The sequence below is a fragment of the Bufo gargarizans genome, chromosome 6 (genome assembly GCF_014858855.1).
Source record: "Bufo gargarizans isolate SCDJY-AF-19 chromosome 6, ASM1485885v1, whole genome shotgun sequence".
In the NCBI taxonomy this organism is placed as follows: domain Eukaryota; kingdom Metazoa; phylum Chordata; class Amphibia; order Anura; family Bufonidae; genus Bufo; species Bufo gargarizans.
Genome location: NC_058085.1, coordinates 32,215,266 through 32,359,444, shown reverse-complemented (window position 1 = coordinate 32,359,444; position 144,179 = coordinate 32,215,266). Strand labels below are relative to the sequence as shown.

General features: G+C 45.1%; 3 protein-coding genes and 1 long non-coding RNA gene across 6 annotated transcripts in view; all 4 read left to right on the top strand.

Annotated features, from left to right (window-relative positions):
- LOC122941667 (oocyte zinc finger protein XlCOF7.1-like) overlaps positions 1-1,558 on the top strand; it is a 6,573-nt gene extending 5,015 nt beyond the window's left edge. Inside the window, exon 7 of the mRNA XM_044299079.1 lies at positions 562-1,558. Within this exon, the coding sequence (XP_044155014.1) occupies positions 562-1,535 (974 nt within the window). The 3' untranslated portion in view covers positions 1,536-1,558. The remainder of the gene's footprint in view (positions 1-561) is intronic.
- Positions 1,559-38,745: 37,187 nt separating this feature from the next.
- Positions 38,746-126,855, top strand: LOC122941684 (oocyte zinc finger protein XlCOF19-like). Its single transcript, XM_044299107.1, has 4 exons — positions 38,746-38,794; positions 39,009-39,134; positions 40,658-40,760; positions 125,227-126,855. Exons 2-4 carry the CDS (start codon positions 39,048-39,050, stop codon positions 125,979-125,981), a joined length of 945 nt encoding a protein of 314 aa, XP_044155042.1. The 5' UTR covers positions 38,746-38,794; positions 39,009-39,047; the 3' UTR covers positions 125,982-126,855.
- LOC122941692 lies at positions 55,163-58,570 on the top strand. 3 transcript variants are annotated; one of them, XR_006390480.1, is made up of 3 exons: positions 55,163-55,304; positions 56,767-56,929; positions 57,837-58,570. XR_006390480.1 is itself a non-coding variant. In XM_044299117.1 (2 exons), exons 1-2 carry the CDS (start codon positions 56,922-56,924, stop codon positions 58,510-58,512), a joined length of 684 nt encoding a protein of 227 aa, XP_044155052.1. In that variant the 5' UTR covers positions 56,774-56,921; the 3' UTR covers positions 58,513-58,570. The 3 variants fall into 3 exon arrangements, 1 of the variants encoding a protein (XP_044155052.1); XR_006390479.1 differs by lacking the exon at positions 56,767-56,929; XM_044299117.1 differs by lacking the exon at positions 55,163-55,304 and having other exon boundaries at positions 56,774-56,929.
- Positions 73,152-75,326, top strand: LOC122941699. Its single transcript, XR_006390489.1, has 3 exons — positions 73,152-74,876; positions 75,004-75,183; positions 75,266-75,326. It is a non-coding gene; the product is annotated as an uncharacterized LOC122941699 (long non-coding RNA).
- Positions 126,856-144,179: the final 17,324 nt, after the last annotated feature.

Sequence of the window (144,179 nt, the reverse complement as noted above, 5' to 3'; positions counted from 1 at the left end):
ATCTAATCCTTAACTGAATACATTTAAAGAGGTTTTCTCCTCTATAGAAGAAGTGGAATAAACTGTGAATAAAATATAACTTTTATTAATAACTATTAAAACAAAGTGGTGACCACTGCATGGAGACTAAAGTACCACTGGATAAATCAAATAAATATGGCACTCGTATGTCGCATTGGCAGATTGGTCCTCATCTAGTCTGGGAGTGACCAAACCAAAAATACAGTAGGGTATTTAATGGTCTCTTACTTGAGCATCACAGACTCTTCAAACAGCTGATTGGAGGGTGTATTACTGTAGTGCAGCGGCGACATGAAGCGCACGGCGTCATAGCAACCAATGACGCAGTGCGCTCCTGCTCTGAACAGGAATCCAGCCCGACATACCACGGACCGCCCTCGGCCACGGAACACAGCCATGTGCATTCGGCCTTAGTGAAGAATTTAATTTTGCTACATTGCTTGCAATTTATTTTTAATTGTTGAGATAGAAATGTTATAACATATTAATATTATTTAAAGTTATATTATTTGAAAAATAATACAAATGTATTCTTGGCAGATGACTGCACCAGGAGCTCAGAGGGACATGGGATATCTTCACAACACACTCAAGATGTATATGAACAGCATGTGATTATCCCAGATGCATCCTCAGACTTTCACAGCAAAGCTCCATCATCTGATTCTTTTCAATGGATCCGATCTTCTGATTTATCACAGACTGTTAAGCAAAACAAAGAACACAGAAGGGGTGAGCATCAAAGACCAGAGAAGCAATTTTCATGTTCAGAATGTGGGAAATGTTTTCAACGGAAATCAAATCTTGTTAGACATCTGAGAACTCACACAGGAGAAAAGCCATTTTCATGCTCAGAATGCGAGAAATGTTTTAATGCTAAATCAGATCTTGTTAAACATCAAAGAATTCACACAGGGGAGAAGCCATTTTCATGTTCAGAATGCGGGAAATATTTTACCCAGAAGCATGAGGTTGTTTTACATCAGAGAACTCACACAGGGGAGAAGCCATTTTCATGCTCAGAATGTGGGAAATGTTTTTATCATAAAGCAAATCTTGTTAGACATCTGAGAACTCACACAGGGGAGAAGCTATTTTCATGCTCAGAATGTGAGAAATGTTTTAATGCTAAATCAGATCTTGTTAAACATCAAAGAATACACACAGGGGAGAAGCCATTTTCATGTTCAGAATGCGGGAAATATTTTACCCAGAAGCATGAGGTTGTTTTACATCAGATAACTCACACAGGGGAGAAGCCATTTTCATGCTCAGAATGTGGGAAATGTTTTTCTCAGAAAACATATCTTGTTAAACATCAGAGAACTCACACAGGGGAGAAGCCATTTTCATGCTCAGAATGCGGGAAATGTTTTTCTCAGAAAACACATCTTGTTAAACATCAGAGAACTCACACAGGGGAGAAGCCATTTTCATGCTCAGAATGTGGGAAATGTTTTTCTCGGAAAACAAATCTTGTTAAGCATCAGCTAATTCACACAGGGGAGAAGTAAATGGACTGATCCCTTATTGGGGATCAAAGGGAATAAAACTTAACATTTAATGGTAATAAGATTAGAATAAATGGCACAAAAAAGGATGCAAAAATTAGACAAGCCCGGATGGGCCAAAAGACAAATGCACGACAATACACCAGTGTAAAGAATGGAACGTTCTCACCCGGATAGTTGATAGACGGACAGGTCTATATGGACGGAGCCTGGTAGGTGATGCCTCAGGGGAGAAGTCCGGTTCTTGGAGGGTGGTGATCACTGGAGAGCGTGCATTAATGATGGTACCGAAATTTGCTAGATGGTAGGTAAGGTCGGGAGAAATTCGTCCCTAGTGTGTCCCTAATAGAAGGGGGAGGGGGCTAGTAGACCCTACCTACCTATACGGAGTACTTGCTCCGCAAGGAGCGACCCCGTCCGGATACCTAACCCTGGTACGGGCCGTTGTCCCTAATATGCCCTATAAGTGTCCTGACGTGTCACGTTTCAGTTGGGAAAACTCATCAGGGGACGTAAAAAATACAGGGTGACAGGCAAAGTAGCGCCTGAAAAAGGAGCAATACTAATAGCCAGACGGGCTAGAAAGGCTGGATACAAGTATAGGAGCTAAGTCATTAAGCCAAAACAATGGCTAATAGACACTAAAGAATGGTCCAGTGGGGCCTATTCGAGCTCAGGGTACGGTCGGCCGACAGCCCCTGACTCTATACCCCTTGACTTGGGCCCTACAGCGACCGCACTACGCTTTAGGCCTATTGCACACGGCCGTTTTTTTTTCCCGTTTACTGGCCGTTTTTTGCATTCCGTATACGGTCCGTATTCGGAACCATTCATTTCAATGGTTCCGCAAAAAAAACGGAATGTACTCCGTATGCATTCCGTTTCCGTATTTCCGTTTTTCCGTTCCGTTTTAACATAGAACATGTCCTATTATTGCCCGCAAATCACAGTCCGTGGCTCCATTCAAGTCAATGGATCCGCAAAAAAAACGGAACACATACGGAAATGCATCCGTATGTCTTCCGTTTCCGTTCCGTTTTTTCCTGAACCATCTATTGAAAATGTTATGCCCAGCCCAATTTTATCTATGTAATTACTGTATACTGTATATGCCATACGGAAAAACGGAACAGAAACGGAAACACAACGGAAACAAAAAACGGAACAACGGATCCATGAAAAACTAACCGCAAAACACTGAAAAAGCCATACGGTCGTGTGCAATAGGCCTTACAGCGCTTTTTCTATGTGCCCAGACAGCCCACTGGCTTGCCAGCACTTGCGGTCCTGCTGTTAGGATTTTTTGTTGTCCGGTCCCACTGGCCTGGCCACCGTACCCTGAGCTCGAATAGGCCCCACTGGACCATTCTTTAGTGTCTATTAGCCATTGTTTTGGCTTAATGACTTAGCTCTTATACTTGTAGCCAGCCTTTCTAGCCCGTCTGGCTATTAGTATTGCTCATTTTTCAGGCGCTACTTTGCCTGTCACCCTGTATTTTTTACGTCCCCTGATGAGTTTTCCCAACTGAAACGTGACACGTCGGGACACCTATAGGGCATATTAGGGACACCGGCCCGTACCAGGGTTAGGTATCCGGACGGGGTCGCTCCTTGCGGAGCAAGTACTCCGTGTAGGTAGGTAGGGTCTACTAGCCCCCTCCCCCTTCTATTAGGGACACACTAGGGACTAATTTCTCCTGACCTTACCTACCATCTAGCAAATTTCGGTACCATCCTTAACGCACGCTCTCCAGTGATCACCACCCTCCAAGAACCGGACTTCTCCCTTGAGGCATCACCTACCAGGCTCCGTCCATATAGACCTGTCCGTCTATTAACTATCCGGGTGAGAGCGTTCCATTCTTTACACTGGTGTATTGTCGTGCATTTGTCTTTTGGCCCACCCGGGCTTGTCTAATTTTTGTATCCTTTTTTGTGCCATTTATTCTAATCTTATTACCATTAAATGTTAAGTTTTATTCCCTTTGATCCCCAATAAGGGATCAGTCCATTTACTCCATACATTTTGGGATTATCTTTGGTCAAGGCTCTAAGCTAGACCTGTGCACTTTTTTGTACACAGGGGAGAAGCCATTTTCATGCTCGGAATGCGGGAAATGGAAATGTCTTGGTTACCATCAGAAAACTCATACAGGGGAAAAGCCAAAGCTTTCAAGCAAGGGAAATTAATTTAAAGCACTAAATGATTATTGAGAAATTTCAGTATTTACCAATAAATGTCTTATTCAAAAGCATATAGAAACTTATTACTTTGCTTTTAAGATGGTGCAGAAAACAACATTAAGAGCACAATATAAACACTATGAATTGTAGGTTTTGCTGTGGAATTTTTGTGTATTTTAACAACTCAGTCATAGTCCATGGTAAAACCTCAATACAGGAATCGTGGATCCGCACAAATAATTGACTTGCTGTGAATTTTTAAAGCCACACCACAGGTCAATTTCCATGCGTACAAAATACACACAGTGGTATATGAGATTTGGTAGGTCTCATTGATTTCGTGGGTGCTGTATTACGCTGTAACCTGCAGCATGTGCAGTAGTATAAAAAAAAAGTTGTAAGTAGAGATGAATGAATAAAATAAATAAATCGATTCGCCGGTTCTCCAACTTTATTGGTAAAAGTTCGGTTTGATCCAAATATATTCACGTCGAATCGCATTAAAAAACTGATATTTCCTGGCTGCAGAGAGCCTTTATAGTGGTGTAGAACACACTATAGGGAGTGGTGCAGTAACACACATAGGGAGTCTGCTGTGGTAGTGAAATAATACTGTGAGTCCGCATGACATGCAGATGACAGGCGTCGCTCTTAGAATCTTATTTGGGCAGTTACAGGGCCAAAACTGGCCAAATAACTCAAGTATGACCCAAGCCTTACAGGTCGATGTTAGCGCCAAGGAGAAGCGCACTCCTTTTACACTGCCGTCAGCGGATTCCACATAGATGTCTACAGAACCTGTTCTACTAAACACTTATACAAGTAGAGCCGCCCTTCCTCTGATCCGTCAGAAAAATAACCCACAAAAAACGGATCCTGTCTGTTGAGCATCCGCCTTCACTCGGTCAGCATTTGGTCAGTAATCCATCAGTATTGTTAATGCAAAAAAAAAACTGGAGTGGATCCAAAACAGAGATGACACGTGAATGGAATACTTGCATGTCTTCTGTGTTTTGTACCCACTCCTGCTTTTGGCTACCAAATCACAAGCCAATTCTGATGGGGCCAGATAAAAAACTCCAAAATAGGATCTGGTCCAACAATTAACTTCCAAAATCACATAATTAGTTGAATAAAAGCCCCCTGTATGCCATCAAAATATCACAGGATGTGAGTATGAATGCTCCTGTTCTGAAAGGCCCCTAAATATGCAACACTACAAAGCAAGCAACATGAAGACCAAGAAGCTCTCCAAACAGGTCATAGACAAAGTTGTGGAGTAGCATGAATCGGGGTTGGGGGTATAAATGAGTAATACACTCACTGATAATCTGGTTACTGCATTACGACATGCAGTACTTTTAGTCTGGCTGCCTCTTGCCATGCGCTACTGCCGTAACTCCGCCCCACCCCCTTATAATAGGGACAGAGCGGCAGTCCGGGGGCACACGTGAACTAGCGGCAATACGGATCCGACAGGCTGTTCACCCGCCAGAACAGCCTGCTGGACTCCCCTTCCGCTAATGTAATACTACCCTAATACTCATTTCCCCAGTCGTCTCCAGGACAAAGTGATAACAACTCATAGAGGGACTACAGCACCTAGGACTTTGAGTTTAATGGCCACATCCTCATTGGCAAAAAATAAAAAAACAAGCCTATAATGTTTAGTAAAAGTATGGACCCTCTTCCAAGTGGCCACCCTGTAAATCTGTTCTAAGGGCTGTTTCACACGAGCGGATGCCGTGCGTGACATCCCCTCCGTGAATGACAGCCAAGTCCCGATGCGGACTGCAGAAGCACGGAGCAGTAACATGACTCATAATGCTCCGTGCCTCTCTGTGATCTCTTTACTACGAAATCACAGTGAGATAAAGTTGTCACTGTGATTTCGTAGTAAAGAGGTCACAGAGAGGCACGGAGCATTATCAATCATGATACTGCTCTGTGCTTCTGCAGTCTGCATCGGGTCTTGGCTGTCATTCACGCAGCGGATGTCACGCACGGCATCCGCTCGTGTGAAACAGCCCTAAGGAGACAGAGGCCCTTTCAGCCCAGGAGGTAGACACTGCTCTTGCTGAATGGGCTCTGATAGAAGGCAGAGGCTCTTTACCAGAGGCTCAATATGCTTCTGTAATAGCACGCCTTTTTCAACGGGATATTGAGCTCTTAGCTGCTTTCCTGCCTCTATTAGGGCCAAAAAACTACACAAATAGATTTTTGTCTAACCTCCATTCTCTGGTAGCATCTATATAGCGAAAAACAGCCCTTCTTACATCTAAGTTATGGAATTTTGCTTCCTGCTCATTCCTGGGGTTGGCACAGAATGAGGGAATAACAATATCTTGGGACCTGTGAAAGGTGGATACTACCTACCGTTGGGAGGAAATTGGGGTCCAACTTAAATATTAGCTTATCCTCTAAGACCCTAAGGAAGGGCTCCTGGATGAATAGGGCCTCACAAACTCTCCTAGCAGAGGATATTGGTACCAGGAAAACAGTCTTAAGGGTAAAGCCACCTGATAGACAGAGACTTTATAGGCTCAAACGGGGAATCTGACAAGCCTAAAAGAACTGTATTCAGGTTACACAGAGCTGCCATATTCTTAATTCTAGGCTTTAGCCTATCCGCAGCTTTTAAAAACCTAGAAACCCAGGGGACATCATAAAGACTAGTGTTATAGAGGGCAACACCAGGATACCACACCACTACTAAGTATTAAACAACGTCTTTATTTCAAATACATATATTTAAATTGCAATACATAATATAATTAATAAATAAAAATGGATACCAATGACCAATGTGGCAGTAGGTGGCGGAAAAGCAGCAATTCGGTCACATGATCAAACAAAAAGGAGATAAAAAGAATTCATGTACATGCAAATACGCAATACATTCAATACCTCCCTTAAGCCTCACAACTCCACTATATAAGCCGGCAGATCGCACAAACGGCAATAAGATAACATGATCAGACAGGGGGGGGTTGTAAAAAAGGAATACGCATAAATACAAATACGCAATACGTAGGGAAGTGGTGGTGGTCCAGCAAGCGCTGCGGTCTGTATTCTATTTAATTGTTTAAGCTCTCTGTCGCCTCTCTGCTTTGATTTGTGTATGATCTCTATATATTTGCCATTGACTTACCACACTGTGGGGCCTTACACTGGATTGATTTATGCTTACTCCCTAACCAGAGATAAGGGTGAGGGGTGTAACCTTAAAAAAAATCCCCTATCACACTTGCTATTTGCTGATTGTGACGGCCTACACAGTGGTATGTGTGAGGTTGCAGGGGGGGTTTCTACGTATTGCGTATTTGTATTTATGCGTATTGATTTTTTTACAACCCCCCTCCCTGTCTGATCATGTTATGTCATTTCCGTTTGTGCATTCTGCCGGCTTATATAGTGGAGTTGAGAGGCTTCAGGGAGGTATTGAATGTATTGCATATTTGCTTGTACATGAATTCTCTTTATCTCCTTTTTGTTTGATCATGTGACCGAATTGCTGCTGGTTCGCCGCCTACTGCCACATTGGTATCCATTTTTATTCATTAATTATATTATGTATTGCAATTTTAATATATGTATTTGAAATAAAGACGTTGTTTAATACTTAATAGTGGTGTGGTATCGTGGTGTTCTATTTGATTGGGGCCACACACTGATTGTGTTACTTTAATAGTTTGGTGTACTGTTGTAGAGGGCACCCAGGGCAGACACCGGTACCATTAGAGTGTTCGGGGAGAGAACCATATCCAACCCATCCTGAAGGAAATTGAGAAGGAGAGGGATATTGGGAGTGGACTAGTTAAATCTGTCCCCTCCCCATGAGGCGAATTTCTTCCACACCTTAAGATGTGCCCTAGAGGTATTGGTCTTCCTGATGAGCAATAGGGTACCCACCACCTTCTGAGATAGACCCAGACCATGGAGGATGGACTTTTTTTTTTTAACTTCTCTTTATTGAAAAGCAAAGGTAAAAACAGCGATCGGGTAGAGCAGACACACATCTCAATGCAGATTATGATGACACGCATGACAAGTACATAACAATTTCCATCCATTTGATGATAGCCTCATACATGTCAACAGTTATCTTTTTCCACCAGACCTTTTCTTCTCATTTTTATTTTTAATTTCTTTATTTATACTAATAACTCCCTCAACTTTCTCCCCCCCCATCCCTCCCTCCCTCATCTCAGATACTTATTCTACGCATATCTCCTTAACCCCTTAGTGACCACCCATACGTGTTTTTACGGCGGTCACTAAGGGGCCTTAGGCTGGGCCGCCGTGTTTTTACGGCGGCCTGGTCTAAGCGCTGCACGGCTCCCCCGTGCAGCGGGGAGCGCGGACCCGGCTCTCACATGAGAGCCGGGGCCCTGCTCTAACAGCCTGGACTGGCAGAAGTGCCGATCCGGGCTGTTTAACCCTTTACATGCCGGGCGCAATGGCGCCCGCTGCATGTAAAGTGGTGACAGAGGGAGCGGACTCCCTCTGTCTCCCATCGGCACCCCGAAAATGCGATCGCGGGGTGCTGATGTGTTGGGAAGCTTACCTTGCTTCCGTTCAGGGCCCCAAACCTGTCTGTAGTTCTCTCCAGCAGGCTGTGCCTCTCTGGCGCAGCCTGCTGGTCAATGTTTGAAATGCATTGCTATTGAAATGTAATGCTTTATAGAGATAATGCATTACATTTTAAAAGCAATCAAAATACTGTATATTATAGTCCCCTTGTGGGACTTTTAAGTAGTAAAAAAAATAGAAAAAAAATACACATTTATTAAATTAAAAAAATTCCATAAAATAAAAAAATGCTTTTTTTTCCATTGAAAATACGCTTTTCAATGAAAAAAATTGCAAAAAGAAAATATCCCCCATATGTTTGGTATTGCCACGTCCGTAACGACCCGGACTACATAAATATTACATAAATTATCCCCTATGGTGAACGCCGTAAAAAAAAAAAAAAAAAAAAGGACAGAATTTCTAATTTATTCTTAGTTTCCACCGAAAAAAAGGTAATAACAAGCGATCAAAAAGCGCCATTTACTCCAAAATGATACCAATGAAAAATACAAGTTGTCCCTCAAAAATCAAGTTATGGGTCTTGTGAAGTGGCAATGCAAAATAATTTTTGGGGTTAATAAAAGGGGCTTTATTGGGAAAAAAAAGTAGTAAAACGTAAAAAAATTTATAAGTATTTAGTATCACTGTAATCGTACTGACCCAGAGAATAAAGATATTATATTATTTGTACCAAAAAATGAACGCCGTAAAATTTATAATGTAAAAACGCAGTGGCAGTATTGCTATTTTTCCCATCTCCCTCCCAGAAAGAGTTAATAAAAGTTAATCAGAAAGTTATGTGTACCCCAAAATGGTGCCATTAAAAACTACAACTTGTCCCGTAAAAAACAAGCCTTCATAAAGCTATATAGACGAAAAAATAAAAAAGTTATAGCTCTTGGAAGAAGACCATGAAAAAAGGAAGAAAAACGCTTGGTCATAAAGGCCCAAACAGGCTTGGTCACTAAGGGGTTAAATATGTATACATGTATCTCACATATGTGACATGAAATTGAGGTCTAGATACACTGGTTATAAATATCTTTCCAATCTTAACACTTACGATGGATGTCTTGTATGAATTTGATACCATTTATTTGAGGTTCCCAATTTCAAGTACCACTCTGTATATATAAACGGAGAAATATGTGTAACCATTTATTTTTCTAAGAATAAAGCTTCCATTTACTGTCTCCATTTTTTAAAGAAGGGTTCCGTAAGATTCGTTTAGGATTTTTCTGCCTCTATCCTTTCCAGTGTCATACAATTGGTAGTCTGCTGCAGCACTTCTGTCAAACTCGGTACGTTAGGTACCAGCCAGTGATTCATTAGACACCTTTTAGAGGCTAAAAGTAGAACATGGAAAGCTGAAGGAATTCTCGGGAGCATCTCATCCCTCCCAACATGAAATAATAAGACTTCTGGATTCATCTTGACTTTCAAGCCACATTTCGAATTTAACATGTCAAGAAGCGCTTTCCAAAAAGTCTGCAACCGAAGCACATTCCCACAACCCATGCGTTACGTCAGTATCCGGTGTATTACACTTTGGGCAATGTGTGGAATCTTTTTAGCAGATTTCGGCAAGTGGAAGCCATAGATTGCTCTATGTATAATTTTAAAGTACCTCTCCCTCCATACCTCACTACCCACCATTTTTCTTATAAGGTTCCACCCATCCAGAAGTTGATCTGGTAGCATCAGATTAGGAAAGAACTTGAGCCAAGATTTAAAGAGTGAGCTATCATCCAAATTAGAATCTAGATCCCTCAGATAACCATATATGGTCGACAGATCCTTCTTTGGTTCTTTAGATAGCAAGAGAGAATCAAATGCATTAGAGGAGAACTCACGTGACAAATCTCTAACCCTAGAGGACAGAAATGACATCAATTGATGATATGCCAAGAAATGAGACACCGGCAATTGGTATTTCAGTCTCAGATCCTGAAAAGAGCAATATTTATTACTCTCCCTATTCCAGATCTGTTCCACATTACATATCCCCTTATCTCTCCATTGGGCAAACTGAGCATTTATGTTTAAAGCCATAAATTCTGGATGTCCCCAGAGGGGCATACGTTTGGAGACTAGGAAGGGAAGTTAAAACATCTTTCTCACCGCTTTCCACGTGGCTATTGTGTCTTTAAATAAGACACTATGTTTTATACTATGTGGTATTTGTGCATATTTGGTATGTAGAAGTGCACTTAAGCACCAGAGTTTCGCCATTTCCCTTTCCACCTGCAATACCGAGTAGTGCGATGTATTGTGGATCCAGTCTAAGCTATGTCTCAGCAAACTAGCTAGGTTGTATTTTCGAACATCAGGAAATACCACCCCACCTCTATCCTTCTGCCTGATCAAAGTCCTCATAGCAATCCTACTCTTCTTAGATTTCCATATAAATTCCCTAAAAACCCTTAGCAGGTTCTGGATGTCCTTATGCTTCAGGAGAATAGGCAGTGTCTGCATGGGGTACAGTAGTTTGCTAAAACTCATCATCTTGATCAATGAGCATCTACCTAACATTGATATGGGCAAGTTAGACCAAGTGTTAAGTTCCGCAATAATTCTTTTCAATAAAGGGGGATAGTTAAGGGAATATAAGGAATCTGGTGTTTTACCGAGTTTTATGCCCAGATATTTAATGTATGTGCTAGCAACCACTACTGGTACATCCTGTAATGTGCCAGATTTCATATCATGGGAAGGGGACAAGTTCAGTAGCTCACATTTAGATCTATTGACTTTGAATCCCGATAATTGGTCAAAATCTTCGAGAAGTTTAAATAAGCTAGGGATATCAGTTTGGGGCTGCGACAAAAACAACAAAAGATCATCCGCAAATAACGCATGCTTAAGAGTCTGTGATCCAATATTAATAACCTTAATAGATTGATCTTGAATAATTGCTTTAGATAAAGGTTCCAAAGCAATATTGAATAGTAGGGGCGAAAGTGGAAACCCCTGCCTAGTTCCCTTTTGGAGAACAAACTGTTCCGACAGAAACCCCGGAATGGATATCCTAGCTATTGGTGAGCTATATAGTTTATCAATGTATGTTCTAAAAGCGCCACTAAATCCCATCACATCCAATACCTCGTTCAACCATCTCCAGCTTACATTATCAAATGCTTTGGCGAGTAAAGCTGGAGATGGATGAAGATTCGGATTAGTTTTGATGTCATCTAAAACCGCCAAAACCTTGTGTATGTTGTAAACCGCTGATCTGCCCTGAACAAAGCCCACTTGATGCTGTGAAATCTAGGCAAAAACGTGGCTAACCTGCATGTTTTTTAAATCGTTATTGATCAGGGATATTGGGCGGTAAGATGAAGGCAAAGTACAATCCTTGCCTTCCTTCGGTAGGACTTTTATGTAGGCAGTATTTATGTCTTGAGGAATCTCTTGCCCCTGTAAGATTTTATTATATAAGTCTGCAAGGACCGGGGCAATCTGAAGGTTCAATGACTTGTAGAATTCATTAGTGAATCCATCAGGCCCCGGCGCCTTCCCATTACTAGACTTTCCAATAACCTTCTGAACTTCCTCTGCCGTAATTGGGCTATTCAAAATCTCTAACTCCTCCTGAGACACCACCGGCAAAGACAGGTTAGCCAGCCATGACTTCCCCTGGGTTTCTGGGCTCATAGTGGAAGTGTAGAGATCAGAGTAGAATTTTTTAAAAGGTGTCAACTATCTGTTTGGGTTTCGTAAGCAGAAAACCTTCTTTATCCCTCATTGCCGCTATTTGGGTAGATGGTTTCAAACCTTTCGCTAGGTTCGCTAGGAGTCTCCCCGCTTTGTTGCCATATTTATAGTACTTTGCTTCCTTTCTTTTCCTCTCTAGTTCTTCTCTTTGCCTAAGCCAATTATCATGGGCCTCTTTAGCTTCTAACCAAAGTGTCTTGGCTGATGTAGAGGGATTTAACAGGTGCTGCGTGTAAGATTTCCTAAGTGCCTCTGTAAGCTCTCTCAATTTTCCTAACACCTTTCTTTTCCAATTGGCAACATACGCTATTATCTTACCCCTTACTACCGCTTTCTCTGCTCTCCAAACCAACTGAGCGTCACTGGTGGGGGAGTTTTCACTCCAGTATTCCATCCACCAGTGATTCAGCATCTCCACAAAATTCTCATTCGAAGCTAGATCTGAGGGAAACCTCCAAAGAAAATCACTGCCTCTAGGAATGGAATCCATGATTTCCATGCTCACTGGAGAATGATCTGAAATGACTAGATCCCCTATTTCCGTCAGCGTTACTCGTTGTAGAAGTGGCTCTGTAACCAAGAAGTAGTCAATACGTGGCCAAGAGTTGTGAGGTTGGGAGAAATGGGTAAACTCCCTATCCTCAGGATGTGTGGTTCTCCAAGCATCATAAACCCGCAAATCCGCTGCGACTTTACTTAAAATCCGGTCTCTATGTCTAGGCTTAAGATGACCACAGGTGATACTACGTCTATCCTCTGAAAAGGACATAACTGTGTTCATATCTCCCGCTATCATGCACAGAGGTGTCGTGCCTTGTATAACCATATTGCGCAAAGCATCAAAAAAGTTGGTGTTGTTCTCATTTGGTCCATAGACATTATAGATACTTAATGTTTCTGCTGCTAATTGAAGACGGGCATGCAGAAGTCTGCCCTCACTATCTTCTTTGCTATCTATGATTTTGCACTGTAAACGTCTGTGTATCAAAAGCAACACCCCACCCCTTGAACCATCTGCCGGCGAACCAATGACCTGTCCTACCCACAGACGTTGCATCCGGTGAAAGTCAGCTTTCAACAGGTGAGTTTCCTGGAGTAAAGCAACGTCTGTGCGTAGTCTTTTTAGGTGTCTTAAGACCATTATCCTTTTGTGCGGTGACTTTAGCCCCTTCACATTCCAGGTTACTATCGTAATCATTTTTGTGATTTAAAGTTGATACTAATTATACCAATTATCACCTTTTTTTGGAGTGTTGAACCCTGCATCTGAGATGAAAATACCAAAAACCCATGCCCTAATATGAGAACCCCCCTCCCCCCCAATAACAAACCCCATGTTATCACATTTAGACTTCACCTCTTCCCAACACAACATTACCACCAATTATTATCCCTCTGGAATAATATGTTAAAGTACCATTCCCCCTTCAGCCCTATAGCAAAGGTATAAATAGAACAAAAGGACACTTGTAGAAGGTCACGCTCAGTGCGACCAGATTAACATATAGTCCCGCAATAAAACAATGAACATGTCAACAAGAGAGGATAATCCATTAACGGGTGATATCCAAGCAGATCAGTTCCCGATTGTGTCTTGACCTATTTTGAACACACATTAACGGGTATACCCCCCCGACAGTACCCGTGTCACTGTTCATGACAAAGTCAGAGAAGACAGTTTATTTTCCTTTTCCAGCTCTGAACTGACCTGGGATTCACTGGAGTGGGCGTCCTCTATTGCTGGTACCTCTTGGCGAGCGCTCACCCTCAGGTCTAAAAATATGTTGTAAGGCTCTTCTAGCCTCCTGTGGCTCTTGATAAGTCTCGATAGATCCTTCAGCATCGTGAACCCTTAAAATCGCAGGATAGATCAGGGTGAACTTTACTTGCGCTTTATACAAATCCGAGCAAAGTGAAGAAAACTCCCGATGCTTTCTGGATACCTCCGCTGAAAAGTCCTCAAACAAAAGGGCTCTGGAATCCCGCAACATCAGGGGTGCTCTATTATTTTTGTAGGCCCTAAGTATGGCCGCTTTTTCGGAGTAATCGAGATAGCGTACAATTACTTGCCTCGGTCTTTGGTTCAGAGCCGATGACGATGCCGATTCACGACTTTGTCTCCCTGCTGATAGCGGAGCTTGGCCTATTCTATGAGCCCTCTCCACTTTATAATTTGCTTGTATGTTCAACGCCTGAGGCAGTTCCTGCTCACACAACTTCACCAGCTCATGCAGTGGGACTGTTTCTGGTATGCCCACTAACCTCAGGTTATTTCTTTGTGAACGGTTCTCTAGGTCATCCAACTTCAGTAAGATTCTTTTATTCCCCTGTTGGAGCCTGGAATAATCAGGGCGATAGTGGTTTTGGTCGTCTTCCATCGCTGCAATCCTCCCTTCTGCCTCAGTAAGATGACGGCCATGTTCAGCCAGATCTTGATGAATCTGCGACAGGCATGCTGATACTATGGTAGCCAGAGATTCTTGTAGATCTGGGAGGATACGTGCCGCTACCTCTAGAGCCAACTGCTTGTAGTCCACTGTGAATTCATCACCATGATCTTACTCCCCTGCAGCTTCCTCCTCCGGTTGTGACTGCGGCATCTCTGTGAGAGCTTCATGAGCGGCAAAATCCGCCATGTTTCGCGCCACTGATTGGGATCTGGTGACCTTCATCGGTCCCTTCTGTTTGTTCCTGCTCCCCATCGTAATCAGAAACTGGTCCATATGAAACCGGGAGCGCTCTACGTGCGGTAGGCCCAGACTTTGATCAGTGCCAAGTCCGGTATGTCGGGGAATCAGGCTTGCAAATTGAGGGCTATAGCGGAGCTTCACTCAGCGCGACTTGCCATGTTGGCGCCGGAACCGGAAGTACTCGAGGATGGACTTTTCAGTAACCAGGCTGATAGTTTGACAAGCCTGGGGTTAAGATGGTTGAATGGTCCCTGCGTTAGGAGGTCCTCCACCGGGGCAAACAGGATTGGATCCTCCTGGCTGAGAGATCTCAAACCAGCCCCTTCTGGGCCAAATGGGGACCACCAGGATTAGGGTACATTTCTCAGTCTGGAATTTCTTCAGGACCTTCGGAATCATCAGTATTGGCGGAAAGGCATAGACAAGATCCGACATCCAATCCTGAGTCAAGTCATCTACCGCCACACAGGGATCCCTTGGGTTGAGGGAGAAGTAATGAGGAACCTTGTAGTTCTTATTTGAGGCAAAAAGATCCAGACTCGGACTGCCCAACAGAACCTAGATCCTCCTAAAGGCTGTCTGAGAAAGAGACCATTCGCCTGGATTTAGTCTTTGCCAACTGAGAAAATCTGCCCTTATATTGAGGGAGCCCTTTAGGTGCTCCGCTACAAGAGATTTTAAAATTCTTCTCTGCCCATGAGAATATCTGTCTTGAGAGATTCCGAAGATGACCGTGTCTTGTTCATCCCTGATGAAGAATGAAAGCCACTGCTGTGGAGTTGTCCTAGTGGACCAATGCATGATGGTTTCTTGACTGGGTCTGAGTTGCTTTTAGACCCTCCCATATTGCCCGAAGTCCCCTGGAATTAACAGAAAGGGAGAGGGGTGACCCTAGGGGCATCGGACAACAAGGGGGACAGAAAAGTCCGGGGGGGCCTGTGCTCCCCCAATGATATACCCAAGATGCTACCCCCAAAGAAATGACTCGGCCAAAGCTCCCGAGCATAAATCAGATTAAAGAAGGAATGGAGCTCAAAAAGCCAAAGTAATAAATGTTGTGAATACTTTATTATATCATGAAAAAGACTCAAAAAATCAATAATTACATACACACAGATGCAGTGGTCCCCTGGAATTAACTTCCGGCTGTAAGGGCGCCCCAGCCCCAGGAGCTGGCGTCCGTTGTCAAAGAGAAAACATCTTCCTGATTCCAGAAGACCCCTGTCTGTAGATTCTTGTCTCTGAGCCACCACTGTAAAGATATTTTTACTTCCCTGGTTAGAGATATCCTCTGGTCCGGGGTTTGCTGTGACATCTTCCATTTTCTGAGAATCAGATCCTGCAGGGGTCTCATGTGGTATTGGGCCCAGGCAGACGCTGGAATGCAGGAGGAGAGACAACCCAGCATTTTCATGCCTTCTCTGACCGAGCATCCAGGATTTCCCAGGAATTGTTGGATTCTGATCTTTAGATCCTGGACCTTCAGAGAAGGTAGGAAAGATTTCTGGAGGACGGAATCTAGAAGGATGCCCAAAAATACTCTTCGACTGGCTGGACGGAGATTGGACTTCTCCCAATTGACTATACAGCCGAGATCCTGGAGATGAGAAAGGACCACCTGAAGATGTGAATGAAGAAGATCCATATTTTCTGCTACAACTAGAAGATCATCCAGAAATGGAACTATTCACATTCTCTTCTGGTTTAAGGAGACTACTACCTCTGCCATGACTTTGGAGAAGATGCGAGGGGCAGAAGATATTCCGAAAGGAAGGCAGTTGAACTGATAACGATGGACTCTTCCTTTCAGTTGTATGGCAAATCTTAAATATTTCCTGGATTAAGGATGGATCAGGATGTGGAAGTAAGCATCCTTGAGGTCTATTGTGGCCATTATAGCCCCCCTTCTTGATGAGTTTCACTGCAGACCTCACTGTTTCCATTTTAAACCTGCGATTGGTGATATGTATGTTCGGTGGCTTCAAATTTATTATAGTCCTGTACTTGCTGCTAGGTTTTCGAACTAAAAACAAAGGGGAATAGTGACCCCTTCCTACTTTCCTGCTGGGAACACATTCTACTGCCCCTAGGCATAATAGCTCTCTTGTACCGTGAGACAGAAAAGACATTTAAGATAAGGGGAGCCGGGTCAAGGTAAATTTTTGTAGAGGAAGAGATTCCAACTCCATAGCATAACACTTTCTTATAATGTTGATAATAAAGGGGTCTGCGATGACTTGCTTCCAGGTGTCTATGAAGGAGCTGAGTCTTCCCCCAACCCAGATGGCAGCATTGTTTGGAGGAGGAGGAAGGATCCCCTTTATTGGGATTGAAAAGGATCTTTCTTCACCCCCCTCCTTTTTGAATAGCTCCACCTTCCTGATTTCCCTTTATCTGTTTTGGAATCTTGATACTTTGGTCTATTCAGAAAAAAACTGCCTCTTATTTTTAAATCTGTCTTTGGTAAACCCTTTTTTGAGGTTGTTGCGTTTTCCAGGATCATATCCAAGTCGGGACCGAAGACATATTGGCCATGGAACGGAAGAGACCTCAGCTTATTTTTGGATGTCATGTCCCCCGACCAGGCCTTCAGCCAAAGGACTCTTCTACGGGCAGATAATCTTACGGACTCCGCTTAAGCGTCTGCTAAGAAGCTAGTGCCCATCTTTAGTAGAGGAAGGCTATCCAAGATTTGTTTCCTCTGGGTTTTATTAACTAAATGGAGCTCTAACTGGGATAAAGTGAAGGGGAAGCTGGGAAGCCCGCGCGACTAGTTTGCGCGGTGCCACAGCAGCCAATCTGTTCTAGAAACAAATGCCTGAAGAGGGCCACACTTGTGTAGAAATTGTCCACATAAAGATGGTACCCCTTGCCGAATAAGGGTGACACCAAGTCCCAGACTGTGTTCCCACTGCTCCCCAGGTAGTCAGGGAAACCGACCGGCTCCAGGGTCTGATCTTTTCCCTCATAGACACGAAATTTGTGGGTATAGCCTGTGGCCCTTTCACAGAGCTTATACAATTTGACCCCATACCGGGCGCGCTTGCTTGAGATGTATTGTTTGAAGCCAAGGCGCCCGGTAAAATGTATTAGGGACTCGTCTATGCAGATGTTTTGCTCTGGGGTATACAAATCTGCAAATTTCTGGCTGAAATGGTCTATGAGGGGCCGAATTTTGTGGAGCTGGTCAAAAGCTGGGTGGCCTCTGGGACGGGAGGTGGTGTTGTCACTAAAGTGCAGGAAACGCAGGATGGTCTCAAATCGTGTCCTGGACATAGCAGCAGAGAACATGGGCATGTGATGAATTGGGTTCGTGGACCAATATGACCGCAATTCATGCTTTTTAGTTAGACCCATGTTGAGGAGAAGGCCCAGAAAAATTTTAATTTCGGAAACTTGGACTGGTTTCCACCGGAAAGGCTGGGCATAAAAGCTTCCCGGGTTGGCGGTTATAAATTGTGTGGCATACCGATTTGTTTCTGCCACAACTAAGTCTAAGAGCTCCGCAGTCAAGAACAGCTAAAAAAATCCCAGGGCCGAACCGATCTGAGAAGTCTCAACCCGAACTCCAGACTGGGCAGTGAAAGGGGGAACTACAAGTGCGGCTGAAGTTGGGGACTGCCAATCAGGGTTTCTAGGGGCTCTACGGGCCTGTCTGTGCGGTGGCTGCGACGGGGTAACTACTGCACGTGCCACCGTACCAGCTTCAACTGCCCTTCTGGTGCTCGCCACTTCACCATGTTGTACAGCAGTGCTGGTACTAGGTCCAGGATGGGCTGCGCTGCTGGTGTATGCCTCACCACGTAATCCGACAGCGCCAGCCCCACTCTGATGCCCTTGAAGCGGATCCTGCGCAACCTGTGGTCTGGCGACACGGGGCCGGGTACGCCTGGTGCTATCAGGGACCTCAGCCTCCTCGTCCGAACTTTGGGTCAGAGTGCCACTGCTTTTACAGGTTCATATTCTGACCCGCTAGATTCATTAGATGAGGGTTCCCATTCCTCATCCGACTGGGTCAGAAGCCTGTAGGCCTCTTCAGAAGAATACCCCCTGTTTGACATTTGGGCAACAAAATTTAGGGGTATTCCCTGAGACTACCCAAGAAAAAATGCAAGCCTGTCTTACAAATGGGAGGCTAGCGAAGTACTGGAGGCCTCTGCGGTTGATAAAAAATATCAAAACTGATTTTTTTTATCGCCGAAGCGCATATAAAGTGATTGCGCAGTGATAAAAAAAAAAAAATAATTGTCACTGCGGTGGGGCGGGCGTGGGCGAACGCACGTGGCCTGATCGGGCAAACACTGCGTTTTGGGTGGAGGGTGACACTAATACTATTATAGATCTGACTGTGATCAGTTTTGATCACTTACAGATACTATAAAAGTACAAATGCTGATTAGCGATGCGCTAATCAGCGAATCAGTGACTGCGGTGCGATGGGCTGGGCGCTAAACTACCTAACCAAGGGACCTAAACTATCCTAAACCTAACAGTCAATACCAGTGGGAAAAAAAAGTGACAGTTTACACTGATCACTTTTTTCCCTTTCACTAGTGATTGACAGGGGGCGATCAAGGGGTTAATTGGGGTGATGGGGGTGATCTGGGGGCTAAGTGAAGTGTTGGTGGGTACTCACAGTGATGCCTGCTCCTCTGCTGAGACCAACCGACGAAAAGGACCAGCAGAGGAGCAGGGCAGCCATTTAACACATCATATTTACTAATATGATGTGTTAGCTGGCTTCTGATTTGATTTTTTTTTTAAATCATCAGCTTGCCAGCCACGATCATTGGCTGGCAGGTTGCTGACGAAATACTCCTTGAACTTTTGCCGGCCCGCGATACGCATTATATTAAAGGGTAAAAATTAAATGACTTTTTTATCTGCAAGGTGCTGTGCCACCCTATATGAGTGGTGTGCACACAGTACTGTCTGTGGGCCTGTGGCCTCTCACACACGGGCAGGCAACTGCAATATATATATAGAAAAAAATAAATAAAAGCAGACTGATGTACCAGTCCTGAAAAAAGGGCTTTTTGGGGTGCTGTCAGGACGCTGTCCTTACAGCAGATGAGTCTTTGAGGACTGGAGTGGACACAGAACACTGGCCTAGCTAACGATTTCCCTATTAATTCAGCAGCAGCAGCACTCTCCCTGCTCTAACTAACACTGCAGCTTCAGAATGAATCTAAGGGTACTTTCACACTAGCGTTCGGGTGTCCGCTTGTGAGCTCCGTTTGAAGGGGCTCACAAGCGGACCCGAACGCTTCCGTCCAGCACTAATGCATTCTGAGTGGACGCGGATCCGCTCAGAATGCATCAGTCTGGCAGCGTTCAGCCTCCGCTCAGCAGGCGGACACTTGAACGCTGCTTGCAGCGTTCGGATGTCCGCCTGGCCGTGCGGAGGCGTGCGGATCCGTCCAGACTTACAATGTAAGTCAATGAGGACGGATCCGTTTGAAGATGACACACTATGGCTCAATCTTCAAACGGATCCGTCACCCATTGACTTTACATTGAAAGTCTGGACGGATCCGTCTGAGGCTATTTTCACACTTAGAAATATTTTAACAATATAATGCAGACGGATCCGTTCTGAACGGAGCCACGGTCTGTATTATATGAGCGGATCCGTCTCAGACGGATCCGCTCTGAACGCTAGTGTGAAAGTAGCCTAAGATGGATGCTGTCCTTGTTTTTTGATAGGAGGTGGGAGGGAGGGTATGCTGCTGATTGGCTGGTATGTGTCTGCTGACTGTGAGGTACAGGGTCAAAGTTTGCTCAATGATGACGTATAGACGGCGGACTGAACATTGCATATGTTCGCCCGCCACGGCGAATGCGAACAAGCGATATTCGCCGGGAACTGTTCGCTGGCGAATAGTTCGGGACAGCTCTAATTAAGACTAGAACCACACCAAACATATCTAATTGGCTGTCATTCAAAGGTTTCCACAGGTGTGGCAAGTGCAACAACTGTAAGACAACCTCTTTTCCCAAAAAAAGCAACAGATATAACATCCTCACTAAATTCATACACATTCCAAATCAAAGACGGTCTAACTTGTGACTCGACAGACGTCATCTACCTCTTAGAATGCCCCTGCAACAAACAGTACGTTGGACACACTAAACGCACCCTTAAGAAAAGAGTCTCTGAACACATGAATGACGAATATAAAAAAGGGGTTCGAAACACTATAAAGATCACCACAATAGCAACCCCAACAGTAGTCTCATTGTAAAGCATGATTAATAGTCTGGCTAATGGCTACTTACCTGTGCCGCTGCAGGTAAAAGGAGATGCTGGTAAGTGCAGTGATGGGAGCCTATGGCGCCCACCACGCCACTGCATGCCGGTCTTATGGCTCCTTTAAAAGAGCAAAGACCGGCCTGGCATTTATGCACGTATGTACATCCCAGCGGCCATAGGCTCCCATCACTGCACCTACCAGAAAATGAAGATACAAATTATTATTTTTTTAAATACTTGATTAATGTAAAACTGAAACAAACAAACAAATAAAGTAGACATATTTGATATTGTCATGTCCATAAAAACCTGCTCTATAAAAATAGCACATGATCCAACCTGTCAGATGGACATTGTAAAAAACAAAAAATAAAAACGGTGTCAAAACAGCCATTTTATGGTTACCTTACCTCACAAAAAACGTAATATAGAGCAATCAAAATTCATATGTACCCCAAAATAGTATTACTGAAACTGTCACGTTATCCTGTAGTTTCCAAAATGAGGTAACTTTTTGGGAGTTCCTACTGTAGGGTGCATCAGAGGGTCTTCAAATGGGACATGGTATCTAAAAACAAGTCCAACTAAATCTGCCTTCCAAAACCATGCAGCGCTCCTTTTATTCTGCGCCCAACCGTGTGCCCATACAACAGTTTACGACCCCATATGGGGTGTTTCTGTACACTGCAGAATCAGGGCAATAGATATTGAGTTTCGTTTGGCTGTTAACCCTTCATGTGTTACAGAAAAAAAAAATATGAATTAAAATGGAAAATCTGCCAAAAAAGTTAAATTTTATCTCCATTTTCCTTTCCTTTAACACCTAAAGGGTTAACAAAGTTTGTAAAATCAGTTTTGAATAACTTGGGGTGTAGTTTCTAAAATGGGGTCATTTATGGGTGGTTTCTCCTATGTAAGAGCCCACAAAGTGACTTCATAACTGAACCGGTCCTTAAAAAGTGGGTTTTGGAAATTTTCTTACAATTTTTAAGAATTGCTTCTAAAATTCTAATCCATCTAACATTCTAAAAAATAAAATTACATTTTCAAAATGATGGCAACATAAAGTTGAAAAACAGAACTGGATCGCACATTCACATGCTATGCTTTGATCTAATTAAACTCGCTTCTCAGCGCATTGTCAGATAGCAGGGTTGTTGTTTGACTCCTGGGTCCCGCTACGTGCTGGGGCAGTGCCGTGTTGTCACCGCACCGTGCCGCGCCGAGTTTAGAGTAGGTTCCACTCAGAGGCAACCTTGACATGGTGAGTGAGTTTATGCCTTTTGATCAAAATGTACACTAATGCCTCGTGTATAGCATGTAGTATAGGGGGCTGTACACTAAATATTGTGCTGAGAAGCGAGTTTAATTAGATCAAAGCATAGCATGTGGATGTGCGATCCAGTTCTGTTTCTCTCCTTTTGGTATAAAGTAGACATATGGGGAATGTTAAGTAATAACTATTTTATAAGGTATGACTTTCTATTTTGAAAGCAGAGAAACTGAAATTGTGTAAATTTAAGATTTTTTTCATAAATAAAAGGTGAAATATATTGATTCAAATTTATTCCTATCGTGAAATACAATGTCACAAGAAAACACTCTCAGAATGGCTTGGTTAACCCCTTAAGGACATAGGACGTACTGGTACGCCCTATTTCCCGAGTCCTTAAGGACCGAGGACGTACCGGTACGTCCTGACTTAAAATCGTAATTACGGCGCCGCGGGGGTTAATCGGAACAGGATTTCGGCTGAAATCATTCAGCCGGCATCCCGTAACAACGCAGGGGGGGGGTCATTTGACCCCCCCGTATCGGCGATCGCAGAAAACCGCAGGTCAATTCAGACCTGCGGTTTTCTGCGTTTCTGGTCCATTCGGGTGTCCTGTGACCCGATGAACCGGAAAAAGACTGCGATCGGTGGTGTAATTATACACCACCAATCGCAGTCCGAGGATTTGGAGAGGCGGTGCAGGCCCTGGTGCTGATGCCTGCTGTCCAGGGTGCTGATTGGTGCAGGGGAGAGAGGCGCGAGATTCAAACTTCCTGCGCTCCTCTCTCCCCTCCTCTTCCTGTCCAGCACCCTGACCGTGCAGCATCGTCCAGCACCAGCTCCTGTGTCCCGCTAATCGGCATCCATCACCCTCCTGCACCCATCGCCACCCAGGTAGGTTAGGGTCAGTGAGGGAGAGGCACCGTTAGGCAGGGAAAGAAGGGAAAAGTAAGTTAGGAAAAGAAAAAAAAAAAAAAAAGTACTTTTATTCCAAACTTCCATCTATCCATCTAACCCTAACCCAGACCCCCCCCCTGCCACTTGCCCCTCCCCCCTGCCAAGCTCAGTTTTGGCTAGACCCGGTGGCTGGACGCCGGTCAGTGCAGCCGAAATGAGGACATTTTGGGGCCTCGTGCTGCATATGGGTCTAGTCCAAAAACCCAGTGTCAGGCAATACTGGAGTGGGGACGTCCTGTACCAGACCCCACTGTACAGTATGGTCATGACACGTCACCGGTTTAAGGACATCCGGAAATGTCTGCATTATTCCGATAATGCAGCATGTCCACCCCGAGGTGATCCTGCCTATGACCGGCTGTATAAGATACGGCCGGTCATCGATCACTTTGGGGCCACATTTCAGCAGGCCTACGTACCTGGAAGGGAGGTCGCGGTTGATGAGTCTCTCGTCGCGTTCAAGGGGAGACTCAGTTTCCGCCAATATATTCCCACAAAGCGGGCGAGGTATGGCGTGAAGCTATACAAAATTTGTGAGAGTACCTCAGGGTACACTTACAAATTTTGTGTGTACGAGGGGCGAGATTCCCGTATTCAACCCCCAGAATGTCCCCCCACTCTGGGTGTTAGTGGGAAACTCGTGTGGGACCTTATGTACCCACTGCTGGATAGTGGTTACCACTTGTACGTGGATAACTTTTAAACCAGCATTCCCTTGTTCAGGTCACTTGCCGCCAGATCCACGTTCGCTTGTAGGACCGTGCGGAAAAATCAACGCGGCCTCCCTGCCTACCCCCTCCAGGTACCTATCCCCAGGGGTGAGACCCGTGCACTTACAAGTGGAAACCTGTTGCTGGTCAGTTATAAGGACAAGAGGGATGTCCTTATGCTGTCCACAATCCACGGTAACAGCACCACCCCAGTCCCTGTGCGAGGTACCGCGGCAACGGTCCTCAAGCCCGATTGTATCGTCGACTACAATCGGTATATGGGAGGAGTTGATCTCTCTGATCAATTCCTCACGCCATATAACGCCATGCGCAAAACCCGGGCATGGTACAAAAAAGTTGCGGTCTACTTGGTACAGGTTGCCATGTACAACTCTTTTGTACTATCCCGAAGCGCTGGCAGCACAGGGACATTCCTCCAATTCTATGAGGCAGTCCTCAAGGCCCTGATCTTTTCGGACCGGGAAAGAGCAGGCCGGAGTACCTCGGGAACTGGGGAGGCGCCCGGATCGTCCCTGGCCAACACTTTCCAGGTGTGGTCCCCCTTACTGGAAAGAAGGGACGAACCCAAAAAAAGTGCAGAGTGTGTCACAAGAGGGGGATACGGAAAGACACCACTACTCAATGTGACACGTGCCCCAATCATCCGGGCCTCTGCATTATCGATTGCTTCAGGGAGTATCACACTTCCATGGAGTACAAAATTTTTATAATCCCCAACAGTTCACTAGAGAACATAAAACACTATGGCTCTCAGACTTTGGAGACACGAAAAAAAAATTCTTTCCCCCAAAAATATTAGTTTTAGTGCAGGCATTCCTCAAACTGCGGCCCTCCAGATGTTGTAAAACTATAACTCCCAGCATGCTCAGACAACCTACAGCCATCATCAGGGCATGGTGGGAATTGTAGTTTTACAACATCTGGAGGGCCGCAGTTTTAGGATGCCTGCTTAGTGTCTCCAAAGTCTGAGAGCCATACATATTGGGCATCGTCGTGTGCGTAAAAGTCGTCGCTATAAAAATAACTTTTGACCAAACGCCTCGGATGAACGGTGTTAAAAATATAAAATAAAAACGGTGCCAAAAATTTCAATTTGAATCCATTTTGCCGGTAATAAAGCAAGGGTTAACAGCCAAACAAAACTAAATATTTATTGCCCCGATTCTGTAGTTTGCAGAAACACCCCATATGTGGTCGTAAATGGCTATATAGCCGCACGGCAGGGCATAGAACGAAGGGAACTCCATACGGTTTCTGGAAGGCAGATTTTGATGGACAGTTTTTTTTTGGACACCATGTCCCATTAGAAGCCCCCCCTGATGTAGCCTAGACTAGAAACTCCAAAAAAGTGACCCCATCTAAGAAACGACACCCCTCAAGGTATTCAAAAGTTACTTCACAAACTATGTTAACCATTTAGGTGTTCCACAAAACTAAATAGCGAATGTAGAAACAATTTTAGAATTAATTTTTTTGTTACATTGCCTCAAAAAAAAGAGTAATATAGAGCAACCAAAAATCATTTTGAGTGTTGTTTGACAGTTAACCCTTGTTTTACTCCTGGAAAAAATTGATTATATTGGAAAATTTTCCAAAAAATTGAAATTTCTAAATTGTTTCTCCATCTGCCATTAACTCTTGTGGAACACCTAAAGGGTTAACAAAGTTTGTAAACCCAGTTTTGAATACCTTGAGGGGTGTACTTTCTTAGATGGAGTCACTTTTTTGAAATTTCTATTCTAGGGGTGCAACAGGGGGCTTCAAATGGGACATGGTATAAACAAAACCAGTCCTGCAAAATCTGCCTTCCAAAACCCATATGGTGTTCCCCTCCTTCTATGTGCTACCGTTCGGCCAAACAGTAGTTTACGACCACATATGGGGTGTTTCTGCAAACTACAGAATCAGGGCAACCCATTTTGAGTGTTGTTTGGCACTTAACCCTTGTTTTACTCCTGGAAAAAATTGATTATATTGGAAAATTTTCAAAAAAATAGAAATTTCAAAATTGTTTCTCCATCTGCCATTAACTCTTGTGGAAGACCTAAAGGGTTAATAAAGTTTGAAAACACTGTTTTGAATACCTTGATGGGTGTAGTTTCTAGAATGGGGTCATTTTTGGGAGGTTTCTATTATCTAAGCCTTACAATATGACTTCAAACCTGAACTGGTCCATAAAAAGTGGGATTTTGAAGATTTCTCAAAAATTTCAAAATTTGCTTCTAAACTTCTAAGCCTTGTAACATCCCCAAAAAATAAAATATCATTCCCAAAATGCTACAAACATGAAGTAGACATATGGGGAATGTAAAGTCATCACCATTATTATTACTATGTATTACAGAAGTAGAGAAACTGAAACTTTGAAATTTGCAAATTTTTCTAGATTTTTGGTAAAAAATGTATTTTTTTATGCAAAAAATTTAACCTTTTTGACCCAATTTTAGCAGTGTCATGAAGTACAATATGTGACGAAAAAACAATCTCAGAACGGCCTGGGTAAGTCAAAGCGTTTTAAAGTTATGAGCACTTAAAGTGACACTGGTCCGATTTGCAAAAAATGGCCTGGTCCTTAAGGTGAAAATGAGCCTGGTCCTTAAGGGGTTAAGTAAAAGTGTTCCAAAGTTATTTCCATATAAAGTCACCATGTCAGATTTGCAAAAATTGGCCTGGGCAGGAGGGCGAACACTGGCCATGTGTTGCATCACGTGTAGATCACACATACAAATAACAGCTCTGCTACATACCCATCACACAGAGACAGCTCCTCTACATACACATCACACAGAGACAGCTCCGCTACATACCCATCACACAGAGACTGCTCTGCTACATACACATCACACAGAGACAGCTCCGCTACATACCCATCACACAGAGACTGCTCTGCTACATACACATCACAGAGAGACAACTCCGCTTCATACATATCACACAGAGACAGCTCTGCTACATACACATCACACAGAGACAGCTCCACTACATACACATCATTCAGAGGCAGCTCTGCTACATACACGTTAAACTCTTAGTGACCACCAATACGCCTTTTTACAGCGGCCCAGTCTAAGCAATCAAAATATTGCCTGTTATATTCCCCTTGTGGGACTATTAAGTGGTGGTAAAAAAGAAATGAAATAAAAAAATTCAAATAAAAATAAATACGCTTTTTTTCCATTGAAAAAAAACTTTTCGGCTTCCAGTTCTGGCGTGCACATGTAAGGTCGGGTAAAGAAAGAGCTCCGTATCTCTTGGCTCATATCCTGGGGAGTAAGCCGCAGATCGGGATAAATATCCCCAAGTCTATAAGCCGCGACCTGGTGGGCCTGAAGCTCCACTCCCGCAACGAGAGAACGCCGCTCAGCAAGGCAAGATGGCAGACAAGAGACAGAGACCCTCGCTTTCCTCGTCCCAACCCCCTCAGCTGCCGGAATAGAGCGAGTGCAAATCCAACAAGGGTAATAACTTACCACTGCCTCAGGGCCTGGTCTTGTAAAGAAATGGCGATAGAGGTGGCTACTCTGTTGGCACCTGATATTAAAGCATCACTAGAAACTACAGTGGCTTCCTTCCTGAAGCAGATCCAGGGGGAGGTGGCTCAGCACTCGCTCCAAATTCAAGAGCTGGAGCAGAGAGTAGGTTTATTAGAGTATGAGCTACAAAAAGTACAAACTCAAGTCAGAGGAACCTTTAAGACAAATCAAGCCCTAAACGATAAAGTCGACGATCTGGAGAATTGCTCTAGAAGGAGCAATTTAAGAATAGTGGGCCTCCTGGAAACAATACCCTCAAATCAGCTCACACAAATATGCGCAGTGGAACTACCTAACACCTTGGGGGTGCAAGGTCCTTTGACGGTGGAGAGAGCCCATAGAGTTGGCCCTATAAGAGGCACAAATAACAAAGGTTCTAAGCAGAGACCGAGGGCCATGATTGTGAAATACCTTAACTATGCTGAGAAAGAATCTCTTCTGACCAAATATAGACGAGCCTCCCATCCACTTCAGGTGTGAGGACACAGGATTTTACTTTTTGGTGATTACTCGGCGGATGTCGCTAGGAAGAGAAGAGCTTTCTGCGCTATTTGCACGCAATTGGTGCAGGAAAAAACAATGTTTGCATTGATTTATTCCACGGTTTTAAGAGTCTTTACACCAAACGGCACCATAGACACATACTTAACACCGAAAGATGCAATGGCAGCGATGAAGGAAAAAGAGCCCTCACAGTTTGCCCCCTAACTCTCCAAGAATGGACCCTAGTCAAGCATCGAATCCAGAATGGGACTGAAGAACTCTGATACCTGAGGACAATTGATGGATAGGGTTTCATACTCAGGAGAAGATCTGAAAGTCGAGAGAGACTTCAAAAGAGTAGTAAGCCGTTTGGAGGAAAGGAAAGGGGGTGGGGTGGAAGGAAAAGAGAGAAAAAAAAAACCCACTATATTCATGGTTTAGGGTTATTTTAAATGCGGCTCAGATAGATTTGTAAAAATAGAAAATTAGATTGTGTAAGTGGGCGGAGTGTAAGGGAAAAGCTTGAACACGTAGGAGCGATAGATAAGAGGAATACATAAAAAATTAGGTGTTATACTGGTTTTATAGATGTCAGCAAGTCTAGCCTGAAAAAAGGCTAGAAAATGTGTGAAAAAAGTGAAGCCTAGATTACAAAATTGCTGGTTTTCAGAACCTCCCCAGAGGAGGCAGATTGTTGGGTATCGGGAGGGGAGGGGGGAAGTTATTGGAAGTTTGGTTAAGCTCCATGGATGCCAGATTAATAAAATGAGATACGGTAGAAGCGACTGTAAGCTGTATATTATAATATCATGAAAATAGTGACATGGAATGTCAAGGGTCTGAGAGCCCCACAAAAGAGAATATCAATTCTCCGTCTTTGGCCAAGTGTTAGGCTCTCCCTCAGAGGGTAGAAAGGCAGGAGTGTTAACATTAATCCACAGACGTTTACGTCATAGGATTATTTCGGTCAACAAGGATGAGAAGGGAAGACTTGATAGTGAAACTAGGGGATCTGACAATATTTAATGTATACAGAAATAACTCCGACCCTAGTATCTATGTTTAACTCTTGCTGGCAAGGAGGGGATATAATGCCCACGGGAAATATGGCCCATATTAAGGTCATACCGAAACCAGGTAAAGACTTAACCTTGACTAGCTCATACAGACCAATTTCACAGATTAATCTATCAGTTAATCTAAATCGATGGCGAACAGACTGGCAGATCATATGCCAGATCTCATAGGCCCACTTCAAGTAGGATTTATAAAGGGGAGGGCAGCAGTAACAAACATAAGGACTGTATTTGCAGTGCAAGATCATATAATCCATAATAGAAACAGGAAAAATCACCCAGCCTTTCTGTTAATAGATGCAGAAAAGGCTTTTGACAACGTTAATTGGAAGTGGCTCGGGTGGGCCTTTTGGGATCAAGGCTCATTCAGATCTGCATTGGATAGTATGTACAGTAGACCAAAAGCAAGGGTAAGCTTCCCGGGTCTTTTATCTGACCCATTTGCCCTTACAAAGGGCACCAGGCAAGGCTGCCCACTTTCTCCCTTTCTCTTCAACTTAGCCCTAGTATCGTTAGTGCACATTTCAGGGGGTTGGGGTGGGAGGCAGAGAGGTCAAATTAATCTGCTTCGCAGATGACATCCTGATGTTTCTGAGCTCCCCAACCGTACACCTGAGAAGAATCATTGACACTATGCTATATTTTGGAGAAGACACGGGATATAGGATAAATGTGAGCAAAAGCCAGTTGTTACTCCTGCAGAGACAGACATTAGATTCCCCAAGTATTTGCGATGTAGAAGTAGTGTCAATTCATTTGACGTATCTAGGCATCAAAATAGGAAAACATCCAACTTCCTTATACACATTGAATTGTGTTCCCTTGTTTAAGAAAATTGACCAGGAGTTGGAGAGATGGTCAAACCTACCGCTCTCCTTATCCGGTAGAGCACAGCTGATAAAAATGATTCGTTTTTCAAGGTTTCTATACCCCATGCAGACAATTCCCCTATAAATAAGACATATGGATTTCAATAGGCGACAAAGGGTCTTTACACAGTTTTTATGTAAAAAGAAAAGGCCAAGAATAGCTTCTGATAAGTTACGGTATGTATGATAAAGTGGGGGTGGGGGAGGGGGGGTTACAGTTGCCTTATATTAGGAGATATCATTTGGCAGCTCTCACTAGACATATCAGAGACTGGGTCTGGAACACATCATATTTCTCTAATACATATCTAGAGAGGGAGCTGGCGGCCCCTTGGGACCTAGTGGCACTTTTGCATTCTAAAATAAGAGACACACCGTCCCCATTTAAAAGCTACACCTTAATAAGAGACATGACGGCGGCATGGAGGGAGATTAGGAAAATCTCTAAGCTACCCATGTATATTTCACATTACATGCCCTTGTGGACCCTCCCAGCTTTCTCTCCAGGGAGACAGTCCACGATGTATACTAAATGGAAAGATAAGGGTATTAGCAATTTAAACCAGATGTTGTCACCCTCAGGGACAGAGTTAATCTCTTACTGTGAATGCCGTAACAAAAGCAAAAAAAAAGTCAGAATTGCTCATTTATTATAAGTCACCACAGAAAAAAAAGTAATAACAAGGGATCAAAAAGAGGTATTTACCCCAAAATGATACTATTAAAAACTACAAGTCATCCAGGAAAATTCTAGTTTTCACAGAACTCTGTAGAAAGAAAAGTAAAAAAGTTATGGGTCTTGGGATGCGGCGATGCAAAAAGATTTTCTTCCTTTTAAAAAAATTGGTTTTATTGGACAAAAGTAGCAAAACTAAAAAGATATAACTACATGGATTTGGTATCTCTGCAATCATAATGACCCAGGGAATAAAGTTATTGTTATTTATACCAAAATATGATCTCCGTAAGAATTATAATATAAAAACTGAGTGGCAGTATTGGTGTTTTTTTCTCATTTCCCTCCCAGAAACAGTTAATAAAAGTTAATCAGAAAGTAACGTGTACCCCAAAATGATACTATTAATAACTACAACTTGTCCTGCAAAAAAACAAGCCCTCATTTAACTACATAGAGGGAAAAATAAAAAAAAGTTATAGCTCTTGGAAGGCGAAGATGAAAAAAGAAAAACGCTTGATCTGTAACGCCCAAAACAGGCTGGTTACTAAGGGGTTAAAGCTTCTGTTTATCCAGCACCATTCACTACCAGCACAGCAAGAGTCCTGAGCACCTGACTCCTCCCACATACAATCACATGGTGATGACATCATGAAAGGTCCTTTACCTCCTCATCCTAGAATCTGACTCCTCCCACACATAATCACATGGTGATGACATTGTGAAAGGTCCTTTACCTCCTCCAGCAGCACAGCCTGGAGACTGACTCCTCCCACACACAGTCACATGGTCATGACATAATGAAAGGTCCTTTAGCCCACTAGTCTCCCCCTCCCCCATACATCCAGTGTACAGCGGTGCAGCCGGAGGTATGTGTACATTTACTGCTGACAGAAGGGGTTGTTATTTTCCGGGCTGACTTGTATTTTTTTTTTTATGGAAACGTTACATTAAGTTATTCGGGGTGGAATGGTGAAATATGCAATTGCGCCATTGTTTTCTGGGTTCTATTTTTATATCTCTTATTATGCAGTAGGAATGATGTTATCTTTTTCTGCTGGTCACAATTTATTTTTTAGCCTTTTGTGCCATTTGTTTTTTTGCACTTGGGGAACTTTTTCATGGGTTGGCGGAGCCCAAAATCCACCAATTCTTGCACAACTCCTTTGAGGAGCCTGTGGGGTAATGGGCATTGACTGGAGCTCTCCTCTTGGAATGTGTAGCCCTCAAGAGTCCTGTTCTTTTCCTTTATCTCTTGAGAATCTGCAGTCGGAGGACTGAAGGGGGTTTAATCTAAACAGCGTACACTAACCCTTAACAAAGTGGACCTATTGCAATCTATGTGACTGTGTCACCAACCAATAATACAAAAAAAAAAGATAACACAGAGCCACATACTTGAAAGGAAAATATCCAGCACCTCGATTTTTCAAGCTTAACGATGTTTATTCCACAAAACCAAATGTACAGCGGTGAAAAATCCTCAAAACACAAGCCCCAATACGGTCTACGCGTTTCGAACCAGATGGTTCTTAATCATGACCTTCATAAAAAATTTCTGAGGAAGTATATATAGGAGTGAGCATAAAAAATCCCTCCCCCCTCAAACTAGCTGGGCGATGCAAGCCATCCCAGGTGTTACAATCAAAAGTGCTAGCAGAAATTTAAATGCATCAAACAAGTTTAAAATCTGACATGAGCCCCTATGAACAGACATTTTATGACATTAGACCCAGCAAAGAATGAGCAGTAACAGAGCATTGATAATAAATATATAAATAAGTGAATAAACATGATTATAAGTGAGCAGCAGAAAAAACGCTCCATGTGAACACTGCTCAATACTTGCTGGCTGCAATCTAACTCTGACCATTCAGGCTATACAATACATTTTTTATTTTCTTAAATTTCACATCCAGAAAATTCATTTTATAAGCATCATAGACTCCAACAAATCGCAATCCATATGGGTTGCTATTCAGATAGTCCAGAAAAGAGGGTATGGCAGATACATCGGCGGACCAGATGAACAACAGGTCATCGATGTATCTGCCATACCACTCTATACATTCACCAAAGGGATTATCAGTACCATAGATATAGCGCTCCTCCCAGTACGCCATGGTGACGTTTGCAAGTGACGGGGAAAATATTTCTCCCATACTCACACCCTGTATTTGCACATAAAATTTGTTATCAAAACTACAATAATTATGTGTGAGCAAAAATTCTGTTATTTTTAATACATAATCAATGAAAACGTCACACAGCGCCACAATTGTATATTACACAGAAATAATGTGCCCTTACTGATAGGTAACTAAATACACATAAAAAACGTAGTTAAAGAGGTAGATGTCCCTCACTCCCAGAACGGTGAATGCAGTGCAGTCAGGTACATAAACGTAGAGATGCAGGTTACCCCAAATATTAAAGGGTCTACAAGAGTCTGCAGTAAACACTCCCAGGGACCACCCTAGAGTATCAGAATATAAGGATTAGGACCCAGACAACTAATCAAGCATAACAAGTAAAATAGGCAAGCATGAGACCATCACAACCGCCACCTCCCGATAAGTATAGACCAGTACAACTGCCACTTCCCCCATAAGTATAGACCAGCACAACCGCCACCTCCCCCATAAGTATAGACCAGCACAACCGCCACCTCCCCAATAAGTATAGACCAGCACAACTGCCACTTCCCCCATAAGTATAGACCAGCACAACCGCCACCTCCCCCATAAGTATAGACCAGCACAACCGCCAACTCCCCCATAAGTATAGACCAGTACAACCGCCGCCTCTCCAATAAGTATCGACCAGCAAAACCGCCACCTCCCCAGTAAGTCTAGACCAGCACAACCGCCAACTCCCCAATAAGTATCAATAAGGAAAGCCACCAACTCCCCAATAAGTATCGACCAGCACAACCGCCACCTCTGAAATAAGTATCGACCAGCACAACCGCCACCTCTCCAATAAGTATCAACCAGCACAACCGCCACCTCCCCAATAAGTATAGACCAGCACAGCTGTCACCTCCCCAATAAGTATCGACCAGCACAACCGCCACCTCTCCAATAAGTATCGACCAGCACAACCGCCACCTCTCCAATAAGTATCGACCAGCACAACCGCCACCTCTCCAATAAGTATCAACCAGCACAACCGCCACCTCCCCAATAAGTATCTACCAGCACAACCTCCACCTCCCCAATAAGTATAGACCAGCACAACTGCCACCTCCACTACATATGGCTTCTTCCGGGACATGAGGTGTGGATGGTACGTAGTGTATTTTATTCACAGATAGAGAATGGCAGCTCACCTTTGAGCGGTGGAGAGCACGGACATGCTAAGGCTGCACTAAATAGATAACCAACGAAAAAAGCCAGTAATAGAAAGTATTTGTCAGACATCCCACATGTTCAAACACATTTCTCAAAGTTGATACCACCACGTGTTATACAAGGGATTCAGCGTGTCACTGGGGGTTAGAATTATTCCATCATACCATGAAAAATACATAGAATTCAATCTAAAGAAAAGATGAAAGGCGTCCACAGCCTTACTGATCCCCATCCCCAGTAATCCTGACAGACAATGGCGGTGACTGTACACATATCTCCACCTGCACCGCTGGACACTACATCTATGGGGGAGGGGGAGACTAGTGGGCTTAAGGACCTTTTATGATGTCATGACCATGTGACTATGTGTGGGAAGAGTCCTCCAGGCTGTGCTGTTGGAGGAGGAAAAGGACCTGTGATGATGTCATGAACATGTGACTGTGTATGGGAGGAGTCTGGAATCACAGGACTGGGAGCTATTCACTGTATTCAGGACTTTGTTGTGCTGGTTGTGATCGGTGCTGGATGACCTGAAGTGTTGCATCGGGATGTAGTTACAGAGTGTATGCAGTGGAGCTGTCTCTGTGTCTCCTACAATATAGGATCCGCTCAGTGGAGATCTTCTATATCAGATCCTTCTCCTGATTGACCCATCAAGGATGGACGGGGACAAGATGGCGGAGAGTATAATAAATCTCACCCTAGAGATCCTCTTCCGGCTTACTGGAGAGGTGAGAGATTCTGATGATGTCACATTACATCATCTTATCTATGTTACTAACAGATGGACATGACTGGAGAGGTGAGGGACTCTGGAAATGTATGGAGTGATAGTTATTACTGTGTCTCTCCATAACCAGGACTACACAGTAGTGAAGAAGACCTCTAGTGAGCGCTGTCAGGCCCCTGTGTCTGAAGGCTGGGGAAGAACCCTGAGCCCAATCACAGGGCCTCCACCTCAACCCCTGATACATGAGGAAATCAATAGAGAGAAGATCCTAGAGCTCACCAACAAGATGATTGAGCTGCTGACTGGAGAGGTGACACTGCTGGGAATGCTGGGACATTATAAAGGAATGTTATGAAGGGATCTGGGCGATGACTGTATCATTGTGTTGTCAGGTTCCTATAAGGTGTCAGGATGTCACCATCTATTTCTCCATGGAGGAGTGGGAGTATTTAGAAGGACACAAAGATCTGTACAAGGATGTCATGATGGAGGATCACCAGCTGCTTACATCACCAGGTAATAGACATGACTAAAGACACACGTCCTCTCATTTTCTGTATGTAAGGAATGAATTCAGTCACTGGATGTGTTTCCTACAGATAAGGACGAGATAAGAACACCGGAGAGATGTCCCAGTCCTCTTCTTCCACCGGATGTGTCAGAAGAACATCACAATGTCCCACAGGATGATCAGGTAGATGGAGATAAGGTCTCATGAAATGTCCCCTATGATCTGTAGAAGGCTGTGAAGATCTTGTTTTATCCACCAGTAGTATATGTTTTATCCTTGTACAGGTGAAACTCCAAAAATTAGAATATTGTGCAACGTTCATTTATTTCAGTAATGCAACTTAAAAGTCGAAACTAATATATGAGACTCATTACATGCAAAGTGTTAAAGGGGATATTAATTATTGATATTTATGTTAATCTCAATAATTATTATTTATAAATAGGCGGGAGTCGTCTAGTGATGCCTCCACCTATTTATACCAATTAAACAAACACTACCGATTACCTTACTCTACACTGAACTACCTGAGGCTATTGCTGCCACTGCGGCGCCTTACTGACTACAATAGACTACACACTGTGCTTAAATAAAAGGTATTTATTAACACACTACACGTTACAGTCTAATATTTGCTTATAATTATATATATCTATATCAATGGAATAGATATATATATTTATAGCAGCACACAGCAATATAAGTAAACACACTATAACAACACACTAATACGGTCCTAACTACGCTAACACAGTCCCAACTCCTCCCCAGGATCTAACTACAATTACACTTACATACACACAAATATCGGCAACCCACCCGCCTGGCTACATACAGTCCCTACGGGGCAACAAGGGGTTAAACACAATTGTGGCACTGCAGGGGTTAATACTTGCAGGCCAGGGAACACAGGGTCAGTTTTGGGTACATACAGGGTCACAGGGAGGGCTGCTGTGCAAGGGTTAACCCAGGAAAGGGTTAACATCTGGTATGGCAGGGGTTATCAGGGCAGGAGACTGCAGCAGGGATCAGGAAGTGAAGGGGTTATTGGGCAGCAGGGGTTAATGGGGGAGGCTGGGGCTGCAGGGGTACAGGGGACTGTGGGCTGGGGTAGCATAGCAAGGTACAGCAGGAGTTAAGGAAGAGGCAGGGAAAGCGATACTTAGCCAGCTGCTCAACTTCTCCATCCTTCTGGCTGCTCCATCCTTCTGCTCTCCTCCTCTGGGCTGCTATGGGTTCAACTTCTCTGGACTCAGCCACCTCCACCTCTCTTCTGAGCGCTGCCAGCCTCTTCTTCCGGTCTGGGCTGGTCAGGTATGTGCAGGGCTGTGTGTGGGTTCCTTCTCAGCACTGCCTGCGCTCTCTCTCCTCTCTGTGGTGGGGGGGCTGGTCATCAGAGCACAGCACATCGCTGCCTGCGCTCTCCTTTCCTGGAGTAGGGTAGGGGTTCTGCCGCTCTGAGCGCCGGCTGCGCTCTCCTTTATCTGGGGGTGTGGGGATCTTGTCTGAACGCTGGCTGCGCTCTTCTTCACGGAGGCAAGTAGATGTTCCGATCCCCCGAGCACAGTGCTGCTGGGGTATATAAACCCTGCGGCGCTCGCTCCCGTTTTCCCGCCCTGCAGGTGTGCATATCATATCACCATACCAGCCCGCGCTCCCAGGCGGGGGGATCCTTTGATCCTCCTGCCTGTGGAGATATCGCACATCTCTGAGGTGAGTGGCACACAGGGGCATAGGAACTTTTTGTTCTCATGTCCCTGTTAAGCATACCATCGTGACAAAGGGCAGAGGATCTTTATTGATCTTCTGTCCTTTGAAGTGGCAGAAACTGGACATAATTGTCCAGTTGTCGTTCACTCCTCGGCTGGGGGGGCACCATTCTCCGCAATATCTAAGTATACACATCTATACAGATACTTGGGGCATATCTATATACATGTATATACACATACATCAACCTGGGGCAGTATTTGGCCACATTTAGGTATATGCATCTATATAGATGTTTGGGGTACATCTACATGCATGTATATATATATACACAATATAATTCTGGGGCATAAATTGGCAGCAACAAGCCCACCTGCATATATATATATATATATATATATATATATTATACATCGAGATGTATGATGACAAGGGGGCATACATACATCTCTATGTATATACATACACCACCTGAACCGGCACATGCAAAAGGGCCAATATATATGCATATATGCAGTGCTCCAGACAAAAAAAAATACCTAGTAGCCATTGGCTCCTGAACTGAAAAATTTAGTCGCCAAATCAAAACCGAATCAAAATTTTGGTATCGTGACAATGCTACGCCGATCAGATCGGCGTAGGGTTGTTTCCATACCAAAATTTTGATTCGCTTTTGTCACCATAAAAAAGTATTGCGATACTCATTACCACGCATTTTATGAAATGTTCGGCACATAATAGAACAGTCCTATTCTATTTTTTGGGGTGACAAGGTGACTAAAAAATGGTGAATCGCTTGGTTTTTATCTATTTATTTCTGTTACGGCGCTCAGCAAATAGGAGATATTTTTAATAATTTTATAGTTTCGGACGCAGCGCTATGTAATATGTTTATTTATTTATTGTTTATATATTTTATATGTGAAATTGGGGAAAGGGGGATTTAAACACTAGCGTTTTTCATTTCCGGCATGGAGTTCCGTCACAGGGGCTCTATACCGGAAAAGAACTGATCAGGCATATCCTCATGCATTCTGAATGGAGAGTAATCCGTCCAGGATGCATCAGGATGTCTTCAGTTCGGTCGTTTTGACTGATCAGGCAAAAGAGAAAACCGCAGCATGCTACAGTTTTATCTCCGGCGAAAAAAACTGAAGACTTGCCTGAACGCCGGATCCGGCATTTTTCCTCATAGGAATGTATTAGTGCCAGATCCGGCATTCAAAATACCGGAATGCCGGATCCGTCCTTGTGTAAAAAGATATAAGACGGATCCGTTTGTCCACATGACAAGCGGAGAGATGGATTCGTTCTTGCAATGCATTTGTGAGACGGATTCGCATACGGATGTGTCTCACAAATGCTTTCAGTCACATCCAGATAGGCAGATCCGGCGGGCAGATCCGGCGGGCAGTTCTGACAACGGAACTGCTTGCCGGATCACACTGCCGCAAGTGTGAAAGTAGCCTTAGTGTTTGTGTTTTATTTTCACTTACTATTAGCCCCCTTAGGGGCTGGAACCCTTGTCCTATTCACCCTTAGGCCCCTTTCACATGGGTGAGATTTCTGCGCGGGTGCAATGCTTTAGGTTAACGCATTGCGTCCGCACTGAATCTGGACCCATTCACTTCTATGGGGCTGTGCACATGAGCGGTGATTTTCACGCATCACTTGTGCGTTGCGTGAAAATCGCAGCATGTTCTATATTGTGCGTTTTTCACGCAACGCAGGCCCCATAGAAGTTAATGGGGCTGCGTGAAAATCGCAAGCATCCGCAAGCAAGTGCGGATGCGGTGCGATTTTCACGCACGGTTGCTAGGATGAAAGTCTATTCACTGTGTTATTTTCCCCTATAACCATGGACCATGTGATGAGCTCAGTGACATCACCACAGGTCCTGAAGAAAGAACAGGAGACTGGCAGCTACGCGATCAATTGGAGGAGGTGAGTACATTTTTCCAAGAATGTTATCAAATTCCAAGAATCCTATAAATCTCCAACTTTCAAGATTCCTCAAATCCATTATAAATGCTGGGGAGTATTTATAGTTTTATATCCGGATTTTAATCTAAATAATTTGTTTAATAATATTTTATCATTAAAATGTGATTTTATAAGTGTTAGCAATTAGATATTACGTTTATATTTCATACATCAGTATATCACACCAATTGGGACATCTGGTCAAAAAAAACGCATGTGTCTCCCCCAAAAAAGCGATCAAATAAGCCGGCAGACATTTAAAGCTCCGCTCAAGCAACAGGGAGACAGCAGACACCAGACGGTAAGCCAAATGCCGATTTAAAGTTTACCTCGACTTTAAAAGGAAATACCATAAGAGACTTTTTATTCCAACATTATCAGGATTCCTGTGGACATTTTATGAATACATTACGTTCCCAGGGGAAATACACCGACAATATTTAAAGTGACACTCATTTTCCCAATCTGGGATAGAGTCACATAGGAATTACCCCCCCCCTTCACAATAACAGCATATATAAGACCTGGACAATACTTGAAGTTTTTGGTGTGTGATTTATATCAGTGAATTTATCGACTATAGATTAGTATCGAATATTTTATTATCATATATTTTATCATTCAATACAATATCGACTATACTATTATATCTGCCATAGTTTATGTGATTGTAGTTGTTGTATGTCATTGCTATAATACACTGTTTTTATTCTTTTTATTACTTAAATTTTATGGGGATTTAATAATAAATATTTTCTGCATTTGTCAATTTGGTTGCCAAGTGTATGAGTGCTCGCTCATTTTTCCAGAGTTAATTTTTATTATTTTTTTTTTAACCCTCATTGGCACTGCGCCACCAATGTTTATTATACTGGGGTGTTTGGGGGGTGGCGCACTGCACCACCAATGTTTATTATACTGGGGTGTTGGGGGGGTCAGTTATCTTCATTGGTGGCGCAGTGGCCACAGCCCCTTCCCTCCTCCTCCTGTCTCTCTTCTTATCGGCAGCGGCGGCGGCAGCACAGGGGGAGGGAGAGACTCCTTCTCCACTGCGCTGCTGAGAAGAACATCGGCAGCAGGGAAGATAACTATCATCTCCTGTGTCCCGCCGCTGTATTCAACGGCAGAGCTGCGGCAGCGAGTCTAGTCACGTATGGCGACAAGACTAAAAGGTCTTGAGTCTTGTCGCCATTTGTAAATTCTAATTCGCATTGGGGACCATTTTGGTCGCCATCTGGAGCCCTGATATGTAAGGGCGTATATACATATAAATTTAAATCTAACACTTCCCTCAACACAAAGCGAGATATTTCAAGCCTTTATTTGTTATAATTTGTATGATTATGGCTTACAGCTTATGAAACCCTGAAGTCACACTCTCAGGTCCCCTTTGCTCAGGGGGTATGGATTAATCAGCTGACTAGAGTTTGACACTTTGAGCCTAGAATATTGAACCTTTTCATAAAATTCTAATTTTAAGCTGCATTAATGCAATTCCGTTTAATTTGCATTACTGAAATAAATGGACTTTTGCACAATATTGAAATTTTTCGAGTTTCACCTGTATAATGAGAAAGGTGGAGATGGCAGGATTACAGATGACCATAGACATTACATGTGGTCTGGATCTTCTCACAATTTTCTACTTATGGAGAAATCCAAACTGGACTAAGGAGCTAACAGTTTGGATTTATACGGGAAACCTGCAGATATTTGGGTCAGATATCTCCTTCTGTCCTATCATTTATGGTTGTCATTCTAATTACTGATCTTCCACACGACCTCTCCAACCGTCTGATGACTTCTATAATATTTGTTTCACAGTTTGTAAATCCGGGTGAAGATCTGAACAATATTAATCCTACAGAGACATATGTGAGGGGTGATGAGCAGAGTATAGAAGACATTCCCACAGATAAACGCCCAGGTGAGTAGTAACCACTAAATAAAGAAGAGAAGACCCACAGATTCTACTCCTTCACTAGATACTTTTAATTAGGTTTTCTCCTCTATAGATCATAGTAACATAGTACATAAGGCCGAAAAAAGACATTTGTCCATCCAGTTCGGCCTGTCATCCAGCAAGTTGATCCAGAGGAAGGCCAAAAAAAACCAAAAAACTGTGAGGTAGTAGAAGTGGAATAAAATGGAACAAAAAAGTTTGAGTTTGGGACCCGAACTTGACCCTAAACCCGAACCCCATTGAAGTCAATTGGGACCCGAACTTTTGAGCACTAAAATGGCTGTAAAAATGTCATGGAAAGGTCTAGAGGGCTGCAAATGGCATCAAAATGTGGTTAAGAGCCTGGCAAGTGTTCTGCAAACAAATATGGATAGGTAAATTACTTTAAATAACATAAAATATGTAAAAATTTAAAATTATAATTTTGATCTAGGCGGACGAGGTCCATATGGAGTAGGAGGTTGAGGAGGCAGTAGATGTGACGGTGTAGGTGGAAGCGGCGGTGGAGGAGGAGGTAGCCTACACTGCATTTTGGTTTAAAATTGTATTTTTAAAATTAGGGTACACCCCAAAATAGTAACCTGTGATAAACCCCTCAAGTCGTGCTAAACACACGTTCAGACAATACACTGGCTGCAGGGCAGGCCAGCACCTCCAAGGGCAAGCTCAGGCCATGTGCCTAATTTGGAGACCCAGATGTTGCAGGGGCTGACCCCTGTCAGTCAGTTCGTGTAGGCGTGTGCACACTTACTGCTCCACGATGTCGCACGTCCCCGTGATGTTCACGATCCAATTTGATATCTGCTCTATCAACTTTTGATGTTCTTTTATGCACCTACCATGGTGATCACGGGTGGCGGGGAATCAGGGTTCCAGGCCAGAGAGGGAGCGTGAGAAAGAGAGACCACATCCAAGGGAGGATTCATTTTTTCAAATAAAAAATTATAGGGTTGAAATATGGGAGAATTTATTAAAGCATAAAAGTGTGACAACTTTTCAAAGTTTAAGCATTGAATGTAAGGATGTGGTGCGCATTAATTACTGAATAATTTATTACATTTTATTCCCTGTCACCTATGCATAGCAGGTATTTATTAACAGCACACTGGATAAATGCAGTGGCGGCTGGGCCTGAGGTGGATAGCAGTTTGGCGCATGTCACTGCGCCAAACTGCTATCTGCCTCAGGCCCAGCCATCACTGCATTTACCCAGTGTGCTGTTATGGAGATATAACAGCCCTGACCGTGCTTACTGGTCCACGTATCCGTAGTCAGGTGCACCTTGCCACAGATGGCGTTGAGCAGTGCACACCTGATTTTGTCCCCTACTTGGTTGTGAAGGGAAGGGATAGCTCGCCTTGAAAAGTAGTGGTGGCTGGGCACGACGTACTGTGGGACAGCCACCACCATAAGGCCTTTAAAACTATCCGTCTCCACCAGATGGAATGACATTATTTCAAAAGCCAGTCATTTAGAAATGCTGGCATTCAGGGCTAGGGATCGCGGGTGGGTAGGGGGTACTTCCTCTTCCTCTCCAGCATTTGGGAGATGGAGAGCTGAACACTTCCGTGGGACATTGTGGAGATGCTTGGTGACCCAGGTGTTGGTGTTGCTGGCAGATCCTCTGTTTGCGGGGTGGCAGGTGGTACTGTCACTCCAGAGGTGGATGAAGAGGCCGAGACTGCAGCAGAAGAGGAAGCCTGAGGAGCCAGAGACCTTTCTTGGTTTTTGAGGTGTCTACTCCACTGCAGCTCGTGCTTTGCACTTAAATGCCTGGTCATGCAGGTTGTGCTCAGGTTGAGAATATTTATGGCTCGCTTCAGGCTCTGATTGCACAGTGTACAAACCACTCGTGTCTTGTCGTCAGCTCATTGTCTGAAGAACTGCCACGCCAGGGGACTCCTTGGAACTGGCTTTGGTGTGCTCGGTCCCTTGCTGCGATGGGCAGTAGCAGGCGTACTGTCTAGAGGACAGCCGCTCCGCTTTTGCACCCTGCTTCCTATTCTGCTGTGCTGGTGGCTCTGCCTCTTCCTCCAAACTACATAGGTCACTCGCGTGACCTTGAATCCATGTGTGGTCGAGGACCTCATCGTCCCCAGTCTTCACCCCCGCCTTCCGCGTCGGTCTGCAGACTTTCGAAAGCCCCAGCAGTTGGAACCTGTGTTTCGTCATCATCCGAGATGTGCTGCGATGGTCCTCCTATGTACTCATCTTGAAAGATAAGTGGTTGGGCATCGGTGCACTCCAGGGGCATAGCTAGAAATGACTGGGCCCCATAGCTAAAAAAATTTATGGGCCCCCCCTCTCCCAGATCTCCCACCCCCACATACCTCTCAGACCCTCACCCCTTTCAGAGCGCCCACCCAAACACCCTTCCAGGACCTCCCACCCCAACATCCCCACACCCCTCCTAGACCTCCCACCCTTAATCTTCCACCGCCAGTCCCCAGATATAATGGTCCAGACCTCCAGGGTCCTGCTCCCCCCTATATAATGGTCCAGACCTCCAGGATCCTGCTCCCCCCTTCTCCTTAAATATAATGGTCCAGACCTCCAGGGTCCTGCTCCCCCCCCTTTTTAAATATAATGGTCCAGACCTCCAGGGTCCTGATCCCCCCTCTTCTCCTTAAATATAATGGTCCAGACCTCCAGGATCCTGCTTCCCCCTACTCCCAATATATAATGGTCCAGACCTCCAGGGTCCTGCTCCCCCCTCCTCCCTATATAATGGTCCAGACCTCCAGGGTCCTGCTCCCCCTAAATAGAATGGTCCAGACTTCCAGTGTCCTGTTCCCCCCTATATAATGGTCCAGACCTCCAGGATCCTGCTCCCCCCTCCTCCCCAGATATAACTGTCCAGACCTTGGGGATCCCACTCCCCCCTCCTCCCCAGATATAATGGTCCAGACCTCCAGTGTCCTTTCCCCCCCCAAAAAAAATGGTCCAGACCAGACCTCCAGGGTCCTGCTCCCCCCTTCTCCTTAAATGTACTGGTCCAGACCTCCATGGTCCTGCTCCCCCCTTCTCCTTAAATGTACTGGTCCAGACCTCCAGGGTTTTGCTCCCCCCTCCTCCCCAGATATAATGGTCCAGGACTCCAGAGTAAGTTTTACCAGTCCCAGAGTCAGCCAGCCCTCACCTCACAGCCACTTGAACGGCTGCGTGCCCACACTCCAGCAGTGCTGCCAGGCCCAGCAGCACGCAGCTTCGCTGTACGCTCCGCCTCCTCCACTTCCGGACAGTTGGACTGCCGCCCAGACTGGAAACGGGACCACTCCATCTCCTCATTGCAGGTATGCCTCTCTGCCTCCGGCGGCGCCCTATCGCACCGCCCACAGCCTGCAGGCCCTGCAGATAGCACTTTCTCTGTCTGTCCTGGAGGGGCCTGTGACCCCTGTAGCTACGCCACATGAATAAGAAAAAAATAATAATCCTTAGCCGGCGGCCCAGGCCCCCAGTGGTGTTGGGCCCCATAGCCATTGCTATGGCTGCTATGGTGATCCCTACGCCCATGGTGCACTCAATCTCTTCCACTTCTGGGGCAGGGCTAGGTAGATGGCCCTGGGAAACCCTGCTAACAGAGTAATCAAAAAGCAGAGGAGACTGCTCCATGACTTGGGGCTCAGACTGCTTGGCTGATTTGCAAGGGGGTAAGTGAAAGACTGATGGACATCGGCTGCATGTGCCAACTGTGGTCTTTCAGCAGGAGACTGGGTGGGAGACAATGTGAAGGAACTGGAGGCACTGTCAGCCAACCAATCTACTATCAGCCTGTACTTGTTCAGGCCTCACCATTTGTAGAGCAGCATTAGGCCCGACCAAATACTGCTGCAGGTTTTGTCACCTACTACTACCTGAGGAAGGGGTTTCACTTGTGCGTGTAACTGGCACAGATCGACCACGTCCTCTCCCTACAACAGGAGCTCCACCAGCAGCACCACGACCTGGGCCATGTCCCTTATTTGATGCTCTCCTCATATTTTTCAAATTTAGGATCTTGCCCTAAATGGGTGTTTAATAGTAGAATAGAAAGACAGTATGTAAAAGGTGTATCTCACATGCCCTGAACCAGACTAGGCCTCAATAAAAGATTTATTTGCCAAAAATGGCTGTATTTCAAATACCTGAATCAAACCCCTGTATGTAGAGGGAGTATCTCACACGGTCTGAACCAGTGTAGGCCTGAATTAAAGATTTCTTTGCCCAAAATGGCTGTATTTCAAATGGCTGTATTTCAAATACTTGAATCAAACCCCTGTATGTAGAGGGTGTATCTCACCCGGCCTGAACCACTGTAGGCCTGAATTCAATATTGGTGCGCCAAATGGCAGTATTTCAAATCTCGGAATGTAACCCAAATGTATTAAGGGTGTATCTCACAATGACATCTGCATCATAGGCTGCAAACTAATTTTTTTTTTTGCCCAAATGAGTGTTTAACAATTGAATTTGACAGCAGTATATAAGCCTGTAATTTCACACGTGCTGATGCTGCAAGGCCTTAAAATAGTGATTTTTTTTGTCAAAAAAGTGTGTTTTTAAAACCCCAGAAAATGATGGGTGTATTTCTAGCTTAAATTGCACACTGACTAATCCAGATGTTGTAGATTGCCAAAAAAAGTGTTTTTTTGGTAACAGAAAATGAAATCTGTATATATTGAACTTCAATTTAACACTTGCAAATCAGGAAAATACTGTTTTTTGGCAAAAGAAAGTGTGTTTTTCAAACCACAGAAAATGATGGGTGTATTTCTACCTTAAATTGCACACTGACTAATCCAGATGTTGTAGATTGCAAATCACCATTTTTTTGTCAATGTCCCAAAAGATCAGATGCAGTGCTGGTGCACTGAGCTTGCATAAAATGCCCGCCGCCACCGCCCACCAAACTAACAGAATTATAAAAGTTATAATTTTTTGGTCAATGGGCTCATGGCAGGGTAAAACGATTGTGCCCTGCACCCACACAACTATTTCTATGTAGATCGCTGAGTTAGATTATCTACTATTCTCTCCCTGAAATCACAAGTCCAGCAGCATCCTCTTCTTACACTTGTAACAGCAGAGTGACGTGCAGCGCTATGTGACTCAAGTTTTTTATAGAGCCTGGGTCACATGCTGCTCTGGCCAATCACAGCCATGCCATTAGTAGGCATGGCTGTGATGGCTTCTAAGGTCGGACAGTTAACCACTTGTTGATTGGCTGCTCTAAAACATTTCAAAAAGCGCCAAGAAAGCGTCGAACACCGAACCCGAACTTTTACTGAAATGTTCAGGTTCGAGTCCGGGGTCTAAAAATCCTAAAGTTCGGTACGAATGCGAAGTCCGCATCAAGTCTGGGAGTGACCAAACCATAAATACAGTAGGGTATTTAATGTTCACTTACTTAAGCACCCTAGACTCTTCAAACAGCTGATTGGAGGGGGTGGCAGGAGTAAGACTGCCATTTAGATATTCTTATCTCTCCTGAGGATTAGTCATCAGTATTTTACTCCTGGAAACCCCCTTTAAGCTCTGTGTTCTGTCAGTTTTTTCAACTGTATAGGTTTTTAATAAAACATTGCTGCGCTGAGAAATGACTAGAAAATAAAACTTACGAGACCTCTATGAGTTTCTAGTATTAGGGGCTGTGCACATTCACCTACAGATGTTTTGGTCATGCCTGGAGCTTTCATGTTCTTCCTGTGTTTCCATGGGTTTCTTCCGAAGGTCATGTCCGACAGTCAGTTGCAGCCAATCCCCCCTTCCTTTTTATCATTGCATTTTAAAGGGGTTGTCCCACTTCATAAAATAGGTTTTATCTAATCTATTTACCCCCACACAACATATCTTCCTATCCATGTTATTATCCAAAAGCTACCTTTCATTCAAAAAATCATGTAAAGCGATTCCTTTGTTGTTTTCTGTATCCCATGGATACGGCCTCTTTCGTCCGGCCGCATCGCTGTGCCGCGCCTGCGCACAACGGCTGAACAAGTACTCGGGCCGCCTCTCCATTCCTACAAGTACGCGCACGCCCGCGCATGCGCAAATACAGCAGGCGGGTGCCGGAATCAAATAGCCGGCACCCGACCTCTATGACAGGGAGCGGGACCTTAGGGGTTAACTGCCGCTGATCGCAGCCCCCTATCATAGAGGTCGGGTGCCGGCTATTTCACTCCGGCACCCACCTCCTGCATTTGTATTAACATTGGTGGCGCAGTGCGCCCCCCCCCCCCCAGTATAATATACATTCAGTGCGGCCACCCCCCCCCCCCCCCAGTATAATATACATTCAGTGCGGCCACCCCCCCCCCCCAGTATAATATACATTCAGTGCGGCCACCCCCCCCAGTATAATATACATTCAGTGCGGCCACCCCCCCCCCAGTATAATATACATTCAGTGCGGACCCCCCCAGTATAATATACATTGGTGGCGCAGTGGGAAGTGCCAATGAGGGTTAAAAAAATAAATAAAAAATTAACTCACCTCCTCCAATTGTTCGCGCAGCTGCCGGTCTCCTGTTCTATCTTTAGGACCTGTGAAAGGACCTTTGGTGACGTCACTGAGCTAATCACATGGTCCATTACCATGGTGATGGATCATATGATGTACCATGTGATGACCACAGTGATGTCACCAAAGGTCCTTTCACAGGTCCTAAAGATAGAACAGGAGACCGGCAGCTGCGCGAACAATTGGAGGAGGTGAGTTAATTTTTTATTTATTTTTTTAACCCTCATTGGCACTTCCCACTGCGCCACCAATGTATATTATACTGGGGGGGTCCGCACTGAATGTATATTATACTGGGGGGGGGGTGGCCGCACTGAATGTATATTATACTGGGGGGGGTGGCCGCACTGAATGTATATTATACTGGGGGGGGGGGTGGCCGCACTGAATGTATATTATACTGGGGGGGGGGTGGCCGCACTGAATGTATATTATACTGGGGGGGGGGTGGCCGCACTGAATGTATATTATACTGGGGGGGGGGCGGCCGCACTGAATGTATATTATACTGGGGGGGGGGGGCGCACTAAATGTATATTATACTGGGGGGGGGGGGGCCGCACTCAATGTTTATTATACTGGGGGGGGGGCGGGACCTCACATACGGCTCCATGTGGATGACCTCATACACATGAACGAGCACGCAGGGTGAGTCATGAGGAGGCGTGGCCTTCACTCAACTGCCTGAGAACCAGGAAGTTATCAGGACATCTACTGCTGATAAGATTAAAAAAGCAAAGTGGGACAACCCCTTTAAGAGCCACAGCTTATTTTCTTATTTTTCTGTTGATGTGGTCATATGAGAGCTTGCTTTTGTTCTGGGAAAAGTGTCGTTTTTAACAGTTTTTTAAAAGAATAGAAAAAAAATAGACCACTGGTTGCCATGTCATGACAATCCTGGCCATTACAGCAGGAACCTGGCTATCATAAAACAGCTAAGTACCCTCACTAAGGTGCTAAGGGGTAAAAATAAAATGTATAAAAAAAGTGCTAATCCAGCCTTACATTTGCTCCAAAGCCACAATATCATGGCCATACTGGTACTCTTTTTTGGTGTTTGCTGAAGTTCCTATAAGTGGTGGGAGTATGTGAGGTGGACAACCGCGAATAGCACTGACTTACAGGTCATTTTATGATTCTCAGTATTTAACTAGAAAAGAATATGGTAGACACACTGAACCTTTGAAGATGCTGGCTTCAACACAAAAGTGGAAAAATACAGCCTAGTGACCTAACATTCTAATCTACTGGTTCTTGCTCTGAGATTTGATTAGGATCTGTTTTGAAAACCACTGTCTTAGTCAGTGAAAAATTGAATTTTGCTACATTCCTTGCAATTTATATTTAATTGTTGAGATAGAAATGTTATAACATATTAATATTATTTAAGGTTATATTATTTAAAAATAATACAAATTTATTATTGGCAGATGACTGCACCAGGAGCTCAGAGGGACATAGGATATCTTCACAACATACTATGGCTCAAGATGTATATGAACAGCACGTCATTATCCCAGATGTATCCTCAGACCTTCACAGCAAAGATCCATCATCTGATTCTTTTCAATGTATCCGATCTGATTTATCACAGATTGTTAAGCAAAACAAAAAACACAGAAGGGGTAAACATCAAAGACAGGAGAAGCAATTTTCATGTTCAGAATGTGGGAAATGTTTTCAACGGAAATCAAATTTTGTTAGACATCTGAGAACTCACACAGGTGAGAAGCCATTTTCATGCTCAGAATGCGAGAAATGTTTTAATGCTAAATCAGATCTTGTTAAACATCAGAGAATTCACACAGGGGAGAAGCCATTTTCATGTTCAGAATGTAGGAAATGTTTTATGCAGAAGCACGGACTTGTTCTACATCAGAAAACTCACACAGGGGAGAAGCCATTTTCATGCTCGGAATGCGAGAAATGTTTTAATAATAAATCACATCTTGTTAGACATCAGAGAATTCACACAGGGGAGAAGCCATTTTCATGCTCGGAACGCGGGAAATGGAAATGTCTTGGTTATCATCAGAAAACTCATACAGGGAAAAATCCAAAGCTTTCAAGATGCAGTCAAAGCAAGAAAAAGTAATTTAAAGCACTAAATGATGTTTGAGAAATTTCTGTAATTACCAATAAATGTCTCATTCAAAAGCATATAGAAACTTATCACTTTGCTTTAAAGATGGTGCAGAAGACAACATGAAGTGCACATATTTGTATTTATGCGTATTCCTTTTTTACAACCCCCCTCCCTGTCTGATCATGTTATCTAATTGCCGTTTGTGCATTCTGCCGGCTTAAATAGTGGAGTTGAGAGGCTTCAGGGAGGTATTGAATGTATTGCATATTTGCTTGTACATGAATTCTTTTTATCTCCTTTTTGTTTGATCATGTGACCGAATTGCTGCTGGTTCGCCGCCTACTGCCACATTGGTATCCATTTTTATTCATTAATTATATTATGTATTGCAATTTTAATATATGTACTTTAAATAAAGACGTTGTTTAATACTTAATAGTGGTGTGGTATCGTGGTGTTGTATTTGATTGGGACCACACACTGATTGTGTTACTTTAATAGTTTGATGTACTGTTGTAGAGGGCACCCAGGGCAGACACCGGTACCATTAGAGTGTTCGGGGAGAGAACCATATTCAACCCATCCTGAAGGAAATCCAGAATGAAAGGGATATTGGGAGTGGACTAGTTAAACCTGTCCCCTATCCATGAGGCAAACTTCTTCCACACCTTAAGATGTGCCCTAGAGGTATTGGTCTTCCTGATGAGCATTAGGGTACCCACCACCCTCTGAGTTAGACCCAGACCAAGGAGGATGGACTGTTCAGTAACAAGGCTGATAGTTTGACAAGCCTGGGATTCGGATGGTTGAATGGGCCCTGCGTTAGGAGGTCCTCCGCCGGGGCAAACAGGATTGGATTCTCCCAGCTGAGGTATCTCAGAAGACCAAACCATCCCCTTCTGGGCCAAAAGGGGACCACCAGGATTAGGGTACATTTCTCGGTCTGGAATTTCTTCAGTACCTTCAGAATCATCGGTATTGGCAGAAAGGCATAGACGAGATCCAACATCCAATCCTGAGTGAAGGCATCTACAGCTACGCAGAAATCCCTTGGGTTGAGGGAGAAGTAATGAGGAACCTTGTAGTTCTTCTTTGAGGCAAAAAGATCCAGACTCAGACTGCCCAACTGAACCTGGATCCTCCGAAAGGCTGTCTGAGAAAGAGACAATTCGCCTGGATCTAGTCTCTGCCAACTGAGAAAATCTACCCTTAGATTGAGGGAGCCCTTTAGGTGTTCCGCTACAAGAGATTTTAAATTCTTCTCTGCCCACGAGAATATCTGTCTTGAGAGATTCTGAAGATGACTATGTCTTGTTCCTCCCTGATGAAGAATGAAAGCCACTGCTGTGGAGTTGTCCTCGTGGACCAATACATGACGGTTTCTTGACTGGGTCTGAGTTGCTTTCAGACCATCCCATATTGCCCGAAGTTCCTTGAAATTGGATGACATCCCCCTCAGAGGTTCGGACCAAGTCCCCTGGAATGAACTTCCGGCTGTAAGGGTGCCCCAGCAGCTGGCATCCGTTGTCAAAGAGAAAAGCTCTTCCTGATTCCAGAAGACTCCTGTCTGTAGATTCTTGTCTCTGAGCCACCACTATAAAGATATTTTAACTTCCCTGGTTAGAGATATCCTCTGGTCCGGGGTTTGCTGTGACCTGTTCCATTTTCTCAGGATCAGATCCTTCAGGGGTCTCATGTGGTATTGGGCCCATGCAACCGCTAGAATGCAGGATGAGAGACGACCCAGCATTTTCATGCCTTCTCTGACCAAGCAACCAGGATTTCCCAGGAATTGTTGGATTCTGATCTTTAGATCCTGGACCTTCGGTGAAGGTAGGAAAGATTTCTGGAGGATGGAATCTAGAAGGATGCCCAAAAAAACTCTTAGACTATTCCTACAGGTGGGGACATTACTTGATTTAAAGTGGGTCTCTTGTAAGAAGGCTATTCCTACTCTTTGTTTGTGGATATTGTACAATACCTGGTTCCTCCTAACCGGTTCATTCAGGCCATTCACATTATAAGAGCAGACCTTAATGGATGCCATAATGCTGTGTAATATTAATCAAGAAGTAATATGGAAACCCCGAATTATGGGGTAAGAACACTACCCAAAGTAAGACAAGACACAGCAGGGAAGACACATAACGGACACATAAAAAAATAAGTCCTTGTAATACAAGGCAGCAATATTACAGGTAAGTAACACTAGGCGGCGGACCATAACTACTGTCCACTGCCCACAGAACTTAGGGAGAAGAGGAAGCCCTATCTGACAGAGAAGTCCCCTCCCCACCATCCCCACATAAAATATGTAAAATTAACTCTAGAATGTGCTATTCAGATAGCAAGCATATAAAATACATCCTGCAACAGACGTACACTAATTAACCCTTTGGGCCTTACGACCCCCTTGCCGGGTACAAAAAAAGGGACACAGCTTACCCCCATACAGGGAGTGCAGAATTATTAGGCAAGTTGTATTTTTGAGGATTAATTTTATTATTGAACAACAACCATGTTCTCAATGAACCCAAAAAACTCATTAATATCAAAGCTGAATATTTTTGGAAGTAGTTTTTAGTTTGTTTTTAGTTTTAGCTATTTTAGGGGGATATCTGTGTGTGCAGGTGACTATTACTGTGCATAATTATTAGGCAACTTAACCAAAAACAAATATATACCCATTTCAATTATTTATTTTTACCAGTGAAACCAATATAACATCTCAACATTCTCACATTTGATGATGGACCACAGGTTCTCAATGGGGTTCAGATCAGGTGAACAAGGAGGCCATGTCATTAGATTTTCTTCTTTTATACCCTTTCTTGCCAGCCACGCTGTGGAGTACTTGGACGCGTGTGATGGAGCATTGTCCTGCATAAAAATCATGTTTTTCTTGAAGGATGCAGACTTCTTCCTGTACCACTGCTTGAAGAAGGTGTCTTCCAGAAACTGGTAGTAGGACTGGGAGTTGAGCTTGACTCTATCCTCAACCCGAAAAGGCCCCACTAGCTCATCTTTGATGATACCAGCCCAAACCAGTACTCCACCTCCACCTTGCTGGCGTCTGAGTCGGACTGGAGCTCTCTGCCCTTTACCAATCCAGCCACGGGCCCATCCATCTGGCCCATCAAGACTCACTCTCATTTCATCAGTCAATAAAACCTTAGAAAAATCAGTCTTGAGATATTTCTTGGCCCAGTCTTGACGTTTCAGCTTGTGTGTCTTGTTCAGTGGTGGTCGTCTTTCAGCCTTTCTTACCTTGGCCATGTCTCTGAGTATTGCACACCTTGTGCTTTTGGGCACTCCAGTGATGTTGCAGCTCTGAAATATGGCCAAACTGGTGGCAAGTGGCATCTTGGCAGCTGCACGCTTGACTTTTCTCAGTTCATGGGCAGTTATTTTGCGCCTTGGTTTTTCCACATGCTTCTTGTGACCCTGTTGACTATTTAGAATGAAACGCTTGATTGTTCGATGATCACGCTTCAGAAGCTTTGCAATTTTAAGAGTGCTGCATCCCTCTGCAAGATATCTCACTATTTTTGACTTTTCTGAGCCTGTCAAGTCCTTCTTTTGACCCATTTTGCCAAAGGAAAGGAAGTTGCCTAATAATTATGCACACCTGATATAGGGTGTTGATGTCATTAGACCACACCCCTTCTAATTACAGAGATGCACATCACCTAATATGCTTAATTGGTAGTAGGCTTTCGAGCCTATACAGCTTGGAGTAAGACAACATGCATAAAGAGGATGATGTGGTCAAAATACTCATTTGGCTAATAATTCTGCACTCTGCACCCACTGGTGCTCCCTTCGGCGACCGTGCAAACGGCCCTTGCAACACTTATGCGACCCCCCAAGCTAGCGAGTCCGCATTTAAGGTGACTTCCTCTGTTTGGAGGCTCTTGGAGAGACTTCAGACCATCTCTCCCTCTGGGGCAATGGGGCAGTGAGAAGGTCTCTAAGAACTTGGGGAGGTCCTCCGGATCTTTGAACACCGCCGATCTGCCATCCTTCCTGGCGTGAAGCTGGAACGGATATCCCCATCTATACAAAAGTAAGGGCCTCACCGCCCTCCGGAGTTGAAGAGTGCGCCTGGAAAGGTCCGGCAGAATCTGAACTGCAGACCCCCCCCAATTTCAAGCAAGTTCGCCTGTCTGGCCGCTCTCAAAATATCTTCTTTTATCTTGAAAAAAGTGCACCCTGCACACTATATCTCTCGGCTTGGATGCATCATTTGATTTAGGGCCCAAGGCTCTGTGCAGGTGATCTAATTCCACCGGCAACGGTACAGAGTCCCCCAGTAGAGATCCAAAGAAGGTTTGACTCGTTGCTTCCAGCTCAGACACGGGGACCTACTCTGCCACCCCCCGGATCCGTAGGTTATTCCTACGATGGCGGTTCTCGAGGTTATCCACATGGGACAACAGGTGGTTGTGGAAGGCCTCTGCGTCTTCTACGATGCCTCCACCCTGGTGCCCAGATGTTTAAATTTCCCCCTTAAGGGTCTCCATCTCAGAACGGTAAGTCCGCTCCAGCCTCTGCACCGACTGCGCCAAGTCCTCTTTAGTTGGCAGCGCTTGTAAATACGAACAAAGATCCCAATCCCCATCCGCAGCATTTGATGCTGGACTCCTGGGCTCCTTTTCCGACGATGACGGGCTCCTGCCTCCAGCAGCCGCTGGGATACTCCTCCCGGTCGCCACCTTGGGAGTCTCTGCCGTCCCCGTAACGGTCGACTGCGAGCCGAAGAACTTCTAGATACCGGAACTTTCAGGTTGTTGTGCGGGCTCCTGTGGCCCTTTAGTTGTTTTACGACCCATCCAGAACTTCCAAAAGGCAGGTGAATTCGTTAGAATAGCCAGTTATGTGGAGAAGGCGGGAGAGCTACACTTCCATGCGTCCTACTCCGTCATGAGCAAGCCACGCCCCCCTCTTGGCGCTTTTTGAAAGGCTGCACAGCAGCCAATCAACAAGCGTCATACTACTTGCCCCAAGAGGTCATCACAGCCATGCCTACTAATGGCATGGCTGTGATTGGCCAGAGCAGCATGTGACCCAGGCTCTATATAAGCTTGAGTCACATAGTGCTGCACGTCACTCTGCTGTTACAAGTGTAGGGAGAGGATGCTGCTGGACTTGTGATTTCAGGGAGAGAATAGGAGAGAATCTAACTCAGCGATCTACCTAGAAATAGTTGTGTGGGTGCAGGACACAATCGTTTTACACTGCCCTAAGGCCATTGACCAAAAAAATATAACTTTTATAATTCTGTTAGTTAGGTGCGTGGTGGCGGCGCCCATTTAATGCATGTTCAATGCACCAGCACTGCATCTGAGCTTTTGGGACATTGCAAATCACCATTTTTTTTGGGCAAACTACAACATCTGGATTAGTCAGTGTGCAATTTAAGGTAGAAATACACCCATCATTTTCTTCAAAAAACAGTATTTTCCAGATCTGCAAGTGTTAAATTCAAGTGTAATATATACATCTTTCATATTTCTGTTACCAAAAAAAAAACACAATTTTGGCAATCTACAACATCTTGATTAGTCAGTGTGCAATTTAAGCTAGAAATACACCCATCATTTTCTGGGGTTTGAAAAACACGCTTTTTTGACAAAAAACAATTTGTCCATTTTTTTGTATTTATTGCTCTGTCCTCTTTTTTTTTTTATTCAAATTATACTATTTGTAAGTATTTTCAGAATTAATTTTTTTTTCCTCACAATTGTTTTTTATGTCATTTTTTAAACAGTAAAACAAACTAAAACCCGCTGGGCCAGTTGCCGGGACCAATACGGCGGGAGGTGTCAAGTAAAGGCCGGAGTGGGGAGGGTACCTCAAGGAAGCGGCCCTAAATCTACACTGCCCAGTTGCAGTTTTTAACACCTGTTATGGATTTGAGGCCGTAAGTTTTTATAATTTTTTATTCACATTTCAAATTTTGCATACACTTACGTTTTGATCTTGGTGAGCTAAAGTGTTCACAAAAGTAATGGGTTGAGTTGTGTTGTACTATTGAACTCCATCCAGCTCTTTTAAAACTGAAACTACAAGCATGCCAGAATAGCTGTAAGCTAACCAGTCCTGCTTGGAGTTGTAGTTGTGAATCAGCTGGTGGGCAACAGTTTGTACATGCCTGGTGTTGGTTGTCTCCTTCATTTCTGTGGGGGAGTAACACCAGGCACCACCGCTGATGAGCTGTATGATGGGACGACACGTGCAGTGCGGAGATAGCGCCTCCCCCCTTTGTTTTGTTCCTGATGAATCAATTTATTGACGTCTGCGCAGTGAATGGCGCAGGCGCGTGAATTCGTCCGATGGCTGTGATGGAGGCAGGCATTCAAGATGAGATGGGCGGGCATACTGTGTGAGTAGACCGAGCCTCTAGGTGCTGAAAAGACGCCCCCATAGCACCTAGAGGCTCATTTGCATAGGAATAAAAGTTAGTTTTTTAATGAAACGGCTCCACACAAAGGTCTAAGAATTGCATGGTTATGGAGATCAGACACTAGCAGATCGCTAGTGTCCGAAAGCTAATTTGGTCAAACTGAAGTGGTAGAAACCCTTTAAGGGCGGTGGAAAGGTATTTTTATGCGTTTTGGGAAGTGCATGGAATACTGGAATAACTGGGCATTTAACATAGATGGATTTGGGAACTAAATTAGGTTTCTTAACTAATAAGGAATCAGAATCCAAGATATCCTGCAGTTCTTTCTGAAAAAGGGGGAGGGGGTTGTCTCGGAGAGCGACATATACTGTGGTGTCACTGAGCATGGATTCAATAAGGGTCTTATAAAGACCACTATCCAGTACAACCACCCCACCCCCTTTGTCAGATTGTTTTATAATAATGTCCACCCTGGATTTCATATCCTGGAGTGCCTTCTTTTCCTTTTTTAGTAACGTTGTGACACACAGGTGGATTCTGAGTAATCCGATCATGCAGCAAAACCAAATCCCGTTCCACTAATTCTTGGTATCGATCCAGTGCTGGGGATCTGGATTGAATTGGATAAAAATCCTGATTCTTAGTATGGAAATGCACTGACCTATTATTCAGTTCCAGATCTCCCAGGACTGTATTAGACTCTTGTAGTTCACATGCGTGCATCATTTCATGAAAGACATGAATCTTATATTGCTATAGCTTACATTATCACAAAGAACGGGATCCCTTGTGGATGCAACAGGGTGGTCAGCGTCCTCCGCCTCCACCGCATAAACCTCATCACCACCCACCTGGAAATGCCGGTGGAGAGTGAGGGTGCGGGCCAGCCTGGTAACATCCAGAAGTGTCCTATACAGATCGAATTGACAAGTAGGAGAAAAGGTTAAACCTCGTTTCAATATACTAATATCATTGACAGATAACACTGAGGCGGATAAATTGATTACTTCAAGTTCATCCTGTCCTTTTTGTATCTCACTGGATACCGGCGGTTTTCCGTGTTTTCGACCCGCCCTCAGTTTTTTTAAACCGCTTTGTGTGAAGCAGGTTCTTGACTTTGTGAGATCTGCGGCAATGACGAGGTAAGATCCTGTTCAGAATCAATAGAGTCCAGGTCCGTTGAACTGAAAGAGACCCTTTGGGAGTTTTTTCTTTTCTTTTTGTTGCGCAACTTTTTCAAAATGGAGCGGGGTGTATTTTGTCTAGAATCTGTCCACGTATACACCTGGTTAGACTCGTAGTCAAGCAAGTCACGATTGTATTTCCTTTGCTTGAATTTTCTAAGGTCATCCTCCATTTTTTGGTTTATTATCCAAGTTGATAAATTCAGGATTATTGATGCGTACGCACAAAATTTCTTGCGTTTTTTTAATGTTATCCCTGAAATCCACCAGAGCTTGGTTTTCATTAGTGATGATCAAATTCATTAAATTTCAAAGAACACTCTAATAAAATGACTTCCCACTCTTTCAGAAAGGTATCCGAATATATGGTAGTAGGTTTTTTCTTTAGTCTGAGCCTTCTAGTAAAATGATTAGTGTGTACCCAGAATAAATATTATATGCATTTCCTCATTTCTCTTTCTTTGCATAGTAATCTTTATTATGTACATGTATGGTTAAATGCCCTTTTCTGTGTTTTTTATTTTATTTTTCATGAGAAGAGCTTTGAAGGTGTGGTACCTTTTCTTGGGGGAGGTCACATGCCTGTGGAAACAATTAGTGGAAGCAGGTGCACTTCCCCCTTTAAAAGGTCTCATTTTTTCCTGTCATGAGGAAGGGCTGAAATTTGTCACTGGTAGCCCGAAACGCGTAGACAAGACTGCTATTTTTTGTAACTTATGGATGAGATTTTATCGCAAGCAAAATAAATATATATCTTTATACAAGTGGAGCTGGATTCCTTCAAATCTTTCTAATATAAATGATGTACTTTTGTAATGTTGAAATCAAATGATCGAATTTTTACTTTTGTTTCTTTCAAATACAGTACTGCGGATAGTCTGAATCCCTCAGAAGAATCCGACACGGCTGGGAGTGAAACCCCTGCCATTTTCCCCCCAGCAACCAGTCCAGCACCTACGTCGGCAGAGGACCCAGAGGACTCAACACTGGCCCAGGCCCCCCTACCACTGGCCAGTCCACCCTGTATTATTCACCCCCAGCCCAGACGTCACCGCCAAGTCCCTCCCTCTACCTCTGGGCAAGAGAGTTGTGAAGTTATTGACGCACGCATCATAGATTTTCTTGCCCAGAGGAGGAGTGATGGTGTGAAGGAGAAGATGTTAAGGGGACTAGGGCCTCTAATGAAGCAGGTATCTCCGAACGAGCATCACGAGTGCCTGGCTTCATTAGCAGTAGTACTCAAAATGTTTGCTATACCCAACCATGGCGACATTCTTGGAAAATTAAATGGGATGAAAATTGAATTAGAGAATGCCGGCCAGCACCAAAGACCCGGACCCTTTCAATTTCCACCCCAAACCACCCAAGGGCCTTCTTTTCCCCCACACCCCCAGTATGGCCTACCCCAGGGGCAAATGCAAGATGTGGGTCAGCCACTTTACCTGGGCAGTTTGCCAACTGGGTCACCACAGCAGGCCCATGTAAGGCCACGGTCCTCTTTTCCAGCTGGTTCCTTTACTCAGGACCTTCTGGATTTGTGAATTTATTTTATTATAATAGTTTTTTCACCTTTATTTGCTTGGTGCATAATGTTCAAACCATTGCCTTCCATTAGCTATGGTTAAGCCCAATAGTTATCATAAATTTGGTTTGGGCAAAAATTAGTTGACTGTTTTTTTTTTTTTGCACACTCCACAAAACATTTATATAAAAAAATTCAAAAACAAAAACAAAAAACACACGCACAGTAGCCCACAAAGCAACACTTTATTTTGATGAACAACACCTTTATTTTGGGGTCCTTTGATGATGAGGTATTAGAAAAATTTTGGGACAAGATATTACAAATATAAAGATGCTTGAGTCAATTTACATTTAGACAAAAGCATCATTTATATTTAGTTAAATGCAGAATAAAATCTGTGATGTCCAAAAAATTTCAGCCCGCAAGCCCACGTCAAGGGTCCTCATTATCTTGCGAGTCCCTACACTCAACTACCACAATAATTATTAGCAATCTATCTACAAAATAAAAAAATACTAAAGAGCCCAGAAGATTTCAAAAACTGCCACGAATAGCGTCCCTCTGCCATGGCAAGGACCCCTCTGGGCTGTAAAAGTAGTCTGCATAGAGTTGCCGAACTGCAATGCCTGCAGTCCCAGGTCGTCTATGCAGGTTCCTTTCCAAACCCAAATCTGAAGACGTAGGAAGATCTTCCAGGTCAACAGAAGAGGAAGCCTCGTGAATCCTGGTGAAGTTGTGCAGAACAACACAAGCTTTAATCACCAGGGTAGCATTCTCCGGATCCATCTGTATGGATGACAAAAACACCCTCCACTTGCTAGAGAGTATCCCGAAAGCGCACTCAACATACAGACGGGCACGAGTCAACCGGTAGTTGAATATACGCCTCCTGATATCCAAACCACGCTTTGGAAAGGGCCGCATAACATGTGGAGTCAATGCAAACCCTTTATCCGCCACGATGACAAATGGAGCCAGCGGACCTGCATATCCGGGCAGTCTTCTGGGCTCGGGCAGGGCCAGCTGGTTGGCACGAAGCCGCTCACCTATTCTAGAAGCACTAAAGATGCGAGCATCCACAGTGCTTCCATAGGCCCCGATATCAACCATTATAAACCGGTAATGACTGTCAGCAACAGCCATCAGCACTACCGAAAAATATTGTTTATAAATGAGGTAACGGCTCCCTGAGTGTGGCGGCTTCTTCTCACGGATGTGCTTGCCATCCATTGCCCCGATGCAGTTTGGAAACTGCGCTGAATTTAGGAAGCCCTCAGCAATCCGAACCCAATCGTCCGCCTTGGGCTGCAGCATCACCATCTCTCGGAGTTGCTGCCAGATGACATGGCAAGTGTGTCGTACAATTCTTGAGATCGTCGAGGTTCCTAAAAGAAACTCAAAATGCAGTGATGCAAAAGAGTTCCCAGTGGCAAGGAATCTGTTGAGAAAAAAAAATAAGATAATAATCAGTAAACAGCAAATCAAAGTGAACAACAGATTAATGATTCTAGTATAATGTTGAATACACTACATGATTGTAAACACCCTATGTCTAGTGGAGCGGGAACCTATGGGACAGTTTCCAGAGTCGGCACTCAAGGCCCTCTCTGTGGGCACCCGCACCCATTGAAAAGTCTAGGGTTCACAAATATACACCCTAGACTTTACAAAGCATTCATCAGCACAGGGCACACTATGAAAACGACAGGCAGCACTGAATTTAAGCAGGCATTTAGGGCAAAATGCTAAAATGCAATAACGCTACACTATATTGGACTACAGTATTCATGCTAAATTGCCATGTTGACATTTTGAATTAAACTGTACGGATCTGGGTTGAACATTCGCAACTCTGTCTGAAAACGGCTCGCCATCACTGCCCTATGTCCATGGTTGATTAAACTTAAAAAATAAATAAATGTGTATATGAGCAAAACACTAACAGCAATCAGGGGTGTGGGCAGTACTACCACAACTAAGTTACATCAACTATGTTTAGCCCCTTTGAAATGCAGCTAGTCATGTGCAAGTTCAAAAATATGTGAACATTAGGCATAATGAGGATGTTAGCTAGAAATCTCAGGGGTTGGCAGCAGCACAATCCTACAAAATAGGGTACAGACCGGTATATAGACTTCAAATAGGGTGGTGCACGCAGATAGAGATCCTGACAGAGTGACTCAATTCTTTCAGACACTACAAAAAACAACCGCGCACACCAGAAATTGACGAAAAATATTAAATTATTCACTCAGACAGGCAGGATACAGCCTGCTGTAACATGGCTGACTGACTGACTAAAACAACATTTTAAACAAACTACTGGCGAGTGCTGAGGATTCATGGAGTGTCTGGAGCCCGTTAGCTGAACACAAGTTTAAAACTTGCACAAAAAAAATAAAAAGCCTTCAATAATGGAATCTTATGTGGCAGGGATTAAAGGGGTAAAACAAAAACCACCAAATAAAAAAACATTAAGGGCAAAGAAAGGTTACTTCAGCAAATCAGTAGCACATGTCTCACAGCAGCCATTTTCTAGCACATGTTACTCCTGACACAAGCACGTGCACATTACTGGTGAAACTTTAAATGTTCAATATTGCTTACCTCAACGTGACGATGAGCCTTTCCTCAGGAGAAATGCTGCGCCTCATATTGGTGTCCATGAAGGTAAGGACAGTACGTAGAGACGACAGCAAGCGATCAAAGGTAGGCACTGACATCCGACAGAAGGAATAGAACTTCTCAGGATGCAGCCGCAGATCTTTGTAGAGGGTATGGAAGTGTCCTTTCCGGTAGCGTTGTGAAACAATCGGATGGACCCAAAATCGTCGCCTTCTACTCGGTTCCTCATCCAACAAAGGAGTGCGCGGCCCCCATTGCCGAGAAACGAGCCAATGCAGTAAGACCTCTTCCTCTGAATCCGACATGGTGATACAGCAAAGAGAAGCAGCCAAAATAACCTCTGTACTCTGTAAAGACTACAAAAAAAGGCCACAAAACCAAACTCAGGTGCCCTTCATTTATACCAGTATCCTGGGTGGAGATATTAAAATTACATTTTTTTAACCATTCCATGTTTTCTGACGGGACGCAAAAAAGACGGGAACATAAACACACGGAAGCACAACAGAAGAAAAAATGGCCACGGAACAACGGAACCATGTTTTGCGGGACATTAAAAAATACTGTCGTGTGCATGAGGCCTAAGACGCATAAAAATGGCCACTGATTAAAATACATATTTTTGGTGGGAATTTTTGTCATTGATCCCCCTCTAGTATGTCACTGTCCATGTTATGGGACTATTTGTGCACTTCTAGTAAATATTTGGTGGCTGCAAATATGACCTGAAGGTTTTTCAGGTTCGCCTGCCATTAAAGTGAATGGGGCCCGCCGCGAACTCGAGGTTCGCAAACATTTGATCGCATTCGCGCGTTCGCGAATCGTCCCGGCCGATGTTCGTCCATCACTACTGACCGGTTGACTCCTATAAAAATGAACAAGGCCTGGATTGCATCTGACTTCTGTACTCCACTAGAGGAAAGCGGCTGAACATAAAGTCATTCTAAATGTGACTTTTATGGTGTATTGAATACACTGTATTCCCATGCACCCCTTCCACCACTAAAAAGGGTATATGGTTCAATCTCCCTTTTCTCGTCCTCCTCCATCATATTTACATGCTTATTAGGCTGCCCTCGCTCCTAATGTTTTAGAGGGTCAGCTCAGCAGCAGGCCCGCACACATAATGTTTTGGAGGGTCACCAGCAGGCCCTCGCCCCTAATGTTTTAGAAGGTCAGATCAGCAGCAGTCACTCGCCATTGTTTTAGAGGGTCAGCTCAGCAGCAGGCCCTTGCCCCTAATGTTTTAGATGTGCAGCACGCCAGACCTGTAGGGTATAGCGATAGTGAGGTCACGGTTATGGGCAATCGAGGGTTACTCACTTTTTAGAAGGGGAACCCTGGGCAGGAATGTGACAGTGAAGGAGAGGTAGACACTAGTTCCTCTGGGGCACACTCTGTAAATACGGACCAGGCCTGATGATGTGTGAGGTGCCCTGGATGTTGTAGGTGTTTCGAGTGCCTGAGGTAAGGTCCCTTTAAGGATCGTGACGCCAGTGCCTGTAACGGTGGCACACCGGTTTGCAGGAGGATTAATAGAGTACACAGATGGTAAACCAAACGTTGCTTTACTTTGTGAAACAGTCCAACTTTTTACAATCAGTTGCAGTGGTGTATAATGCAGTCCTTTACAGTACAAAATGCACAGTCGGTTTACATCTTGCAAGATACTTGGAGGGTATACAGTTAATGCTTTGCAGTGCAATGCTGCTCTATCCCCACAGCTATTCTAGCTGGCTGGATCCGAAGGCCCGGATGCCTAATTGCTGGCTTGAATCCTTGGTATATATATAATCCTTCCTCCAGTATTGGCACTTGCTTTAAATATTACAGTACCTTTGTTTCCTAGCTGTCTTCACTGCTGGTCTTCGTTCCTGGTAATTTTTGGCAGCCCTTTCACTTAGTGCATAGGCTTTATGAGTGTAGGAGTCCCACTACCTAAAAAATTGTACCACGATGTGAATGAGGCCCTCCTTTCTGTGATATATAGGTTGTATCGGAGTGCCTCTTTCTTGCAATTTCTGGCAGCACTTGCACTTTATATACAAGTAAAAATACAGGAAAGAATGTTTCCTAACAATTTTTTCTCTAAAATCAATTTTATCTTTGGTTTGGTGCGTGTTATTGTCAGTCTGTAAAAGTGGCGTACTACTCGGACAACATCGTTCCCAGCAGCCACCTGGGAGTCCAAGATGCATCCAGACATCCTCCCCAGGCTGTTCCCGAACCATTTCAGTGGTGTTTCCATACATTTCTGACCTTTTCCTGTGAACCAGACACTTTCCCCTTTTCAGAGCAGGGGGTGTCTGGTTTAATGCTTGGGTTCTCCCATCGACTTCCATTGGGCTCAGGTGCTTGGTAGAGCTTCCGAGCATCCCGATGTGTTCTACTCGAGCACCCGAGCACTTTGGTGCTCGACCAACACTAATAAATACCATTAAAAAATTAGAAATTAAAACAGGGGAAAAAAAGGCAATTTTTTGTCACATTAACCACAAAAAGTGCAACACCAAGCGATCAAAAAGGTGCATGCAGCCCAACATAGTACCAATCATACCGTCATCTCATCCCGGAAAAAATGAGCCTGTTCATAACACAATTTTTTTTTATTTGGGCTCTGAGAATATGGAGACACTAAAATATGATCTTTTTGTTTCAAAAATGCTTTTAAATAAGAAAAAAGTATACATATTAGGTATTGCCACGTCCATAACGACATGCTCTATAAACAAATCACATGACCTACCCCCACAGGTGAACTCTGTAAGAAAAACTATACAAAAACTGCCCCCAAAAATTTTTGGGGGTCACCTTGTCACATAGTGTAATATTGAATGGTTAAAAAATGATATGTACCAATAAAAATGATATGTACCAATAAATGGTACCGATAAAAATGACGATTGGTAGCAAAATAAAAAATATGACGTTCAGAATATGGAGACACAAAAACATATCTTGTTCCGAAATTGCTTTATTAATGTAAAACTGAATCAAACAAACAAAAAAAGTTGACATATTAAATATGGTCACGTCCATAGCAACCTGCTCTATAAAAATAGCACATGATCTAACCTGTCAGATGGACATGGTAAAAAACTAAAAATAAAAACGATGCCAAAACAGCCATTTTATGGTTACCTTACCTCACAAAAAACATAATATAGAGCAATGAAAAATCATATGTACCCCAAAATATCAATAAAACTGTCACCTTATTCTGTAGTTTCCAAAATGGGGTAACTTTTTGGGAGTTTCCACTGTAGGGTGCATCAGGGGGATCTTCAAATGGGACATTGTCAAAAAACCACTCCAACAAATCTGCCTTCCAAAACCATGCGGCGCTCCTTTTCTTTTGCGTCCCGGCCGTGTGCCCATACAACGGTTTACGATCCCATATGGGGTGTTTCTGTAAACTGCAGAATCAGGGTAATAGATGTTGAGTTTCGTTTGGCTGTTAACCCTTGATGTGTTACAGAGAAAAAATGAATGAAAATGGAAAATCTGCCAAAAAAGTGAAATTTAGAAATTTCATCTCCATTTTCCTTTCCTACTTGTGGAACACCTAAAGGGTTAACAAAGTTTGTAAAATCAGTTTTCAATAACTTGGGGTGTAGTTTCTAAAATGAGGTCATTTATGGGTGGTTTCTATTATGTAAGCCCCACAAACTTTATAACTGATTCGGTCCTTAAAAAGTGGATTTTGGAAATTTTCTTAAAAATTTTAAGAATTGCTTCTAATATTCTAATCCATCTAGCATTTAAAAAAACTAAATGACATTTTCAAAATGAGGGCAACATAAAGTAGACCTATACCAAAAGGAGAAAAACAGAACTGGATCGCACATTCACATGCTATACTTTGATCTAATTAAACTCGCTTCTCAGCGCACTGTTAGAAAGCAGGGTTGCTGTTTGACTCCTGGGTCCCGCTACGTGCTGGGGCAGTGCTGTGTTGTCACCGCGCAGTGCCGCGCTCAGTTTAGAGTAGGACCCACTCAAAGAGGCAACCTTGACGCGGTGAGTGGGCTTATGCCTTTTGATCAAGATGTACACTAATGCCTCGTGTATAGCATGCAGTATAGAGGGCTGTACACTAAATATTGTGCTGAGAAGCGAGTTTAATTAGATCAAAGCATAGCATGTGGATGTGCGATCCAGTTCTGTTTCTCTCCTTTTGGTATAAAGTAGACATATAAAATAGTTATTACTTAACATTTCCATAAGGTATGACTTTCTATTTTAAAAGCAGAGAAATAGAAATTGGGTAAAAATTATGACTTTTTTCATAAATAAAGGTGAAATATATTGATTCAAATTTATTCCTATCATGAAGTAAAATGTGTCACAAGAAAACACTCTCAGAATGGCTTGGCTAAGTAATAGTGTTCCAAAGTTATTACTATATAAAGTCACATGATATGGGCAGGAGGGCGAACCTGAGCAGGAGCCCATGCAGCTGGGTTTGATTGCCTCTGACAATAGAAGATTCAGCCCTCATGGCAAGGTTTGTTTTTGTTGTGAAGGTATAAATCATTTGGCAAATGTTTGTCTCTCTAGGAGATTCAGGCAGTTTTTTGAGAGTAATAAAGAAACAAAAAGAAAAAAATCCTTTAAAAATGTTCCATCTGTTACCATTGGCAGGGTTGATGCGGAAATCGAAGGTTTTCCGTTTGCTTGTAGTTCCCGTTTTGTCCTACCTGCCAGGGTGGCGCTAGAGAGCAAGAACATTTTTTGTGAGATTTTTGTAGATAGTGGAGCAGCTGTCAATCTCATTGATAATCAATTTGCTATAACTCATGGTTTCCAGGTATGCACTTTGGGAAAGGATATACCTGTTTTTGCTATTGATTCCGCTCCACTTTTTCAGAAATCGTTAAAGGGCATAGTTCACAATATCCGTTTGATTGTGAGTGATGCTCATGTTGAGGATGTGTCATGTTTCGTCCTTAGCGGTTTGCCTACTCCTCTAGTGTTGGGGCTACCCTGGCTCACTAAACATAACCCCACCATTGATTGGCAAGCAAGGCAAATAAATGGTTGGAGTGACTTTTGCAGAGAGAATTGCCTCACGACATCTGTTTCAGAGGTTTCTACTAAGACTGTACCATCTTTTCTCTCTGAATTTTCGGATGTCTTCTCTGAGAGTGGTGTTCAGGACTTGCCCCCACACAGGGAGTACGATTGCCCTATTATTCTCACCCCAGGCGCCAAGCTGCCTAAATCTCGCTTATACAATCTCTCCCAACCTGAAAGGGTCGCTATGCGTGCTAATATCTCTGAGAGTCTGAGAAAGGGACACATACGACCCTCGAAGTCACCTGTTGCCGCTGTTTTTTTCTTTGTTAAGAAAAAAGATGGTTCTTTAAGACCATGTCTGGATTTCAGGGAGCTGAACAGTATCACAATTCGTGACCCTTATCCGCTTCCTCTGATCCCGGACCTGTTTAACCAGACTGTTGGGGCTAAAGTTTTTTCCAAGTTGGATCTAAGAGGGGCATACAACCTGGTCAGGGTCAGAGAAGGAGATGAATGGAAGACGGCCTTCAATATCCCTGAGGGCCATTTTGAGAATTTGGTTATGCCTTTTGGTTTGATGAATGCTCCAGCCGTCTTTCAGCATTTTGTGAACAGCATTTTTTATCATTTAATTGTGAAATTTGTATTAGTGTATCTGGATGACATTTTGATTTTTTCTCCTGATTTCAAAACTCATAAGGGAACACTTACGTCAGGTCTTGCTCATCCTGCGGGAGAATAAATTGTACGCTAAACTGGAGAAATGTGTGTTTGCGGTTCCAGAAATTCAATTTCTGGGGTTTCTTCTCTCCGCTTCTGGTTTTCGCATGGACCCTGAGAAAGTCCGCGCTGTGCTTGAGTGGGAGCTTCCTGAGAATCAGAAGGCGCTGATGCGTTTTTTGGGCTTTGCCAATTATTACAGGAAGTTTATTTTGAATTATTCCTCTGTTGTTAAACCACTCAATGATATGACTAGAAAGGGGGTAGATTTTTCCTCCTGGTCGGCAGAGGCGCGTAAGGCCTTTTCTAATATCAAGGAGAATTTTGCTTCCGCTCCCATCTTGGTACAACCTGATATTTCTCTACCCTTCATAGTTGAGGTTGATGCTTCTGAGGTGGGTGTGGGTGCAGTCTTGTCTCAGGGTCCCTCTCCTGCCAAATGGCGACCGTGTGCCTTTTTCTCGAAGAAACTCTCCTCCGCAGAGAGAAATTACGATGTGGGAGATAGGGAGTTGTTGGCCATCAAGTTGGCTTTTGAGGAATGGCGCCATTGGCTAGAGGGAGCCAGACACCCTATTACCGTGTTTACTGACCATAAGAATCTGGCCTACTTGGAGTCAGCCAAGCGTCTGAACCCGAGACAGGCCCGATGGTCTTTGTTCTTTTCCAGGTTTAATTTTGTTGTCACGTTCCGCCCTGGGGTTAAGAATGTGAAGGCGGATGCCCTGTCACGTTGTTTTCCAGGAGGTGGGAATTTTGAAGACCCGGGTCCCATTATGGCTGAAGGTGTGGTGGTCTCTGCTCTTTATCCTGAATTAGAGGCAGAGGTTCAGGTAGCCCAGTCAGAGGCTCCTGATCTTTGTCCTCCTGGGAGGTTGTTTGTGCCTCTCGCTTTAAGACACAAGATTTTTAAAGGAACACCACGATACGGTCCTTGCTGGGCACCCGGGGGCAAGAGCCACAGTGGATCTCATCGCTCGGAGATTCTGGTGGCCGGCGCTTCGTAAGTCGGTTGAGGGTTTTGTGGCAGCCTGCGAGACCTGCGCTCGTGCCAAAGTCCCTCATTCACGGCCATCAGGTCCTCTCCTTCCCTTACCCATTCCTTCCCGTCCTTGGACACATCTGTCCATGGACTTCATTACGGACCTGCCTCGTTCCTCGGGGAAGACTGTGATTCTGGTGGTGGTGGACCGTTTTAGCAAAATGGTGCATTTCATCCCTTTTCCTGGCTTGCCCAATGCCAAGAGGCTGGCGCAGGCATTTATTGATCACATTGTCAAATTGCATGGTATTCCTTCAGACATAGTCTCTGATAGGGGTACGCAGTTTGTTTCCAGATTCTGGAAGGCTTTCTGTTCTCGCTTGGGGGTTCGGTTGTCATTCTCTCCTGCTTTCCACCCGCAGTCGAATGGCCAGACAGAGCGCGTCAATCAGAATCTGGAGACATATCTGCGCTGTTTTGTGGCGGAGAATCAGGCGGATTGGTGTTCTTTTTTGTCCCTTGCTGAGTTTGCTTTAAATAACCGTCGTCAGGAGTCCTCTGATAAGTCACCATTTTTTGGTGCATATGGGTTTCATCCGCAGTTTGGGACATTCTCTGGAGAAGGGTCTTCTGGTTTACCTGATGAGGACAGATTCTCCTCGTCTTTGTCATCTATTTGGCAAAAGATTCAGGATAATCTAAAGAGCATGAGTGAGAGATATAAGCGTGTGGCGGATAAGAGACGTGTGCCTGGTCCGGACCTGAATGTTGGTGATCTGGTGTGGTTGTCTACTAAGAATATCAAATTGAAGGTTCCCTCCTGGAAGTTGGGTCCTAAGTTTATTGGGCCTTACAAAATCTTGTCCGTCATCAATCCTGTTGCCTACCGTCTTGACTTGGAAGATCCATAATGTTTTTCATAAGTCCTTATTAAAACCTTATGTCCAACCCATTGTACCCTCGTCTTTGCCTCCTCCTCCGATTGTGGTTGATGGTAATCTTGAATTTCAGGTCTCTAGGATTGTGGATTCTCGTGTTGTCCGCGGTTCTCTCCAGTACCTCGTTCATTGGGAGGGTTATGGTCCTGAAGAGAGGATATGGGTCCCAGGAGTTCACTCGTAGAAGGAGGGGTACTGTCACCACCAGACATCTGAGAAGCTCTGACAGACATCTAGAACCTCCTCCTTAAGGTTCCTTTGTTTTGCTTTCATTTTCTCATCTCGTTAGCCTCTCTCAGCTGTCTTGTAGTTGCACTGATTGCATCCCTTTAAATCCTTTCCCACAGTGCATCACTTTGCGGTTTATATTCCTTCCGTATCTAGTGTAGGGAGCCGGTGGTCGTGTCCCCTCACTATTATAGGGTGTTCAGGTGTTATACAGTCTAGGTACGAGGATATGCGATCATCTACCATTGGAATTTTCACATAGGCTGAGCAGTAAGGGAGAGAGCCAGGTCTGATACAGGGGCTCTCCATTTTTTTCCCTTAGTTTTGGATCCAGTCAGTCGTATATTTATTTTGTGTTTTCTAGTTTCCTGCACACCTTCCGTGACAATAACACAGACCTGATAAATCAGAACCAGATAAGATATAGCTCATGTCATTTATAACATAGCTCTGCTACACTCACATATAAAATGTGCTGTATCACGTGTAGATCGCACATACAAATAACAGCTCTGCTACATACACATCACACAGAGACAGCTCTGCTACATATATGTCACACAGAGACAGCTCTGCTACATACACATCACAGAGACAGTTCCGCTACATACACGTCACACAGAGACAGCTCCGCTACATACACGTCACACAGAGACAGCTCCGCTACATACACGCCACACAGAGACAGCTCCGCTACATACACATCACACAGAGACAGCTCTGCTACATACACGTCACACAGAGACAGCTCCGCTACATACACGTCACACAGAGACAGCTCCGCTACATACACGTCACACAGAGACAGCTCCACTACATACACATCACACAGAGACAGCCCTGCTACATACACGTTAAACTCTTTAAAAATAAAAGATAAAAATTCCAATAAAAAAGAAATACGCTTTTTTTCCATTGAAAAAACACTTTTCAATGAAAAAATAGCAAAAATAAATACCCCTACGTTTGGTATCACCGCGTCTGTAATGACCCACAATACACAAATATCATGTAAATTATCCCCTACTGTGAATGCTGTAACAAAAGAAAAAAATAAATAAAATTTTCTGAATTGTTCATTTATTCTTAGTCACCACAGAAAAAAAAAAAGTACTAACAAGGGATCAAAAAGAGGTAATTCCGGAAAATTCAAGCTTTCACACAACTCCGTCGAAAGAAAAGTAAAAAAGTTATGGGTCTTGGGATGCGGCGATGCAAAAAGATTTTCTTCATTTAAAAAAAAGGGTTTTATTTGATATAAGTAGTAAAACTTAAAAGATATAACTACATGTATTTGGTATCTCTGCAATCATACTGACCCAGAGAATAAAGATTTTGTGTTAGATATACCAAAATGTGATCGCAGTAAGAATTAAATGTAAAAACTGAGTGGCAGTATTGCTGTTTTTTTCCCCCATCTTCCTCCCCATAATGATACTATTAATAACTACTTGTCCTGCAAAAAACAAGCCCTTCATTCAACTACATAGAGGGAAAAATAAAAATGTTATAGCTCTTGGAAGGCGAAGATGAAAAAAAGGGAAGAAAAACGCTTGGTCAGTAACGCCCAAAACACGCTGGTTACTAAGGGGTTAAAGCTTCTGGTTATCCAGCACCATTCACAACCAGCACAGCAAGAGTCCTGAGCACCTGACTCCTCCCACATATAATCACATGGTCATGACATCATGAAAGGTCCTTTACCTCCTCACCTAGAATCTGACCCCTCCCACACATAATCACATGATGATGACATTATGAAAGGTCCTTTACCTCCTCCAGCAGCACGGCCTGGAGACTGACTCCTCCCACACAAGGCCACATGGTCATGACATCATGAAAGGTCCTTTACCTCCTCACCTAGAATCTGACTCCTCCCACACATGATCACATGATGATGACATTATGAAAGGTCCTTTACCTCCTCCAGCAGCACAGCCTGACTCCTCCCACACATAGTCACATGGTCATGACATCATGAAAGGTCCTTTACCTCCTCACCTAGAATCTGACTCCTCCCACACATAATCACTTGCTGATGACATTATGAAAGGTCCTTTACCTCCTCCAGCAGCACAGCCTGGAGCCTGACTCCTCCCACACAAGGCCACATGGTCATGACATCATGAAAGGTCCTTTAGCCCACTAGTCTTCCCCATACATCCAGTGTACAGCGGAGCAGCCGGAGGTATGTGTACAGTCACTGCTGACAGAAGGGGTTGTTATTTTCCAGGCCGACTTGTATTTTTTAATGGAACCGTTACATTAAAGGGGTTCTTCACTTTCATTTAACTGATGATCTATCCTGATGATCTATCCTCTGGATAGATCATCAGCTTCTGATCGGCGGGGGTCCGACACCCGGGACCCCTGGTGATCAGCTGTTTGAGAAGGCAGCGGCGCTCCAGCAGCGCTGCGGCCTTCTCACTGTTTACCGCAGGCCCACTGACATCACGACTAATATCAACTAGCGGGGGCGGGGCTAAGCTCTGCTGGAGCGCCGCTGCCTTCTCAAACAGCTGATCGGCGAGGTCCCGGGTGTCTGACCCTCGCCGTTCAGAAGCTGATGATCTATCCAGAGGATAGATCATCAGTTAAATGTAAGTGAAGAACCCCTTTAAGCTATTCGGGGTGGAATGGTGAAATATGCAAATGCATCATTGTTTTCTGGGTTCTATTTTTATATCGCTTATTATGCAGTAAGAATGATGTTATCTTTTTCTGCTGGTCACTATTTTTTTGTAGCCGTTTGTGCGATTTTTTTTTCCCCACTTTGGCATCTTTTTCATGGGTTGGCGGGGCCCAAAATCCACCAATTCTTGGACAACTCCTTTGAGGAGCCTGTGGGGTAATGGGCATTGACTGGAGCTCTCCTCTTGGAATGTGTATCCCTCAAGAGTCCTGTTCTTTTCCTTTATCTCTTGAGAATCTGCAGTCGGAGGACTGAAGGGGGTTTAATCTAAACAGCGTACACTAACCCTTAACAACGTGGACCTATTGCAATCTATGTGACTGTGTCACCAACCAATAATAATTAAAAAAAAAGATAACACAGCGCCACAATTGTATATTACACAGAAATAATGCGCCTTTACGGATAGGTAACTAAATACACATAAAAAACGTAGTTAAAAAGGTAGATGTATTAATATGTAGAGAGAATCTAAATCGCACATCCTCATTCCTATACTTCTGATATGACAACTGTTTGCAATTTGCAGCATTTCTTTTGATATAACATGGCTATACAGCACTAGTATCAATCATTTGCTGTGCACTATTAAGAGGCATTAGTATATAGTTTGATCAAAGAGCATAGGCCCACTTACCGCGACAAGGTTGCCTCTTGTTAAGTGGAGACCTACTCTAACCATAGCGCAGCGCCGTGCGGCGACCACCACGCCCCCACTCCACTCCAGCAGGCAATGGGATCCAGCAGTCACAATGCGGCCCCACCGTGCGGCAGAGCCACCTAGGCCTCGGATCCCATCACTCCACCAGCACAGCACAGAAGCAGCGACGGCCACCGTCCAGCGCCGCATGTGAGCTGGTGCAAAGGGATCACCTGTTCACAGCTTCTCAGGAACTTCAACTGAGTTGAGTCCAATTTAGATTTTCTCTACATAGTAATACAATTTATATGCTTTATCTTCTTTTTCCCCCCTCTGAATCAGCACTCCTCCCCATTTGGCTAAGGTGCTTTTAATTAGCAGAAGTCTGCAAAGGGTCTAATAATTCCTACCACAACTCAGTTGGAGTTCCTGAGAAGCTGTGAACAGGTGATCCCTTTGCACAAGTTCACATGCGGCGCTGGACGGTGGCCGTCGCTGCTTCTGCGCTGTGCTGGCGGAGTGATGGGATCCGAGGCCTAGGTGGCTCTGCCGCATGGTGGGGCCGTGGTGTGGCTGCTGGATCCCATTGTCTGCTGGAGCGGTGTGGAGGCGCGGTGGTCGCCGCATGGCGCCTCGCTATGGTTAGAGTAGGTCCCTACTTAAAAAGAGGTAACCTTGTCGCGGTAAGTGGGCCTATGCTCTTTGATCAAACTGTATACTAATGCCTCTTAATAGTGCACAGCAAATGATTGATACTAGTGCTGTATAGCCATGTTTTATCAAAAGAAATGCTGAAAATTGCAAACAGTTGTCATATCAGAAGTATAGGAATGAGGATGTGTGATTTAGATTTTCTCTACATATTAATAAAAAGTAGATGTCCCTCACTCCCAGAACGGTGAATGCAGTGCAGTCAGGAACATAAACGTAGAGATGCAGGTTACCCTAAAAGTTAAAGGGTCTACAGGAGTCTGCAGTAAACACTCCCAGGGACCACCCTAGAGTATCAGAATATAAGGATTAGGACCCCGACAACTAATCAAGCCCAAAGAGTAAAATAGGCAAGAATGAGACCAGCACAATTGTCACCTCCCCAAAAAGTATCGACCAGCACAACCGCCACCTCTCCCATAAGCATGAGACCAGCACAACCGCCACCTCCCCAATAAGTATCGACCAGCACAACCGCCACCTCCCCAATAGGTATCGACCAGCACAACCGCCACCTCCCCAATAGGTATCGACCAGCACAACCGCCACCTCCCCAATAGGTATCGACCAGCACAACCGCCACCTCCCCAATAGGTATCGACCAGCACAACCGCCACCTCCCCAATAGGTATCGACCAGCACAACCGCCACCTCCCCAATAGGTATCGACCAGCACAACCGCCACCTCCCCAATAGGTATCGACCCGCACAACCGCCACCTCCCCAATAGGTATCGACCCGCACAGCCGCCACCTCCCCAATAGGTATCGACCCGCACAACCGCCACCTCCCCAATAGGTATCGACCCGCACAACCGCCACCTCCCCAATAGGTATCGACCCGCACAACCGCCACCTCCCCAATAGGTATCGACCCGCACAACCGCCACCTCCCCAATAGGTATCGACCCGCACAACCGCCACCTCCCCAATAGGTATTGACTAGTAGGACCGCCACCTCCACTACGTATGGTTTCTTCCGGGGCATGAGCTGTGGATGGTACGTAGTGTATTTTATTCAGAGAGAGAGAATGGCAGCTCACCTTTGAGCGGTGGAGAGCACGGACATGCTAAGGCTGCACCAAGTAGATAACCAACGAAAAAAGCCAGGAATAGAAAGTATTTGTCAGACATCCCACATGTTCAAACACACAATGCTCCAGCGGCTCCATGCACTTTGTCACATTTCTCAAAGTTGATACCGCCACGTGTTATACATGGAATTCAGCGTGTCACTGGGGGTTAGAATTATTCCATCATACCAGGAAAATACATAGAATTAAATCTAAAGAAAAGATAAAAGGTGTCCACAGCCTTACTGACCCCATCCCCAATAATCCTGACAGACAATGGCGGTGATTGTACACATACCTCCACCTGCACCGCTGGACATTACATGTATGGGGGAGGGAGGAGACTAGTGGGCTTAAGGACCTTTCATGATGTCATGACCATGTGACCATGTGTGGGAGGGGTCCTCCAGGCTGTGCTGTTGAAGGAGGGAAAGGACCTGTGATGATGTCATGAACATGTGACTGTGTATGGGAGGAGTCTGGAATCACATGACTGGGTGCTATTCAGTGTATTCAGGACTTTGTTGTGCTGGTTGTGATCGGTGCTGGATGACCTGAAGTGTTGCATCGGGATGTAGTTACAGAGTGTATGCAGTGGAGCTGTCTCTGTCTCCTACAATATAGGATCCGCTCAGTGGAGATCTTCTATATCAGATCCTTCTCCTGATTGACCCATCAAGAATGGACGGGGACAAGATGGCGGAGAGTATAATAAATCTCACCCTAGAGATTCTCTTCCGGCTTACTGGAGAGGTGAGAGATTCTGATGATGTCACATTACATAATCTTATCTATGTTACTAACAGATGGACATGACTGGAGAGGTGAGGGACTCTGGAGATGTATGGAGTGATATTTATTACTGTCTCTCCATAACCAGGACTACACAGTAGTGAAGAAGACCTCTAGTGAGGGCTGTCAGGCCCCTGTGTCTGAAGGATGGGGAAGAACCCTGAGCCCAATCACAGGGCCTCCACCTCAACCCCTGATACATAAGGAAATCAATAGAGAGAAGATCCTAGAACTCACCAACAAGATGATTGAGCTGCTGACTGGAGAGGTGACATTGCTGGGAATGCTGGGACATTATACAGGATTGCTATGAAGGGATCTGGGTGATGACTGTATCATTGTGTTGTCAGGTTCCTATAAGGTGTCAGGATGTCACAGTCTATTTCTCCATGGAGGAATGGGAGTATTTAGAAGGACACAAAGATCTGTACAAGGACGTCATGATGGAGGATCACTGGCCCCTCACACCACAAGGTAATAGACATGACTAAATCCACACGTCCTCTCATTATCTGTATGTAAGGAATGAATTCAGTTACTGGATGTGTTTCCTACAGATAAGGAAGAGAGAAGAACGCAAGAGAGATGTCCCAGTCCTCTTCTTCCACAGGATGGTTCAGGAGAACATCACAATGTCCCACAGGATGATCAGGTAGATGGAGATAAGGTCTCATGAAATGTCCCCTAGGATCTGTAGGAGGCTGTGAAGATCTTGTTTTATCCACCAGTATTATATGTTTTATCCTTGTACAGGTGAAACTCGAAAAATTAGAATATTGTGCAAAGTTTATTTATTGCAGTAATGAAACTTAAAAGGTGAAACTAACATATGAGACTCATTACATGCAAACTGAGATATTTCAAGCCTTTATTTGTTATAATTTGGATGATTATGACTTACAGCTTATGAAACCCCAAAGTCACAATCTCAGGTCCCCTTTGCTCAGGGGATATGGATTAATTAGCTGACTAGAGTGTGACACTTTGAGCCTAGAATATTGAACCTTTTCACAAAATTCTAATTTTAAGCTGCATTAATGCAATTCCATTTAATTTGCATTACTGAAATAAATGGACTTTTGCACGATATTCAAATTTTTCGAGTTTCACCTGTATAGTGAGAAAGGTGGAGATGGCAGGATTACAGATGACCATAGACATTACATGTGGTCTGGATCATCTCACAATTTTCTAGTTATGGAGACTGCTGGTTGGAATAATTATTGACCAATAAAGAATACACTCCACTGCAGATATTTGGGTCAGATATCTCCTTCTGTCCTATCATTTATGGTTGTCATTGTAATTACTGATCTTCCACACAACTTTTCCAACCGTCTGATGACTTCTACAATATTTCTTTCACAGCTTGTGAATCCGGGTGAAGATCTGAACAATATTAATCCTACAGAGACAGATGTGAGGGGTGATGAGCAGAGTATAGAGGACATTCCTACAGATAACCGCCCAGGTGAGTAGTAACCACTAAATAAAGCAGAGAAGACCCACAGAATCTAATCCTTCACTAGATACTTTTAAAGAGGTTTTCTCCTCTATAGAAGTAGTGGAATAAACTGTGTATAAAATATAACTTTTATTCTATTTCCACTGCATGGAGACTAAAGTACCACTGAATATCAAATAAATATGGCACCCATATGTCTCATTGGCAGATTGGTCCTCATCTAGTCTGAGAGTGACCAAACCAAAAATACAGGGGGGTATTTAATGGTCACTTACTTAAAGGGACACTGACAGGTCCAATTAGCATATTTAGGTATATATATATGAAAGTACAGTCTTATCAAGTGTATTAAAATCATCTAAGTATCCCCCCTGTCCACCTTATAAATACCGAAAACTAAAGTTTTATAACCTGCTTGTCTCATCTCCAATCTGCCCAAGCGGCGGCGTTTCATCTCAAAATGCACCCAGCCAGCCGCTCTCAACTGCCGTTCTGAAGCCCCGCCCAGCTCATCAATATTCATTTTGCTGGGCGGCGGCTACAACTCTCCCCGACTCAAGTGCCCGGCGCATGCGCATAAAGCAGAGGCTGCAGCGGCCTCTAAGACGCAGACTGTCTGTACGCAGGCGTGATTGTGACCCCGGCCGGGCGCATGCGCTGAAGATTAGACGGAGGACGTGCCCAGAGGATTGAATTGGCCATGCGCAGGATCTTGAGTCGGGGAGAGTTGTAGCCGCCAGCCCAGCGAAGTGAATATTAATGAGCTGGGCGGGGCTTCAGAACGGCAGTTGGCAGCGGCTGGCTGGGCGCATTTTGAGATGAAACGCCGCCCCTTGGGCAGATTGGAGACGAGACAAGCAGGTTATAAAACTTTAGTTTTCGGTATTTATAAGGTGGACAGGGGGGATACTTAGATGATTTAAATACACTTGATAAGATAGGTATAGGTTTTTAATAAAACATTGCTGCGCTGAGAAATGACTAGAAAATTAAACTTACGAGACCTCCTTGAGTTTCTTGTATAAGGGTCTGTGCACATTCACCTACAGATGCTTTGGTCATGCCTGGAGCTTTCATGTTCTTCCTGTGTTTCCATGGGTTTCTTCCGAAGGTCATGTCTGACAGTCTATTTAACCCCTTTGGGGAGCAGCTATTTTTTGGGCGTTAATGACCAAGTAACTCCCCCCTTTTTATTATTGCATTTTAAAAGCCACAGCTTATTTTTTATTTTTCTGTTGATGTGGTCATATTAGAGCTTGCTTTTGTTGTGGGAATAGTGTCGTTTTTAACTGTTTTTGAAAAGAATAGAAAAAAACCAGGAACCTGGCTATCATTATACAGCTGAGCACCCCTACTAAGTTGCTAAGGGGTAAAATAAAATATATATAAAAAAAAGTGCTAATCCAGCCTTACATTTTCTCCAAAGCACAATTTCATGGCCATACTGGTACTCTTTTTTGGTATTTGCTTAAGTTCCTATAAATGGTGGGAGTAGGTGAGGTGGACACCCGCGAATAGCACTGACTTACAGGTAGAGTTAAGCGGACACCTGGATGTTCCGGTTCGACGGGTTTGGCCGAACTTCACAAAAAAGTTCGATTTCGGGACCCAAACCTGACCCGAACCCCATTGAAGTCAATGAAGACCTGAACTTTTGAGCACTAAAATGGCTGTAAAAATATGGAAGGGGCTAGAGGGCTGCAAATGGCATCAAAATGTGGTTAAGAGCGTGGCAAGTGCTCTTCAAACAAATGTGGATAGGGAAATAACTTTAAATAACATAAAATATGTAAAAAATAATAATCTTGATCTAGGAGGAAGCGATCCATATGGAGTAGGAGGTTGAGGAGGCAGTGGATGTGGCGGTGTAGGTGGAAGCGGCGGTGGAGGAGGAGAAGGTAGCCTACACTGCTTTACGGTTTTAAATTTATTTAAAAAATTTAAAATTAGGGTGCACCCAAAACTTTGGGAAATATAACCTGTGATAACTCCCTCCATTTGTGCTAAACACACATTCAGACAATACATTGGCTGCAGGGCAGTCCAGCACCTCCAAGGGGTAAAGGGCAAGCTCAGGCCATGTGCCCAATTTGGAGACCCAGAAGTTTCAGGGGCTGACCCCTGTCAGTCAGTTCATGTAGGCGTGTGCACACCTACTGCCCCACCCACCATGTCGCACGTCCCCTGTTATGTTCACGATCCAATTTGATATCTGCTCTATCAACTTTTGTTGTTCTTTTATGCGCCTACGCGTGGCGGGGAATCAGGGTTCCAGGCCGGAGAGGGAGCCTGAGAAAAGGATATCACATGCAAGGGAGGTCAATGGATGAAATTTAATGTAATCGAGCGGAGAGGCCCTGCTAGCCGCTTTGTTGGCTCTAGCTAACTTCTGCCTGATCACACGTCCCTGTGACGTCCATCATCCATTTAGATATCTTCTCTATCAACTTTCGATGTTCCTTTCTGAGGCTACCATGTTGATCACAGTTATCGGCGAATCAGGGTTCCACGCCGGAGAGGGAGCGTGAGAAAGAGAGACCAGATCCAAGGGAGGATTAATTGTTTCAAATTAAAAAATGATAGTGCGGAAATATGGGACAAAGTATTAAAGCGAAAATGTGGGACAACTTTTTAAAGTTTAAGCATTGAATCAAAGGATGTGGCGCGCATCATTTAATGAAGAATTTCTTACATTTTATTCCCTGTCAACTATGCAGAGCAGGGATTTCTATCCGGCTAAATTTGAAAAATGTCACCTGACAATGTAACAGACGATTTTTTCAAATGTATGTTCCTGTCACCTATGCAGAGGTGCCCCAGTGACATCCACTATCCATTTGGATATCTTCTCTATCAACTTTCGATGTTCTTTTCTGAGCCTACCATGTTGATCACGGTTATCGGCGAATCGGGGTTCCACGCCGGAGAGGGAGCGTGAGAAAGAGAGACCTCATCCAAGGGAGATAAATGTATACATTTTTTTTATTTTATCGAGCGAAAATATGGGAAAAGTTAATGAGGCGCAAATGTGGGACAAGTTATTAAAGCGCAAATGTGGGACAAATTATTGAAGCGCAAATGTGGGACAAATTACTGCCCTCTGAATAATATGAACTGGGACGTTGTATTTGAATACAATATATATATATATAATTCAATTTTGAAGGAGTGGCCCGTGATGGACATAGGATTGACCCTCATAGTAACTAACAGTAGCCGGATATATTTCATGAATGTCTGAGTACTCAGGGGTGCAGCATTAAAGGCTAACAGCGGCGAGTCTGCTGAAGCCGCCCTGATGTACTCCAACCATTCACGAAGAGCCACTACCGGACACCAACTGTTCCCAGTGGGAAAATACTTCACCTCCACCAGTTCCCCAGGCTGAGCTGTTTTTGACGAACTTAAAGTTAAGACATAACATGTGTTACTCCACACAAGTTGTCCTTTATGTAAAAATGCTTTAGAGGAAGCAGAACGTGTAAACTCGCTAGGCCTCAGGAACCCGTAAAACCCCAAATACATGGCCGTTTTAATCAACAGGCTAGTGCCATGGCCAAAGGGCTTCTTCTGCAGCAAGTCAGACAATGTCCTAAACATCCGTCCTGATAAAGGCTGTCGAGTAGGAAGGCTCCTAGCTGTCACCTTCTGAATACCTTTCAATAAGGCATTCACTGGATGTGCCAAAAACAGAGATGGCTGATCGGGGTGTAGGACATAGCAGTGATGTTGTATGCCAGCAAGGTATAATTTGATAGTGCTATGTGCTAACTTAAGATGAGAGTGGCAAAAAGCAATGAACGCCATCAAGTAGGTTATGTGCCCCGTGCTTCCAGGTGGGTTATTTTCCTTAAATTTGCTGAACAACCCTCAAGCAGTCTCGTATACTCTAAGCGTGTTGCTGGACAACAACTTAGCCACAAGGTTCCAATCTGTAGCGAGGTGTAACGCTAGTCCATCACCAGTTGACTGTGTTGAGGGGTTGGTGTCGGCAAGGAGTCTGCCCCTGGGTATACCTGGAACAAGAGCCGAAAGTTAAGCCGGGACAGAGCGTCTGCTGCCACATTCTTTTCCCCACTAATGTGTGTACAAATAAATGAAAACCATGCTGTAGTGCCAGCCAAACAACCCTTCTAACGAATGCCATTATCTCTACGGAACTTAATCTGCCCTTCATCAGAATGTCTGCAGTAACCACATTGTCCATCAAAACAAGACCGTATGATTCCTCCATTGCCTACCCCAGACCTGCGCTGCCCCCACTATGGGGTAGATCTCAAACAAAGGGGATGACTGACCGAACCCTGGAATGTTCACTACCTCAGGCGGCCAAAGACTGGCCAACCAGTGTCTACCCTATATGGCAGCTAACCCTACCGATGACACCACATCCGTATATACCAAGGGTGACTGATTTGACACTGCAGGAACAAACAATGAAATTCCATTCCACTGTGTCAAAAAGGTGTCCCACATCAGTAGATCGGCCGTCGCCTGTTGATCTAAGTGGATAGGACTGTCTTGATCTGGGGCTGATGGAAGTAGTTTCAGCAGCCTGGAAACAAAGGTCCTCCCTTGAGGAATAATCCACATGGCAAAATTTAACATGCCCAGGAGGGACTGGAGGTTTGCCCTCATGGTGACCATGACATGAGCCAATCTATGAACCACCTCTCTGATCCTGCATAAATTGTCCTGCGGAAGACTGGCCTGCATCTTAACTGTGTCCAGCTGTAGCCCCAAGAAGGTAATTGCAGTACTAGGGCCTTCCACCTTATGCGGTGCTATTGGTACTTTAAGATCCTTGAATACCGTATTCAATATATGCAGATCCCTGGGGGCTTGTGACAGGGGGTTCAATTAAAGTCGTATAAATAATGAATAACATGGTATGCGTGGAATCTATTAGTCAAAATCCAGTGTAGGGCCTTCGCAAACTGGTCAAACAACCACGGACTGGATTTTGACCCGAAGGTCAATTTATTAGCAAAATAATAACGACCTTCCCACTTAATGCCGTGCCACTGCCATAAGTCTGGCTGTAAGGGAAGTAATTTAAAGGCGTCTGTGATGTCTGCCTTCGATAACCATGTGCCTTGACCTAAAAGAAGTATCACCTGGATAGCCTTGTCAATGGAAGCGTACTTCATAGAGAACTCCTCCGATGGTATCAAGGAGTTCAGACTAGAGAAAGGCAAAGAATGTGGTGCTGACAGATTATAAATTAATCTTGTTTTATTGGAGAATTTCCCGGTTACCACCCCCACCGTGTTTACCCTCCAACAGTCGAAGGTGGGCTGACTAAACGGACCTATCAAATAACCTTTCTCCAATTCAGTCTGTATCAGTTCCAAGACTGACACTGGATCTTTTAAAGCTGAGAGCAGTTTCCTACACTTATAGGAGCACTGAGGTAGTGCCACTAGCCCCGTATGGAAACCATTAACCAAACTGTTCAACACATATTTAACCCAGCCAGGCTCCGGATGATCTCTTAAATAATAATCAAGCAGTTCCGCGTCTACCACGTCTAGTCATGCCGTATGGTTATTTCTCTGAACATAAGTGCAGCAACCTACACTGGCTGCAGTGACATGACGAGAAATTTAAGTTGTTACACACTTGTGACCTGCCCAGATATTTAATTGGTCGTCCTAATTTGTCCACCCCTGACAGAACCCTGCCACTGCTGGTCGATGGACCCAGAATGTTCCTAATCTGTGAGGTCTCTGTTGTTACGCTAAGACTGGAACACCAATCCGTAGTGTGTGAGTAGGAACTACATGTGGCACACGTCAGGGCTCTGAGACCCGCAACGTGGCGGCAGAATAGTTCTGTGTCGACGACTGACCAGTCAATGACATGTTGGCTCTGTGCCAGGGCTGCTGCTGCCTTAGCGGGAAACGAACGGTGGTAGTCATAGAAGGCTGTACCACCGTATTTATAACCTAAATCCACCACCTTGTATAAGTACAGATCCAACTCCTCCCTCCTCTGTGGGCTGACTGACCTGACCACGTCCCAAAATAAACTAAAGGCGAGGACAAATTCTGCCACACTTAGCTTTCTGTTAAGCCTGGCATCTTTGGACTTAAGGACAATGGACACTTCCCCACAGGCTATCGTCTTGATATCGGGCACTTTGTGCGTAGCTATCAGTAACGATGCTAAATTAACGTCCTTACCCGCAAGGATGTCCTAGCGAATGTTGGCTGGGATGAAATGTGATGGCGCTATAGAGGGAAGATTAACTAACCCAGTAGCCATACTGGTCTGCGATGTCGGGGCCCTTGAAGGTCCCTACATCGCTAAACCAGCTGCCACCCCCCTGCTTTCCACCATCTCCAGCCTAGCCTGGACGTCCGCAATAGACGTAGCCATCGAATTGATGACTGCATGCAGCTGAGTCAAGGAAGTCTTTATCGTACCCATGAACACTACGTCCTGACCAGGACCTGCTGACTTAGAAGAGAGTAGACGGTAAAGTTCCGCTTTCCTGGCTGTTGCTGGGAAAGGAATTCCTCTCTTCCGTAATTCCGCCATCAGCTTGGGGATGGTCCAAGATCTTAACGAAGGTACGGTGGTCCGTACAGACTGCCGATCCATGCTCCCATGCAATGAAGACGTGCCCTCGATATCCACATTATGAGACATCGTGCAACTAAAACTAGACAAATGTGACACCTGTGACTGACCCAGCCACCTATTGCTTATGATTTAGCAGGCTGTTTAAAACTGTAAAAAAACAGATGTGCGCACCATAGGGTAATTCTGTGAGTATAAAATTGTAAGCAGAGAGAACTCGCAAGGCTCACCTTACGTGGTTGTGCAAATGTAGGCACAACACTAATGAGGGTTTATCTGACAAGCCTGGACGTCTGGATATAGCGGTCTGCAGCCACAGGATCACAAAAGATCTTCAAATGGAGAAGCCTGGAGCCCCCAAGAAGATGATGAATGCAAGAAAACAAAATACGTCCCACGGCGTGAATTGCCGTCAACCAGTCACCAGGATCAAGAAGGATTCTTTTATTGCAGCGATACAACGCATTTCGGGGAATCACTCCCCATTCATCAGGTACAAAGAAGCTGCACAAGTTTAACAGCATGAAACTACACACATTTATACATACAAACGTACCACCTATAGGGAGGTCACAAGGTCAAAGGGGGTGTTGCCTAGATGGATATGTGGCAAATGTAGTGTGTATATCAGCAGGTCCTCAAAGCGAACTGCTGATGTCCACACCCCGATTATGTTTATACAATATGTAACAAAAATTCCTCTGGTAATAATCTATTTAGTAAGGACCTCACAATCACATGACATAACTGTGCCCATAAAGAGGCCGACCTAGAAGTAAATAGCAATTAGAAGCGCATCAGAATGCGCATCCAGTCCGCCCATAATCGCGCACACTGATGATGCGGTCCTATTGAATGTTCAGGACCTGCATCACCTGAGCGGGTCGGGTCACGTGAAGGCCGTTTCCTAGTTACAGGGACGCTTCGACGGCAAGAAAGCCGTCTGCTACAAAGAGGCTGGTTAGCGTCTTCCGGCCCGACGTCACGTGATGATGGCCAGATCACGTGAAGGCCGCTGCTAGGTAACAAAGAACACTCTCACATGGAGGCCGCTGCTGTATAACAGGGACACTCTCAGAATGTAAGAGCAATCCAAGAGTCTAACTTATGATAGAAAAACGAAATAAGAATCATGTACATATATTAGTGCCCTGCAAACACCATGATTAGATTCCTAGAAAAAAACTTGCAAATACATACAGATATAAAGAAGTGGCATAATATAACGTTAAAAGGAGATAAAAAATGTATATATAAAAATAAATACTGAATAAATATATATATATATAAATAGTACATAAAACAAGTATAAAAAAGTACATGTATGTACACACTTTTAGAGTGATAAAAAAGAGAATTAAATAAAGTATGCCACGCCTTGAAATGCCAACTAAAGATTCTTTCTAGTGGAGAGATCGTCTCCAGAAAGAATATATATTAATTAAGACATTCTGTGATCCAAGCACATAATTAATAATAGTCACCGACATGAAGTCTGTGAGATGGAGGTGGGTGCACGCGTGTGGTTGTTAGAGATACACGCATACATCCACAGTCCCCTCCAGACACCATTCGGTGTGACTGTCACTAAAAGCAGCCATAATGATATTGCAGCCTACTGATTCACCTATTAATTCATGAGAAAAAGGGTTCAAGGCCCAACAGACAAACAATCGGGGTCTGAATCTAATACGGTTACAGAAATACCTATTTCTCTTACTACTCCATTGATTGGTTAGTACTGTTGATGGTTGATTACATTGGATCTATAAATTGATTTCAAATGCCTCATTTAAACCCTGAGGATTCAGGCTGTTCAATTTATAAATCAAGAACATTTCGCGTCTTTTAATTGTTTGTATAATGTTCCAGCTATCGGCATGAATTTTTTTCTATAGGTAAAACAGAAATACTTGAGAAGAGACCCTGATGTTTATCCGCAATGTGTCTTGATACACTATGCTGCATACATTTTTTCTTAGTGTTTGAACAATGCTTGTTCAACCTGTTACGCAATGTTTGTGTGGTGCGTCCCACATACTGTAATCCACACTGGCATTCAAGTATGTAGATCACATTATTTGACCCACAATCCATTGGTTGTTTGATGTTGAAAATCTCGCCAGTGGTGTTATTACGGAAAGAGGTGGAATTTCGTATGGAGAGACAACATAGACATTTGGGTTGTCTGCATTTTGTGCTACCCACTGGTCTGGATGGCACAAGTGAACTGGCAATTGTCCCAGCTACTTTATTATAGTATGGTTCACGTAACTTACTGGGTGCTAACAGATTTTTAAGGGTTTTTGCTCTCCTGAAGGTTGGGTGGCTTGGTAAGGATTTACCTATATAAGGATCTTTTTTGATAATGTGCCAATGTTTAGAAAGAACATTTTTCATATCCTTATGGTTACTACTGTAGGTGGTAATGAAATTGGCACTCCATTTGTTATTTTGCTGATGTTTATCCTCTGCCTGGTGTTTATTGCTGGCAATTTTCCTGTGTAAGGGCCTTGGCTCGGTTGTAGGCCGCCTCAATAACTCCATACGGATAACCTTTCTTCTGAAATCTCTTACGGATTATCTAACTTTGTGAGATAAAATCCCTAGTTAGAGAACAATTCCTTCTTAATCTCTTAAATTGGCCAAAAGGGATGTTTGTCTTCCACTTTTTGAAGTGAAGGCTAGAATACTCAAGGTAACTATTACAGTCAACCTTTTATGACGTGACAAGCTTCCACAACGTGCCTATTGAATGTGATGTGACTGTTCTGTAACATGCCTATGCTCTGCCAACTGCTAGTGAATGACGTGACCGGACTGTTGTAATCCAGTGCCTATTAATTGTGGTTAACCTTGTAACGTTGTGCCTGTAGTTGTGACTGACTTCGTAATCTTGTACCTGTAGTCATGACGGACTTCGTAATCTCGCGCCTGTAGTCCTGACAGACTTCGTAATCTCTTGTCTGTAGTTGTGACAGACTTGGTAATCTCGCGTATGTAGTCGTGACAGACTTCGTAATCTCGCGCCTGTAGTCGTGACAGACTTCGTAATCTTGCGCCTGTAGTCGTGACAGACTTCGTAATCTCGCGCCTGTAGTCGTGACAGACTTCGTAATCTCGCGCCTGTAGTCGTGACAGACTTCGTAATCTCGCGCCTGTAGTCGTGACAGACTTTGCAATCTCGCGCCTGTAGTCGTGACAGACTTCGTAATCTCGCGCCTGTAGTCGTGACAGACTTCGTAATCTCGCGCCTGTAGTCGTGACAGACTTCGTAATCTCGCGTCTGTAGGTGTGACAGACTTCGTAATCTCGCGCCTGTAGTCGTGACAGACTTCGTAATCGCGCGCCTGTAGTCGTGACAGACTTCATGTCCTGGCAGACCGACTAACTCTTACTCCGTCAGAAGCCGAAAAAAATGCGAAGCGTCTCCCTGCCGAAGTCAGACCAACTCCCGACTTGCCCTGTGAATTGAGACAACATCGTCCGGAATGTGTATTGGGCTGTGGGACAGCGCTTATTACATGACCGTAATTTATATGGCATTGCTTGATTTCTACTCGATTCCCCCTGCCCCGTTCCTCTGTGCACCTTGTTTCTACTTTTTTATTTATATTTTACATATGTGTTCATTCATTTATTTATTTATATTTTCCCCTTCCCTTCCTTCTTTTCATGCCCTATCGCTCCCTCTCCGCAAGCTCTGCGTGATGCCGTGCAGCTCTGCGTGATGCCGTGCAGCGCCAAGTCTCAGAACCGGAGAGCTTGCTACAGCCCCGCCCCTCCAGTGCGCATGTGCTGCGCAGTCCCCAGCTAAGCATACACTTAGAACCCAGCACTGGGCTGGCCCAGTGCGAATGCCCTGCGTGAACCGCTGGCCGTTTAGCAGAACGCAGGGCCCACCCGCCCTGATCCTACCTCACTGGCCGTGGCACCTGATTCGACTGTCGCTTCCTCCACTGCACCCTTCGTAACCTAAAAAAATTCTGCACGCTGCCGCCTGAACTCGCTCTCAGCGCCGACCTGGAAAGAACATTACCGACCCGACGTCAGCCTGAGGACGCAGGTGAGGCTAAATTGGGTCGTCAATCAGCCTCCCCTCCCACAAATCCAGCAAACACCTTGCTTAACACAAAGCGCAAATGTGGGACAAATTATTGAAGCGCAAATGTGGGACAACTTGTTAAAGTTTAAGCATTGAATGAAAGCTAGCAATTATCAATTAAAGAAGAATTTCTGAAATTTTATTCCCTGTCACCTATGCAGAGCAGGGGTTTATTCATGTCCAAAATTGTTAAATGTCAACCCAATTTTACAGAAATGTATTAACCTGTCTACTTGGTAGAGCAGGGTTCTATGACTTTATTGTCACCCGAAAATGTAAAAGAAAAATTAGGAGGAGAACGAGGTAGCCAACACTGGTTTTTGGTTTTAATTTTATTTTTTAATTAGGGTACACTCCAAAAGAGTGTGAAATATCCAAAATACAAGAATGAGCAATTGCGCTGCAGTATAACAATGGCTGGTTAAGGCCGGTATACTTGTCTATTCTGCACAAGGTATGGACAAGGCCTGTGGGATCCATGCCTGGTTTATTTTTATTAACGTGAGCTTGTCCACATTGGCTGTGGACAGGCGGCTGCGCTTGTCTGTGATGACGCCCCCTGCCGTGCTAAATGCACGTGCAGATAATACACTGGCTGCAGGGCGGCCAGCACCTCCAAGGCGTAAAGGGCATGCTCAGGCCATGTGCCCAATTTGGAGACCCAGAAGCTGACGGGGGCAGATCCGTCATTCAGTACGTTTAGGCGTGTGCACACATACTGCTCCACCATGTTGGTGAAATGCTGCCTCCTGCTAAGACGTTCCATATCAGCTAGTAGTGCTGGTTGTTGTGGCGTGCTGACAAAGCTTTTACACATTTCGGCCATGCTAACCCTGCCTTCTGAGGTGCTGGTGGTGCCCCAGCTGCATTGGCGACCTCTTCCTCTGCCTTCGCCTTGTGCTTCCACTGCGCCCCTGCTGTCAGGTGGGAATGCCACCAGCAGCGCGTCTACCAGCGTGCGCTTGTACTCGCGCATCTTACGATCAGCTCCAGTGAGGGCATTAAGGACGGTACGTTGTCCTTGTAACGGGGATCCATCAGCGTGGCCACCCAGTAATCAGCACAAGTTAGAATGCGGGCAACTCGGCGGTCGTTGTGGAGACACTGCAGCATGTAATCGCTCATGTGTGCCAGGCTGCCCAGAGGCAATGCAAAGCTGTCCTCTGTGGGAGGTGTATCGTCTGTGTCCTCTGTATCCCCCCAGCCACCTAACAGTGATGGCCATGAGCTGGTCTGGGTGCCACCCTGCTGTGAACATGGTTCCTCCTCCTGCATCTCCTCCTCCTCATCTCCACCTCCTCATCCTCCAGAACTGTGCCCTGGCTGGACAATAGTGTACCTGGGCGTTTGTGGGTGCAGGAACCCACCATCAGAGCCACTTGTGAATGACTGGCCGGAAACCCTACGAAATGATCCCTCTTCCTCCTCCTCCTCCTCCTGTGCCACATCCTCTTCCATCATCGCCAGCAGCGTTTTTTTCAAGTGGAAAAAAAAAAGTGGAATAGTTACGCTGAGAACGGCGTTATCGGCACTGGCCATGTTGGTGGAGTACTTGAAACAGCGCAACAAGGAACACAGGTCTCGCATGGAGGCCCAGTCATTGGTGATGAGGTGGTGCTGTTCCGCTGAGCAACTTACCCATGTGTGCTGCAGCTGAAACTCCACTATCACCTGCTCCTGCTCGCATAGTCTGGCCAGCATGTGCAAGGTGGAGTTTCACCTTGTGGGCACGTCGTATATGAGGCGGTGAGCGGGAAGGCCGAAGTTACGCTGCAGCGCTGACAGGCGAGCAGCAGCAGGATGAGAACGCCGAATGCTCGCACAGACGGCCCGCACTTTATGCAGCAGCGCTGACACATTGGGGTAATTTTTAAGGAATTTTTTCTGCACCACCAAATTCAGCACATGCGCCAGGCAAGGGATGTGCATCAAACCGGCTAGTCCCAGAGCTGCTACGAGATTTCGCCCATTATCGCACACCACCAGGCTGGGATTGATGCTTATTGGCACAAACCACTCATCGGTCTGTTGTTCAAGGCCCGTCCACAGCTCCTGCGTGGTGTGGGTTTCTCCCCCAAATTGCCTGCTGTCGTTTACCCCTGGCTGTGGAAAAAAAAAAGTGGAATAGTTACGCTGAGAACGGCGTTATCGGCACTGGCCATGTTGGTGGAGTACTTGAAACAGCGCAACAAGGAACACAAGTCTCGCATGGAGGCCCAGTCATTGGTGATGAGGTGGTGCTGTTCCGCCGAGCAACTTACCCATGTGTGCTGCAGCTGAAACTCCACTATCACCTGCTCCTGCTCGCATAGTCTGGCCAGCATGTGCAAGGTGGAGTTTCACCTTGTGGGCACGTCGCATATGAGGCGGTGAGCGGGAAGGCCGAAGTTACGCTGCAGCGCTGACAGGCGAGCAGCAGCAGGATGAGAACGCCGAATGCTCGCACAGACGGCCCGCACTTTATGCAGCAGCGCTGACACATTGGGGTAATTTTTAAGGAATTTTTTCTGCACCACCAAATTCAGCACATGCGCCAGGCAAGGGATGTGCATCAAACCGGCTAGTCCCAGAGCTGCTACGAGATTTCGCCCATTATCGCACACCACCAGGCTGGGATTGATGCTTATTGGCACAAACCACTCATCGGTCTGTTGTTCAAGGCCCGTCCACAGCTCCTGCGTGGTGTGGGTTTCTCCCCCAAATTGCCTGCTGTCGTTTACCCCTGGCTGTGCTGAAGTTGGTGGTGAAGGTGTTACTCTGACCAGATGAGGAGCCGGTAGAGGATGATGAAGCGGAGTAGGAAGAGTAAGGAATAGGAGGCAAACTGAAGCGCCCTGCAATCCTCGGTGGTGGAAGGACATGTGCCAAACTGCTATCCGCCTCTGGCCCAGCCACCACTGCATTTACCCAGTGTGCTGTTATGGAGATATAACGGCCCTGACCGTGCTTACTGGTCCAAGTATCCGTAGTGAGGTGCACCTTGCCACAGATGGCATTGCACAGTGCACACCTGATTTTGTCCCCTACTTGGTTGTGCAGGGAAGGGATGGCTCACTTGGAAAAGTAGTGGTGGCTGGGCACGACGTACTGTGGGACAGCCACCGCCATAAGGCCTTTAAAACTATCCGTCTCCACCAGACGGAATGACAGCATTTCAAAGGCCAGTAATTTAGAAATGCTGGCATTCAGGGCTAGGGATCGCAGGTGGGTGGGGGGTACTTCCTCTTCCTCTCCAGTGTTTGGGAGATGGAGAGCTGAACGCTTCCGTGGGACATTGTGGAGGTGCTTGGTGACCCAGGTGTTGGTGTTCCTGGCAGATCCTCTGTTTGCGGGGTGGCAGGTGGCACTATCACTCCAGAGGTGGATGAAGAGGCCGAGACTGCAGCAGAAGAGGAAGCAGGAGGAGCCAGAGACCTTTCTTGGTTTTTGAGGTGTCTACTCCACTGCAGCTCGTGTTTAGCACTTAAATGCCTGGTCATGCAGGTTGCGCTCAGGTTGAGAACGTTTATGCCTCGCTTCAGGCTCTGATTGCACAGCATGGAAACCACTTGTGTCTTGTCGTCAGCACATTGTCTGAAGAACTGCCACACCACTGAACGCCTTGGTAGTGTTGAGCGCGAATATTCGAATAGCGAATTTTTATCTCTAATATCGTAATTTCGAGAATTCGCTAATATTTTGAATATAGTGCTATATATTGGCGATATTGAATATTCGATAATTATATATTTTTTTTCCATCTGAAAATATAATTCCTCCCTGCTTCTTGCTTGTGGGTCAATGAGTCATTGGCCCACAAGCAACTGAAGCTGGAAGGAATTATGTTTTCAGATGGACAAAATATGACGAATATTCTAAATAACAAATATATTCGCTATATTGCTGTATATTCGTTTTTTAGAATATTCATCCTATTCTAAACCAAGAATATCGAATAGTTGTAATATTCTAGTTCACGTTTTTTTTTTTTGTGTAAATTCTTTATTTAAGATTTTGCATTTTTATGAATAAGCAAACGGAGTAAGTGTGGGACGCAGCCCAACAAGTGGCAAGGACACCTATCAAATAGAACATAATAAAATATTCTTTGAAAGATTGTTTCTAAAACTTTTAAAGAGAAAATGGTGCAGAATGTTGTATAGCACATTCCTGGTTATGTAGATCTTTGTTGTTAGTGCAAGATAATGGAGTCTCAGCATAGATCTCAACATGTAAAACATGACATGTAAATAGGTATGGAATTGAGACGAAGGGAGAGGAAGAAGGGAGGGAAGGGAGAGGAAAAAAAATAAAATAAAATTACAATAACCAACTCAGTATCTTTAGAGTTTCAGCATAAGTTACTATCTCCCGCTCATTGCGATGATAGTAATAGTCTGCATGCCTGGGAGTTATGGAAATCAATCCAACTTTTCCAGGTTTTAATGAACTTTTTTTCTGTGTTTCTCAGTGATGCTGTTAGATCCTCCAACCTCATGGTCTCCTGCACTTTGTTAATCCACATTGCGATTGTGGGAGCAGATGCTTGTCTCTACCTACAAGGGATGCACGCTCTCGCTGCATTGACCAAATGTCGTACCACTGATTTATTATAGGTAGCGATAGGAATCTCGCACTGATGGAGCAGAAAAAAGGTTGGCGTCTTGGGTAGGTCATAAGAGGTGAATGTAGATGTGATACGCCATATATTCTCCCAGAAACTGGCAAGAGCTGGGCATTCCCAGAAAATATGTAATAATGTTCCCCTGGCTCCCCCACAACGCCAAAAAAGCGGTGAAACTGTAGGGAAAATAGAGTGTCGTTTTGTAGGGACTCTGTATCACCTAGAGAGGATTTTAAACCTTGTCTCTTGTATGTTACTAGCTATGGAGGATTTGTGTGTACAAATAAAGAGTCGATTTCTCTGTTCTGGAGAAAAGGTACGACCCAAGTCTTGTTCCCAATTGTGTATGTAATTGGGAGGTGGCTGGTCAGAAGGGGAGATCAGTAGATTATACATTTGAGAGAGAATATGTCGAGACATGCCTCTTTGTTCGCACAGTTGTTCAAAGACTGTTTTGCCTCTTTTGTAAGTTGCTGCTGAGGGAAGTGTGACAAGAAAGTGTTGTAGTTGCAGAGATTGCCAGGGTGTTAAGTTAGGAGTAATTTCCAAGTTAGTGTTGTGTTGAGGGAGGAGCCAAGAGTCCGACGCGATAAAGTGATGTGCCCTGAATTTATTATTCAATAGTAGACTCCGATATGTTCCATGTTCGACTCCAGGGGGGAACTGGGATTCCCTAAAATTGGGTACATTTGCGAGGGTGACGAAGAGATCTCCGGATTATCCTTAAGTGAGGAGAAGATTTTCAGGGAAGGAACTATTGTCGGATGAAGACGTGCTGCTAATGGTGTGTGAGTCCCTAACCATGGTGTTGTGGTTAAGGGAGTGGATAGGAAAGATTGCTCAATTGCAATCCATTGTTTATATGTCTGATTTCGACACCAGTTGACTATTCTTAGAAGGTGGGAGGCCCTATGATATTCTATGAAGTCTGGTAAGCCCAGACCTCCATTAAGTTTGGGACGGAATAGGACATTTCGGGCTATTCTAGGTGTTTTCCCAGCCCATATGAAATGCGTAAGTATTTTTTAGTAAATTATGGAAGAATAATCTAGGGATATGTATTGGCATGGCTTGAAAGAAGTACAGTATTCTGGGTAAGATGTTCATTTTGAAAATGGAGATCCGACCAAACCACAAAAATTTACTCTTGTGCCAACAGTCTATGTCTGCTTTTATAGTTCAAAGAAGAGGTGGGTAATTTGTCGGGTATAGATCGGAAAGATTAGGGGTTAGATGTATTCCCAAGTATTTCAGGGACGATCTTGCCAATTTAAATGGAAAGTTAGTCGATAATTCTAAAACTATTTTAGTGGGGAGCGTGACGTTTAGGGCTTCTGACTTCTGGTAGTTTATCTTGAAATTTGAAAGTTGGGCATAAGCTTTAAGTTCTCGTTGCAGATTTGGTAGTGATATCCTGGGGTTGGTGAGGAAAAAGAGTAAATCATCTGTGTAGGCTGCCACTTTATGTGTGGTTTCTTGGATTTGCAACCCTGATATGTCAGGATTCGCTCTTATATGGCCTAAGAGTGGTTCTAAACAAAGTACAAATATTAGAGGAGAAAGGGGACATCCCTGTCTTGTACCGTTCTTGATGGGGAAACATGTTGAGAATTGGCCATTCACTTTGATCAAGGCCGTGGGATTTGAGTATAAATTGTGGATACGGGCCATCATCGTCTCACCCAATCCAATGCTTTTCAGGGTTTCAAACATAAATGTCCAGTTTACTCTGTCAAACGCCTTATCAGCATCAGTTGAGAGGATAAACATGGGTAACTTGAAGGATATTGCGCGATATATCATGTTTATGGCCCTAGTAGTATTGTCTCGGGCTTCTCTCAGGGGGAGGAAACCGGTCTGGTCAAGATGGATGATGTTTTGCATGTATGGGATGAGACGTGTGGCAAACATTTTGGAGAACAATTTTAGATCCACATTTATTAATGAAATGGGTCGGTAACTCTGGCATTTGAATGGATCCTTCCCTTCTTTGGGGATGACCGTAATGTGAGCTCTAAGTGTGTCTGAGGGGAGGTTACGAATTGAGTTAAAGGAGTTAAAGGCGGCTAAAAATTGTGGGGAGAGTATGTCCATGAAGGTTTTGTAATATGACAGGGAAGGCCATCTGGGCCGGGAGCTTTCCCTGTTTGGGAATCTTTGACCGCCGACATCAATTCAGCTGCCGATATGGGGGACTCCAGGGCCGTTTCCTCAGGGTTCTGCGTTGGAGATTCGCACATATTGTATAGTGAATGATAGTATGTTTTGAAAGTTTCAGCTATTTTTTGGGGTAACGTTACCCGTTGTCCGGTATTGTACGTTATAAATAGTATGTATGAGCGTATTCTAGTTTTGTGCAGTGCCCTTGCTAGGGTCCTACCGGTTTTGTTCCCATGTTTGTAGTAGTGTCTGCGACATTTAACCATGGTCGTTTTTTGCTTTGGATAGGCAGAGGGATCGAACTTGGTCTCTTAATCGTGAAAGTTCCACTCCTATTTGTATGTCCAGGGTATTCTTGTGTTGTTGTTATAGGGTATATATTCTGGTTATAAGTCTGGCGATTGTTGTTGCCCTTCCTTTTTTTAGTTGCGTCCCCATTTTAATAAGGGTACCCCTGATAAAACACTTATATGCCTCCCATATGGTGAGGGGATCGCTCTCGGAGGCGGTATTAATTGAGAAATATTCCGTTAAGTCTTTCCGGACTTCTGTGAGGACCTGTAGGTCTGGTATGAGAGAGTTGTTTAGTTGCCAATGCCAGGCTCTGGCCTGGAAATTCGGAAGTGAAAGTGTCATTGATATCAGAGCGTGGTCAGAAAAAGTGATGGAATCGATCTGGACCCCTGTTAAATGTTCCAGTTTGGAGTGTTGTATGAAAAACAAGTCTAGTCTAGAATATGAATTATGTGGATTAGAGTCAAATGTATAATCCCTGGTTGTCGGGTGTAAGGTACGCCATGTTGTCTATCAGTTGGTGTGTAAAGAAGAGTTCCCGTAGTCTGAGTTGTGTAGAGCGAGGTAAATATGATTGACCCTTGGAAGAGTCAATGCTTGGGTCGATAGTGAGATTGAAGGTGGAAGGGTAGGAAAATAAAGGGATCTAGTGTTGAGGTGTGACAAGATCCCTTCTGTGAATCTAGCAGATAGCTATAGTGCTACCTTAACTGTGTATTGTCCGTTCCGGAGGATTACAGAGGGCCAATGGCCACAGTGGAACGGATGGTCGAGCAAGAAAAGAAAAAAGAAAAGTAGAAGCATCAGCGAAGAGCAGTCACTGACCAATAATAGAAAGAAAACATAAACCGTTAGCAAAGAAACTCCAGTATGATAAGTGGGTTACCATGCATCAGGGAGTGGACATGTTGTGCGTAGATAAGTAGTGGCAACAAAGGTTGAGTCATAAGTCCGTCACGATCTCCTGTGGTTGTGATGGGTTGGTCTTTTGATGGGATTCTCTGATGAGACGGGTAGCACAGTATGAGAGTTTCCAGGGATCACTTCAGTAAGGATGGAAGTTTCTTCAGGAGTAGAGATCATAGTTATATTTCAGCAAGGTGAAGTTGGTTGCCGTTTTGATAAGGGGTATTGTACTCGTTGTGTGCATCCCCGGTTGCTACCTGGACGGCCATTCATTGCTCGTTGTGGGAGAGGTGGTGGGTATCTCCACACACCTGAGAGGCAGCATTAAAGATTAAAGACCGCTGAGGAAGGCCCTGACAGGCCGAAACGTCCGGTCATCATTCTGATTTATACATAGCTGTGAAATTGCACTGGAACCTGATCATGTGATGATAAAAAATTTAAATTTAAATAAGCAAAGAGAATAAAACTGTGCTGCAATTTTCTATCATTTGATCTTGTAGGTAAGGCCCTCACCATTTCCCAGAGCTCCACTAGTGTGCGATCTAAAGTGGCCAGTGGGAGTGATTCTCCTTGCATGCCCTCAGGTGGTTGTGAGGGGGTTGAGAATAATGCCACCATGCTTTGACTGAAAGATGGCGTCTCAGTCACAGTTAATGGGGAGGCCGGTACTGCATCATGAGCCCGGACTTTCCTTGAGTGTCCTCTATATGGTCAGAAGTATACTTTCTTGTGGGAAGTTCATCCCTTCCCCATTTATTTTGGTGGGGCTCTCTGTATGATGAGACAGTGTGGGGATGTAAGGGTGTATGTGCGACTGTATCTTCATCTGACGAAGGCCCAGTGCGTGCCCTTATTGATGTACCTGTCTGCCCAGAGAGGTGTGTTGTTGCCTTTACCGCCGTCTTTGCTGGTGAGCTTGTTAGTTTTTCCGCCGTTCCGGACGGCAGGGCAGAGTGGGTCGGTAGGTGTAAGCTAGCTATAGCGCTTTCTGGCGCGATCCCGCTGCGTGCCCTTGTCGGGGTAAACAGCTGTGCTGAGGAGCGCAGAGTTGTTGTTCTGGCCGCCATTGCTGATGACTCTGTGTCTGTTGTTCCCGGATGTCCAGAACGGAGAAACCTTCCGATTGACTGTTTAGGAGGGACCGCAGGCTGACTCCTGGATCGTCTCCCTCTAGTCATGGCCTCTCGGAGATTGTAAAGGTGGAGTTTTTCTGCAGATCTCCTGCTCTTGGTCACGGCGCTCCTGCCACATGTGTCCTCACGCCGCCATGTCGAAGCCACGCCCCTCTCGAGTTCACGATTTTAACAGAAAAATCGTGAAGGTGATATGTCCTAGAGCAGTGTTTCCCAACCAGTGTGCCTCCAGCTGTTGCAAAACTACAACTCCCAGCATGCCCGCACAGCCTAAGACTGTCCAGGCATGCTGGGAGTTGTAGTTTTGCAAAAGCTGGAGGCACACTGGTTGGGAAACACTGTCCTAGAGTGTGCCCGACCGCTTGACGTCATTTACTTTGAGACAATAAAGTTTTTTCAAAGTATTTCCAGACAGTCTCCAGACACTCGCGGACAATACAATGTGCTCTGCAAAGATGATAAGACACCGCTTTATAAAAGCCGAGGATGAAATCATGATAGCAGTAAGTAATATTATATTACAGTACTTTTGCATGCATGTCAGAACAATTATTATATGTAGATCGAGTCTAGCGAAATATTCGTAAGTACGAATATTTTCTATATGAATATGATTTTTTTTATTTTTATGGTAAGAGTAGATAATAGATTGGTGCACTAAGTATTCTTGTTACTTCACAGCACTGTTTGTAGCATGTATGTATGGACAACAGATACATTTCTATCACATGCACATAGCACGTCCATTTTCCTGTCACTCAATATATACCACACACTATATACGGTACCATACACTATATACCATACACACACACACAATATATATAAATTATATTTTATGTCCATGAGCTTTCTTTGTATCACCGTATTTGCTGGTTCATTTAACGTGCACCACGGGGATGCAAACCAGCTGTTCACCCAATACCATACCGTCACTTCACTAGACAGGTACATTGCAGCTTAGCTGGACAATATCCGATTGCTCACTCAGACCCCACACACATACAATCGCAATACAATCCGATCTTATAACGGTAACATTCAATCTAATATTTCCCCTTTAAAGACGTAACTACTTTTTGCTGGTTTGTTGAGGACATAGGTTTTAAAACTTTGAATGCAAAAAATTTGAATCATATGCTTGCATCCCTGTTGATTTTGTTGTCACGGTCACTTTATTATTAGAAGGAGGGGTAAAGTCGCTTGCAGATAGGTGGCGAGCTGACTAGATTTCTATATGCTATTTAGGCACAGTCTAGCGCTGTTCTATTCAGCGGTTAAAGGTAGTCTATCATGTAAAATCCTCATTTTACTCCACTAACATCCGGATCTCCCTTACCTTACCCCTATTACAATTTTACCTTTCATATAGCATTTAATTTGTGGTTTATGAGGTTAATTTACTGGGTGGGGGGTGTGTGTGTGTGTGTGTATATATATGTGTGTATATATATATATATATATATATATATATTTAGTAGAAAGGCACAAGGAACTATAATAGATGGAAGATATGCAGGGGAGGGCTGGCAGCCTTAGTCCTGGGGGGCAAATCCAGTTAAGTGGCCCATAGCACCACTCAATCAGCTCGCCGTCCACGCCCACCTTTTCCTTGTTTAATAACGGATTTTTATGTTATGAAGCAAGACAAATATGATACAATGTGGTTTAACATAATTTAATTGTAATAGCAAAAAATTATGTTTAACAAAAATAAAATCTACAGTTTTAACAAATGAACTTTGTATGGACACAATACAATACACTTTCAAAAAATACAGAAGCCAGAGAAATAAATATCTGTATAAAACTTTGAAACTAAATATTTGATCAAACGGTTAGCAAAGACCTCATCAAGGAAGAACTTTGATGAATAATTTCCAATACATCTGAAAACTGGACCTGTTCCAGAAGATCTCTCTCCACTGACATGATCATTAGAGCATCAAGCAGTTCTTGTCCCATTGTGGCTCGCAGTCGGGTCTTGATGAGTTTTAGCTTGCTGAATGCTCTCTCACATGACACTTGTGTAAAAGAAAGGGTCAACAGGTACTTATAGGTGATAGAAAGATTTTCATAAGCTGCAGAATAAAGGTTGTATTTTAACAACAACCTGTGACAGCAAAGAAAGCACTGCTTGCAAGAACCGCACTTTGATTCCTTTTGTACCTCACCTAGTTTGTCAGTAGGTGGAATCCAGTCATTAATCTTCTCCTCCTCCTCCTCATCCTCATCCTCATCATCATCATCATCATCATCATCATCAATCATCATCATCATCAATTATTTCCATCTGTGTCTCATCTTCAGAAAGACATCCTGTAAGACTTGAAAATAAGTTGGCAAAACTTATTAATTCAGTTTTGAGATAACATTCATTTACTTTGGCCAACTTAGAAATTCTCTCTAGTGCCCCTCCATCTAGCACTTTGGGATCTGTCCTAATTCTCTGAAAAGTGCGAGGATCCAGGTAGTGGGAATCCATGACCAATTGCTTATTTTCTGAAAATCTCTCTGTCATGCTTTGTATGATTTGGTCCAGAATTGGTCTGAACACACTAGCTCGAAAACACTGCATTTAATCTTCTGGTCGTTCATCATGTGAAGACTCTCCATCCATGCGTTTTTTTCGTGCCACTCTTCGAACTGGAAGCATAGTCTCGACTTCCAACGAATTGAGAACATCACTTTCATCCATGAACTCATTTGTTTTTTATTGCAAAGTGTTCAGCCTTTTGTTTAAGATTGTTGAAATCTATTTTTTTCAGTTGCTCAACTGCACGTTCGACCATTTGCCATGCTACCTTGAAGTCAAGGCCACTGGTTTGTAGATATTTTGAAACTGGCCCTATAACATCAAAAACCTGTAAAAATATTTTGCTGTAAGGATAATCCTAAACTGACAAACATTGTAAAAAAGGGATGAGGCCTCAGAAGTTGTTTTCGATTCAAACAAGTTAATCTGGGAAATTACATATAAAACTTCAAGGGTGTCTAAATAAAGAGAATGTTTTTCACCAAAAGTCCAGTTAAGGGCCTTTTCTTTTGCCCACCTTCTTGTCTCTCCAATTTTTTGTAACTATAAAAGTTTGTCCTGTCCATGTCTTCTATCCAGTTGGTCTTTCCAGATATTCATTATTTTGTGGGAGTCTCCAATAAAGGTTGCCAAGCGATTTAGGAGACCCCAAATTTTTTTCGATTCCAATACTTGACAGCAATCTGAGACACACAGGTTAAGGATATGACTATAGCACCATATATAAACTGAATCTGGTACTACCTTTGCAATCTGTGCACGTAGTCCCACATATGCACTCCTCATATTTGCTGCACCATCAAATGATTCACCGGCAATTTTTGGGAAATCTAATCCAAGTACATCAAAGCAGGACATTAGAAGTTCGTGAAATCCCTTTCCTGTAGCATCTTTAACAGGGAGAATCGCCACAAGCCGTTCTTTTATGGCATCATCTTGCACATATCTCGCAACTACTGTTGCTTGATCTACAATTCCAACATCTTGTATGGAGTCAACCTGTATACTGAATCGTTTCTCTCCGATGTCAGACACAATTAAGTTTTTCATGCATCGAACTATTGCTGCAAATACTTTCTTTGTTGTATTATTGGACAAAAATGTCACAAGAGATCCACGTCCAGTTGAATGTTTTCCTGATGTTTTTCTGTCTTTTAATCACCGTTTTCTTTTTTCACTGTACTGAACACATTTATCAAGGTGATTTTTTAAGAGGGATATCATACTGTGATAGAAGTAGGACAATTTCCAGAAAGTTCCCATGGTTTATTTCAATGTTATTTAAATTGTACAGTGATTCATTAGTGCCATGGGCATGAAATGGCAATCCCTGTTTTCCGAGGAGTTTTACAATATTAAATATACGGTTTAATACCTCAATATTTTGTAGTATCTCCTTCTTTCTTCTGGAGACTTGAGCCTGATTTATTAATGTGTCAATGCTTCTATTAGTTTTCATGGTAAAATAAGAACTAACAGCATCACAATGACTTTTTGAAGATTCGTGCTTATTTGCTGCCTGATAGCAATGTCAAAAATTAGAACAACCAGTAGTGAATGAGGAAGAGGAATTTGAAAAGGCACTGCATATGCTGCAAAAAATGCTTCTAACTTTCGATCCTTTATCTTACAACTCAGCCAGGAACGCTTAATACGATCCCCATTGGACTTCTTGCGGTAATAAAAGTCTGCTTCTTGAAAAGGAAGATCTGCGCATTTAGTCCTGGTTGGCTGAAAGGGGTGTTTTTCAACAAAATACATTTTTTCTGCTATGGAACATGCAGGAGGAAGACTAAAAGATATTTCTGATGGATCACTTATGACACTTTCTTCAGGTGTGATACATTCTAATTCAGGAAGGTCTTCAAAAACATCTGGGTCATTCATCTGTGCTTGCTCTCTGCATTCTGACACCAGCTCCTCCTCAATCACGTGTTCTTCTGTTTGTGGGCTCACCTCATCTTCGACAGACACAACTGGCATGCTTGAAGGAACACTTGGGCCGGCAGAAACCTCATTAACAGGAATTATTGGTTGTATACCACCAGCCTAAAACTAAATTTATTTTTTGTCAACCTATTTTAATCTCCCCAACAAAGTTCTAGATGTAACCAAGGAACTTAAGAACTCCATGCATGGTAACATAAAAAAATAAAATAAAATCATGCAAAGGATATAAAAATCATACTTACTTTACATGTAAGATTTTATGTGATTTCAAATAAGTTAATATATAGCTTAAAAAAGTAAAACCGATCACTATGGAAAGTCAAGTATGGACACTCCTTGATAATCCATCATGAATCTTAACAAACGTAAAACTTCATCATGCACATCGCACATGCCAACAGACTACCGTTTATGTACTCGAGAAATTTTTGTGGTAAACTTTATTTTAAAACACAGATTCGCGGCTCCATGCTAGTTTAAATAGAATTCTGTTCACATTGAATGCGGGGCAATATTGAGTTACCGGTAGTGCTAGTGTACTTAGCTGTACGTTGACCGCGATACTGGGTACACACACGGACAACAGCGGGCTGATTTAGAATACAGTGCAGCTATTGCTGATGAACCAGCCTGAACTTTCGAGCTTTTAACATACCACCGAAAAAGATAGTTTCATTTGCTTAGGATCCCTTCCTGCTAACTCAAGTTCTTTGGACCGTTTTTCTCGCATTTTCTGAGCACCATCTTTCTCTTTAAATGTTTTTTTACTCTCCATATTTGCAATATGAAACCAACAACCAACTGTAAAATGTATTGAACAACAAAATATGACAATAAGTTACATAAAACCAGCAAACATGTAGTGATTTAATTTTGGATCCCGCCTTCCCACACCCTAGCATGCAATCATGCCCTCCACCACAACACAATATGCAATTTGTGAGTGCATTACAGATCACCTCATCAATACAATGCACAAGAATGTGCAGTGTGTGAGTATATCATAGCCAACCCTCTGCTTTCCCATAGGGAAGCTTTGGGAGGCTATTGCGCATGCATGGCTTCATAGAGATGCTTTGAATCAATGCATTTCTATGAGGAGTGTTTAGCGTGATTGCCAGTGTTGTACATTGTGCAACACTGGACTAGGAAACACCTCTAGTGGCCGTCTGATGAGTGGCCGTCTGATGAGTGGCCAGTAGAGGTGTTACTTGGCAGTAATGTAAATACTGCCTGTTTTTCTAGGCAGAGACATGCTATAGACACCAGAACGACTACGTTTAGCTGTTGTGGTTCTGGTCACTATAGTGTTCTTAATATAGAGGAAAAAATATATTTAAAAAATCAGCACAAAAGTATGACATAAAATGGCTGTATCATTGTTTTACAAATGAAAAAAGCACAACTTTTGACACATATATAATATTTTGCAGGTTACTTATTTTTTTTACAATGTGCAGATAGTACTGTACTACTAACCCCTTCATCCCCCTTCTCCATCCCCCCCCCCCTTCTCCAACTGACAGTTCTGAAGACTCCAGCAGGCTCAGGATCAGTGCTCTGGGCAGCTGGGCTCAGGGATGGAAGTGGACACCGCTCTCCAGTTTAGGACAGAGACCGGGGCTCACCCTAGCGTTGCAGTGCCTCCTTGTGATGTCACGGCGCACGGTGTAGGTTTTAGAGGGGGACAATGTAAAAAACATATTTTTCATTATACCTCGGGTCAGACCACCAATCAGACCCCCAATGTTAACCAGACCTCAGCTAACAGCCCCAATAAGATCCCCAATGTTAATAAGACCCCAATAAGACCTCAAATCAGACCCCCAATCAGACCTCAGCTCAGACCCAAATATGAATGACACCCAATCAGACCTCAGAGCCCCATGCCTCTCATCATCCCCTAGCAGCCTCTCCATCAGCACCCAGTGCCTCTCATCTGCCCCAGTGCCTCTCATCAGCCCCAGCAGCCTTTCATGATCATCTGCCCCCAGTGCCTCCATCAGCCCCCAGCAGCCTCCATCTGCCCCAGTGCCTCCATCTGCCCCCAGTAGCCACTCCATATGGCCCCAGTGCCTCTCATCTGCCCCAGTGCCTCCATCTGCCCCAGCAACCTCTCATCTACCCCCAGTGCCTCTCATCTGCCCCCAGCAGCCTCTTAATCAGCCCTCAGTGCCTCTCATCTGCCCCAGCAGCCTTTCATGATCATCAGCCCCTCATCTGCCCCCAGCAGCCACTCCATCTGCCCCTAATGCCTCCCATCTCCCCCAGTGCCTCCCATCTCCCCCAGTGCCTCTCATCTGCCCCCAGCAGCCTCTTCATCAGCTATCAGTGCCTTTCATCTCCCCCAGCAGCCACTCATCTGCCCCCAGCAGCCACTCATCTGCCCCCCAGTGCCTCTCATCTGCCCCCAGCAGCCTCTTAATCAGCCCTCAGTGCCTCTCATCTGCCCCCAGCAGCCTCTCATCTGCCCCCAGCAGCCTCTTCATCAGCCCTCAGTGCCTCTCATCTGCCCCAGCAGCCTTTCATGATCATCAGCCCCTCATCTGCCCCCAGCAGCCACTCCATCTGCCCCTAATGCCTCTCATCTCCCCCCAGTGCCTCCCATCTGCCCCAGCAGCCTCTTCATCAGCTGTCAGTGCCTCTCATCTGCCCCAGCAGCCTTTCATCTCCCCCAGCAGCCTCTCACCTGCCCCCAGCAGCCTCTCACCTGCCCCCAGCAGCCACTCATCTGCCCTCAGCAGCCACTCCATATGCCCCCAGTGCCTCTCATCTGTCCTCAGTGCCTCTTATCTGCCCCCAGTGCCTTTCATTTGCCCCAGTGCCTCTCATCAGCCCCCAGCAGCCTCTCATGATCATCAGCCCCTCATCTGCTCCCAGAAGCCACTCCATCTGCCCCCAATGCCTCTCATCTCCCCCCAGTGCCTCTATCTGCCCCAGCAGCCTCCATCTGCCCCAATGCCTCTCATCTCCCCCAGTGCCTCCATCTGCTCCCAGCAGCCACTCCATCTGCCCCCCAGTGCCTCTCATGATCTCATCAGCCTCCCAGTCCCAGTGCAGCAGTGCCTTAGTCTCATCAGCCCCTGCCCCCCCCCCCCAAAGCAACCTCTCCTCTCCTGGCTCTCCACAGTCATCAATTCATCAGCCAGCCCCCCCCCCCCCATTGATTCTGTCCAGCATCAGCTGACAGCCTACAAAAACCCACTTTTCTGGAACTGGGAAGAAGTTGCTGGCCGGGCTCCGCCTCCTCCACTCTGCTCCTCTCTCCAGCGATCTGCTGTCGGCTGCAAGGCTGTGCACAGCTGTGTGACGTCACTCACACAGAACGCAGCCCTGCACAGACACACACAGTCGAGGACCAGGAAGTGCCGGTGAGTACAAACTTCAAAGCCTTCACCGCGGCTTCCTGGTCCCGGCCGGACCGGTGCCTGCGCTCTGTGCTCAGACAGCCCGTTTTAAGTGCTTTAGGGCCGCCGTCCCAGCCCGCCCCTGCTTTTGTTAGGGCGGCCTGCCGGCTTGGGGGGCAATTGCCCCCCTGCTCCCCGGCCCAGCCCGCCCCTGAAGATATGTGTCACAGAGGATCCTGGCCTCGGTGAAGTAGGAGCCACTAGTGCATATGTCCGCAGCAGTTGCTGATGGACACTTTGGTAGTTAGCATAGCTGTGAAAAGCTAATACGGGATGGCTCTTATTGGGAGTAGTCATAGAGTTGGGCGGATGACTAATCCACACAATCCAGGCCAGGTTTTGAATGGCTTACAAAAGTCAGCCAGCAGAGTCAGGTGGGGGTGATTACATGGATAACGGTGGAGCCCTGGATGGCTGGGTGTTTGTGTTTGGGTCTGAGTGAAAGACCAAAGGGTCTCTGCTGGGATACAGATGACAATGCAAGATACTCTGTGGGGTTTACGGTACTGTGCCTTACTTGTGTGATTGTTTTTTTGATCACTGCTGCCTGTTGATTTTTTGTGTACCAACAATGAAGGACACTTGTTATTTTAAGCTTTGACCGGAAAAAGGCTGCTGTTTTTTTATCTGAAGGCTACCATTTGTGAATCTCTACAATATATATACAAGTCCATGACCCGGCGTTGCTCAGGTATTTATTCAAAGCAATTTTATATTAAATAACAGTGAATTTTCCCCTCCCCCACGACAGCACCTTAGAGAGATGGCTCCGCCCCAGGACAGGAAACCTGCAGCATAAAAAAGGTGGAGCCGCTCTCCCACCTCAGTGAGGTTTCCTGTCCTGGTACGGGAGCCTGCAGTGTCGTCCTGACCTTGAAGTCCCGGTAGAAGCCGGAGGGTCGGGGCGGCAGTCGGTACCTGCCCGATTGTTCCCCACAGGCGCGGGGATGAAGTTCCGGAGGCGGCCGAGGCGTCTCTCTGGATCCAGGGCGGAAGGTGCTGGTCCCTCAGGCGAGGAGGACGGCGCCGGCGGTTGAAGAAGGCCAGAGGGCCTTGCTGACTTACAGACTCACCAAGCGCCGCCGGATGTGTAAATCGGCGAACCGGAAGCGCCATGCGGTCCACGGCCGTGCGTTCCACGGCAGTGCACTTCCGGTCAGGTGACCGGAAGTTCGGCTTCCCGGTAGTTTTTAAACCCGGCTCCAGGCAGGTATGATAACTGGGTGGTTCGGGACGCCAAGGACGGATATCCAGAGGCCAGAAAGTGGACCAGAGGGGTTCCTGGACAAATTGAGCGTGGTGGGTCTGCAGAAGCAGTGATCTCTCAGGTGAGAGTAGCACTTGGTGGCAGTTTATAATTAAGGCATTGTTGTATCAGTGCAGGTTGTTGCCCCCACTATGGACGAAGAGAAGAGGTCTGAAAGTGCGGATGTGCAGATCTTGCCACCGGTATTGTGAGTCCTATTCTCGATTGTCAGAGAGATCTGGACTGTTCCTCAGTATTGGTGTGTTCCGTTTTTTCTTAGACGGTGCCTAAGAAGGTGGCGGCAAAGAAAAAGAATAAAGAATGCCCTATCTGCAAAATGCCCGCTGTCTTCTTCTTACACTAAAAAGCTCTGTCAGCAGTGCATTGAGAAGACGGTGGCGGAGGAGACTCCAGTCTTCTGAAAGACCTGAAGTCAATCATGTCTGAAGTTAAAAATTCCCTGAGAAGTAGGAAGAGGAGAAAAGCAGTGAGGCAGGAGTCCGACGTCGAATCGAAGGATAGCGACTCTTTATCCAGGGACGAGGACTCTGATGATTCCTTTTCTTCGGAAGATAATATAAAAGAAGGAAAGTTCCTATTTCCTGCGGAAGATACGGACAAATTATTAAAAGTTATCCGATCTACCTTGGAGTTAGAAGATACCAGGGAGGATAGGTCGGTAGAGGATGTTATGTTTGAAGGCCTTAGGGAAAGGAAGCGTAGATGTTTCCCGGTCCATAGGTCTATCTCAGCAGTGATAGAAAAGGAATGGAAAAAAACGGATAAAAAGCCGTTCATTTCTAAAACCTTCAAACGGAAGTATCTATTTGAGGAGGAAGCGTCTACATCTTGGGACAAGGCCCCTAAGCTGGATGTAGCCATTTCCAAGATTTCTAAAAAATCCTCACTGCCCTTTGAGGACATGGGGTTCTTAAAAGACCCCTTAGATAAAAGAATTGACTCCTCCCTTAAGAATGCATGGGAGTCTTCTGCGGCTGCTTTCAGACCTAGTATAGCTGCCACGGTTGTTGCAAGGTCTATGTCGCTATGGTTGGAGAGGTTAGAAGGGCAGATTAGGGAAAAATGCCCTAGGGAGCAGTTATTGGCTTCAATTCCGACCTTCCAGAAAGCCGCGGATTTTATTGCGGATGCCGCGGTGGACTCGGTAAGGCTGGAAGCAAGGACCGCTTCCCTTTCTAATTCTGCGCGACGTGCTTTGTGGCTGAAGAATTGGAAAGGGGGAGATCTGTCATCCAAGTTGAGGCTTTGTAGCATTCCCTGTGATGGCCAGTTTCTTTTCGGGTCGGAGCTTGACTCTTTACTCGAGAAGGCGGCAGATAGGAAGAAGAAGTTTCCCCAGGAATCTCTTACGCAGTTTAAACAATATAAGCGGCCCTTTCGGAACCCGTCAAGGTTCCAGGGTAAGAGGCAGATGGGGGACAAAGAACAGGGATCTAGGCCCTAGATCAGGAAATAAGGGATTTTTGTTTGGATCTGCCACAGGCCGTACATCTAAACAGGGTAAGCAATGACGCCATGATCCCAGTAGGAGGAAGGTTAAAGTTCTTTCTTCCTGCTTGGGAAAGGATGGCAGGAAGATGGTTAGTGTGTCTTCTGCGGGAGGGTCTAAGTTTGGAGCTCCTGCGTTGGCCCGCAGAAAGATTGGTGGTGTCAAGGTCTTCCCCTGTCATGCTGCAAGAAATAAAAAAATTGATAAGCAAGAGGGTGTTGATTCCTGTCCCAGAGTCAGAGCTAGGGCAGGGATTTTATTCCACCCTGTTTTTAGTAAAGAAACCAGATGGGTCATACCGGACCATCATAAATCTCAAATATCTGAACAGGTTCTTAAAAGCCAGAAAATTCAAGATGGAGACTATCAGATCAGCAATATATCTTTTATCTCCAGGGTGTCATATGGCAGTTCTGGATTTAAAAGATGCTTACCATCATATTCCGATCCATCCAGATCACCAGAGATTCCTCCGGGTGGCAGTGAGAACCGAGGTGGGACTTCTTCATTTTCAGTTCCAGGCCCTTCCCTTTGGCCTCTCCATGGCACCTCGGATCTTCACCAAGGTAGTGGCGGAGATGGCTTCCTTCATCAGAAGAGAGGACATCACGTTTTTGCCTTACCTGGACGACTTTCTGGTAGTAGCCCAGTCTCGGGAGGAGTGTGCCAGGTCTCTGGATCGGGTTATGGAGGTTCTTCGGTCTCTGGGTTGGCTGTTAAACATCCAAAAGTCCAGGTTGGAGCCGGCAACGAGCCAGGTTTTTCTAGGTCTGGTTCTGAATTCCAGGCTGGAGAGAACCTTTCTCACAGACGAGAAGGTAGCTGGGGTTCAAGGAAGAGTTCAGAGGGTTCAAGTTAGAACGGAACCTGTCTATAAGAAAAGCTATGTCTCTGTTAGGAGTTCTAACTTCCTGCATACCAGCAGTCCAGTGGGCTCAGAGACATTCCCGCCAGTTACAGGTAGAGATCTTGGCTGCTACAAGACGGGCGGGGGCATCCCTGGAGTCAGTGATGAGCTTGTCAGAGGTGACCCTTTCTTCCCTAGATTGGTGGAAGGAGGTAGAAAATCTGAATCAGGGACTTCCCTGGGCCTTTCCGGAACCGGTGGTGGTTACTACAGACGCCAGCCCCTGGGGTTGGGGGGCTCATGTGGAGGATCGGATCTTTCAGGGAGAGTGGTCCCAGGGTCAGAAACAGTTTTCATCGAATCGGAAGGAGCTGAGGGCAGTCTTGCTGGCCTTGAGAGCGGTTCTTCCGATGATCCTGAACAGACATGTGAGGGTGATGTCCGACAATCGGACAGTGGTCTCATATCTCAATCGCCAGGGAGGGACCAGGTCAGATTCTTTACTAAGGGAATCGAGATGGATATTCGAGGAGATAGAGGGGAGAGTGCTTCATCTCTCGGCCATTCATATCAGAGGGGTCGAGAATTCTCGAGCAGACTTTCTGAGTCGCCACAGACTGCGTCACGGGAGAGTGGTCTCTAAATCCCAAGATTTTTTCCCAGATAGTAAGATTATGGGGATTACCTTCAGGTAGATATGTTCGCCACAAGAGGAGAACAGAAAGGTACAGGAATTTTTTCTCCCTCAGTCCAGAGGAGTGCCCATCTGGGGTAGACGCCCTTTCTCCAGAAATGGGATTTTCCACTAGGCTACGCCTTCCCTCCGCTTCAGCTGATTCCTCTGGTAGTAAGGAAGATCAGGTACGAAGGAGCCAGGGTGATCATGATAGCCCCCTTCTGGCCGAAGAGGGCGTGGTTTTCCCTGTTGAGAGCAATGTCAGTCTCGGATCCTTGGATCCTCCCAGAAATTCCAGATCTATTATCTCAGGGTCCCGTGTCCCACCCAGAAGTAGGGGTCCCTACATCTTTCAGCATGGAATTTGAGAGGTCATTTTTAGCCAGTCAGGGATTCTCCGAGGAAGTAATTTCCACTTTGATGAAAAGTAGGAAGGAGGTAACAAATGTTATTTATGCTCGAGTATGGAGAAAGTTCCTGTCCTTTATAGGCACAGAAGTGGTTTCCCTGGCCGTTAGAATTTTCCATAGTTCAGGTGTTGGAATTCTTACAGAGGGGATTGTCCCTCGGATTAGCAAAAAGTACACTAAAGGTGCAGGTGTCAGCCTTATCAGTTCTGGGGAGAAGAAGTTTGGCCATAGACCCTTGGGTGGTTAGGTTTTTAAGGCAGTGGATAGGATTACGCCAGTAGCAGGCCCTAGGTTTCCTCCCTGGGACCTTAACTTAGTACTTAATGCCCTTACCAGACATCCCTTTGAACCTCTGGCATCTTGCTCGGTCAAAATACTTTCCCTTAAGTTAGTTTTGCTGGTAGCTTTAACTTCAGCCAGAAGAGTTGGGGAGATTCAGGCCCTCTCTATTAACCCCCCTTTTATGTCCATCAGGGAGGACAGAGTGGTTCTTAGACCAGATCCTGCGTTTATGCCAAAGGTTCCTTCCAGGGTTAATAGGACTCAGGAGGTAGTTCTCCCAGCTTTCTTTTCAGAGCCTAAGGATGATAGAGAGAAGGAGTTACATTCTCTGGATGTCAGGAGGTGCATTTTGCAGTACCTAGAGGTGACTAAAGACTGGAGGAAGTCCTCTGCCTTGTTTGTTCTGTTCGGTGGGGCAAGAAAAGGTAATACTGCCTCTAAGGCTTCTATTGCCCGGTGGATTAGAGAAGCTATATCCTTGGCATATTCAGTAACCGGCGTGTCTCCCCCGATTTCGGTGAGGGCTCACTCCACGAGGGCGGTATCCACGTCTTGGGCAGAGAGGGCTAGTGTATCTATTGAACAGATCTGTCGGGCAGCCACCTGGTCTTCTCCGTCCACCTTCTATAAGCACTATAGGCTTCAGCTTGATTCTATCTCTGACCTTCTTTTTGGCACTAAGGTTTTGAGTTCTGTCACCCACCCTGAGGATGATCTCTGAAATCTCTCTCTAAGGTGCTGTCGTGGGGGAGGGGAAAAATGATGATTACACTTACCGGTAATCGGATTTTCCTGACCCCACGACAGCACCTCTTTATTCCCTCCCTATTGGTGTAAGTCTGTGTGTTCACGGGTGTTGCAAAAAAAAAAAAAAAATATATATATATATATACAGTATGTAAATTAAACTAACATAAGGGGGAGTCCCTCTCATGCTCTGGAAACTCACTGAGGTGGGAGAGCGGCTCCACCTTTTTTATGCTGCAGGTTTCCTGTCCTGGGGCGGAGCCATCTCTCTAAGGTGCTGTCGTGGGGTCAGGAAAATCCGATTACCGGTAAGTGTAATCATCATTTTCACAGTGACCGGCCCTTTAACAGTGATTTTCATGGTGACCACCCCTTTAACAGTGACTGACTGTGACCGCCACTTTAACAGTGATTTTCAAGGTGACCGGCCCTTGAAAAGTGAGTTTCACGGTGACCGACCCTTTAACTGTGAACTCCACAGCGCCCGTCAGTTGGCAGTTAGAATTTAAGTGAAAGTCTGGTAGGCTTGTATTGGCTAATGCAGGTAATTTTTTCAAAAATATCTCGGGAACGGTACGTCCTAGAGAGCTGAGACCCCCGCAAAATTTCATTCTAGGTAGCAAGGAATGTGTATACCAAGAATCATTGAAATCGATTGTTGCGTTTTTGAGGAACATACATACATATATATATATATATATATATATATATATATATATATATATATTCTTGAGTCCCATGCAAATTACGTGGGCGAAGTATTTAATGGTCGGGGACTTTGACCTGAATACTAAATGAAGTTTTCAGTTTATGTAGATATAAACAAAAAGACCTATATATATTTATGTGTGTGAAACGTATCAAATCATCCGGTGACATCATACATCAGTACCGAGCCTCATCAAGAAAGTGACTATAATGAAATAATGACTGAATGAATATGTGGGGAATGGGTGGGGACATCCGTGACCCGCCGACGTGCTGCCCCTGTGAGCCGTGCCGGCTTTGAAGGCACCGACTTCTCCCACAAATCTAGGCTACCTACGGCCAGCCTTTAAACTTGTGGTCCGAGCCTCATCAAGAAAGTGACACCCTGCCGCCACCAACCCCCATCCCCCAAATGGCCTCTGGTGTGCCTTGGCCTTTCCAGGCCAGTAAGCCTAAAAGGGGACAAAAAACAACTGATAAGGGTAAGCATTGGCCTAACCTGCTAATCCACTAACTTGCTGAAAGCTCGGGCCAGCTCTGCCTGTGGCTCCGGAATATATCGGACAAAGCAGCCCGAACGCCAGCGCCCCAGGTGTTTGATGATGTGTGCTGGGACCCCTTGCTTTGAAGCAGCGGACGCTGCCCCAATGCGGAATGAATGCCCCGAAAATTGTGCTGGATTCAAACCCATGTTGGCGAACAGGATGCGAATGTGTTTCACAAATTGGCTAGACGACAGCGGCCTGATGGGAAACGGGAGTAAGGGGTCAGTTGAGTTATGGAGACTAAGAGCCAAAAAGAGATTGTCAAAAACGTCACTGGACACCATGCGTTCCCGGTCTGAAAGAATTTGACTAAGTGCCCAGGACCCACCTGCCTGGTTTTCGTGAGGTAACTGCAGCTGATAGCTAACACCCACCTTGACTAAATTTCTCTTGCAGAGAGCCACCGCCCCTGCCTAGCCTGGGTTACCTCCCCTGGCCTCAAAAACCCATAGAACGCTAAATACATGGCTGACTTGAGCACCAGACTGGGAAGAACTCTGAAAGGTGACAGCGAAAGAACCTCTGCCAGTCTGTGAAAGATGTCCCCCGTGATAGGCCGACGGGGGTACCTCGGCGGGCCATGGGCCGGCCAACCAATGAGAGCCAAATAAGGCAGCGAAACCTCCTGAGGCTGCCGCATCTTAAAACACGTGTGGATAATTGGCGGTGGCCCTTGGAACAAACCTCGAAATACCATTCCACCTGCTCAGAAATCTGTCCCACATGAATAGATTTGCCCGGGCGTTGGCACCTAGATGAACTAATGCGTCCAAATCACGAGTTTCCTGCAATAAAACTAACAATCTGGAAATAAACGATCTACCCTGAGGAATGATCCTCATGGCAAAATTTAACATGCCCAACAGAGACTATAACTCTCTCTTAGTACAAACCTGTGAAATGACCAAGGAACAAACACCTAATTTGATCCTGTCGAGCTTCTCTTGGGGCAGACTAGCCGACATCTTGCATGAATTTAAAGGGATTCTGTCACCAGTTTTTGATCCCCACATTCAAAATTATGGTTATGTGCATGGATGACCTGAACACTGGCGCCAGCCTTCGCATGCGGCGCATGCGCACTTCGCTCAATGAAGCCGAACGGAGAAGTCCGCACGGGCGCATCAGGCCTGTGCGCACGCGCGGGATGTTAGAGAAGAAGGAGGGGGGAGTGAGGGAGAGCCGGAGGAGTAGCAAATGATTCTGAGGCGGTGCTGATGACAGCAAAGGAGGAGCTGGGCACGAACGGCGGCGGGTGCGGGCGGCATCTGGAAGACATGAGCATCCCCCTGGGCACGTTAGTGAGATGAATTACAGGTTAGATAAAACGTTTTTTACACTAAATGAGCCTACAGATTTAGCTTATAAGACCACATTAGGAATCACAAGAGCTCCATGCACATAACCATATTTTTGAATGTGGGGGTCAAAAACTGGTGACAGAATCCCTTTAAGGAGATCCCTAAAAACGCGATCACTTGTGCAGGCCCCTCTGTCTTGTGGTCAGCAACCGGAATATTTAACTGCTAACTTGCTTAAGAACTTGTAAATCAACGGGCACCTGTGAGGGGCTTTCAATCAACAGAAAATCATCAAGGTAATGAATGATATTCTGGCAACCCCGTACTTCCAACAAAATCCACTCCAGAGCCTGCGCTAACTTGTCAAAAAAACTGGGGCTACTTTTGGAACCAAATGTCAATTTGGTGGCAAAATAATATTCATCTCTCCACTTGATGCCATGCTACTGCCAGAGAGACGGTCTAATGGGAAGTAATTTGAACGCATCAGAAATGTCTGCTTTGGACAGCCAAGAACCCCTACCTGTTTTGAGAATGACCTGGATAGCCTGATCCACAGAAGCATATTTCAGAGAGAATTCCTCTGACGGAATCAACGAATTGAGACTTGGAACGTGAGAGGAATGAGGAGCAGACAAATCATACATCAACCGAAATTTATCTAAATACTTCCCGTGCACCACCCTCACCGGGCTCACCCTTCATGTATGAAAAGGAGGGGACTCAAAAGGACCTATGACGAAGCCTTTCTCCAACTCACTCTTTAACAGTTCGTCCACTAAACCTGCATGTTTGAAAGCAGACTGTAGATTTGGACATTCAAACGTATGCTGCGGCAAGGTAATGAGCCCGGTGTGAAATCCCTGGGAAAACCCTTCCACCAGGAAAGATCGGAACGGTTGAACTGGGTGAAGCCGTAGTAGCCAATCTAAGAGCTCTACGTCCACCCGGCTCAGTCATGCCGAGGATTTCAAAGTACACGCCGTAACATGAATAGGTTATTGGTTACTTACTCAGGGCCTACACCTAACTTCACCATATATCCCTTCCAAATAATTTCCCAATAAGACACCACACACTCTGCTTGGATTAAATCGGCCACAGCAGCCGTTTTATTAATAAAATAAATACATCCATAAATAACAATAAAATTAAAATTAACATTAACCCCTGACGAGGGAGATCGTAGAAGCCCCAAAATGTTACCATCCACAAGAAGCCAACCTGGCAATTCCATCTTGCCTCCAGCCGTAAACACCAGCTCGGAGACACCAACTGATGGACGCCTCTCCGATCAACCAAGTGCCTGAAACTATGAGAGTCCAGCCCCACCATTGAGGCCCTCCCATTTCCAATACGGTCATATACCACCAGCTTCTATGATCTCCCACCGCCAACAACATGCAGCTTGAAACCTACAACCCCCCTTAAGCCTGCACGTTCCTCCACAAACGCAAAGCACGCTCGATTCCACTCTGCAAACCCAGCGCCCACAGATCAATGCCCACCGCATTCAGATGAACACCATCAGCTCTCCAAAAAACCCCAGTCCCCGCCTCCAAATCCGAATGCTGAACCGCCACCGCCCCATTACGCGCCATAAACCTCCCAATAGCTCTATTCACCTTCACTCTGGCCTTATTAATGCGCTCCACCGAACGTGCCTCCCTCCAAGTCTTACGAGCCACAATATCGGACCAAACAGTCACCATACCCGGAAACATAGACCACAACCTCAAAAGGTCAAACTTGATATCCTTAATCAATTCCCGGCAAGGCCAAACCCCCAAATCATTACCCCCAACATGCAACACCAAAACATCAGGGTCAGGATCCAACCTCGCAAACTGGTGCACTTCCCTCAACACACTCCCCCACAACATACCCCTATTCCCCAACCACCGTAAAACCGCTTCATCCCTATTGAACCCAAACTGCCGCCCCTCCGGTCGCAGGTCCGCCCGAAGCGCGCCCCAGAACACAAAGGAATGCCCCAGAATCCACACCAACGCCGCTCCTGCAACACAAATTAATTAAAATTAATGACAGCACCCCCAATCACCAACCCCCCAACCGAACATAAGATTTAAAGCGCAAAGATTCCCAATCTTCTTGATAACCTCCTCGCTCAAACCTAACCTCGCCGCCTCCGTCGCCGCCCCAATCCTTTAGGAATGACCCGTAAAATTCTTAGAGTCCATCCCTAACGCCCCCAAACACTTTTTAAACACCTCCACGAACTGGAAACGAGAAAGAAAAGACCCATCTTCGTGCCTCAGCAGGGGCCCTTCATCCCCGAAACTCACCCCCTCCCTGTACCGACCCACAACATCGAACCGGACACAACACACAACCCGGCACCTCGAACAGCGACACACTACAACCTCTACCCTCCCTATCTTAGAAATGTGGATCCGCACCACCACCCTATCACTATACAAATCAACATCCCCCCGCAGGGACACACTAACTCACCCAACCGAAAAACCCCGAAAAACGCCAATGAAAAGGCTAATCTGAACAACCGCACCTCACTCATTGCCCTACAAATCACACCCACCTGCTCACCAATCCGCAACAATAAAGCGAATGAAACCGGCCACCTCTGATCCGCCACCCGCTTCCCCCTTCTACACCCTTTCAATACCTGCCTTACTAAAAAGGTTTTGGTAACATCTGGTAGACCCCGAAGCTTAAAACCGAATGCCAAACCCGCCATAACCCGATTCACCTGCACTACTGACCGCCCCACCTCTACCATATGCCCTAAAATCAACACCAACGGAACCTCACCCTCATCAACGCCCACACCCAAATCCGCACACCACCGCTCTCAATCACTCCAAGTCTTACCGTAAGCCATCCAAGTGCCAGCGCTCAAAGACTCCCTCAACAATCCCGCTACTGTACCTCCAATAGATCCCACAGAAACTCTGGACACACCAACCCTACCGCCTCTGCCTCCGGGGCCAGCTGCCAAAAAGGCTCCCACTGCAAACGAGAAAGAGAGTCAGCCACACCGTTAATCTCCAAACAACATAACATCAAATGCTGCAACAACTTAACCACAGGGGCAGATGACGCCGTTAATCCATTGATCGCCTGCACCACCCCCAAGTTATCGCAGTGAAAACAAACCTTCCTATTGCGGAACTCCAGAGCACCACCGCTAGTACAATTCCAGGAAACAACTCCAGCAACGCAACATTGCGAACCCAACCCTTCAGCACCCAAGACTCGGGCCACTGTCCCGCACACCACTGGCCATTGCAAAATTCACCAAAGCCACCCCACCCGCAGCATCCGAATACAAATCAAAATTAACGTTATCCACCACCTCTCCCAACACCAATGCCCTACCATTAAAGTCCCTTAAAAACCTTTCCCAAACCGCCAAATCCCCCTTCAACTTACACCCCAGATGAATAAAATGATGCGGAGCAACCACCCCACCAGTAGCGGCCGTCAACCTCCTACAAAAAATACGCCCCATCGGCATAATCCGACAGGCAAAATTTAACTTGCCCAACAATGACTGCAAGTCCCGCAAACGAATCTTGTGTGACCTCAACGCACTCCCAACCACCACCCTCAAGTCCTGCACCTTCTCTTCCGGCAACCTACACTCCATCCTAACCGTGTCAATAACAATGCCCAAAAAACTCAACTCCTGTCGTAGGCCCCACCGTCTTACCTTCCGCCAATGGCACACCGAACAACTCAAGAACAGACTGCAAAGTGGACAATAACAACGAACAAACCCGCGACTCCGCCGGACCCAAGCATAAAAAATCGTCGAGGTAATGGATAAGCGACGCACACCCCGACACATCCTTTACCACCCATTCCAAGAAGGTACTGAAGGATCAAAGTATGCACAGGACACTGAGCACCCCATTGGCAAACACCTATCCACAAAATACTCGCCATCCCAGAAACAACCTAACAAGTGTAAACTATCTGGGTTAACTGGGCAATAACCTGAACGCTGCCTCAATGTCCGTTTTAGCCAACAAGGCCCCTGGTCCTAACTTACGCACCCAACCTACCGCCGCATCAAAGGAAGTATAGACAACCGAAAAAAGTTCAGGATCAATACCTTCGTTGACCGACGCCCCCTTTGAGAAAGACAAGTGATGAATGAGCCGAAACTTGTTCGGCTCCTTCTTGGGCACCACCCCCAAAGGGGAAACTCGCAAATCCTCCCACGGAAAGTCAACAAACGGCCCATCCATCCTACCCAACGCCACCTCCTTAGCGAGCTTCTCCGACACCACCTCCCTATGCTCCAAAGCCGACCTCAGATTCTTCTTAACCCCCAACACATGTTCCACCGGGCGAGATGGAATACTAAAACCCTCCGTAAACCCCCCTCAGCAAAAATTCTGCCGCTCCCCTGTCCGGGTATCTATCTAGGTACCCTGCCATCGTGCCCACCCGCACCGGTGTTCGACCCATTAGCACCTGCCTCACCCCCCTCTGCTTAGCACCCCTGAAACAACGGCTGGCCCCATGACCTCCCCCGCAGGAAGAACATTTGTGCTTAAATTTACACTTGGGCCCAAACTTGCAACTCCCCTCATTAAAGAGAAAGCAAAAGCCATTGGCCGCTGCAGTTGCAAATCCCGACTGACCCGACTCCCCATGCTCCCCCCGAAAGGGCTGCCTGGACCGTACCGGCGCCGTCACCTTCATCCACAATCCAATATCTTTATGATCCCACCGCATACTCCGGTGGACCGCTTTCCTCTGATGAAACTGCTCGTCATACCTCAACCACCCAGAACCCCCATAAACCCTATACGCCTCCCCAATAGCATCCAGATAACAGAAAAGCGCCGAACAGCTGTCCGGCGCCTTCTCCCCAATCACGCTAGCTAATATGGCGAACGCCTAAAGCCAATTCGCAAACGTGCGCGGTATAAGCCTATAACGCCTCTTCTCCTCCTCATCCCTTTTAGACCCATCTCGCTTCCCCAAATCGAGATTAAAACGCTCCAACGGCAGAAGTGAAAAAATCTCCACGTATTCCCCCTGCCATATCCTATCCCTGACCTCCTGCTTCAAATGCGCCCCCAAAGGCCCCTTAAAGCACACATATACCTCCCCTCTGGCCGCATCATCCACCCTGCGGCCTATCGTCCTCACCACCCGCCTGCGTCTGCACTGATACCGAGGCCGCAGCAGCGACGCCAGAAATCTATCATGACGGCCTCCCCTTACACTACGTTCTAGTCCAGCCTCCCTGGATGCGCCCTGAAAGCAAGTGGCACAGACATGCAATAACCTTCACTGACTGTAGTTACAAGTAGAGTAATTAAAGTTGGTACAAAGCTGTGCTTTCCCCAAGAAATGAATCGGTCTGCCCAGTATGTCATACTGTACTGCCTGCTGACTAGAACCCGGGGTGCTTTGACTTCTGGAGGTACTGGGAACAGCTGTAAGGTCAGCTTATGGACACCAAGTGGTGGTGGGGGCAGGAGACTGACATGTCGCACACACCGGAGATTTCAAACTGGCGAAGTGCCTGCAAAACAGCTTCATGTCAATGTTGCTCCAGTTTGTAACTACCTGAAACTGGGCCCAAATGGCTGCCGCTTTGGCCGAGAAGGACCTGTAATAGTCATAGAACGCCGATCCCTCATACTTATGTGCCAGATCCACCACCCTATAAAGGTAAGTGTCAAGTTCTTCTCTCCTGTGGGGGCTGGCGGAACACAACACATCCCTAAAAAGACTGAAATCCAGCACGAATTCAGCCAGTGACAGCTTGCGACTAAGCCTTGGGTCCTTGGTCTTAAGCACCACAGACACCTCGCTACAGCCAAAGGATTTGTTCTTCGCCATGTCATGGGACGATATTAACAAGGATTGCCAAATTAATCCTTGCCCTCCAAAATATCCTTCTTAATGCTTGGCCTGACAAAATAAACTGGCGCTACCGAAGGCACCCCCCACCCTGTAACGGATTAGCTGTTGCCAACAAAATAGGTATAGTACCTCCCACCGCAGTCAGATGTGCGACAATACCAGCCGGCCCAACTACCTGAGGGGGGTCACGACATTTCTCCATCTCCTCCATCGGGGTTTGTAAATCCTGAATGAAGTCGTGAGAGTGTTCAACACTGCATGGATCTGCACCAACGAAGTGTTGATGGAAGTGTCGTTGCTCGTGGAAGGCCTGGCTGGTGCTGCACTAGGGAAAAGCAACTTGAACAGTTCCGCCTTTCTGGCTGTAGCCACAAACGGAATGCCTCTTCTTAAAAGTTCAGCCGTCAGCTTTGGCACTGTCCATGACCTAAGGGATGGGATGCTGCCTTGTTCGGACCCTCTGCCTGGAGATGGAGGCAAGGAAGCAAACTCCTCAATGTCAGAAGGCTGAGACATGACCACTGAAACAACCAAACAAAACAAATTGTGATACATGCGCCCTGCTGCCCGCGTGCTAGGCAGACAAGGTGACAGACTTAAACCCCTCTCTCACCATGCAGCGTGTAAGTAACATATGCAAATGCCAATGAGGCCGACACGAAGTATGTTAGTCGTTTCCACTGACGTATGGAAAAGCGAGCCCGAGTTTGAATCTGCGACGTGACAGATCAATTATAAACGAATACTGCGGGCTGACGTACCTACGGACGTGGCAGGTAATGTATAAGAATAGGAATTGTGGAAAACTGACCGTATGACGTATGGAACTAGTCTACGAAATATGAGACATCGTATGCCTGTCCCCCGTGATAGAGTGCGTACTGTATGAGGTGATGCGCCCAAACCTGGAGAAAGCCTGCAATCAGCTCCGATTAACAGAAGCTAGTAAAAAGTAGTTGCCCTTGCACTGACAATCATGTCCAGTTGACTTGAGACCATACGCATGAATTTGGAAATGCCCTTTAAGAACTGATTTCAGAAAATGACATCTGAGCAAACATTTGAGCCAAGTTAACCCGGAACTGCATGTTAAAAAAAAAAAAAAAAAAAAAAATCAAACCTAGATCTCCCTCCCTGCCTTCCTCACCTTCCCACACACAGTTCAACAAACCCGAAAGAAAAGGTCTGATAGTAAATTCTCGGAAAACCCTTGAAGATGAAGTGGGAGAACCCAGCTTCTGCAACACTCCGTCTTGTGGAGCGCTCGTAGATGACGTCAATGACCCGGAAGTACAGAGGACATCCGTTACCCGCCGACGTGCTGCCCCTGTGAGCCGTGTCAGCTATGAAGCCATCGGCTGCTCCCACAAATCCCCCCAAAAAACAAACGTATCAATGTAGTTCTTATTGGCATACACAAATATTTTGCAACAGTCGATCTACATATGAATAATTTATACGTTGTTCGAGTTTTGCTAAATATTGTTCTGGCATGCAATATGTAATAAAATACAGTGCTGTAATTCAATATTGCTTACAGTGAGAATAACTTCTTCATCCTCATTAAAGGTTTTTCGCACCATTTTATTTTTTAGGATTTTATTTTTGGAAGACTGCCAATCCATTAACCAAAGCGAAACTGAAACCAGGTCATGTGACGCGATTACTATCTCGTCCTCACGCGATCATTCATAACGTTTCCGATTTTCGGGTAAAAATCGGGAATTCGAATATAAAGATTGATTTCACCCTACTTCTTTCTATGTAGCGAATATTTGAGAGAAAAAAATGTTATTTAGAATATATATATTTTTTTTTTTTTCAATACAGTTGTTCGGCATACTCCTCCCCGACAAGCGTCCCCGTCACCCTGGGAACAACTGTGGGTTAGAATATACCATCGGATCTGAGTTTTCACGATCGCAGGGAAAACTCAGATCCAATGATATATTCTAACCCACAGCCGTTCCCATGGTAACGGGACACTTGTCGGGGAGCAGTATGCCGAAATGAAATAACAGTACATATCGAAAAAAGACGATTATTTAAAATAACGAATATATTCGATATATTGCTATAACTTTAGTTTTTTAGAATATTCGTCATATTCTAAAACAAGATTACAAGACTAAATAGCAATATAGCGAATATTCATAAAATACACATATAGACTGCAATTTAGCTAATATAGTGCTATAGTATTTTTTTTAAATAGTGTACATTTTTCCCAAGTCTGAAGTAAAACAAAAAATGTGACTATAAAAAAATACTATAGCACTATATTATAATGTCCAGCAGTATTGATCCCTTTAAAACATAACTTTTACTCTTCGAATTATAAAAAAATACCACCGTAGTGGTTCACCAGTGAATAAGTGAAAAGACGAACAACAATAATAATAATAGATACAAAAGATATGTCTGGGAGCTAATAGTCAATCCACTTCTAGAGGGATGAGTGAACACAGGGCAGCTGAGGGGAGCAGTGGGCAAACCTGTACTCTCCCTATGCTCACCCTAGCTACAACCTCAGCCCAGGGACGCCTCCTTGTGGTGGAGACTCCCTGTCCTCGTTCCTGGGCTGACTGCCCTGCGTTTACCCTCCTCTCAAAAAATAACAAAGTAAGCTCCCCAAGACGCTGATGGGTGTAGTCATGTGTCCCTGGTAATAAATTACTTACAGGGCCACCGGAGTGGATAAAGACCAATACACAAGGTGAATTGGATATATATCACCTTTAAACCTATGGAGCCAAACCCTGGGGCATCAAACTGGTGCGTTCCCAGGCTGGTTCCACACAAGCCCCTACGCGTTTCCCCTATCACTAGGTTCATCAGGGGGCATACATGGTCAGAGATACAACCATCATATAAGGGATAAATTAAAGATACTTAAGATATAGTTGAGGCAACAGGACCAGAGACGCAGATGGAGGAGGAACAGGACGCTACCAGGACGCAGCTTAAATCTTCCTGGGTGAAGTATTGGCCCATATCTTGTGGGCTCTTTATCCTCCTGACTGCACAGGACACTAAGTGGGACATACCAATTGGGTCCCTTGGTCCTATGCTTAACACCATCTGCGTCTCTGGTCCTGTTGCTTCAACTATATCTTAAGTATCTTTAATTTATCCCTTATATGATGGTTGTATCTCTGACCATGTATGCCCCCTGATGAACCTAGTGATAGGGGAAACGCGTAGGGGCTTGTGTGGAACCAGCCTGGGAACGCACCAGTTTGATGCCCCAGGGTTTGGCTCCATAGGTTTAAAGGTGATATATATCCAATTCACCTTGTGTATTGGTCTTTATCCACTCCGGTGGCCCTGTAAGTAATTTATTACCAGGGACACATGACTACACCCATCAGCGTCTTGGGGAGCTTACTTTGTTATTTTTTGAGAGGAGGGTAAAGGCAGGGCAGTCAGCCCAGGAACGAGGACAGGGAGTCTCCACCACAAGGAGGCGTCCCTGGGCTGAGGTTGTAGCTAGGGTGAGCATAGGGAGAGTACAGGTTTGCCCACTGCTCCCCTCAGCTGCCCTGTGTTCACTCATCCCTCTAGAAGTGGATTGACTATTAGCTCCCAGACATATCTTTTGTATCTATTATTATTATTGTTGTTCGTCTTTTCACTTATTCACTGGTGAACCACTACGGTGGTATTTTTTTATAATTCGAAGAGTAAAAGTTATGTTTTAAAGGGATCAATACTGCTGGACATTATACTTTGACTTCTAGATCCTTTTTCATTGATTTACATTGATTAAGCTGGACATTTATAGCACTATATTAGCTAAATTACAGTTTATTTGTGTATTTTACAAATATTCGCTATATTGCTTTAACTTTGTTTTTTAGAATATTCGTAATATTCTAAAAAACAAAATGATAGCAATATATAGCGAATATTTGTAAAATACACAAATAGTCTGCAATTTAGCTAATATAGTGCTATAGTATTTTTTTTTAGAGTGTGACATTTTCCCGAAACGGAAGTTCAGAAAAAAAAACTAATTTAACTATAAAAAAAATTACTATAGCACTATATTAGCTAAAGTACAGTCTATTTGTGTATTTTACAAATATTCGCTATATTGCTATAACGTCGTTATTTAGAATATTCGTAATATTCGTAAAATGCACATATTTAGCCATAGCCAACCAATAGGAAAGTTGCCTTATACAGTTAAAAGAAAATCGCAATACGCAAATAATTAAATTGCATATTGTTCACAATAAATAGAATAATGACGAATATTCGATTTTGACGAATATAAAACGAATATTCAATCGAATATCGCAAAATCGAATATGGCACCTCCCGCTCATCACTACCTCACCTTGGAGCTAGCTTTGGTGTGCTCGGTCCCTTGCTGCAGTGGGCAGTAGCAGGCGTACTGTCTAGAGGACGGCCACTCCGCTTTTGCACCCTGCTCCCTCTTCTGCTGTGCTGGTGGCTCTGTGCGACCACCCCCTGATCCGCCAAACTACATAGGTCACTCGCATTACCTTGATTCCATGTGGGGTCGAGGACCTCATCGTCCTCCACATCATCTTACACCCAGTCTTCACCCCTGCCCTCCTTGTCGGTCTGCACACTTTCGAAAGTCCCAGCAGTTGGCACCTGTGTTTCATCATCATCCGAGACGTGCTGCGATGGTCCTCCCTTGTAATCATCTTTAAACATAAGTGGTTGGGCATCGGTGCACTCAATCTCTTCCACTTCTGGGGCAGCGATAGTTGGATGGCCCTGAGAAACCGTGCTAACAGAGTCGCCAAAAAGCAGAAGAGACTGCTGCATGACTTGGGGCTCAGACTGCTTGGCTGATTTGCAAAGGTGTGAGGTGAAAGACTGATGGACATCGGCTGCAGGTGCCAACTCTGATCTTTCAGCAGGAGAATGGGTGGGAGACAATTTGAAGGAACTGGAGGCACTGTCAGCAACCCAATCTACTATCGCCTGTACTTGTTCAGGCCTCACCATTCGTAGAGCCGCATTAGGCCCGACCAAATACCGCTGCAGGTCCTGTCGCCTACTCGCACCTGAGGAAGTGGTTTCACTTGTGCGTGTAGCTGGCACAGATCAACCACGTCCTCTCCCTTCAACAGGAGCTCCACCAGCAGCACCACGCCCTAGGCCACGTCCCTTATTTGACGCTCTCCTCATATTTCTCAAATTTAGGATCTTGCCCTAAATGGGTGTTTTATTAATAGCAGAATAGAACCACAGTATGTAAAGGGTGTATCTCACACGCCCTGATCCAGATTAGGCCGCAATTAAAGATTTGTGCCCAAAATGGGTGTTTGTTTAATAACTGAATAGAACCACAGTATGTAAAGAGTGTATCTCACACTCCCTGATCCAGACTAGGCCGCATTTAAATATTTGTGCCCAGAATGGCTGTATTTCAAGTAACTGAATAGAACCCTATTAAGTAAAGGCTGTATCTCACAATGACATATGCAGCAAAGGCTGCAAAATAAACTTTTTTGCCCAAAACGGGTGTTTGTTTAATAACTGATTATGACACACGTGCTGATGCTGCAAGGCCAGAAAAATTGTGTATTTTGAACAAAAAAGGGTGTTTTATTAATAGAGGAATATAACCACTGTATCTAAATGGTGATTCTCACACCGACTGAGCCAGACTAGGCCGCAATTAAATTTGTCTTTTCAAAATTGCTGTATTTCAAATAACTGAATAGAACCTCAGTATATAAAGGGTGTATCTCACACGTACTGATCCAGACTAGGCCGCAATTTAAGTTTTTTGTCCAAACTGAAAATTACAGCAGTATATAACCCTTGAATTTCACACATGCTGATGCTGCAAGGGCTGTAAAATTGGGTATTTTGGTAAAAAAAGTGTGTTTTTAAAAACCCAGAAAATTATAGCTGTATTTCCAGATTAAATTGCACACAGACTAATCCAGATGTTGGATAATGCCCAAAAAGTGTTTTTTTTTTACTGAATGAATATGAAAGCTGTATATAACCCTTGAATTTCACACGTGCTGACGATGCAAGGGCTGTAAAATTGTGTATTTTGACTAAAAATGTTGTTTTTAAAAACCCAGAAAATTATGGCTGTGTTTCTATCTTAAATTGCACACTGACTAATCCTGCAAATGCACCAGATGTTGTATATTGACAAAAAAAGGTGATTTAAAAAAAAAAAACATTATTATTGCAGTATTTTAAGCTTGGATTTCAATGTCACAAAAGCTCAGATGCAGTGCTGGTGCACTAAGCTTGCAAAAAATAAATAAAAATTGTCCGCCTCCGTCCCACCTAACTAATAGATGGATAAAAGTTATTTTTTTCTGTTACTCGGCTCATGGCAGGGTAAAAAGATTGTGCCCCGCACCCACATAACTAAATGTATGTAGAATGCTGAGTTAGATTCCAGTTCTGAACAAAGATTCTCTCCTATTCTCTCCCTGAAATCACCAGCAGCATCCTCTCCCTACACTAGTAACAGCAGAGGGACCTGCAGCGCTACTTGACTCAAGCTTATATAGAGGCTTGGTCATATGCTGCACTGGCCAATCATAGCCATGCCATTAGTAGGCATGGCTGTGATGGCTTCTAAGGACACAGAGTTAAATGCTTGTTGATTGGTTGCTCCGCAGCATTTCAAAAAGCGCCAAAGAAAGTTCGGGTTCGCTCAACTCTACTTACAGGTATTTTTATGATTCTCAACTGAGTATTTAACTAGAAAAGAATATGGTAGACACATATTGAAAAGAATATGGTAGACAAAAGTCAACCTTTGAAGATGCTGGCTTTAGCACAAAAGTGAAAAACTACAGCCTAGTGACCTAACATTCTGATCTACTGGTTCTTGCTCTGAGATTAGATTAGGATCTGTTTTGCAAACCACTGTCTTAGTCAGTGAAGAATTTTATTTTGCTACATTCCTTGCAATTTATATTTAATTGTTGAGATAGAAATCTTATAACATTAATATTATTTAAGGTTATATTATTTAAAAATAATACAAATTTATTCTTGGCAGATGACTGCACCAGGAGCTCAGAGGGACATGGGATATCGTCACAACATACTATGGCTCAAGATGTATATGAACAGCATGTCATTATCCCAGATGTATCCTCAGACTTTCACAGCAAAGATCCATCATCTGATTCTTTTCAATGTAACCGATCTTCTAATTTACAGATTGTTAAGCAAAACAAAGAACACAGAACAGGTGAACATCAAAGACAGGAGAAGCAATTTTCATGTTCAGAATGTGGGAAATGTTTTCAACGGAAATCAAATTTTGTTAGACATCTGAGAACTCACACAGGTGAGAAGCCATTTTCATGCTCAGAATGCGAGAAATGTTTTAATGCTAAATCAGATCTTGTTAAACATCAGAGAATTCACACAGGGGAGAAGCCATTTTCATGTTCAGAATGTGGGAAATATTTTACCCAGAAGCAAGAGGTTGTTTTACATCAGAGAATTCACACAGGGGAGAAGCCATTTTCATGCTCCGAATGCGAGAAATGTTTTAATCATAAAGCAAATCTTGTTAGACATCTGAGAACTCACACAGGGGAAAAGCCATTTTCATGCTCAGAATGCGGGAAATGTTTTATCCAGAAGAGCGAACTTGTTGTACATCAGAGAAATCACACAGGGGATATGCCATTTTCATGCTCAGAATGCAAGAAATGTTTTAATTATAAATCACATCTTGTTAAACATCAGAGAATTCACACAAGGGAGAAGCCATTTTCATGCTCTAGCAACTCCACTATATAAGCCGGCAGATCGCACAAACGCCAATAAGATAACATGATCAGACAGGGAGGGGGGGGTTGTAAAAAAGGAATACGCATAAATACAAATACGGAATACGTAGGGAAGTGGTGGTGGTCCAGCAGCTCTGCGGTCTGTAATCTATTTAATTGTTTAAGCCTCACAACTCCACTATATAAGCTGGCAGATCGCACAAACGGCAATAAGATAACATGATCAGACAGGGAGGGGGGGTTGTAAAAAAGGAATACGCATAAATACAAATACGCAATACGTAGGGAAGTGGTGGTGGTCCAGCAGCTCTGCGGTCTGTATTCTATTTAATTGTTTAAGCTCTCTGTCGCCTCTCTGCTTTGATTTGTGTATGATCTCTATATATTTGCCATTGACTTACCACACTGTGGGGCCTTACACTGGATTGATTTATGCTTACTCCCTAACCAGAGATAAGGGTGAGGGGTGTAACCTTAAAAAAATAAAATAAAATCACACTTGCTATTTGCTGATTGTGACGGCCTACACAGTGGTATGTGTGAGTGGTGTGTGTGAGGTTGCAGGGGGGGATTCTACGTATTGCATATTTGTATTTATGCGTATTCTTTTTTACAACCCCCCTCCCTGTCTGATCATGTTATCTAATTTCCGTTTGTGCATTCTGCCGGCTTATATAGTGGAGTTGTGAGGCTTCAGGGAGGTATTGAATGTATTGCGTATTTGCATGTACATGAATTCTTTTTATCTCCTTTTTGTTTGATCATGTGACCGAATTGCTGCTGTTCCGCTGCCTACTGCCACATTGGTATCCATTTTTATTCATTAATTATATTATGTATTGCAATGTTAATATATGTATTTTAAATAAAGACGTTGTTTAATACTTAGTGGTGTGGTATCGTGGTGTTCTATTTGGGGTCGTGGCGTTTTCCAGGATCCTATCCAAGTCGGGACCGAAGACATATTGGCCATGGAACGGAAGACAAATCAGCTTATTTTTGGATGTCATGTCCCCTGACCAGGCCTTCAGCCAAATGACTCTTCTAATTGTATTAGATAAGACTGCTGTACGGGAAGATAATTTTACGGACTCCGCTTAAGCTTCTGCTAGGAAGTTAGTGCCCATCTTTAGTAGAGGAAGGCTATCCAAGATTTGTTCCCTCTGGGTTTTATTAACTAAATGGAGCTCTAACTGCTCCAACCAGACCTTCATGGTACGGGCCAAACATGTCGCAGCTACATCCGGTTTTAAAATTGCTGCAGTGGCTTCCCACGTCTTCTTAACCACCTCTGGACCGCCTAACGCAGATTCGCGTTCCGGAGGCGGCAGCCCTGCGCAGAGTCACGCATATATGCGCCATCTCGCGCGAGGCGAGATTTTCCTGTGAACGCGCGCACACAGGAACGGAAGGTAAGCGAGTGGATCTCCAGCCTGCCAGCGGCGATCGTACGCTGGCAGGCTTGAGATATGATTTTTCGGCTCCATTCAGACGTCCGTATGCGTTTTGCGGATCCGATCCATGTATCCGTGGATCCGTAAAAATCATACGGACGTCTGAATGGAGCCTTACAGGGGGTGATCAATGACAGGGGGGTGATCAGGGAGTCTATATATGGGTGATCACCCCCCTGTCATTGACTGTAAGGCTCCATTCAGACATTTTTTTTGGCTCAAGTTAGCGGAATTTTTTTTTTAATTTTTTTTTCTTACAAAGTCTTATATTCCACTAACTTGTGTAAAAAAATAAAAAATTCTAGGAACTCGCCATGCCCCTCACGGAACACCCTGGGGTGTCTTCTTTCCAAAATGGGGTCACTTGTTGGGTAGTTATACTGCCTTGGCATTTTAGGGGCCCATATGCGTGAGAAGTAGTTTGCAATCAAAATCTGTAAAAAATGACCGGTGAAATCCGAAAGGTGCTCTTTGGAATGTGTGCCCCTTTGCCCACCTAGGCTGCAAAAAAGTGTCACATCTGGTATCGCCGTACTCGGGAGATATTGGGGAATGTGTTTTGGGGTGTCATTTTACATATACCCATGCTGGGTGAGAGAAATATCTTGGCAAAAGACATTTCCCATTTTTTTATACAAAGCTGGCATTTGACCAAGATATTTATCTCACCTAGCATGGGTATATGTAAAATGACACCCCAAAACACATTCCCCAACTTCTCCTGAGTACGGCGATACCAGATGTGTGACACTTTTTTGCAGCCTAGGTGGGCAAAGGGGCGGCACACATTCCAAAGAGCACCTTTCGGATTTCACTGGTCATTTTTTACAGATTTTGATTGCAAACTACTTCTCACGCATATGGGCCCCTAAAATGCCAGGGCAGTATAACTACCCCACAAGTGACCCCATTTTGGAAAGAAGACACCCCAGGGTGTTCCGTGAGGGGCATGGCGAGTTCTTGGGGTCATTTGTGGGGTGTTTGTAAACGCTATAACTTTTACCCAAACATTTTTTTTTTAATCAAAGACTTGTAGAACAATAAATTTAGCAAAAAATGTATATATGGATTTTTTTTTTTTGCAAAATTTTACAACTGAAAGTGAAAAATGTCATTCTTTTTTGTAAAAAAATCGTTAAATTTCGATTAATAACAAAAAAAGTTAAAATGTCAGCAGCAATGAAATACCACCAAATGAAAGCTCTATTAGTGAGAAGAAAAGGAGGTCAAATTCATTTGGGTGGTAAGTTGCATGACCGAGCGATAAACGGTGAAAGTAGTGTAGTGCAGAAGTGTAAAAAGTGGCCTGGTCATTAAGGGGGTTTCAGCTAGCGGGGTTGAAGTGGTTAAGAAGGCTGTCCGCCCTGCTATCCATTTGGTCTTTCAGCTGTCTGGCATCCTCAAAGGGAAAAACCGTGCGTTTCGCGACCTTAGCCTCAGGTGCATCGACTCTAGGGATGGACTCCCAGTCTGTGCAATCTGCTTCTTCAAAAGGATACCTCCTCTTAATGCACCGGGGAATGAAGGAACCCTTTTCAGGTTTATCCTATTCGGCTTTAATTAACTTCTGTTCATTATGCGGCACCGGAAATACAGATCTATGCCTTTACCCCAGACCCCCAAATATCTCCTCCTGAACTGTTCTGGGCTTTGCGGGAATCTCCATCCTGATCGTAGCTTTAATTAACTCCTCGATATCTGCAGGTTAAACAGAAATCTCCTGTATTCCTTATCTTCTGTTGAGGAAAAATTATTGTTCGCCATATGGTCGCCATCTATCCTATGGAGATGCGCAGATTCGTTCACATTCGCATTGCGCAGAAACTTTCGCACGATAGTCTGGTCCCCCCGACCTGTAGCTGATTTGTGCCTGGCCTGGTATTACTGCAGTATACCAGTGTCATGGCGCCGGCTGAGGCGGGAGGGATGGAGACTGTCGAACAAAGGTTTCTTCATCCACGAGGATAAGCACCGCAACGGAAAGGGCGCTAATAAGTGTGCGAATATGTGAAAATAAGTTTGTGTGATCATTCACATCCTCGTCAGCCAAACACTTCATACCATAACCTGTCTCCCTATTGGTCATGATTGTAAGACCGCCTTCCAGCCAATCATTTCATACCATAACCTGTCTCCCCATTGGTCATGATTGTAAGACCGCCTTCCATCTTCTGGTATAAATAAACCTCGCCTAGCTGTTGGAAGCAGGCACATTATTGGATCCTACTTGGAAGAATTGCGCACACATCGTCGCACACTACACCAGGGATTTCCAGATTGTACTTCTGGCGGTCGTTTTCGGTTGTGAGAACGAGACAAAGGAGCAATTGGCAATATCACTTCATCAGACTCCTGGGTCATATCCAAGATCTCAGGATTTACTGAATCGGAATCACTTCCCATACTAATAAGATCTCTAGCAATTCCCGGTCTAGGGAAGGGGGCCTGGAGGAGGGGAAGCATCCATTTTTTGGGAAGCTAGGGCAGATTAAATCTCCACCCTAACCATGGACCTGATGTCTTCCAACAGGCTAGAGGACTCGGATTTCACAACTGAAGCAGTACATTCCTTGCACAGCAGTTTAGATCCAGAAGAGGGCACGTTTCAAACACAAGCCGCACTTCTGGGTCCTAATCTTAACCGAGGAGGAAGACTCCTTTTCTCCCTGAAACATAAGGGAGAGAAGGGTCAACCACCACAGAGCAATAATAAACATAGGAGTGCCTGACACAGGCTACTCACTGGACCCTGGGTGGATGAAGGCTCCGATCCTGAGCCAGGTGTGGTAGGGGCACTCATGTTCAGCAGGTCCCATCCACCAAAGTCGCCAGGGGCACAAGCAGGGGTGAGAACGCTGGCCACCATCTTCAGCCCTCTTTGTTCCACTGGGCATGCGCCAAAACGAGCGCCGTGTGACATCATGACGCAAAGCCACGCCCACTCTGCGTCTGACGTCATCACTCGGCGGCTGGAGGGAAGCGCGTCCTAGCGTTGCTCCAGCTACCTTTACCACTCCGCATATAGCACTGAACGCAGGTGGGAAAGTAGCCTAAGCCATACACTCCACAGAGAGGATAGAAGGATCTGTCTATAAGACGCTTATAAGCTATACACTCCCCAGAGGAGATGGAAGAATCAGTCCATAGGAACAATATAGGCCGTACACTCCACAGAAGAGATGGAAGGATCTGTTCATAGGACCACTATAAGCTACACACTCCACCAAGGAGATGGAAGCAATTGTCCATAGGATCACTATAAGCTGTACATTCCATAGAGGAGATGGAAGAATCTGTATCTAAGACCTCTATAAGCTGTACACTCCACAGGAGAGATGGATGGATCTGTTCATAGGACACTATAAGCCGCGTACTTCCAGAGGATAAACATAAGGAGAGAACACAGGAGAGGTGAGAACTGATTATCTATCATCACTAGAACACCCTGCTTATCACTGTTTATAATATAAAGACATGAGGGAACACAGGAGAGATAAGAACTGATTATTTATCACCACAAGAACATCCTACTTATCGCTTTTTATAATATAAGGACAGCAGAGAACACAGGAGAGGTGAGAACTGATCATCTGTCACCACTAGGATGTCCTGTTTATTACTGTTTATAGTATAAGGGACAGAGGAGGAGGCAGAAGAGGTGAGCACTGATTTTTAGAGATGGCCTTGCGGTTCGCCCAGCAGTCGTTTCGCGGCGAACTTGGCTAGTTCGCGGTTCGCTGAACGGGCGAATATATGGCAATGTCCGCCGGTGCCATATCATTTTACATTCTAAAGAACTTTGACCCATGACACATCAGGTGGTACAGGACAGCCAATTGAGATGTTTCAGCACATGGACATAAACATTTTACATATAGTCTTTTGCCAGTGTAGGGGGAGGTTGTTGTGTGGAACAGGGACAGACTTTTAGGGACACCAAACGCTAGCTAATAGGGCCACAAAAGTCCTTAGGTGTGCTATCGATAGGTGCAGGGGAGCACCCAGGAATTTTGTCTAGGGGGAGTCCGAAAGGCAAATAATATGCCAATTCTTTTGCCTGCCTATTTTTAAAATCCCCCTTCATATTTAAAAATGTGGGGCACGTAGCGTGCTGCGCTGATTCTTTTGCCTGGCAATTTCTAAAAGCCCTGTAGGAGTTGAAAAATGCACAATTTTTTTAGCCCATTATTAAAAGCCCCTCCTACATGTAATAGGCCACTCCCAACAAACACTGTACAGCTGAAATTCGATTGTTGAGGCCTGTCTCTACACATGATACCTAGATGGGAGGGCCTGTCCTGGCTGCACTGCCTGCTTCACATTATACAATAAACAACAGCAGGCTACAGCCAGGAAGCTCCTCCGCTCTCCTCCCTCCCCAGATCCTGCTCAAGGCCTATGGTTCCCCCCACATCTGCAACCAGCCTGCTTGGCAGTCCACACCCAGCTCTGAATCCTCCTTCTGCAAATGGCAGGGGGAGGAGCCGGAGCATCTCCTCTCCTACAATGCGCCCCATACGCCCCATCCAGTGATGTCACCTTTGTTGTAGACGTTCTCTTTCCTCATCTTCTCCATTCAGACCAGACCGCCATGATGATTTTTTAGCCATCTCCCGTCTCCACAGAAATTGACAAACAGACATTAGTTTCCCACATTTTCATCATCTTAACATCTTCTGAACACCCTTTCCTGCCACCCCCAATACTATACTGCAGAAACAGTCCCCCTGGAAATACTACTACCACACAGATAGTGCCTCCTTCAACAATTATTGGCACACAGTGCTCTAAAAAATAACTGCGCCCGGACACTAATAGTATAAAGATACAAAAATAATTGTGCCAGAGCACACTTAGTAGTAATAAGGCCCCTATAGTGCTTATACTAGTAATCATGTTCCTCAAAGACCCCCAGTAGTAGTAAAGCTCCCCATAATACCCCCTAATAGTAATAATTATCCTTATATTATGACAGTACATGAAATACCCGTGCTTAGTGCCCGCAGTTGAGCTAATGTCCCCATAATGTATGCCAGTATAAAATACCCCTATATAGTGCCCCAGTAAATGCCCTCATAGTGCTCCTCTCCCCCTTCCCAATAGTTTCCCCCATAATATGCCAGTAAAAAATTGCCCATTCTTAGTGCCCCCAGCAGATGCCCCTATAGTGCTCCTCTTCTTCATAATGTGCCAGTAAAAAATGCCCCTTCTTAGTGCCACCAGATGCCTCAATAGTGCTCCACTCCCCCATAGTGCCCCCAAATAATGCCCCATAGTGCCGCTCTACCCTATAGTGCCTACCAAAATATGCCAGTAAAAAATGCCCCTTTAGTGCCACCAGATTCCATAATGTCCCCCATAATGTGCCAATAAAGAAATGCCCCTTTAGAGTCCCAACTTCCCCATAGTGCCCCCAAATAATGCCCCTATAGTGCCACCAGATGCCCCATAGTGCCGCTCTCCCCTAAAGTGCCCCCCATATTGTGCCAATAAAAAATGCCACTTTAGAGCCCCCATAGTGCCCCTCTCCCCCATTGTGCCCCCCATAATGTGCCATTAATAAATGCCCCCATAGTGCCACCCCCAAATAAATGGGGCTGTAAGAAATGCCAGATGCCTTCATAGTGTCAGCTCTCCCCCCAAAAACAAAACAAAAAAACCCCCACTAATACCTTAATCAGCAGTGATGCAATGCAGGCCTCTTCACGCCTGTGTCCCTGCTGTGTGCCTCTGATAGGCCACAGGCATTAGTGCCTTCGGCCTATTAGAAAAACAGGGAATGGAGGCGCCTCTCCCTCCCCTGCCCCGCCACAGCACTGTATCGCTGTACTGAGGACATCGATACAAATTAATATGTAGATGAGCGCTCATCTCCTACTGCCCCCACCACCACCACCTCCGGCAACTAGAACCAGGGCTGTGCCACCTGTGGTGATCGGCGGTGCTGCTCTGAGGGATAAAAAATAAAATAAAATATTTGCTGGTTGTTTTAGGGGGGGGGGACCCCGCTGGACCACCTCTGTTGGTGTGCCACTAGATAGGTGTGACTTACTGAGGGGTGTAATATACTTATAATATACTTTCTAACATGGAAAGTATATTATAGTGCATTTTTATTGTGCAGCAGTTGTTTGCGGTTCTGCTGCGATACTGAAGCTAGCTAGAGGGATCAATGCTATTGGAACAAATAATTTCTACTGGTGTGATAAACCAGTTGCCCCCCAAAAAATCTGATTGAGGCAGGGGTGTGATATACAGGTCCTTCTAAAAAAATTAGCATATTGTGATAAAGTTCATTATTTTCTGTAATGTACTGATAAACATTAGACTTTCATATATTTTAGATTCATTACACACCAACTGAAGTAGTTTAAGCCTTTTATTGTTTTAATATTGATGATTTTGGCATACAGCTCATGAAAACCCCAAATTCCTATCTAAAAAAATTAGCATATTTCATCCGACCAATAAAAGAAAAGTGTTTTTAATACAAAAAAAGTCAACCTTCAAATAATTATGTTCAGTTATGCACTCAATACTTGGTCGGGAATCCTTTTGCAGAAATGACTGCTTCAATGCGGCGTGGCATGGAGGCAATCAGCCTGTGGCACGGCTGAGGTGTTATGGAGGCCCAGGATGCTTTGATAGCGGCCTTAAGCTCATCCAGAGTGTTGGGTCTTGCGTCTCTCAACTTTCTCTTCCCAATATCCCACAGATTCTCTATGGGGTTCAGGTCAGGAGAGTTGGCAGGCCAATTGAGCACAGTAATACCATGGTCAGTAAACCATTTACCAGTGGTTTTGGCACTGTGAGCAGGTGCCAGGTCGTGCTGAAAAATGAAATCTTCATCTCCATAAAGCTTTTCAGCAGATGGAAGCATGAAGTGCTCCAAAATCTCCTGATAGCTGGCTGCATTGACTCTGCCCTTGATAAAACACAGTGGACCAACACCAGCAGCTGACATGGCACCCCAGACCATCACTGACTGTGGGTACTTGACACTGGACTTCAGGCATTTTGGCATTTCCCTCTCCCCAGTCTTCCTCCAGACTCTGGCACCTTGATTTCCGAATGACATGCAAAATTTGCTTTCATCCGAAAAAAGTACTTTCGACCACTGAGCAACAGTCCAGTGCTGCTTCTCTTTCCTTCCCACAGACTTCCCACTGAGGTGCCTTGATACAGCACTCTGGGAACAGCCTATTCGTTCAGAAATTTCTTTCTGTGTCTTACCCTCTTGCTTGAGGGTGTCAATGATGGCCTTCTGGACAGCAGTCAGGTCGGCAGTCTTACCCATGATTGCGGTTTTGAGTAATGAACCAGGCTGGGAGTTTTTAAAAGCCTCAGGAATCTTTTGCAGGTGTTTAGAGTTAATTAGTTGATTCAGATGATTAGGTTAATAGCTCGTTTAGAGAACCTTTTCATGATATGCAAATTTTTTGAGATAGGAAATTTGGGTTTTCATGAGCTGTATGCCAAAATCATCAATATTAAAACAATAAAAGGCTTGAACTACTTCAGTTGTGTGTAATGAATCTAAAATATATGAAAGTCTAATGTTTATCAGTACATTACAGAAAATAATGAACTTCATCACAATATGCTAATTTTTTTAGAAGGACCTGTACCTTCTTCCACAAATACTGCTCTTCTATAGGTACTTTTGTCATAGGGTAATTTTGAAAATGACAGGCAGAGCAAGAAGCAGGCCATTCCGCAGGGGTGGTAGGGGTCGGGAAGGTGCACCAGGCCGGAGCCTAAGTGGGAAGTTTCAGAGGGTGCGTGCGATTACGTCAAAGGATGCACCAGACTTGGTTGAGTGGCTCACTCAGCCTTCCGCTTTTGAACCCTGTTCACTCTCTGCTGTGTGCACCACCAAAGACACCTCCACCATATCCTTCTGCTAGAGTCAGAGGAATTATTTTCCCAACCATTACAAGACCTTACCGATGCGCAGCCATTCTTGGCATAGGATCAGGAAGAGGAGGTATCATGGTCGCCATGCAGCAGTCTGACTACAGTTCCCAGATCAGCTCAAGCAGGGTGGTCCCCGCTGTTGCCTACTTCGAGATCTCTAATGTCAGCGGTGGTAAAGGTGATGATTATGACGTCTGGATGGACAACACATGGGTGCCCACAAGAGAGGAAGAGGAGGGTAGTTCAGAGGGAGAGACGGAGCAGCAGATAGGGAGGAGAAGCAGGCAGAACTTACAGTGCACAGGAGGCAAAAAGCAGACTGCTAATGTATCTGGAACAAGCCATCCACCATGCACGGTCACATCTGGCACTCCCAGGATGCCGGCACATGGCTCCGCTGCTGCCAGTAGCGTTGCCATCTGTAGCCTGTGCTGTCAACGCATAAGTCGCATTAAGCCCAACAGTCACCTAGGGACGTTCGCCTTAAGAAGGCACCTGGCCTCCCATCACCAAGCCCAGTGGGAGCCAGCCGTCAGAACCCACAAAGCCACACTCCCGGCGCTCCACGTCCTGCCTCTTCTCCTTTTCCTCTCACCTTTAATTTGTCTTACACTCCTCCTTCCACCGTGCCGTCATCGCATTCATCTGGCAAATGGCAGGCTTCCATTACACAAATATTTGAGCGTAAAAAGATGATGATGACGGATAACCCTCTTGCCCAGCAGCTGACTGCTGGCTTGTCGGAACTGCTAACACGCCAACTACTGCCATATAAACTGGTGGACTAGGAGGCCTTTAGAAAATGTGTGGCCATTGGCACACCGCAATGGAAGATCCCCGGAAGGAAATATTTCTCCCAGAAGGGCATTTCGGATCTATGTGGCCACGTTCAGCGGCAAGTAAATTTATCCCTGGCACACAGTGTTGGTGCAAAGATACATCTGAGCACAGACACGTGGTCTAGCAAATGCGGGCAGGGTAGGTACATAACTTTTACTGCCCACTGGGTGAACCTTCTGATGGCTGTCAAGTATGTAATCCGTGGCACCCTTGTGCATTTGGTGTTACCGCCAAGGATTGCATGCAGGCCTGCCTCTTCTTCCCCTCCTCCTACTCCATCCTCCATCTCCTTCTCTGCTGACTCCTCCGGTTCCACTGCTACCGCCTCTTCCGCTGCGCCTCCCAAGCTCCCCAAACCTATTTGACGTGCCAGGTGAGACGTTGCCATGCTGTGCTGCGGCTGTTGTGCATGGAAGCCAAGAGCCACACTGGTCCTGCACTGCTTTCAGCTCTGCGATCACAGGCCGATCAGTGGCTAACCCCGCTGAATTTGACAGTTGGTAAAGTGGTGTGCAACAATGGTGCCAATCTGCTGAGCACGCTGAAACAGGGCAAAATGACACATGTGCCGTGCATGGTACACGTCCTGAACTTAGTCGTGCAGCAATTCGTAGCCAAATACCCCAGGGTCCAGGACGTCTTGCGGCAGGCCAGGAAAATCTCTGGACATTTTAGATCTTACACGGTCATGGCTCACTTTCTGACATTCAGCAGCGACACCACCTGCCCATCAGACATCCGATATTTGACTGCCCGACGTGTTGAAACTCCACCATGTAAATGCTTGATAGGCTGCTCCAGCAGAAACGTGCAGTTAACGACTACCTGTACGAACTCTGAGGCAGGACAGGTTCTGGGGAGCTTGGTTTCTTTTCACTGCGCCAGTGGCTGCTCATGCGTGACTTCTGCATCCCTTTGATGAGATCACCAAACTGGTCAGTCACAGCCAGGGCGCCATCAGTGACATCGTACCTTAAGCCTTCTTTCTGGAGTGTGAATTGCGTTGTGTCATTAATCAAGCCGTCGAAGAGCAGGAGCAGGAAGATAAGGAAGTCTCAATGCTGGATGAATTCCCAGTGGGGGGCTACTCCATCTGAGACATCTCAACAGGAGTCTGAAGAGTAGTCAGAGGAGGATGGTGCCGGGGCAGAGGAGGAGCAAGAAGAGCTTCGAGATATGCTGCATTCTGCTTTTGCGGGTGCTGGAAGAGGAATTTCCACTCACAGAGAAACAGTTGCGGGTACCAATCCAGACAGTGGTTTGAAAATGTGTTAGTCACTTCGGATATGAGATCATTCTTGTAGCCAACCCATCGACAGCCACCCTCCGGATCCAGCCTCAGGGAACGCCTAGACCGACAGGTGTATGACTACCACTATTATCATTAGTAGTTTTTTTTTCAAGAGGGGGGATTTCTTTAGCCATGTTTTTAATCCAATTTTATATTATTAGTACTTTTAAACATATGTATTTGACATGTATTTGTACTTGCCTTCAGTAAAATTGATATCCATTGACCGTGTAATCTACCTCCAGCCACATACTTACTTATTCCTTTCTGTACAATGAATGCATAATTTTTTGGGATCTGTAGTCCACTGGCCTGCTGTTAAATTGCTATCCAATGACCGGGTAATCTACCTCCAGCCACATATTTATTCTTTTCAGTACGCTGAATGCATAATTTTGGGGGCCTATAGTCCACTGGCCTGCTGTAAAATTGATATCCAATTACTGTGTATTCTACCTCCAGCCACATACTTACTTGTTCTTTTCTGTACACTGAATGCATAATATTTGGGGCCTGTAGTCCACTGGCCTGCTGTAAAATTGATATCCAATTACTGTGTAATCTACCTCCAGCCACATGCTTAGGCTACTTTCACACTAGCGTTAGAGCGGATCCGTTCTGAACGGATCCGCTTATATTAATGCAGACGGTGGCTCTGTTCAGAACGGATCCGTCTGCATTATAACTTAGAAAAATTTTCTAAGAGTGAAAGTAGCCTGAGCGGATCCGTTCAGACTTTACATTGAAAGTCAATGGGGGACGGATCCGCTTGAAGATTGAGCCATATGGTGTCATCTTCAAGCGGATCCGTCCCCATTGACTTCCATTATAAGTCGGAACGGATCCGCACGGCCAGGCGGACACCCGAACACTGCTTGCAGCGTTCAGGTGTCCGCTCACTGAGCGGAGCGGAGGCTGAGCACTGGCAGGCGGATGCATTCTCAGTGGATCCACCTCCACTGAGAATGCATTAGGGCCAGACGGCTGCGTTCAGGGCCGCTTGTGAGCCCCTTCAAACGGAGCTCACGAGCGGACACCTGAACTCAGGTGTGAAAGTAGCCTTACTTGTTCTTTTCTGTATGCTGAATGTATAATTTTTGGGGCTTGTAGTCCACTGGCCTGCTGTAAAATTGATATCCAATTACCGAGTAATCTACCTCCAGCCACATACTTACTTGTTCGTTTCTGTACGCTGAATGCATAATTTTTGGCGCTTGTAGTCCACTGGTCTGCTGTAAAATTGATATCCAATTACCGAGTAATCTACCTCCAGCCACATACTTACTTGTTCATTTCTGTACACTGAATACTTATTTTTTGGGGCCTGTAGTCGACTAAACTGTTGTTTAATTGATATCCAATTACCAGGTAATCTTCCTCCGGCCACATACTTGTTCTTTTCTGTACGCTGAATGCATAATTTTTGGGGCCTGTTGTCCACTGGCCTGCTGTAAAATTGATATCCAATTACTGTGCAATCTACCTCCAGCCACATACTTGTTCTTTTCTGAACGCTGAATGCATAAATTTTGGGGCCTGTAGTCCACTGGCCTGCTGTAAAATTGATATCCAATTACTGTGTAATCTACCTCCAACCACATACTTACCGTATTTTTCGCCCTATAAGATGCACTGGCCCATAAGACGCAGGTTTTTGAGGAGGAAAATAAGAAAAAAAATGTTTTTAACCAAAAGGTGTGCTTTTGGTGGGTTTTGAACTAATGGTGGTCTGTGCATGACACTATTATGGGGGATCTGTGGATGACGCACTGTTATGGAGGGGATCTGTGGATGGTAGAGTTGAGCGAACACCTGGATGTTCGGGTTCGAGAAGTTCGGTCGAACTTCCCGGAAATGTTCGGGTTCGGTAACCGAACCCGACCCGAACTTCGTCCCGAACCCGAACCCTATTGAAGTCAATGGGGACCCGAACTTTTCGGCACTAAAAAGGCTGTAAAACAGCCCAGGAAAGAGCTAGAGGGCTGCAAAAGGCAGCAACATGTAGGTAAATCCCCTGCAAACAAATGTGGATAGGGAAATGAATTAAAATAAAAATAAAATAAATAAAAATTAACCAATATCAATTGGAGAGAGGTCCCATAGCAGAGAATCTGGCTTCACGTCACCCACCACTGTAACAGTCCATTGTCAGATATTTAGTCCCAGGCACCCAGGCAGAGGAGAGAGGTCCCTTAACAGAGAATCTGGCTTTATGTCAGCAGAGAATCAGTCTTCATGTCATAGCAGAGAATCATGCTTCACGTCACCCAACACTGGAACAGTCCATTGTCATATATTTAGGCCCCGGCACCCAGGCAGAGGAGAGAGGTCCCGTAACAGAGATTCTGGCTTCATGTCAGCAGAGAATCAGTCTGCATGTCATAGCAGAGAATCAGGCTTCACATCACCCACTACTGTAACAGTCCATTGTCATATATTTAGGCCCAGGCACCCAGGCAGAGGAGAGAAGACCCGTAACAGAGAATCTGGCTTCATGTCAGCAGAGAATCAGTCTGCATGTCATAGCAGAGAATCATGCTTTACGTCACCCAACACTGGAACAGTCCATTGTCAGATATTTAGGCCCAGGCACCCAGGCAGAGGAGAGAGGTCCCATAACAGAGAATCTGGCTTCATGTCAGCAGAGAATCAGTCTGCATGTCATAGCAGAGAATCAGGCTTCACGTCACACCACCACTGTAACAGTCCATTGTCATATATTTAGGCCCAGGCACCCAGGCAGAGGAGAGAGGTCCCGTAACAGAGAATATGGCTTCATGTCAGCAGAGAATTAGTCTGCATGTCATAGCAGAGAATCAGGCTTCACGTCAGCCACCACTGTAACAGTCCATTGTCATATATTTAGGCCCAGGCACCCAGGCAGAGGAGAGAGGTCCCATAACAGAGAATCTGGATTCATGTCAGCAGAGAATCAGTCTGCATGTCATAGCAGAGAATCAGGCTTCATGTCACCCACCACTGTAACAGTCCATTGTCATATATTTAGGCCCAGGCACCCAGGCAGAGGAGAGAGGTCCCGTGACAGAGAATCTGGCTTCATGTCAGCAGAGAATCAGTCTGCATGTAATAGCAGAGAATCAGGCTTCACGTCACCCACCACTGTAACAGTCCATTGTCAGATATTTAGGCCCAGGCACCCAGGCAGAGGAGAGAGGTCCCGTAACAGAGAATCTGGCTTCATGTCAGCAGAGAATCAGTCTGCATGTCATGGCAGAGAATCAGGCTTCACGTCAGCCGCCACTGTAACAGTCCATTGTCATATATTTAGGCCCAGGCACCCAGGCAGAGGAGAGAGGTCCCATAACAGAGAATCTGGCTTCATGTCAGCAGAGAATCAGTCTGCATGTCATAGCAGAGAATCATGCTTCACGTCACCCAACATTGGAACAGTCCATTGTCATATATTTAGGCCCCGGCACCCAGACAGAGGAGAGGTTCAATCAACTTTGGGTTGCCTCGCAATATAATGGTAAAATGAAAATAAAGATAGGAATGAATGAGGAAGTGCCCTGGAGTACAATAATACATGGTTAAGGGGAGTTAGTTAATGTCTAATCTGCACAAGGGATGGACAGGTCCTGTGGGATCCATGCCTGGTTCATTTTTATGAACGTCAGCTTGTCCACATTGGCTGTAGACAGGTGGCTGCGTTTGTCTGTAATGACGCCCCCTGCCGTGCTGAATACACGTTCAGACAAAACGCTGGCCGCTTTGGGGCTTCCACTTGTTCCCCTCTGACATTTGGGAATGCTCTCAGTAGCGCGTCTACCAACGTGCGCTTGTACTCGCGCATCTTCCTATCACGCTCCTGTGCAGGAAGTAAGGTGGGCACATTGTCTTTGTACCGTGGATCCAGCAGGGTGGCAACCCAGTAGTCCGCACACGTTAAAATGTGGGCAACTCTGCTGTCGTTGCGCAGGCACTGCAGCATGTAGTTGCTCATGTGTGCCAGGCTGCCCAGGGGTAAGGACAAGCTGTCCTCTGTGGGAGGCGTATCGTCATCGTCCTGCATTTCCCCCCAGCCACGCACCAGTGATGGGCCCGAGCTGCGTTGGGTGCCACCTAGCTGTGACCATGCTTCATCCTCATCCTCCTCCACCTCCTCCTCATCCTCGTCCTCCTTGTCCTCCAGTAGTTGGCCCTGGCTGGCCACATTTGTACCTGGCCTCTGCTGTTGCAAAAAACCTCCCTCTGAGTCACTTCGAAGAGACTGGCCTGAAAGTGCTAAAAATGACCCCTCTTCCTCCTCCTCCTCCTGGGCCACCTCCTCTTCCATCATCGCCCTAAGTGTTTTCTCAAGGAGACATAGAAGTGGTATTGTAACGCTGATAACGGCGTCATCGCCACTGGCCATGTTGGTGGAGTACTCGAAACAGCGCAACAGGGCACACAGGTCTCGCATGGAGGCCCAGTCATTGGTGGTGAAGTGGTGCTGTTCCGCAGTGCGACTGACCCGTGCATGCTGCAGCTGAAACTCCACTATGGCCTGCTGCTGCTCGCACAGTCTGTCCAGCTATGTGCAAGGTGGAGTTCCACCTGGTGGGCACGTCGCATATGAGGCGGTGAGCGGGAAGGCCGAAGTTACGCTGTAGCGCAGACAGGCAAGCAGCGGCAGGATGTGAATGCCGGAAGCGCAAACAGACGGCCCGCACTTTATGCAGCAGCTCTGACATGTCGGGGTAGTTGTGAATGAACTTCTGCACCACCAAATTTAGCACATGCGCCAGGCAAGGGATTTGCATCAAACCGGCTATTCCCAGAGCTGCAACAAGATTTCGCTCATTATCGCACACCACCAGGCCGGGCTTGAGGCTCACCGGCAGCAACCACTCGTCGGTCTGTTGTTCTATACCCCGCCACAACTCCTGTGCGGTGTGGGGCCTGTCCCCCAAACATATGAGTTTCAGAATGGCCTGCTGACATTTACCCCGGGCTGTGCTGAAGTTGGTGGTGAAGGTGTGTGGCTGACTGGATGAGCAGGTGGAAGAAGAGGAGTAGGAAGCTGAGTAGGAGGAGGTGGCAACAGGAGGCAAAGAATGTTGCCCTGCGATCCTTGGCGGCGGAAGGACGTGCGCCAAACAGCTCTCCGCCTGGGGCCCAGCCGCCACTACATTTACCCAGTGTGCAGTTAGGGAGATATAGCATCCCTGGCCGTGCTTACTGGTCCACGTATCTGTGGTTAGGTGGACCTTGCCACAGATGGCGTTGCGCAGTGCACACTTGATTTTATCGGATACTTGGTTGTGCAGGGAAGGCACGGCTCTCTTGGAGAAGTAGTGCCGGCTGGGAACAACATACTGTGGGACAGCAAGCGACATGAGCTGTTTGAAGCTGTCTGTGTCCACCAGCCTAAATGACAGCATTTCATAGGCCAGTAGTTTAGAAATGCTGGCATTCAGGGCCAGGGATCGAGGGTGGCTAGGTGGGAATTTACGCTTTCTCTCAAATGTTTGTGAGATGGAGAGCTGAACGCTGCCGTGTGACATGGTTGAGATGCTTGGTGACGGAGGTGGTGGTGTTAGTGGTACATCCCCTGTTTGCTGAGCGGCAGGTGCCAACGTTCCTCCAGAGGCGGAGGAAGAGGCCGAGGCGGCAGCAGCAGAAGAGGTAGCAGGGGGAGCCTGAGTGACTTCCTTGTTTTTAAGGTGTTTACTCCACTGCAGTTCATGCTTTGCATGCAGGTGCCTGGTCATGCAGGTTGTGCTAAGGTTCAGAACGTTAATGCCTCGCTTCAGGCTCTGATGGCACAGCGTGCAAACCACTCGGGTCTTGTCATCAGCACATTGTTTGAAGAAGTGCCATGCCAGGGAACTCCTTGAAGCTGCCTTTGGGGTGCTCGGTCCCAGATGGCGGCGGTCAGTAGCAGGCGGAGTCTCTTGGCGGCGGGTGTTCTGCTTTTGCCCACTGCTCCCTCTTTTGCTACGCTGTTGGCTCAGTCTCACCACTGCCTCTTCCTCCGAGCTGTGAAAGTCAGTGGCACGACCTTCATTCCATGTGGGGTCTAGGACCTCATCGTCCCCTGCATCGTCTTCCACCCAGTCTTGATCCCTGACCTCCTGTTCAGTCTGCACACTGCAGAAAGACGCAGCAGTTGGCACCTGTGTTTCGTCATCATCAGAGACATGCTGAGGTGGTATTCCCATGCCCTCATCATCAGGAAACATAAGTGGTTGTGCGTCAGTGCATTCTATGTCTTCCACCGCTGGGGAAGGGCTAGGTGGATGCCTTTGGGAAACCCTGCCAGCGGAGTCTTCAAACAGCATAAGAGACTGCTGCATAACTTGAGGCTCAGACAGTTTCCCTGGTATGCATGGGGGTGATGTGACAGACTGATGGGCTTGGTTTTCAGGCGCCATCTGTGCGCTTTCTGCAGAAGACTGTGTGGGAGATAATGTGAACGTGCTGGATCCACTGTCGGCCACCCAATTGACTAATGCCTGTACCTGCTCAGGCCTTAGAATGGCATTGGGCCCCACCAAATATCACTGTAAATTATGGCGGCTACTGGGACCTGAGGTAGTTGGTACACTAGGACGTGTGGCTGTGGCAGAACGGCCACGTCCTCTCCCAGCACCAGAGGGTCCACTAATACCACCACGACCATGTCCGCGTCCGCGTCCTTTACTAGATGTTTTCCTCATTGTTATCGTTCACCACAACAACAAAAATATTATTTGGCCCAATG

Coding starts and splice junctions, on each gene's coding strand:
- LOC122941684 (XM_044299107.1), top strand. CDS start 39,048: ATGTGTCTCCCCCAAAAAAGCGATCAAATAAGCCGGCAGACATTTAAA. Junction 39,135..40,657: donor GAGACAGCAGACACCAGACG/GTAAGCCAAATG, acceptor TTTGTTTCACAG/TTTGTAAATCCGGGTGAAGA. Junction 40,761..125,226: donor TCCCACAGATAAACGCCCAG/GTGAGTAGTAAC, acceptor TATTCTTGGCAG/ATGACTGCACCAGGAGCTCA.